Source organism: Haematobia irritans, unplaced genomic scaffold (assembly GCF_050003625.1).
Source record: "Haematobia irritans isolate KBUSLIRL unplaced genomic scaffold, ASM5000362v1 scaffold_16, whole genome shotgun sequence".
In the NCBI taxonomy this organism is placed as follows: domain Eukaryota; kingdom Metazoa; phylum Arthropoda; class Insecta; order Diptera; family Muscidae; genus Haematobia; species Haematobia irritans.
Genome location: NW_027445753.1, coordinates 237,586 through 381,764, shown reverse-complemented (window position 1 = coordinate 381,764; position 144,179 = coordinate 237,586). Strand labels below are relative to the sequence as shown.

Below are 144,179 nucleotides of genomic sequence, written 5' to 3'. Positions count from 1 at the left end.
TAGATTCTACCATGGAAGCCAGGAACGAACTTCGTTCAAAATTCCGCTAATGGGACATCAAAGTGAAGGTCAATACCTACATTTTGATGTATGCCATGAGTTCCAAGAGTGTTTTTGGACGAAGATATCCGTGATTCCAAGTTTTCCACTGGGGGGCAGAACATAGATTCTACCATGGAAGCCAGGAACGGACTTCGTTCAAAATTCCGCTAATGGGACATCAAAGTGGAGGTCATTACCTACATTTTGATGTACGCCATGTGCTCCAAGAGTGTTTTTGGACGAAGATATTCCGGTTTCCATTTGTGACACCTTGAAATCACATTGAGAATGTTTCTCAATGTGAAGGTTCAATTATTTTCAATAAAAATGCATTCATGAAGAAAACTTGGTAACAATGAAATTCGAAAGTTTTGGCAACTCCGGTGGATTGGTTTGTTGTCGTGCAAAATTTAGAATAATAAAATAATTTTATTTATTATTTTATTAAAAATGAAGATCTCACGGTACAGCACAAACACAAATGGTAAAAATATTAGAGTTTTTATTGTTCGCTATGTTGTACATCAAAATATTCCACAGTCATAGCGTTTTGGCGCCAAAACGTGAATTGGCATGCAAATTGAGAAAGAAGGGAACAACAGAATTCATTCAGGAATATGATTTATGGAGAAGGCAATCGCCGTGAACAAATTGGATGTGTTGGAGGTAGTATGGAAATTATTATCTGCACTCCTGATCGTTTAAATTGTACAAGCGAATGTTATTGACACAGCCACTATTACTTATCTATTTTTAGATGAAGCTCATCGTATTTTGGATATGGGTTTTGAACCTCAGATTCGGAAGATATCATTGGATATACGGCCCGATAAACAACCCGTAATGACAAGTGCTAGGAGTCCGACATTTTACCGACGGTTATTTGAACAATCCCATACCGGTGCGTGATGTATCATTGGATTTGGTCGAGCAAACAATCGAAATTGTTGAAGAGAATGGAAAATTCTATTTGGTAAAGATTTTTATTAAATATGTGGAAGCTTTAGCTGATGATTTGTCTAATGATTTAAAATTAGATGGTTTTCGCTATTGCAGATATTATCTGTGGTGAAGTGAACAATCTTATGGCAACTGATATCGCCTCACGTGGCGGCCATAGAAGATATAACCCATGTCATCAATTTCCAGTTCCGAAATATCGAAGAATACAGTAACAGTGCTATATTTAGTTATAGAACTCGATCCGATTGGGGCATAGCATCGAAATTAATTCTTATACCTGAAGAAGCTGGTCAGGATATACCATCTGACTCCCGACCATGGCTGAACCTTTTGCTAAAACCAAAGAACGCTGTGCTGAAGAAGCACATAAATTTAATCGAATGCAATGTGGCAGAGTAGGCGTAAGTTATGGCGGTCGTAGTGGTAGTAAATAACATGGAAAATCTTCCAAACGACCTATGAATTAGCACAAACATTTTTATTGATTTTCTGTTGGATTCCATAAAAATCTATTACATATTCATTATTAACGTTAAAGGTGATTTTTTATTAAAATATGTATGTAGTAACATTTTTGCTGTTAAAGGTGGGTACTATGTTCGGTTTTCGAGTTGAAAATCATTTTATTTTCTCGATTTTTCCACTGGGGGGCTGAACATAGATTCTACCATGGAAGCCAGGAACGGACTTCGTTAAAAATTCCGCTAATGGGACATCAAAGTGGAGGTCAATACCTACATTTTGATGTATGCCATGAGTTCCAACAGTGTTTTTGGATGAAGATATCCCTGATTCCAACTTTTCCACTAGGGGGCAAGACAATGATTCTACCATGGAAGCGAGGAACGGACTTCGTTCAAAATTCCGCTAATGGGACATCAAAGTGGAGGTCGTTACCTACATTCTGATGTATGTCATGAGTTCCAGCAGTGTTTTTGGACGAAGATATCCCTGATTCCAAGTTTTCCACTGGGGAACAGAACATAGATTCTACCATGGAAGCCAGGAACGGACTTCGTTCAAAATTCCGCTAATGGGACATCAAAGTAGAGGTCATTACCTACATTTTTATGTATGTCATGAGTTCCAACAGTGTTTTTGGACGAAGATATGCCTGATTCCAAGTTTTCCACTGGGGGGCAGAACATAGATTCTACCATGGAAGCCAGGAACGGACTTCGTTCAAAATTCCGCTAATGGGACATCAAAGTAGAGGTCATTACCTACATTCTGATGTATGTCATGAGTTCCAACAGTGTTTTTGGACGAAGATATGCCTGATTCCAAGTTTTCCACTGGGGTGCAGAACATAGATTCTACCATGGAAGCCAGGAACGGACTTCGTTCAAAATTCCGCTAATGGGACATCAAAGTGGAGGTGATTACCTACATTCTGATGTATGTCATGAGTTCCAACAGTGTTTTTGGACGAAGATATCCCTGATTGCAAGTTTTCCACTGGGGGGCAGAACATAGATTCTACCATGGAAGCCAGGAACGGACTTCGTTCAAAATTCCGCTAATGGGACATCAAAGTAGAGGTCATTACCTACATTTTTATGTATGTCATGAGTTCCAACAGTGTTTTTGGACGAAGATATGCCTGATTCCAAGTTTTCCACTGGGGGGCAGAACATAGATTCTACCATGGAAGCCAGGAACGGACTTCGTTCAAAATTCCGCTAATGGGACATCAAAGTAGAGGTCATTACCTACATTTTTATGTATGTCATGAGTTCCAACAGTGTTTTTGGACGAAGATATGCCTGATTCCAAGTTTTCCACTGGGGGGCAGAACATAGATTCTACCATGGAAGCCAGGAACGGACTTCGTTCAAAATTCCGCTAATGGGACATCAAAGTAGAGGTCATTACCTACATTCTGATGTATGTCATGAGTTCCAACAGTGTTTTTGGACGAAGATATGCCTGATTCCAAGTTTTCCACTGGGGTGCAGAACATAGATTCTACCATGGAAGCCAGGAACGGACTTCGTTCAAAATTCCGCTAATGGGACATCAAAGTGGAGGTGATTACCTACATTCTGATGTATGTCATGAGTTCCAACAGTGTTTTTGGACGAAGATATCCCTGATTGCAAGTTTTCCACTGGGGGGCAGAACATAGATTCTACCATGGAAGCCAGGAACGGACTTCGTTCAAAATTCCGCTAATGGGACATCAAAGTGGAGGTCAGTACCTACATTTTGATGTATGTCATGTGTTCCAACAGTGTTTTTGAACGAAGATATCCCTGATTGCAAGTTTTCCACTGGGGGGCAGAACATAGATTCTACCATGGAAGCCAGGAACGAACTTCGTTCAAAATTCCGCTAATGGGACATCAAAGTGAAGGTCAATACCTACATTTTGATGTATGCCATGAGTTCCAACAGTGTTTTTGAACGAAGATATCCCTTATTGCAAGTTTTCCACTGGGGGCAGAACATAGATTCTACCATGGAAGCCAGGAACGGACTTCGTTCAAAATTCCGCTAATGGGACATCAAAGTGGAGGTCAGTACCTACATTTTGATGTATGTCATGTGTTCCAACAGTGTTTTTGAACGAAGATATCCCTGATTGCAAGTTTTCCACTGGGGGGCAGAACATAGATTCTACCATGGAAGCCAGGAACGAACTTCGTTCAAAATTCCGCTAATGGGACATCAAAGTGAAGGTCAATACCTACATTTTGATGTATGCCATGAGTTCCAAGAGTGTTTTTGGACGAAGATATCCGTGATTCCAAGTTTTCCACTGGGGGGCAGAACATAGATTCTACCATGGAAGCCAGGAACGGACTTCGTTCAAAATTCCGCTAATGGGACATCAAAGTGGAGGTCATTACCTACATTTTGATGTACGCCATGTGCTCCAAGAGTGTTTTTGGACGAAGATATTCCGGTTTCCATTTGTGACACCTTGAAATCACATTGAGAATGTTTCTCAATGTGAAGGTTCAATTATTTTCAATAAAAATGCATTCATGAAGAAAACTTGGTAACAATGAAATTCGAAAGTTTTGGCAACTCCGGTGGATTGGTTTGTTGTCGTGCAAAATTTAGAATAATAAAATAATTTTATTTATTATTTTATTAAAAATGAAGATCTCACGGTACAGCACAAACACAAATGGTAAAAATATTAGAGTTTTTATTGTTCGCTATGTTGTACATCAAAATATTCCACAGTCATAGCGTTTTGGCGCCAAAACGTGAATTGGCATGCAAATTGAGAAAGAAGGGAACAACAGAATTCATTCAGGAATATGATTTATGGAGAAGGCAATCGCCGTGAACAAATTGGATGTGTTGGAGGTAGTATGGAAATTATTATCTGCACTCCTGATCGTTTAAATTGTACAAGCGAATGTTATTGACACAGCCACTATTACTTATCTATTTTTAGATGAAGCTCATCGTATTTTGGATATGGGTTTTGAACCTCAGATTCGGAAGATATCATTGGATATACGGCCCGATAAACAACCCGTAATGACAAGTGCTAGGAGTCCGACATTTTACCGACGGTTATTTGAACAATCCCATACCGGTGCGTGATGTATCATTGGATTTGGTCGAGCAAACAATCGAAATTGTTGAAGAGAATGGAAAATTCTATTTGGTAAAGATTTTTATTAAATATGTGGAAGCTTTAGCTGATGATTTGTCTAATGATTTAAAATTAGATGGTTTTCGCTATTGCAGATATTATCTGTGGTGAAGTGAACAATCTTATGGCAACTGATATCGCCTCACGTGGCGGCCATAGAAGATATAACCCATGTCATCAATTTCCAGTTCCGAAATATCGAAGAATACAGTAACAGTGCTATATTTAGTTATAGAACTCGATCCGATTGGGGCATAGCATCGAAATTAATTCTTATACCTGAAGAAGCTGGTCAGGATATACCATCTGACTCCCGACCATGGCTGAACCTTTTGCTAAAACCAAAGAACGCTGTGCTGAAGAAGCACATAAATTTAATCGAATGCAATGTGGCAGAGTAGGCGTAAGTTATGGCGGTCGTAGTGGTAGTAAATAACATGGAAAATCTTCCAAACGACCTATGAATTAGCACAAACATTTTTATTGATTTTCTGTTGGATTCCATAAAAATCTATTACATATTCATTATTAACGTTAAAGGTGATTTTTTATTAAAATATGTATGTAGTAACATTTTTGCTGTTAAAGGTGGGTACTATGTTCGGTTTTCGAGTTGAAAATCATTTTATTTTCTCGATTTTTCCACTGGGGGGCTGAACATAGATTCTACCATGGAAGCCAGGAACGGACTTCGTTAAAAATTCCGCTAATGGGACATCAAAGTGGAGGTCAATACCTACATTTTGATGTATGCCATGAGTTCCAACAGTGTTTTTGGACGAAGATATCCCTGATTCCAACTTTTCCACTAGGGGGCAAGACAATGATTCTACCATGGAAGCGAGGAACGGACTTCGTTCAAAATTCCGCTAATGGGACATCAAAGTGGAGGTCGTTACCTACATTCTGATGTATGTCATGAGTTCCAGCAGTGTTTTTGGACGAAGATATCCCTGATTCCAAGTTTTCCACTGGGGAACAGAACATAGATTCTACCATGGAAGCCAGGAACGGACTTCGTTCAAAATTCCGCTAATGGGACATCAAAGTAGAGGTCATTACCTACATTTTTATGTATGTCATGAGTTCCAACAGTGTTTTTGGACGAAGATATGCCTGATTCCAAGTTTTCCACTGGGGGGCAGAACATAGATTCTACCATGGAAGCCAGGAACGGACTTCGTTCAAAATTCCGCTAATGGGACATCAAAGTAGAGGTCATTACCTACATTCTGATGTATGTCATGAGTTCCAACAGTGTTTTTGGACGAAGATATGCCTGATTCCAAGTTTTCCACTGGGGTGCAGAACATAGATTCTACCATGGAAGCCAGGAACGGACTTCGTTCAAAATTCCGCTAATGGGACATCAAAGTGGAGGTGATTACCTACATTCTGATGTATGTCATGAGTTCCAACAGTGTTTTTGGACGAAGATATCCCTGATTGCAAGTTTTCCACTGGGGGGCAGAACATAGATTCTACCATGGAAGCCAGGAACGGACTTCGTTCAAAATTCCGCTAATGGGACATCAAAGTAGAGGTCACTACCTACATTTTTATGTATGTCATGAGTTCCAACAGTGTTTTTGGACGAAGATATGCCTGATTGCAAGTTTTCCACTGGGGGGCAGAACATAGATTCTACCATGGAAGCCAGGAACGAACTTCGTTCAAAATTCCGCTAATGGGACATCAAAGTGGAGGTGATTACCTACATTTTTATGTATGTCATGAGTTCCAACAGTGTTTTTGGACGAAGATATGGCTGATTCCAAGTTTTCCACTGGGGGGCAGAACATAGATTCTACCATGGAAGCCAGGAACGGACTTCGTTCAAAATTCCGCTAATGGGACATCAAAGTAGAGGTCACTACCTACATTTTTATGTATGTCATGAGTTCCAACAGTGTTTTTGGACGAAGATATGCCTGATTCCAAGTTTTCCACTGGGGGGCAGAACATAGATTCTACCATGGAAGCCAGGAACGAACTTCGTTCAAAATTCCGCTAATGGGACATCAAAGTGGAGGTGATTACCTACATTCTGATGTATGTCATGAGTTCCAACAGTGTTTTTGGACGAAGATATCCCTGATTGCAAGTTTTCCACTGGGGGGCAGAACATAGATTCTACCATGGAAGCCAGGAACGGACTTCGTTCAAAATTCCGCTAATGGGACATCAAAGTGGAGGTCAGTACCTACATTTTGATGTATGTCATGTGTTCCAACAGTGTTTTTGAACGAAGATATCCCTGATTGCAAGTTTTCCACTGGGGGGCAGAACATAGATTCTACCATGGAAGCCAGGAACGAACTTCGTTCAAAATTCCGCTAATGGGACATCAAAGTGAAGGTCAATACCTACATTTTGATGTATGCCATGAGTTCCAACAGTGTTTTTGAACGAAGATATCCCTTATTGCAAGTTTTCCACTGGGGGGCAGAACATAGATTCTACCATGGAAGCCAGGAACGGACTTCGTTCAAAATTCCGCTAATGGGACATCAAAGTGGAGGTCAGTACCTACATTTTGATGTATGTCATGTGTTCCAACAGTGTTTTTGAACGAAGATATCCCTGATTGCAAGTTTTCCACTGGGGGGCAGAACATAGATTCTACCATGGAAGCCAGGAACGGACTTCGTTCAAAATTCCGCTAATGGGACATCAAAGTAGAGGTCATTACCTACATTCTGATGTATGTCATGAGTTCCAACAGTGTTTTTGGACGAAGATATGCCTGATTCCAAGTTTTCCACTGGGGTGCAGAACATAGATTCTACCATGGAAGCCAGGAACGGTCTTCGTTCAAAATTCCGCTAATGGGACATCAAAGTGGAGGTGATTACCTACATTCTGATGTATGTCATGAGTTCCAACAGTGTTTTTGGACGAAGATATCCCTGATTGCAAGTTTTCCACTGGGGGGCAGAACATAGATTCTACCATGGAAGCCAGGAACGGACTTCGTTCAAAATTCCGCTAATGGGACATCAAAGTAGAGGTCATTACCTACATTTTTATGTATGTCATGAGTTCCAACAGTGTTTTTGGACGAAGATATGCCTGATTCCAAGTTTTCCACTGGGGGGCTGAACATAGATTCTACCATGGAAGCCAGGAACGGCCTTCGTTCAAAATTCCGCTAATGGGACATCAAAGTAGAGGTCACTACCTACATTTTTATGTATGTCATGAGTTCCAACAGTGTTTTTGGACGAAGATATGCCTGATTCCAAGTTTTCCACTGGGGGGCAGAACATAGATTCTACCATGGAAGCCAGGAACGAACTTCGTTCAAAATTCCGCTAATGGGACATCAAAGTGGAGGTGATTACCTACATTCTGATGTATGTCATGAGTTCCAACAGTGTTTTTGGACGAAGATATCCCTGATTGCAAGTTTTCCACTGGGGGGCAGAACATAGATTCTACCATGGAAGCCAGGAACGGACTTCGTTCAAAATTCCGCTAATGGGACATCAAAGTGGAGGTCAGTACCTACATTTTGATGTATGTCATGTGTTCCAACAGTGTTTTTGAACGAAGATATCCCTGATTGCAAGTTTTCCACTGGGGGGCAGAACATAGATTCTACCATGGAAGCCAGGAACGAACTTCGTTCAAAATTCCGCTAATGGGACATCAAAGTGAAGGTCAATACCTACATTTTGATGTATGCCATGAGTTCCAACAGTGTTTTGAACGAAGATATCCCTTATTGCAAGTTTTCCACTGGGGGGCAGAACATAGATTCTACCATGGAAGCCAGGAACGGTCTTCGTTCAAAATTCCGCTAATGGGACATCAAAGTGGAGGTCAGTACCTACATTTTGATGTATGTCATGTGTTCCAACAGTGTTTTTGAACGAAGATATCCCTGATTGCAAGTTTTCCACTGGGGGGCAGAACATAGATTCTACCATGGAAGCCAGGAACGAACTTCGTTCAAAATTCCGCTAATGGGACATCAAAGTGAAGGTCAATACCTACATTTTGATGTATGCCATGAGTTCCAAGAGTGTTTTTGGACGAAGATATCCGTGATTCCAAGTTTTCCACTGGGGGGCAGAACATAGATTCTACCATGGAAGCCAGGAACGGACTTCGTTCAAAATTCCGCTAATGGGACATCAAAGTGGAGGTCATTACCTACATTTTGATGTACGCCATGTGCTCCAAGAGTGTTTTTGGACGAAGATATTCCGGTTTCCATTTGTGACACCTTGAAATCACATTGAGAATGTTTCTCAATGTGAAGGTTCAATTATTTTCAATAAAAATGCATTCATGAAGAAAACTTGGTAACAATGAAATTCGAAAGTTTTGGCAACTCCGGTGGATTGGTTTGTTGTCGTGCAAAATTTAGAATAATAAAATAATTTTATTTATTATTTTATTAAAAATGAAGATCTCACGGTACAGCACAAACACAAATGGTAAAAATATTAGAGTTTTTATTGTTCGCTATGTTGTACATCAAAATATTCCACAGTCATAGCGTTTTGGCGCCAAAACGTGAATTGGCATGCAAATTGAGAAAGAAGGGAACAACAGAATTCATTCAGGAATATGATTTATGGAGAAGGCAATCGCCGTGAACAAATTGGATGTGTTGGAGGTAGTATGGAAATTATTATCTGCACTCCTGATCGTTTAAATTGTACAAGCGAATGTTATTGACACAGCCACTATTACTTATCTATTTTTAGATGAAGCTCATCGTATTTTGGATATGGGTTTTGAACCTCAGATTCGGAAGATATCATTGGATATACGGCCCGATAAACAACCCGTAATGACAAGTGCTAGGAGTCCGACATTTTACCGACGGTTATTTGAACAATCCCATACCGGTGCGTGATGTATCATTGGATTTGGTCGAGCAAACAATCGAAATTGTTGAAGAGAATGGAAAATTCTATTTGGTAAAGATTTTTATTAAATATGTGGAAGCTTTAGCTGATGATTTGTCTAATGATTTAAAATTAGATGGTTTTCGCTATTGCAGATATTATCTGTGGTGAAGTGAACAATCTTATGGCAACTGATATCGCCTCACGTGGCGGCCATAGAAGATATAACCCATGTCATCAATTTCCAGTTCCGAAATATCGAAGAATACAGTAACAGTGCTATATTTAGTTATAGAACTCGATCCGATTGGGGCATAGCATCGAAATTAATTCTTATACCTGAAGAAGCTGGTCAGGATATACCATCTGACTCCCGACCATGGCTGAACCTTTTGCTAAAACCAAAGAACGCTGTGCTGAAGAAGCACATAAATTTAATCGAATGCAATGTGGCAGAGTAGGCGTAAGTTATGGCGGTCGTAGTGGTAGTAAATAACATGGAAAATCTTCCAAACGACCTATGAATTAGCACAAACATTTTTATTGATTTTCTGTTGGATTCCATAAAAATCTATTACATATTCATTATTAACGTTAAAGGTGATTTTTTATTAAAATATGTATGTAGTAACATTTTTGCTGTTAAAGGTGGGTACTATGTTCGGTTTTCGAGTTGAAAATCATTTTATTTTCTCGATTTTTCCACTGGGGGGCTGAACATAGATTCTACCATGGAAGCCAGGAACGGACTTCGTTAAAAATTCCGCTAATGGGACACCAAAGTGGAGGTCAATACCTACATTTTGATGTATGCCATGAGTTCCAACAGTGTTTTTGGACGAAGATATCCCTGATTCCAACTTTTCCACTAGGGGGCAAGACAATGATTCTACCATGGAAGCGAGGAACGGACTTCGTTCAAAATTCCGCTAATGGGACATCAAAGTGGAGGTCGTTACCTACATTTTTATGTATGTCATGAGTTCCAACAGTGTTTTTGGACGAAGATATGCCTGATTCCAAGTTTTCCACTGGGGGGCAGAACATAGATTCTACCATGGAAGCCAGGAACGGACTTCGTTCAAAATTCCGCTAATGGGACATCAAAGTAGAGGTCATTACCTACATTCTGATGTATGTCATGAGTTCCAACAGTGTTTTTGGACGAAGATATGCCTGATTCCAAGTTTTCCACTGGGGTGCAGAACATAGATTCTACCATGGAAGCCAGGAACGGACTTCGTTCAAAATTCCGCTAATGGGACATCAAAGTGGAGGTGATTACCTACATTCTGATGTATGTCATGAGTTCCAACAGTGTGTTTGGACGAAGATATCCCTGATTGCAAGTTTTCCACTGGGGGGCAGAACATAGATTCTACCATGGAAGCCAGGAACGGACTTCGTTCAAAATTCCGCTAATGGGACATCAAAGTAGAGGTCATTACCTACATTTTTATGTATGTCATGAGTTCCAACAGTGTTTTTGGACGAAGATATGCCTGATTCCAAGTTTTCCACTGGGGGGCAGAACATAGATTCTACCATGGAAGCCAGGAACGGACTTCGTTCAAAATTCCGCTAATGGGACATCAAAGTAGAGGTCATTACCTACATTTTTATGTATGTCATGAGTTCCAACAGTGTTTTTGGACGAAGATATGCCTGATTCCAAGTTTTCCACTGGGGGGCAGAACATAGATTCTACCATGGAAGCCAGGAACGGACTTCGTTCAAAATTCCGCTAATGGGACATCAAAGTAGAGGTCATTACCTACATTCTGATGTATGTCATGAGTTCCAACAGTGTTTTTGGACGAAGATATGCCTGATTCCAAGTTTTCCACTGGGGTGCAGAACATAGATTCTACCATGGAAGCCAGGAACGGACTTCGTTCAAAATTCCGCTAATGGGACATCAAAGTGGAGGTGATTACCTACATTCTGATGTATGTCATGAGTTCCAACAGTGTTTTTGGACGAAGATATCCCTGATTGCAAGTTTTCCACTGGGGGGCAGAACATAGATTCTACCATGGAAGCCAGGAACGGACTTCGTTCAAAAGTCCGCTAATGGGACATCAAAGTGGAGGTCAGTACCTACATTTTGATGTATGTCATGTGTTCCAACAGTGTTTTTGAACGAAGATATCCCTGATTGCAAGTTTTCCACTGGGGGGCAGAACATAGATTCTACCATGGAAGCCAGGAACGAACTTCGTTCAAAATTCCGCTAATGGGACATCAAAGTGAAGGTCAATACCTACATTTTGATGTATGCCATGAGTTCCAACAGTGTTTTTGAACGAAGATATCCCTTATTGCAAGTTTTCCACTGGGGGGCAGAACATAGATTCTACCATGGAAGCCAGGAACGGACTTCGTTCAAAATTCCGCTAATGGGACATCAAAGTGGAGGTCAGTACCTACATTTTGATGTATGTCATGTGTTCCAACAGTGTTTTTGAACGAAGATATCCCTGATTGCAAGTTTTCCACTGGGGGGCAGAACATAGATTCTACCATGGAAGGCAGGAACGAACTTCGTTCAAAATTCCGCTAATGGGACATCAAAGTGAAGGTCAATACCTACATTTTGATGTATGCCATGAGTTCCAAGAGTGTTTTTGGACGAAGATATCCCTGATTCCAAGTTTTCCACTGGGGGGCAGAACATAGATTCTACCATGGAAGCCAGGAACGAACTTCGTTCAAAATTCCGCTAATGGGACATCAAAGTGGAGGTCATTACCTACATTTTGATGTACGCCATGTGCTCCAAGAGTGTTTTTGGACGAAGATATTCCGGTTTCCATTTGTGACACCTTGAAATCACATTGAGAATGTTTCTCAATGTGAAGGTTCAATTATTTTCAATAAAAATGCATTCATGAAGAAAACTTGGTAACAATGAAATTCGAAAGTTTTGGCAACTCCGGTGGATTGGTTTGTTGTCGTGCAAAATTTAGAATAATAAAATAATTTTATTTATTATTTTATTAAAAATGAAGATCTCACGGTACAGCACAAACACAAATGGTAAAAATATTAGAGTTTTTATTGTTCGCTATGTTGTACATCAAAATATTCCACAGTCATAGCGTTTTGGCGCCAAAACGTGAATTGGCATGCAAATTGAGAAAGAAGGGAACAACAGAATTCATTCAGGAATATGATTTATGGAGAAGGCAATCGCCGTGAACAAATTGGATGTGTTGGAGGTAGTATGGAAATTATTATCTGCACTCCTGATCGTTTAAATTGTACAAGCGAATGTTATTGACACAGCCACTATTACTTATCTATTTTTAGATGAAGCTCATCGTATTTTGGATATGGGTTTTGAACCTCAGATTCGGAAGATATCATTGGATATACGGCCCGATAAACAACCCGTAATGACAAGTGCTAGGAGTCCGACATTTTACCGACGGTTATTTGAACAATCCCATACCGGTGCGTGATGTATCATTGGATTTGGTCGAGCAAACAATCGAAATTGTTGAAGAGAATGGAAAATTCTATTTGGTAAAGATTTTTATTAAATATGTGGAAGCTTTAGCTGATGATTTGTCTAATGATTTAAAATTAGATGGTTTTCGCTATTGCAGATATTATCTGTGGTGAAGTGAACAATCTTATGGCAACTGATATCGCCTCACGTGGCGGCCATAGAAGATATAACCCATGTCATCAATTTCCAGTTCCGAAATATCGAAGAATACAGTAACAGTGCTATATTTAGTTATAGAACTCGATCCGATTGGGGCATAGCATCGAAATTAATTCTTATACCTGAAGAAGCTGGTCAGGATATACCATCTGACTCCCGACCATGGCTGAACCTTTTGCTAAAACCAAAGAACGCTGTGCTGAAGAAGCACATAAATTTAATCGAATGCAATGTGGCAGAGTAGGCGTAAGTTATGGCGGTCGTAGTGGTAGTAAATAACATGGAAAATCTTCCAAACGACCTATGAATTAGCACAAACATTTTTATTGATTTTCTGTTGGATTCCATAAAAATCTATTACATATTCATTATTAACGTTAAAGGTGATTTTTTATTAAAATATGTATGTAGTAACATTTTTGCTGTTAAAGGTGGGTACTATGTTCGGTTTTCGAGTTGAAAATCATTTTATTTTCTCGATTTTTCCACTGGGGGGCTGAACATAGATTCTACCATGGAAGCCAGGAACGGACTTCGTTAAAAATTCCGCTAATGGGACATCAAAGTGGAGGTCAATACCTACATTTTGATGTATGCCATGAGTTCCAACAGTGTTTTTGGACGAAGATATCCCTGATTCCAACTTTTCCACTAGGGGGCAAGACAATGATTCTACCATGGAAGCGAGGAACGGACTTCGTTCAAAATTCCGCTAATGGGACATCAAAGTGGAGGTCGTTACCTACATTCTGATGTATGTCATGAGTTCCAGCAGTGTTTTTGGACGAAGATATCCCTGATTCCAAGTTTTCCACTGGGGAACAGAACATAGATTCTACCATGGAAGCCAGGAACGGACTTCGTTCAAAATTCCGCTAATGGGACATCAAAGTAGAGGTCATTACCTACATTTTTATGTATGTCATGAGTTCCAACAGTGTTTTTGGACGAAGATATGCCTGATTCCAAGTTTTCCACTGGGGGGCAGAACATAGATTCTACCATGGAAGCCAGGAACGGACTTCGTTCAAAATTCCGCTAATGGGACATCAAAGTAGAGGTCATTACCTACATTTTTATGTATGTCATGAGTTCCAACAGTGTTTTTGGACGAAGATATGCCTGATTCCAAGTTTTCCACTGGGGGGCAGAACATAGATTCTACCATGGAAGCCAGGAACGGACTTCGTTCAAAATTCCGCTAATGGGACATCAAAGTAGAGGTCATTACCTACATTTTTATGTATGTCATGAGTTCCAACAGTGTTTTTGGACGAAGATATGCCTGATTCCAAGTTTTCCACTGGGGGGCAGAACATAGATTCTACCATGGAAGCCAGGAACGGACTTCGTTCAAAATTCCGCTAATGGGACATCAAAGTAGAGGTCATTACCTACATTCTGATGTATGTCATGAGTTCCAACAGTGTTTTTGGACGAAGATATGCCTGATTCCAAGTTTTCCACTGGGGTGCAGAACATAGATTCTACCATGGAAGCCAGGAACGGGCTTCGTTCAAAATTCCGCTAATGGGACATCAAAGTGGAGGTGATTACCTACATTCTGATGTATGTCATGAGTTCCAACAGTGTTTTTGGACGAAGATATCCCTGATTGCAAGTATTCCACTGGGGGGCAGAACATAGACTCTACCATGGAAGCCAGGAACGGACTTCGTTCAAAATTCCGCTAATGGGACATCAAAGTGGAGGTCAGTACCTACATTTTGATGTATGTCATGTGTTCCAACAGTGTTTTTGAACGAAGATATCCCTGATTGCAAGTTTTCCACTGGGGGGCAGAACATAGATTCTACCATGGAAGCCAGGAACGGACTTCGTTCAAAATTCCGCTAATGGGACATCAAAGTGGAGGTCAGTACCTACATTTTGATGTATGTCATGTGTTCCAACAGTGTTTTTGAACGAAGATATCCCTGATTGCAAGTTTTCCACTGGGGGGCAGAACATAGATTCTACCATGGAAGCCCGAAACGGACTTCGTTCAAAATTCTGTTTATGAAAAATCAAAGTGGAAGTCATTACCTACATATTGATGTCTGCCGTGAGTTCCAACAGTGTTTTTGGACGAAGATATCCTGGATTCCAAGTTTTCCACTATGGGCCTTTTTCTAGATTCTACCATGGAAGCCAGAAACGGACTTCGTTCAAAATTACGCGTATGGCACATCAAAGTGGAAGTCATTACCTACATTTTGATATATGCCATGTGTTCCAACAGTGTTTTTGGACGAAGTTATATAAGATTCCAAGTTAACCACTATGGGCCATTTGCTAGATTCTACCATGGAAGCCAGGAACGGACTTCAATCAAAATTCTGCTTATGGCACATCAAAGTGGAATTCATTACCTACATTTGGATATATGCCATGTGTTCTAACAGTGATTTTGGACGAAGATATTCTGAATTACAAATTTTCCACTATGGGCCATTTGCTAGATTCTACCATGGAAGCCAGAAACGGACTTCGTTCAAAATTACGCGTATGGCACATCAAAGTGGAAGTCATTCCCTACATTTTGATATATGTAGTATGTTCCAACACTTTTTTTGGACGAAGTTATCCAAGATTCCAAGTTTTCCACTATGGGCCATTTGCTAGATTTTACCATGGAAGCCAGGATCGAACTTCGTTCAAAATTCTGCTTATGTCACATCAAAGTGGAAGTCATTGCCTACATTTTGATGTATTCCATGTGTTCCAATAGTGGTTTTGGACGAAGGTATTCTGGATTCAAAATTTTCCACTATGGGCCATTTACTAAATTCTACCATGGAAGCCAGGAACGGACTTCGATCAAAATTTTGCTTATAGCACATCAAAGTGGAAGTCATTACCTACATATTGATGTATGCCATGAGTTCTAACAGTAATTTTGGACGGAGTTATCGTGGATTCAAAGTTTTCCACTGTGGGTCATTTGTTGGATTCTACCATGGAAGCCAGGAACGGACTTCGTTCAAAATTCTGCTTATGGCACATCAAAGTGGAAGTCATTATCTACATTTTGATATATGCCATGTGTTCCAACAGTGTTTTTGGACGAAGTTATCCAAGATTCCAAGTTTTCCACTATGGGCCATTTGCTACATTTTACCATGGAAGCCAGGATCGAACTTCGTTCAAAATTCTGCTTATGTCACATCAAAGTGGAAGTCATTGCCTACATTTTGATATATGCCATGTGTTCCAACAGTGTTTTTGGACGAAGTTATCCAAGATTCCAAGTTTTCCATTGGGGCAGAACATAGATTCTACCATGGAAGCCAGGAACGGACTTCGTTCAAAATTCCTCTAATGGGACATCAATGTGGAGGTCATTACCTACATTTTGATGTATGTCATGAGTTCCCACAGTGTTTTTGGACGAAGATATTCCTGATTCCAAGTTTTCCACGGGGGGCAGAACATGGATTCTACCATGGAAGCCAGGAACGGACTTCGTTCAAAATTCCGCTAATGGCACATCAAAGTGGAGGTCATTACCCACATTTTGTTATATGTCATGAGTTTCAACAGTGTTTTTGGACGAAGATATCCCGGATTACATTTTTTCCACTATGGGTTAGTAGATAGATTTTATCATGGAAGCTAGGAAGGATCTTCGTTCAAAATTCTGGTTATGGGACATCAAAGTGGAAGTCATTACCTACATTTTGATGTACGCCATGTGCTCCAAGAGTGTTTTTGGACGAAGATATCCCGGTTTCCATATTTGACACCTTAAATCACATTGAGAATTTTGCTCAATGTGAAGGTTCAATTATTTTCAATAAAAATGCATTAATGAAGAAAACATGGTAACAATGAAATTCGAAAGTTTTGGCAACTCCGATGGATTGGTTTGTGTCGTGCAAAATTTAGAATAATAAAATAATTTTATTTATTATTTTATTAAAAATGAAGATCTCACGGTACAGCACAAACAGAAATGGTAAACATATTAGAGTTTTTATTGTTTGCTATGTTGTACATCAAAATATTCCACAGTCATAGCGTTTTGGCGCCAAAACGTGAATTGGCATGCAAATTGAGAAAGAAGGGAACAACAGAATTCATTCAGGAATATGATTTATGGAGAAGGCAATCGCCATGAACGAATTGGATGTGTTGGAGGTAGTATGGAAATTGTTATCTGCACTCCTGATCGTTTAAATTGTACGAGCGAATGTTATTGACACAGCCACTATTACTTATATATTTTTAGATGAAGCTCATCGTATTTTGGATATGGGTTTTGAACCTCAGATTCGGAAGATATCATTGGATATACGGCCCGATAAACAACCCGTAATGACAAGTGCTAGGAGTCCGACATTTTACCGACGGTTATTTGAACAATCCCATACCGGTGCGTGATGTATCATTGGATTTGGTCGAGCAAACAATAGAAATTGTTGAAGAGAATGAAAAATTCTATTTCGCTATTGCAGATAGTATCTCTGGTGAAGTAAACAATCTTATAGCAACTGATATCGCCTCATGTGACCTGGTCATAGAAGATATAACCCATGTCATCAATTTCCAGTTCCGAAATATCGAAGAATACAGTAACAGTGCTATGTTTAGTTATAGAACTCGATCCGATTGGGGCATAGCATCGGAATTAATTCCTATACCTGAAGAAGCTGGTCAGGATACACCATCTGGCTCCCGACCATGGCAGAACCTTTTGCTAAAACCAAAGAACGCTCTGCTGAAGAAGCACATAAATTTAATCGAACGCAATGTGGTAGAGTAGGCGTTAGTTATGGCGGTCGTAGTGGTAGTAAATAACATGGAAAATCTTCCAAACGACCTATGAATTAGCACAAACATTTTTATTGATTCCATAAAAATCTATTACATATTCATTAGTAACGTTAAAGGTGATTTTTTATTAAAATATGTATGTAGTAACATTTTTGCTGTTAAAGGTGGGTACTATGTTCGAGTTGAAAATCAATTTATTTTGTCGATTACTTTTTCTATATATATATATATATATATATATATATATATATATATATATATATATATATATATATATATATATATATATATATATATATATATATATATATATATATATATATATATATATATATATATATATATATATATATATATATATATATATATATATATATATATATATATATATATATATATATATATATATATATATATATATATATATATATATATATATATATATATATATATATATATATATATATATATATATATATATATATATGTATATATATGTGCAATTAATAATCTACATTTTTAATGAAAACAAAAATATGTGTAATGAGCTCATTAAGTGCAACTACCTTACACACATATACCATGGAATCTGTTATACACCAGTCCGCCATTTTGTTATGTGTTATAACACTTTTAGCAGAGTTACCAAGATAACTTACGAAATACGTGCTTTAAATATGTACCCTTTGCACGATCGACATGTCATCACAATAATTATTGAAAAGGAAAAACATGATATTAATTGTAAAAATGTAATAAATGATCTTTGTACATACGAAAGAATTTAAGTTATTAATCCCATTTTAAGTTATGTTTTCCTTTTCGTGTTTAATGTTTATTTTTGGCTTTAACGTTTGAAATACTGTCCTGACCACCAGTGCGTCCAACAGTTTCTGGAAAATTTGGTTCTGCGTTTCCCAGATACATGTGGTATACCAAATTGTAGGTACTGATGCCCTCTATAGATATCCGTTGTCACTTTTGCGTACGATGTCCATTCCTGGACTCCACATGGGAAATAGTGTCCTGACCACGAGTACCCAGTAATAACCAAGCTAAATACCATTGAACAGGCGCATGTGGCACACCAAATTGTAGGTAAAAGTGTTCTATACCATATTCTGTGTATAAATCGTTGTTTTTATGCACGGAAATAAATAAATTTCATTAAATATTCTGTCTGTCCGTCTTATATTAATTCAGTTTTGGTCGTCTCTGTGTCACCCTGTTATTTTTTTTGGATAAACCTGTTATCGAAAGTTAGCGACATCGTTATCTTCACGTGAAGATACCGACGTAGGTAACTTTTTAAATTACAACAACCACCGAAATAACAGGGTGACACAGAGTTGCAAAAACCATATAAAATGCAAATAGTTCGGTATTTATCAACTGTGGTGGCCACAAAAATTATGGAAAAACAAAATATGACCACAAATGTAGTGAATATAATGAACAAAGTTATGTTTAACAAAATTATTAATGTTTAGATGTGAAGGTATTACTACCACAAATTTTTTAAACTGTGATTTAAACCAGTATTAGAACCCTTTCCTCGTAGAACAAGAGTTTTTTTGAACGAAGATATCCCTGATTCCAAGTTTTCCACTGGGGGGCAGAACATAGATACTACCATGGAAGTCAGAAACGGACTTCGTTCAAAATTCTGCTAACGGCACATCAAAGTGGAAGTCATTACCTACATTTTGATATATGCCGTGAGTTCCAAAAGTGTTTTTGGACGAAGATAACCTGGATTCCAAGTTTTCCGCTATGGGCCATTTGCTAGATTCTACCATAGAAGTCAGAAATGGACTTCGTTCAAAATTCTGCTTATGGGTCATCAAAGTGGAAGTCATTACCTACATATTGATGTATGCCATAAGTTCCAACAGTGTTTTTGGACGAAGATATCCTGGATTCCAAGTTTTCCACTATGGGCCATGTGCTAGATTCTACCATGGAAGCCAGAAACGGACTTCGTTCAAAATTCTGTTTATGAAAAATCAAAGTGGATGTCATTACCTACATATTGATGTCTGCTGTGAGTTCCAACAGTGTTTTTGGACGAAGATATCCTGGATTCCAAGTTTTCCACTATGGGCCTTTTTCTAGATTCTGCCATGGAAGCCAGAAACGGACTTCGTTCAAAATTACGCGTATGGCACATCAAAGTGGAAGTCATTACCTACATTTTGATATATGCCATGTGTTCCAACAGTGTTTTTGGACGAAGTTATATAAGATTCCAAGTTAACCACTATGGGCCATTTGCTAGATTCTACCATGGAAGCCAGGAACGGACTTCAATCAAAATTCTGCTTATGGCACATCAAAGTGGAATTCATTACCTACATTTGGATATATGCCATGTGTTCTAACAGTGATTTTGGACGAAGATATTCTGGATTACAAATTTTCCACTATGGGCCATTTGCTAGATTCTACCATGGAAGCCAGAAACGGACTTCGTTCAAAATTCTGCTTATGGGTCATCAAAGTGGAAGTTATTACCTACATATTGATGTATGCCATAAGTACCAACAGTGTTTTTGGACGAAGATATCCTGGATTCCAAGTTTTCCACTATGGGCCATGTGCTAGATTCTACCATGGAAGCCAGAAACGGACTTCGTTCAAAATTCTGTTTATGAAAAATCAAAGTGGAAGTCATTACCTACATATTGATGTCTGCTGTGAGTTCCAACAGTGTTTTTGGACGAAGATATCCTGGATTCCAAGTTTTCCACTATGGGCCTTTTTCTAGATTCTACCATGGAAGCCAGAAACGGACTTCGTTCAAAATTACGCGTATGGCACATCAAAGTGGAAGTCATTACCTACATTTTGATATATGCCATGTGTTCCAACAGTGTTTTTGGACGAAGTTATATAAGATTCCAAGTTAACCACTATGGGCCATTTGCTAGATTCTACCATGGAAGCCAGGAACGGACTTCAATCAAAATTCTGCTTATGGCACATCAAAGTGGAATTCATTACCTACATTTGGATATATGCCATGTGTTCAAACAGTGATTTTGGACGAAGATATTCTGGATTACAAATTTTCCACTATGGGCCATTTGCTAGATTCTACCATGGAAGCCAGAAACGGACTTCGTTCAAAATTCTGCTTATGGCACATCAAAGTGGAAGTCATTCCCTACATTTTGATATATGGAGTATGTTCCAACACTTTTTTTGGACGAAGTTATCCAAGATTCCAAGTTTTCCACTATGGGCCATTTGCTAGATTTTACCATGGAAGCCAGGAACGGACTTCGTTCAAAATTCTGCTTATGGCACACCAAAGTTGAAGTCACTGCCTACATTTTGATGTATGCCATGTGTTCCAATAGTGGTTTTGGACGAAGGTATTCCGGATTCCAAATTTTCCACTATGGGCCATTTACTAAATTCTACCATGGAAGCCAGGAACGGACTTCGATCAAAATTCTGCTTATAGCATATCAAAGTGGAAGTCATTACCTACATATTGATGTATGCCATGAGTTCTAACAGTGTTTTTGGACGGAGTTATCGTGGATTCAACGTTTTCCACTGTGGGTCATTTGTTGGATTCTACCATGGAAGCCAGGAACGGACTTCGTTCAAAATTCTGCTTATGGCACATCAAAGTGGAAGTCATTATCTACATTTTGATATATGCCATGTGTTCCAACAGTGTTTTTGGACGAAGTTATCCAAGATTCCAAGTTTTCCACTATGGGCCATTTGCTACATTTTACCATGGAAGCCAGGATCGAACTTCGTTCAAAATTCTGCTTATGTCACATCAAAGTGGAAGTCATTGCCTACATTTTGATATATGCCATGTGTTCCAACAGTGTTTTTGGACGAAGTTATCCAAGATTCCAAGTTTTCCACTATGGGCCATTTGCTAGATTTTACCATGGAAGCCAGAAACGGACTTCGTTCAAAATTCTGCTTATGAAACATCAAAGTGGAAGTCATTACCTACATTTTGATATATGCCATGTGTTCCAACAGTGTTTTTGGACGAAGTTATCCAAGATTCCAAGTTTTCCACTGGGGGGGCAGAACTCAGATTCTGCCATGGAAACCAGGAACGGATTTCGTTTAAAATTCCGCTAATGGGACATCAAAGTGGAGGTCATTACCTACATTTTGATGTATATCATGAGTTCCAACAGTGTTTTTGGACGAAGATATCCGTGATTCCAAGTTTTCCACTGGGGGCAGAACATAGATTCTACCATGGAAGCCAGGAACGGACTTCGTTCAAAATTCCGCTATTGGGACATCAAAGTTGAGGTCATTACCTACATTTGGATGAATGTCATGTGTTCCAACAGTGTTTTTGAACGAAGATATCCCTGATTCCAAGTTTTCCACTGGGGGGCAGAACATAGATTCTACCATGGAAGCCAAGAACGGACTTCGTTCAAATTTCTGCTTATGGCACAACAAAGTGGATGTCATTACCTACATTTGTATGTCTGTCATGAGTTCCAATAGTGTTTTTGGACGAAGTTATCCTGGATTCCAAGTTTTCCACTATGGGCCATTTGCTAGATACTACCATGGAAGTCAGAAACGGACTTCGTTCAAAATTCTGCTAACGGCACATCAAAGTGGAAGTCATTACCTACATTTTGATATATGCCGTGAGTTCCAAAAGTGTTTTTGGACGAAGATAACATGGATTCCAAGTTTTCCACTATGCGCCATTTGCTAGATTCTACCATGGAAGTCAGAAATGGACTTCGTTTAAAATTCTGCTTATGTGGAAGTCATTACCTACATATTGATGTATGCCATAAGTTCCAACAGTGTTGTTGGACGAAGTTATCCAAGATTCCAAGTTTTCCACTATGGGCCATTTGCTAGATTCTACCATGGAAGCCAGAAACGGACTTCGTTCAAAATTCTGCTTATGAAACACCAAAGTGGAAGTCATTACCTACATACTGATGTATGCCGTGAGTTCAACAGTGTTTTTGGACGAAGATATCCTGGATTCCAAGTTTTCCACTATGGGCCTTTTGCTAGATTCTACCATGGAAGCCAGAACGGCCTTCGTTCAAAATTCCGCTTATGGCACATCAAAGTGGAAGTCATTACCTACATTTTGATATATGCCATGTGTTCCAACAGTGTTTTTGGACGAAGTTATATAAGATTCCAAGTTTTCCACTATGGGCCATTTGCTAGATTCTACCATGGACGCCAGGAACGGACTTCAATAAAAATTCTGCTTATGGCACATCAAAGTGGAATTCATTACCTACATTTTGATATATGCCATGTGTTCTAGCAATGATTTTGGACGAAGATATCCTGGATACCAAATTTTCCACTATGGGCCATTTGCTAGATTCTACCATGGAAGCCAGAAACGGACTTCGTTCAAAATTCTGCTTATGGCACATCAAATTGGAAGTCATTCCCTACATTTTGATGTATGTCATGAGTTCCAACAGTGGTTTTGGACGAAGGTATTCTGGATTCCATGTTTTCCACTATGGGCCATTTGCTAGATTCTACCATGGAAGCCAGAAACGGACTTCGTTCAAAATTCTGCTTATGGCACATCAAAGTGGAAGGCATTACCTACAGTTTGATATATGCCATGTGTTCCAGCAGTGTGTTTGGGCGAAGTTATCCAAGATTCCAAGTTTTCCACTATAGCCATTTGCTAGATTTTACCATGGAAGCCAGAAACGGACTTCGTTCAAAATTCTGCTTATGGCACATCAAAGTTGAAGTCATTGCCTACATTTTGATGTATGCCATGTGTTCCAATAGTGGTTTTGGACGAAGGTATTCTGGATTCCAAATTTTCCACTATGGGCCATTTACTAAATTCTACCATGGAAGCCAGGAACGGACTTCGATCAAAATTCTGCTTATGGCACATCAAAGTGGAAGTCATTACCTACATATTGATGTATGACATGAGTTCCAACAGTGTTTTTGGACGGAGTTATCGTGGATTCAAAGTTTTGCACTGTGGGTCATTTGTTGGATTCTACCATGGAAGCCAGGAACGGACTTCGTTCAAAATTCTGCTTATGGCACATCAAAGTGGAAGTCATTATCTACATTTTGATATATGCCATGTGTTCCAGCAGTGTTTTTGGACGAAGTTATCCAAGATTCCAAGTTTTTCACTATGGGCCATTTGCTAGATTCTACCATGGAATCCAGGATCGAACTTCGTTCAAAATTCTGCTTATGTCACATCAAAGTGGAGGTCATTACCTACATTTTGATGTATGTCATGAGTTCCAACAGTGTGTTTGGACGAAGATATCCCTGATTCCAAGTTTTCCACGGGGGGCAGAACATGGATTCTACCATGGAAGCCAGGAACGGACTTCGTTCAAAATTCCGCTAATGGCACATCAAAGTGGAGGTCATTACCCACATTTTGTTATATGTCCTGAGTTTCAACAGTGTTTTTGGACGAAGATATCACGGATTACATTTTTTCCACTATGGGTTAGTAGATAGATTTTATCATGGAAGCTAGGAAGGATCTTCGTTCAAAATTCTGGTTATGGGGCAGCAAAGTGGAAGTCATTACCTACATTTTGATGTACGCCATGTGTTCCAATAGTGGTTTTGGACGAAGGTATTCTGGATTCCAAATTTTCCACTATGGGCCATTTACTAAATTCTACCATGGAAGCCAGGAACGGACTTCGATCAAAATTCTGCTTATGGCACATCAAAGTGGAAGTCATTATCTACATTTTGATATATGCCATGTGTTCCAGCAGTGTTTTTGGACGAAGTTATCCAAGATTCCAAGTTTTTCACTATGGGCCATTTGCTAGATTCTACCATGGAATCCAGGATCGAACTTCGTTCAAAATTCTGCTTATGTCACATCAAAGTGGAGGTCATTACCTACATTTTGATGTATGTCATGAGTTCCAACAGTGTTTTTGGACGAAGATATCCCTGATTCCAAGTTTTCCACGAGGGGCAGAGCATGGATTCTACCATGGAAGCCAGGAACGGACTTCGTTCAAAATTCCGCTAATGGCACATCAAAGTGGAGGTCATTACCCACATTTTGTTATATGTCATGAGTTTCAACAGTGTTTTTGGACGAAGATATCACGGATTACATTTTTTCCACTATGGGTTAGTAGATAGATTTTATCATGGAAGTTTTCCACTATGGGCCATTTGCTACATTTTACCATGGAAGCCAGGATCGAACTTCGTTCAAAATTCTGCTTATGTCACATCAAAGTGGAAGTCATTGCCTACATTTTGATATATGCCATGTGTTCCAACAGTGTTTTTGGACGAAGTTATCCAAGATTCCAAGTTTTCCACTATGGGCCATTTGCTAGATTTTACCATGGAAGCCAGAAACGGACTTCGTTCAAAATTCTGCTTATGAAACATCAAAGTGGAAGTCATTACCTACATTTTGATATATGCCATGTGTTCCAACAGTGTTTTTGGACGAAGTTATCCAAGATTCCAAGTTTTCCACTGGGGGGGCAGAACTCAGATTCTGCCATGGAAACCAGGAACGGATTTCGTTTAAAATTCCGCTAATGGGACATCAAAGTGGAGGTCATTACCTACATTTTGATGTATATCATGAGTTCCAACAGTGTTTTTGGACGAAGATATCCGTGATTCCAAGTTTTCCACTGGGGGCAGAACATAGATTCTACCATGGAAGCCAGGAACGGACTTCGTTCAAAATTCCGCTATTGGGACATCAAAGTTGAGGTCATTACCTACATTTGGATGAATGTCATGTGTTCCAACAGTGTTTTTGAACGAAGATATCCCTGATTCCAAGTTTTCCACTGGGGGGCAGAACATAGATTCTACCATGGAAGCCAAGAACGGACTTCGTTCAAATTTCTGCTTATGGCACAACAAAGTGGATGTCATTACCTACATTTGTATGTCTGTCATGAGTTCCAATAGTGTTTTTGGACGAAGTTATCCTGGATTCCAAGTTTTCCACTATGGGCCATTTGCTAGATACTACCATGGAAGTCAGAAACGGACTTCGTTCAAAATTCTGCTAACGGCACATCAAAGTGGAAGTCATTACCTACATTTTGATATATGCCGTGAGTTCCAAAAGTGTTTTTGGACGAAGATAACATGGATTCCAAGTTTTCCACTATGCGCCATTTGCTAGATTCTACCATGGAAGTCAGAAATGGACTTCGTTTAAAATTCTGCTTATGTGGAAGTCATTACCTACATATTGATGTATGCCATAAGTTCCAACAGTGTTGTTGGACGAAGTTATCCAAGATTCCAAGTTTTCCACTATGGGCCATTTGCTAGATTCTACCATGGAAGCCAGAAACGGACTTCGTTCAAAATTCTGCTTATGAAACACCAAAGTGGAAGTCATTACCTACATACTGATGTATGCCGTGAGTTCAACAGTGTTTTTGGACGAAGATATCCTGGATTCCAAGTTTTCCACTATGGGCCTTTTGCTAGATTCTACCATGGAAGCCAGAACGGCCTTCGTTCAAAATTCCGCTTATGGCACATCAAAGTGGAAGTCATTACCTACATTTTGATATATGCCATGTGTTCCAACAGTGTTTTTGGACGAAGTTATATAAGATTCCAAGTTTTCCACTATGGGCCATTTGCTAGATTCTACCATGGACGCCAGGAACGGACTTCAATAAAAATTCTGCTTATGGCACATCAAAGTGGAATTCATTACCTACATTTTGATATATGCCATGTGTTCTAGCAATGATTTTGGACGAAGATATCCTGGATACCAAATTTTCCACTATGGGCCATTTGCTAGATTCTACCATGGAAGCCAGAAACGGACTTCGTTCAAAATTCTGCTTATGGCACATCAAATTGGAAGTCATTCCCTACATTTTGATGTATGTCATGAGTTCCAACAGTGGTTTTGGACGAAGGTATTCTGGATTCCATGTTTTCCACTATGGGCCATTTGCTAGATTCTACCATGGAAGCCAGAAACGGACTTCGTTCAAAATTCTGCTTATGGCACATCAAAGTGGAAGGCATTACCTACAGTTTGATATATGCCATGTGTTCCAGCAGTGTGTTTGGGCGAAGTTATCCAAGATTCCAAGTTTTCCACTATAGCCATTTGCTAGATTTTACCATGGAAGCCAGAAACGGACTTCGTTCAAAATTCTGCTTATGGCACATCAAAGTTGAAGTCATTGCCTACATTTTGATGTATGCCATGTGTTCCAATAGTGGTTTTGGACGAAGGTATTCTGGATTCCAAATTTTCCACTATGGGCCATTTACTAAATTCTACCATGGAAGCCAGGAACGGACTTCGATCAAAATTCTGCTTATGGCACATCAAAGTGGAAGTCATTACCTACATATTGATGTATGACATGAGTTCCAACAGTGTTTTTGGACGGAGTTATCGTGGATTCAAAGTTTTGCACTGTGGGTCATTTGTTGGATTCTACCATGGAAGCCAGGAACGGACTTCGTTCAAAATTCTGCTTATGGCACATCAAAGTGGAAGTCATTATCTACATTTTGATATATGCCATGTGTTCCAGCAGTGTTTTTGGACGAAGTTATCCAAGATTCCAAGTTTTTCACTATGGGCCATTTGCTAGATTCTACCATGGAATCCAGGATCGAACTTCGTTCAAAATTCTGCTTATGTCACATCAAAGTGGAGGTCATTACCTACATTTTGATGTATGTCATGAGTTCCAACAGTGTGTTTGGACGAAGATATCCCTGATTCCAAGTTTTCCACGGGGGGCAGAACATGGATTCTACCATGGAAGCCAGGAACGGACTTCGTTCAAAATTCCGCTAATGGCACATCAAAGTGGAGGTCATTACCCACATTTTGTTATATGTCCTGAGTTTCAACAGTGTTTTTGGACGAAGATATCACGGATTACATTTTTTCCACTATGGGTTAGTAGATAGATTTTATCATGGAAGCTAGGAAGGATCTTCGTTCAAAATTCTGGTTATGGGGCAGCAAAGTGGAAGTCATTACCTACATTTTGATGTACGCCATGTGTTCCAATAGTGGTTTTGGACGAAGGTATTCTGGATTCCAAATTTTCCACTATGGGCCATTTACTAAATTCTACCATGGAAGCCAGGAACGGACTTCGATCAAAATTCTGCTTATGGCACATCAAAGTGGAAGTCATTATCTACATTTTGATATATGCCATGTGTTCCAGCAGTGTTTTTGGACGAAGTTATCCAAGATTCCAAGTTTTTCACTATGGGCCATTTGCTAGATTCTACCATGGAATCCAGGATCGAACTTCGTTCAAAATTCTGCTTATGTCACATCAAAGTGGAGGTCATTACCTACATTTTGATGTATGTCATGAGTTCCAACAGTGTTTTTGGACGAAGATATCCCTGATTCCAAGTTTTCCACGAGGGGCAGAGCATGGATTCTACCATGGAAGCCAGGAACGGACTTCGTTCAAAATTCCGCTAATGGCACATCAAAGTGGAGGTCATTACCCACATTTTGTTATATGTCATGAGTTTCAACAGTGTTTTTGGACGAAGATATCACGGATTACATTTTTTCCACTATGGGTTAGTAGATAGATTTTATCATGGAAGCTAGGAAGGATCTTCGTTCAAAATTCTGGTTATGGGACATCAAAGTGAAAGTCATTACCTACATTTTGATGTACGCCATGTGCTCCAAGAGTGTTTTTGGACGAAGATATCCCGGTTTCCATATTTGACACCTTGAAATCACATTGAGAATTTTGCTCAATGTGAAGGTTCAATTATTTTCAATAAAAATGCATTCATGAAGAAAACTTGGTAACAATGAAATTCGAAAGTTTTGGCAACTCCGGTGGATTGGTTTGTTGTCGTGCAAAATTTAGAATAATAAAATAATTTTATTTATTATTTTATTAAAAATGAAGATCTCACGGTACAGCACAAACACAAATGGTAAAAATATTAGAGTTTTTATTGTTCGCTATGTTGTACATCAAAATATTCCACAGTCATAGCGTTTTGGCGCCAAAACGTGAATTGGCATGCATATTGAGAAAGAAGGGAACAACAGAATTCATTCAGGAATATGATTTATGGAGAAGGCAATCGCCGTGAACAAATTGGATGTGTTGGAGGTAGTATGGAAATTATTATCTGCACTCCTGATCGTTTAAATTGTACAAGCGAATGTTATTGACACAGCCACTATTACTTATCTATTTTTAGATGAAGCTCATCGTATTTTGGATATGGGTTTTGAACCTCAGATTCGGAAGATATCATTGGATATACGGCCCGATAAACAACCCGTAATGACAAGTGCTAGGAGTCCGACATTTTACCGACGGTTATTTGAACAATCCCATACCGGTGCGTGATGTATCATTGGATTTGGTCGAGCAAACAATCGAAATTGTTGAAGAGAATGGAAAATTCTATTTGGTAAAGATTTTTATTAAATATGTGGAAGCTTTAGCTGATGATTTGTCTAATGATTTAAAATTAGATGGTTTTCGCTATTGCAGATATTATCTGTGGTGAAGTGAACAATCTTATGGCAACTGATATCGCCTCACGTGGCGGCCATAGAAGATATAACCCATGTCATCAATTTCCAGTTCCGAAATATCGAAGAATACAGTAACAGTGCTATATTTAGTTATAGAACTCGATCCGATTGGGGCATAGCATCGAAATTAATTCTTATACCTGAAGAAGCTGGTCAGGATATACCATCTGACTCCCGACCATGGCTGAACCTTTTGCTAAAACCAAAGAACGCTGTGCTGAAGAAGCACATAAATTTAATCGAATGCAATGTGGCAGAGTAGGCGTAAGTTATGGCGGTCGTAGTGGTAGTAAATAACATGGAAAATCTTCCAAACGACCTATGAATTAGCACAAACATTTTTATTGATTTTCTGTTGGATTCCATAAAAATCTATTACATATTCATTAGTAACGTTAAAGGTGATTTTTTATTAAAATATGTATGTAGTAACATTTTTGCTGTTAAAGGTGGGTACTATGTTCGGTTTTCGAGTTGAAAATCATTTTATTTTCTCGATTTTTCCACTGGGGGGCTGAACATAGATTCTACCATGGAAGCCAGGAACGGACTTCGTTAAAAATTCCGCTAATGGGACATCAAAGTGGAGGTCAATACCTACATTTTGATGTATGCCATGAGTTCCAACAGTGTTTTTGGACGAAGATATCCCTGATTCCAACTTTTCCACTAGGGGGCAAGACAATGATTCTACCATGGAAGCGAGGAACGGACTTCGTTCAAAATTCCGCTAATGGGACATCAAAGTGGAGGTCGTTACCTACATTCTGATCTATGTCATGAGTTCCAGCAGTGTTTTTGGACGAAGATATCCCTGATTCCAAGTTTTCCACTGGGGAACAGAACATAGATTCTACCATGGAAGCCAGGAACGGACTTCGTTCAAAATTCCGCTAATGGGACATCAAAGTGGAGGTCATTACCTACATTTTGATGTATGTCATGTGTTCCAACAGTGTTTTTGAACGAAGATATCCCTGATTCCAAGTTTTCCACTGGGGGGCAGAACATAGATTCTACCATGGAAGCCAGGAACGGACTTCGTTCAAAATTCCGCTAATGGGACATCAAAGTAGAGGTCATTACCTACATTTTTATGTATGTCATGAGTTCCAACAGTGTTTTTGGACGAAGATATGCCTGATTCCAAGTTTTCCACTGGGGGGCAGAACATAGATTCTACCATGGAAGCCAGGAACGGACTTCGTTCAAAATTCCGCTAATGGGACATCAAAGTAGAGGTCATTACCTACATTCTGATGTATGTCATGAGTTCCAACAGTGTTTTTGGACGAAGATATGCCTGATTCCAAGTTTTCCACTGGGGTGCAGAACATAGATTCTACCATGGAAGCCAGGAACGGACTTCGTTCAAAATTCCGCTAATGGGACATCAAAGTGGAGGTGATTACCTACATTCTGATGTATGTCATGAGTTCCAACAGTGTTTTTGGACGAAGATATCCCTGATTGCAAGTTTTCCACTGGGGGGCAGAACATAGATTCTACCATGGAAGCCAGGAACGGACTTCGTTCAAAATTCCGCTAATGGGACATCAAAGTGGAGGTCAGTACCTACATTTTGATGTATGTCATGTGTTCCAACAGTGTTTTTGAACGAAGATATCCCTGATTGCAAGTTTTCCACTGGGGGCAGAACATAGATTCTACCATGGAAGCCAGGAACGAACTTCGTTCAAAATTCCGCTAATGGGACATCAAAGTGAAGGTCAATACCTACATTTTGATGTATGCCATGAGTTCCAACAGTGTTTTTGAACGAAGATATCCCTTATTGCAAGTTTTCCACTGGGGGGCAGAACATAGATTCTACCATGGAAGCCAGGAACGGACTTCGTTCAAAATTCCGCTAATGGGACATCAAAGTGGAGGTCAGTACCTACATTTTGATGTATGTCATGTGTTCCAACAGTGTTTTTGAACGAAGATATCCCTGATTGCAAGTTTTCCACTGGGGGGCAGAACATAGATTCTACCATGGAAGCCAGGAACGAACTTCGTTCAAAATTCCGCTAATGGGACATCAAAGTGAAGGTCAATACCTACATTTTGATGTATGCCATGAGTTCCAAGAGTGTTTTTGGACGAAGATATCCGTGATTCCAAGTTTTCCACTGGGGGGCAGAACATAGATTCTACCATGGAAGCCAGGAACGGACTTCGTTCAAAATTCCGCTAATGGGACATCAAAGTGGAGGTCATTACCTACATTTTGATGTACGCCATGTGCTCCAAGAGTGTTTTTGGACGAAGATATTCCGGTTTCCATTTGTGACACCTTGAAATCACATTGAGAATGTTTCTCAATGTGAAGGTTCAATTATTTTCAATAAAAATGCATTCATGAAGAAAACTTGGTAATAATGAAATTCGAAAGTTTTGGCAACTCCGGTGGATTGGTTTGTTGTCGTGCAAAATTTAGAATAATAAAATAATTTTATTTATTATTTTATTAAAAATGAAGATCTCACGGTACAGCACAAACACAAATGGTAAAAATATTAGAGTTTTTATTGTTCGCTATGTTGTACATCGAAATATTCCACAGTCATAGCGTTTTGGCGCCAAAACGTGAATTGGCATGCAAATTGAGAAAGAAGGGAACAACAGAATTCATTCAGGAATATGATTTATGGAGAAGGCAATCGCCGTGAACAAATTGGATGTGTTGGAGGTAGTATGGAAATTATTATCTGCACTCCTGATCGTTTAAATTGTACAAGCGAATGTTATTGACACAGCCACTATTACTTATCTATTTTTAGATGAAGCTCATCGTATTTTGGATATGGGTTTTGAACCTCAGATTCGGAAGATATCATTGGATATACGGCCCGATAAACAACCCGTAATGACAAGTGCTAGGAGTCCGACATTTTACCGACGGTTATTTGAACAATCCCATACCGGTGCGTGATGTATCATTGGATTTGGTCGAGCAAACAATCGAAATTGTTGAAGAGAATGGAAAATTCTATTTGGTAAAGATTTTTATTAAATATGTGGAAGCTTTAGCTGATGATTTGTCTAATGATTTAAAATTAGATGGTTTTCGCTATTGCAGATATTATCTGTGGTGAAGTGAACAATCTTATGGCAACTGATATCGCCTCACGTGGCGGCCATAGAAGATATAACCCATGTCATCAATTTCCAGTTCCGAAATATCGAAGAATACAGTAACAGTGCTATATTTAGTTATAGAACTCGATCCGATTGGGGTATAGCATCGAAATTAATTCTTATACCTGAAGAAGCTGGTCAGGATATACCATCTGACTCCCGACCATGGCTGAACCTTTTGCTAAAACCAAAGAACGCTGTGCTGAAGAAGCACATAAATTTAATCGAATGCAATGTGGCAGAGTAGGCGTAAGTTATGGCGGTCGTAGTGGTAGTAAATAACATGGAAAATCTTCCAAACGACCTATGAATTAGCACAAACATTTTTATTGATTTTCTGTTGGATTCCATAAAAATCTATTACATATTCATTATTAACGTTAAAGGTGATTTTTTATTAAAATATGTATGTAGTAACATTTTTGCTGTTAAAGGTGGGTACTATGTTCGGTTTTCGAGTTGAAAATCATTTTATTTTCTCGATTTTTCCACTGGGGGGCTGAACATAGATTCTATCATGGAAGCCAGGAACGGACTTCGTTAAAAATTCCGCTAATGGGACATCAAAGTGGAGGTCAATACCTACATTTTGATGTATGCCATGAGTTCCAACAGTGTTTTTGGACGAAGATATCCCTGATTCCAACTTTTCCACTAGGGGGCAAGACAATGATTCTACCATGGAAGCGAGGAACGGACTTCGTTCAAAATTCCGCTAATGGGACATCAAAGTGGAGGTCGTTACCTACATTCTGATGTATGTCATGAGTTCCAGCAGTGTTTTTGGACGAAGATATCCCTGATTCCAAGTTTTCCACTGGGGAACAGAACATAGATTCTACCATGGAAGCCAGGAACGGACTTCGTTCAAAATTCCGCTAATGGGACATCAAAGTGGAGGTCATTACCTACATTTTGATGTATGTCATGTGTTCCAACAGTGTTTTTGAACGAAGATATCCCTGATTCCAAGTTTTCCACTGGGGAACAGAACATAGATTCTACCATGGAAGCCAGGAACGGACTTCGTTCAAAATTCCGCTAATGGGACATCAAAGTGGAGGTCATTACCTACATTTTGATGTATGTCATGTGTTCCAACAATGTTTTTGAACGAAGATATCCCTGATTCCAAGTTTTCCACTGGGGGGCAGAACATAGATTCTACCATGGAAGCCAGGAACGGACTTCGTTCAAAATTCCGCTAATGGGACATCAAAGTAGAGGTCATTACCTACATTTTTATGTATGTCATGAGTTCCAACAGTGTTTTTGGACGAAGATATGCCTGATTCCAAGTTTTCCACTGGGGGGCAGAACATAGATTCTACCATGGAAGCCAGGAACGGACTTCGTTCAAAATTCCGCTAATGGGACATCAAAGTGGAGGTCAGTACCTACATTTTGATGTATGTCATGTGTTCCAACAGTGTTTTTGAACGAAGATATCCCTGATTGCAAGTTTTCCACTGGGGGGCAGAACATAGATTCTACCATGGAAGCCAGGAACGAACTTCGTTCAAAATTCCGCTAATGGGACATCAAAGTGAAGGTCAATACCTACATTTTGATGTATGCCATGAGTTCCAACAGTGTTTTTGAACGAAGATATCCCTTATTGCAAGTTTTCCACTGGGGGCAGAACATAGATTCTACCATGGAAGCCAGGAACGGACTTCGTTCAAAATTCCGCTAATGGGACATCAAAGTGAAGGTCAATACCTACATTTTGATGTATGCCATGAGTTCCAAGAGTGTTTTTGGACGAAGATATCCCTGATTCCAAGTTTTCCACTGGGGGGCAGAACATAGATTCTACCATGGAAGCCAGGAACGGACTTCGTTCAAAATTCCGCTAATGGGACATCAAAGTGGAGGTCATTACCTACATTTTGATGTACGCCATGTGCTCCAAGAGTGTTTTTGGACGAAGATATCCCTGATTCCAAGTTTTCCACTGGGGGGCAGAACATAGATTCTACCATGGAAGCCAGGAACGGACTTCGTTCAAAATTCCGCTAATGGGACATCAAAGTGGAGGTCATTACCTACATTTTGATGTATGTCATGTGTTCCAACAGTGTTTTTGAACGAAGATATCCCTGATTCCAAGTTTTCCACTGGGGGGCAGAACATAGATTCTACCATGGAAGCCAGGAACGGACTTCGTTCAAAATTCCGCTAATGGGACATCAAAGTAGAGGTCATTACCTACATTTTTATGTATGTCATGAGTTCCAACAGTGTTTTTGGACGAAGATATGCCTGATTCCAAGTTTTCCACTGGGGGGCAGAACATAGATGCAAATTGAGAAAGAAGGGAACAACAGAATTCATTCAGGAATATGATTTATGGAGAAGGCAATCGCCGTGAACAAATTGGATGTGTTGGAGGTAGTATGGAAATTATTATCTGCACTCCTGATCGTTTAAATTGTACAAGCGAATGTTATTGACACAGCCACTATTACTTATCTATTTTTAGATGAAGCTCATCGTATTTTGGATATGGGTTTTGAACCTCAGATTCGGAAGATATCATTGGATATACGGCCCGATAAACAACCCGTAATGACAAGTGCTAGGAGTCCGACATTTTACCGACGGTTATTTGAACAATCCCATACCGGTGCGTGATGTATCATTGGATTTGGTCGAGCAAACAATCGAAATTGTTGAAGAGAATGGAAAATTCTATTTGGTAAAGATTTTTATTAAATATGTGGAAGCTTTAGCTGATGATTTGTCTAATGATTTAAAATTAGATGGTTTTCGCTATTGCAGATATTATCTGTGGTGAAGTGAACAATCTTATGGCAACTGATATCGCCTCACGTGGCGGCCATAGAAGATATAACCCATGTCATCAATTTCCAGTTCCGAAATATCGAAGAATACAGTAACAGTGCTATATTTAGTTATAGAACTCGATCCGATTGGGGCATAGCATCGAAATTAATTCTTATACCTGAAGAAGCTGGTCAGGATATACCATCTGACTCCCGACCATGGCTGAACCTTTTGCTAAAACCAAAGAACGCTGTGCTGAAGAAGCACATAAATTTAATCGAATGCAATGTGGCAGAGTAGGCGTAAGTTATGGCGGTCGTAGTGGTAGTAAATAACATGGAAAATCTTCCAAACGACCTATGAATTAGCACAAACATTTTTATTGATTTTCTGTTGGATTCCATAAAAATCTATTACATATTCATTATTAACGTTAAAGGTGATTTTTTATTAAAATATGTATGTAGTAACATTTTTGCTGTTAAAGGTGGGTACTATGTTCGGTTTTCGAGTTGAAAATCATTTTATTTTCTCGATTTTTCCACTGGGGGGCTGAACATAGATTCTACCATGGAAGCCAGGAACGGACTTCGTTAAAAATTCCGCTAATGGGACATCAAAGTGGAGGTCAATACCTACATTTTGATGTATGCCATGAGTTCCAACAGTGTTTTTGGACGAAGATATCCCTGATTCCAACTTTTCCACTAGGGGGCAAGACAATGATTCTACCATGGAAGCGAGGAACGGACTTCGTTCAAAATTCCGCTAATGGGACATCAAAGTGGAGGTCGTTACCTACATTCTGATGTATGTCATGAGTTCCAGCAGTGTTTTTGGACGAAGATATCCCTGATTCCAAGTTTTCCACTGGGGAACAGAACATAGATTCTACCATGGAAGCCAGGAAAGGACTTCGTTCAAAATTCCGCTAATGGGACATCAAAGTGGAGGTCATTACCTACATTTTGATGTATGTCATGTGTTCCAACAGTGTTTTTGAACGAAGATATCCCTGATTCCAAGTTTTCCACTGGGGGGCAGAACATAGATTCTACCATGGAAGCCAGGAACGGACTTCGTTCAAAATTCCGCTAATGGGACATCAAAGTAGAGGTCATTACCTACATTTTTATGTATGTCATGAGTTCCAACAGTGTTTTTGGACGAAGATATGCCTGATTCCAAGTTTTCCACTGGGGGGCAGAACATAGATTCTACCATGGAAGCCAGGAACGGACTTCGTTCAAAATTCCGCTAATGGGACATCAAAGTGGAGGTCATTACCTACATTTTGATGTATGTCATGTGTTCCAACAGTGTTTTTGAACGAAGATATCCCTGATTCCAAGTTTTCCACTGGGGGGCAGAACATAGATTCTACCATGGAAGCCAGGAACGGACTTCGTTCAAAATTCCGCTAATGGGACATCAAAGTGGAGGTCATTACCTACATTTTGATGTATGTCATGTGTTCCAACAGTGTTTTTGAACGAAGATATCCCTGATTCCAAGTTTTCCACTGGGGAACAGAACATAGATTCTACCATGGAAGCCAGGAACGGACTTCGTTCAAAATTCCGCTAATGGGACATCAAAGTGGAGGTCATTACCTACATTTTGATGTATGTCATGTGTTCCAACAGTGTTTTTGAACGAAGATATCCCTGATTCCAAGTTTTCCACTGGGGGGCAGAACATAGATTCTACCATGGAAGCCAGGAACGGACTTCGTTCAAAATTCCGCTAATGGGACATCAAAGTAGAGGTCATTACCTACATTTTTATGTATGTCATGAGTTCCAACAGTGTTTTTGGACGAAGATATGCCTGATTCCAAGTTTTCCACTGGGGGGCAGAACATAGATTCTACCATGGAAGCCAGGAACGGACTTCGTTCAAAATTCCGCTAATGGGACATCAAAGTGGAGGTCAGTACCTACATTTTGATGTATGTCATGTGTTCCAACAGTGTTTTTGAACGAAGATATCCCTGATTGCAAGTTTTCCACTGGGGGGCAGAACATAGATTCTACCATGGAAGCCAGGAACGAACTTCGTTCAAAATTCCGCTAATGGGACATCAAAGTGAAGGTCAATACCTACATTTTGATGTATGCCATGAGTTCCAACAGTGTTTTTGAACGAAGATATCCCTTATTGCAAGTTTTCCACTGGGGGCAGAACATAGATTCTACCATGGAAGCCAGGAACGGACTTCGTTCAAAATTCCGCTAATGGGACATCAAAGTGAAGGTCAATACCTACATTTTGATGTATGCCATGAGTTCCAAGAGTGTTTTTGGACGAAGATATCCCTGATTCCAAGTTTTCCACTGGGGGGCAGAACATAGTTTCTACCATGGAAGCCAGGAACGGACTTCGTTCAAAATTCCGCTAATGGGACATCAAAGTGGAGGTCATTACCTACATTTTGATGTACGCCATGTGCTCCAAGAGTGTTTTTGGACGAAGATATTCCGGTTTCCATTTGTGACACCTTGAAATCACATTGAGAATGTTTCTCAATGTGAAGGTTCAATTATTTTCAATAAAAATGCATTCATGAAGAAAACTTGGTAACAATGAAATTCGAAAGTTTTGGCAACTCCGGTGGATTGGTTTGTGTCGTGCAAAATTTAGATTAATAAAATAATTTTATTTATTATTTTATTAAAAATGAAGATCTCACGGTACAGCACAAACACAAATGGTAAAAATATTAGAGTTTTTATTGTTCGCTATGTTGTACATCAAAATATTCCACAGTCATAGCGTTTTGGCGCCAAAACGTGAATTGGCATGCAAATTGAGAAAGAAGGGAACAACAGAATTCATTCAGGAATATGATTTATGGAGAAGGCAATCGCCGTGAACAAATTGGATGTGTTGGAGGTAGTATGGAAATTATTATCTGCACTCCTGATCGTTTAAATTGTACAAGCGAATGTTATTGACACAGCCACTATTACTTATCTATTTTTAGATGAAGCTCATCGTATTTTGGATATGGGTTTTGAACCTCAGATTCGGAAGATATCATTGGATATACGGCCCGATAAACAACCCGTAATGACAAGTGCTAGCAGTCCGACATTTTACCGACGGTTATTTGAACAATCCCATACCGGTGCGTGATGTATCATTGGATTTGGTCGAGCAAACAATCGAAATTGTTGAAGAGAATGGAAAATTCTATTTGGTAAAGATTTTTATTAAATATGTGGAAGCTTTAGCTGATGATTTGTCTAATGATTTAAAATTAGATGGTTTTCGCTATTGCAGATATTATCTGTGGTGAAGTGAACAATCTTATGGCAACTGATATCGCCTCACGTGGCGGCCATAGAAGATATAACCCATGTCATCAATTTCCAGTTCCGAAATATCGAAGAATACAGTAACAGTGCTATATTTAGTTATAGAACTCGATCCGATTGGGGCATAGCATCGAAATTAATTCTTATACCTGAAGAAGCTGGTCAGGATATACCATCTGACTCCCGACCATGGCTGAACCTTTTGCTAAAACCAAAGAACGCTGTGCTGAAGAAGCACATAAATTTAATCGAATGCAATGTGGCAGAGTAGGCGTAAGTTATGGCGGTCGTAGTGGTAGTAAATAACATGGAAAATCTTCCAAACGACCTATGAATTAGCACAAACATTTTTATTGATTTTCTGTTGGATTCCATAAAAATCTATTACATATTCATTATTAACGTTAAAGGTGATTTTTTATTAAAATATGTATGTAAAGGGTGATTTGTTAAGAGCTTGATAACTTTAAAAAAAAAAAAAACGCATAAAATTTGCATAATCTCATCGGTTCTTTATTTGAAACGTTAGATTGGTCCATGACATTTACTTTTTGAAGATAATTTCATTTAAATGTTGACCGCGGCTGCGTCTTAGGTGGTCCATTCGGAAAGTCCAATTTTGGGCAACTTTTTCGAGCATTTCGGCCGGAATAGCCCGAATTTCTTCGGAAATGTTGTCTTCCAAAGCTGGAATAGTTGCTGGCTTATTTCTGTAGACTTTAGAATTGACGTAGCCCCACAAAAAATAGTCTAAAGGCGTCAAATCGCATGATCTTGGTGGCCAACTTACCGGTCCATTTCTTGAGATGAATTGTTCTCCGAAGTTTTCCCTCAAAATGGCCATAGAATCGCGAGCTGTGTGGCATGTAGCGCCATCTTGTTGAAACCACATGTCAACCAAGTTCAGTTCTTCCATTTTTGGCAACAAAAAGTTTGTTAGCATCGAACGATAGCGATCGCCATTCACCGTAACGTTGCGTCCAACAGCATCTTTGAAAAAATACGGTCCAATGATTCCACCAGCGTACAAACCACACCAAACAGTGCATTTTTCGGGATGCATGGGCAGTTCTTGAACGGCTTCTGGTTGCTCTTCACTCCAAATGCGGCAATTTTGCTTATTTACGTAGCCATTCAACCAGAAATGAGCCTCATCGCTGAACAAAATTTGTCGATAAAAAAGCGGATTTTCTGCCAACTTTTCTAGGGCCCATTCACTGAAAATTCGACGTTGTGGCAGATCGTAAGTCTATTCATGATGAAATGTCAAAGCATACTGAGCATCTTTCTCTTTGACACCATGTCTGAAATCCCACGTGATCTGTCAAATACTAATGCATGAAAATCCTAACCTCAAAAGAATCACCCTTTAGTAACATTTTTGCTGTTAAAGGTGGGTACTATGTTCGGTTTTCGAGTTGAAAATCATTTTATTTTCTCGATTTTTCCACTGGGGGGCTGAACATAGATTCTACCATGGAAGCCAGGAACGGACTTCGTTAAAAATTCCGCTAATGGGACATCAAAGTGGAGGTCAATACCTACATTTTGATGTATGCCATGAGTTCCAACAGTGTTTTTGGACGAAGATATCCCTGATTCCAACTTTTCCACTAGGGGGCAAGACAATGATTCTACCATGGAAGCGAGGAACGGACTTCGTTCAAAATTCCGCTAATGGGACATCAAAGTGGAGGTCGTTACCTACATTCTGATGTATGTCATGAGTTCCAGCAGTGTTTTTGGACGAAGATATCCCTGATTCCAAGTTTTCCACTGGGGAACAGAACATAGATTCTACCATGGAAGCCAGGAAAGGACTTCGTTCAAAATTCCGCTAATGGGACATCAAAGTGGAGGTCATTACCTACATTTTGATGTATGTCATGTGTTCCAACAGTGTTTTTGAACGAAGATATCCCTGATTCCAAGTTTTCCACTGGGGGGCAGAACATAGATTCTACCATGGAAGCCAGGAACGGACTTCGTTCAAAATTCCGCTAATGGGACATCAAAGTAGAGGTCATTACCTACATTTTTATGTATGTCATGAGTTCCAACAGTGTTTTTGGACGAAGATATGCCTGATTCCAAGTTTTCCACTGGGGGGCAGAACATAGATTCTACCATGGAAGCCAGGAACGGACTTCGTTCAAAATTCCGCTAATGGGACATCAAAGTGGAGGTCATTACCTACATTTTGATGTATGTCATGTGTTCCAACAGTGTTTTTGAACGAAGATATCCCTGATTCCAAGTTTTCCACTGGGGGGCAGAACATAGATTCTACCATGGAAGCCAGGAACGGACTTCGTTCAAAATTCCGCTAATGGGACATCAAAGTGGAGGTCATTACCTACATTTTGATGTATGTCATGTGTTCCAACAGTGTTTTTGAACGAAGATATCCCTGATTCCAAGTTTTCCACTGGGGAACAGAACATAGATTCTACCATGGAAGCCAGGAACGGACTTCGTTCAAAATTCCGCTAATGGGACATCAAAGTGGAGGTCATTACCTACATTTTGATGTATGTCATGTGTTCCAACAGTGTTTTTGAACGAAGATATCCCTGATTCCAAGTTTTCCACTGGGGGGCAGAACATAGATTCTACCATGGAAGCCAGGAACGGACTTCGTTCAAAATTCCGCTAATGGGACATCAAAGTAGAGGTCATTACCTACATTTTTATGTATGTCATGAGTTCCAACAGTGTTTTTGGACGAAGATATGCCTGATTCCAAGTTTTCCACTGGGGGCAGAACATAGATTCTACCATGGAAGCCAGGAACGGACTTCGTTCAAAATTCCGCTAATGGGACATCAAAGTGGAGGTCAGTACCTACATTTTGATGTATGTCATGTGTTCCAACAGTGTTTTTGAACGAAGATATCCCTGATTGCAAGTTTTCCACTGGGGGGCAGAACATAGATTCTACCATGGAAGCCAGGAACGAACTTCGTTCAAAATTCCGCTAATGGGACATCAAAGTGAAGGTCAATACCTACATTTTGATGTATGCCATGAGTTCCAACAGTGTTTTTGAACGAAGATATCCCTTATTGCAAGTTTTCCACTGGGGGCAGAACATAGATTCTACCATGGAAGCCAGGAACGGACTTCGTTCAAAATTCCGCTAATGGGACATCAAAGTGAAGGTCAATACCTACATTTTGATGTATGCCATGAGTTCCAAGAGTGTTTTTGGACGAAGATATCCCTGATTCCAAGTTTTCCACTGGGGGGCAGAACATAGATTCTACCATGGAAGCCAGGAACGGACTTCGTTCAAAATTCCGCTAATGGGACATCAAAGTGGAGGTCATTACCTACATTTTGATGTACGCCATGTGCTCCAAGAGTGTTTTTGGACGAAGATATTCCGGTTTCCATTTGTGACACCTTGAAATCACATTGAGAATGTTTCTCAATGTGAAGGTTCAATTATTTTCAATAAAAATGCATTCATGAAGAAAACTTGGTAACAATGAAATTCGAAAGTTTTGGCAACTCCGGTGGATTGGTTTGTTGTCGTGCAAAATTTAGATTAATAAAATAATTTTATTTATTATTTTATTAAAAATGAAGATCTCACGGTACAGCACAAACACAAATGGTAAAAATATTAGAGTTTTTATTGTTCGCTATGTTGTACATCAAAATATTCCACAGTCATAGCGTTTTGGCGCCAAAACGTGAATTGGCATGCAAATTGAGAAAGAAGGGAACAACAGAATTCATTCAGGAATATGATTTATGGAGAAGGCAATCGCCGTGAACAAATTGGATGTGTTGGAGGTAGTATGGAAATTATTATCTGCACTCCTGATCGTTTAAATTGTACAAGCGAATGTTATTGACACAGCCACTATTACTTATCTATTTTTAGATGAAGCTCATCGTATTTTGGATATGGGTTTTGAACCTCAGATTCGGAAGATATCATTGGATATACGGCCCGATAAACAACCCGTAATGACAAGTGCTAGGAGTCCGACATTTTACCGATGGTTATTTGAACAATCCCATACCGGTGCGTGATGTATCATTGGATTTGGTCGAGCAAACAATCGAAATTGTTGAAGAGAATGGAAAATTCTATTTGGTAAAGATTTTTATTAAATATGTGGAAGCTTTAGCTGATGATTTGTCTAATGATTTAAAATTAGATGGTTTTCGCTATTGCAGATATTATCTGTGGTGAAGTGAACAATCTTATGGCAACTGATATCGCCTCACGTGGCGGCCATAGAAGATATAACCCATGTCATCAATTTCCAGTTCCGAAATATCGAAGAATACAGTAACAGTGCTATATTTAGTTATAGAACTCGATCCGATTGGGGCATAGCATCGAAATTAATTCTTATACCTGAATAAGCTGGTCAGGATATACCATCTGACTCCCGACCATGGCTGAACCTTTTGCTAAAACCAAAGAACGCTGTGCTGAAGAAGCACATAAATTTAATCGAATGCAATGTGGCAGAGTAGGCGTAAGTTATGGCGGTCGTAGTGGTAGTAAATAACATGGAAAATCTTCCAAACGACCTATGAATTAGCACAAACATTTTTATTGATTTTCTGTTGGATTCCATAAAAATCTATTACATATTCATTATTAACGTTAAAGGTGATTTTTTATTAAAATATGTATGTAAAGGGTGATTTGTTAAGAGCTTGATAACTTTTAAAAAAAAAAAACGCATAAAATTTGCATAATCTCATCGGTTCTTTATTTGAAACGTTAGATTGGTCCATGACATTTACTTTTTGAAGATAATTTCATTTAAATGTTGACCGCGGCTGCGTCTTAGGTGGTCCATTCGGAAAGTCCAATTTTGGGCAACTTTTTCGAGCATTTCGGCCGGAATAGCCCGAATTTCTTCGGAAATGTTGTCTTCCAAAGCTGGAATAGTTGCTGGCTTATTTCTGTAGACTTTAGAATTGACGTAGCCCCACAAAAAATAGTCTAAAGGCGTCAAATCGCATGATCTTGGTGGCCAACTTACCGGTCCATTTCTTGAGATGAATTGTTCTCCGAAGTTTTCCCTCAAAATGGCCATAGAATCGCGAGCTGTGTGGCATGTAGCGCCATCTTGTTGAAACCACATGTCAACCAAGTTCAGTTCTTCCATTTTTGGCAACAAAAAGTTTGTTAGCATCGAACGATAGCGATCGCCATTCACCGTAACGTTGCGTCCAACAGCATCTTTGAAAAAATACGGTCCAATGATTCCACCAGCGTACAAACCACACCAAACAGTGCATTTTTCGGGATGCATGGGCAGTTCTTGAACGGCTTCTGGTTGCTCTTCACTCCAAATGCGGCAATTTTGCTTATTTACGTAGCCATTCAACCAGAAATGAGCCTCATCGCTGAACAAAATTTGTCGATAAAAAAGCGGATTTTCTGCCAACTTTTCTAGGGCCCATTCACTGAAAATTCGACGTTGTGGCAGATCGTAAGTCTATTCATGATGAAATGTCAAAGCATACTGAGCATCTTTCTCTTTGACACCATGTCTGAAATCCCACGTGATCTGTCAAATACTAATGCATGAAAATCCTAACCTCAAAAGAATCACCCTTTAGTAACATTTTTGCTGTTAAAGGTGGGTACTATGTTCGGTTTTCGAGTTGAAAATCATTTTATTTTCTCGATTTTTCCACTGGGGGGCTGAACATAGATTCTACCATGGAAGCCAGGAACGGACTTCGTTAAAAATTCCGCTAATGGGACATCAAAGTGGAGGTCAATACCTACATTTTGATGTATGCCATGAGTTCCAACAGTGTTTTTGGACGAAGATATCCCTGATTCCAACTTTTCCACTAGGGGGCAAGACAATGATTCTACCATGGAAGCGAGGAACGGACTTCGTTCAAAATTCCGCTAATGGGACATCAAAGTGGAGGTCGTTACCTACATTCTGATGTATGTCATGAGTTCCAGCAGTGTTTTTGGACGAAGATATCCCTGATTCCAAGTTTTCCACTGGGAAACAGAACATAGATTCTACCATGGAAGCCAGGAACGGACTTCGTTCAAAATTCCGCTAATGGGACATCAAAGTGGAGGTCATTACCTACATTTTGATGTATGTCATGTGTTCCAACAGTGTTTTTGAACGAAGATATCCCTGATTCCAAGTTTTCCACTGGGGGGCAGAACATAGATTCTACCATGGAAGCCAGGAACGGACTTCGTTCAAAATTCCGCTAATGGGACATCAAAGTAGAGGTCATTACCTACATTTTTATGTATGTCATGAGTTCCAACAGTGTTTTTGGACGAAGATATGCCTGATTCCAAGTTTTCCACAGGGGGGCAGAACATAGATTCTACCATGGAAGCCAGGAACGGACTTCGTTCAAAATTCCGCTAATGGGACATCAAAGTGGAGGTCATTACCTACATTTTGATGTATGTCATGTGTTCCAACAGTGTTTTTGAACGAAGATATCCCTGATTCCAAGTTTTCCACTGGGGGGCAGAACATAGATTCTACCATGGAAGCCAGGAACGGACTTCGTTCAAAATTCCGCTAATGGGACATCAAAGTGGAGGTCATTACCTACATTTTGATGTACGCCATGTGCTCCAAGAGTGTTTTTGGACGAAGATATTCCGGTTTCCATTTGTGACACCTTGAAATCACATTGAGAATGTTTCTCAATGTGAAGGTTCAATTATTTTCAATAAAAATGCATTCATGAAGAAAACTTGGTAACAATGAAATTCGAAAGTTTTGGCAACTCCGGTGGAGTTGTTTGTTGTCGTGCAAAATTAATAATAATAAAATAATTTTATTTATTATTTTATTAAAAATGGAGATCTCACGGTACAGCACAAACACAAATGGTAAAAATATTAGAGTTTTTATTGTTCGCTATGTTGTACATCAAAATATTCCACAGTCATAGCGTTTTGGCGCCAAAACGTGAATTGGCATGCATATTGTGAAAGAAGGGAACAACAGAATTCATTCAGGAATATGATTTATGGAGAAGGCAATCGCCGTGAACAAATTGGATGTGTTGGAGGTAGTATGGAAATTATTATCTGCACTCCTGATCGTTTAAATTGTACAAGCGAATGTTATTGACACAGCCACTATTACTTATCTATTTTTAGATGAAGCTCATCGTATTTTGGATATGGGTTTTGAACCTCAGATTCGGAAGATATCATTGGATATACGGCCCGATAAACAACCCGTAATGACAAGTGCTAGGAGTCCGACATTTTACCGACGGTTATTTGAACAATCCCATACCGGTGCGTGATGTATCATTGGATTTGGTCGAGCAAACAATCGAAATTGTTGAAGAGAATGGAAAATTCTATTTGGTAAAGATTTTTATTAAATATGTGGAAGCTTTAGCTGATGATTTGTCTAATGATTTAAAATTAGATGGTTTTCGCTATTGCAGATATTATCTGTGGTGAAGTGAACAATCTTATGGCAACTGATATCGCCTCACGTGGCGGCCATAGAAGATATAACCCATGTCATCAATTTCCAGTTCCGAAATATCGAAGAATACAGTAACAGTGCTATATTTAGTTATAGAACTCGATCAGATTGGGGCATAGCATCGAAATTAATTCTTATACCTGAAGAAGCTGGTCAGGATATACCATCTGACTCCCGACCATGGCTGAACCTTTTGCTAAAACCAAAGAACGCTGTGCTGAAGAAGCACATAAATTTAATCGAATGCAATGTGGCAGAGTAGGCGTAAGTTATGGCGGTCGTAGTGGTAGTAAATAACATGGAAAATCTTCCAAACGACCTATGAATTAGCACAAACATTTTTATTGATTTTCTGTTGGATTCCATAAAAATCTATTACATATTCATTAGTAACGTTAAAGGTGATTTTTTATTAAAATATGTATGTAGTAACATTTTTGCTGTTAAAGGTGGGTACTATGTTCGGTTTTCGAGTTGAAAATCATTTTATTTTCTCGATTTTTCCACTGGGGGGCTGAACATAGATTCTACCATGGAAGCCAGGAACGGACTTCGTTAAAAATTCCGCTAATGGGACATCAAAGTGGAGGTCAATACCTACATTTTGATGTATGCCATGAGTTCCAACAGTGTTTTTGGACGAAGATATCCCTGATTCCAACTTTTCCACTAGGGGGCAAGACAATGATTCTACCATGGAAGCGAGGAACGGACTTCGTTCAAAATTCCGCTAATGGGACATCAAAGTGGAGGTCGTTACCTACATTCTGATGTATGTCATGAGTTCCAGCAGTGTTTTTGGACGAAGATATCCCTGATTCCAAGTTTTCCACTGGGGAACAGAACATAGATTCTACCATGGAAGCCAGGAACGGACTTCGTTCAAAATTCCGCTAATGGGACATCAAAGTGGAGGTCATTACCTACATTTTGATGTATGTCATGTGTTCCAACAGTGTTTTTGAACGAAGATATCCCTGATTCCAAGTTTTCCACTGGGGGGCAGAACATAGATTCTACCATGGAAGCCAGGAACGGACTTCGTTCAAAATTCCGCTAATGGGACATCAAAGTAGAGGTCATTACCTACATTTTTATGTATGTCATGAGTTCCAACAGTGTTTTTGGACGAAGATATGCCTGATTCCAAGTTTTCCTCTGGGGGGCAGAACATAGATTCTACCATGGAAGCCAGGAACGGACTTCGTTCAAAATTCCGCTAATGGGACATCCAAGTGGAGGTCATTACCTACATTCTGATGTATGTCATGAGTTCCAACAGTGTTTTTGGACGAAGATATGCCTGATTCCAAGTTTTCCACTGGGGTGCAGAACATAGATTCTACCATGGAAGCCAGGAACGGACTTCGTTCAAAATTCCGCTAATGGGACATCAAAGTGGAGGTGATTACCTACATTCTGATGTATGTCATGAGTTCCAACAGTGTTTTTGGACGAAGATATCCCTGATTGCAAGTTTTCCACTGGGGGGCAGAACATAGATTCTACCATGGAAGCCAGGAACGGACTTCGTTCAAAATTCCGCTAATGGGACATCAAAGTGGAGGTCAGTACCTACATTTTGATGTATGTCATGTGTTCCAACAGTGTTTTTGAACGAAGATATCCCTGATTGCAAGTTTTCCACTGGGGGGCAGAACATAGATTCTACCATGGAAGCCAGGAACGAACTTCGTTCAAAATTCCGCTAATGGGACATCAAAGTGAAGGTCAATACCTACATTTTGATGTATGCCATGAGTTCCAACAGTGTTTTTGAACGAAGATATCCCTTATTGCAAGTTTTCCACTGGGGGGCAGAACATAGATTCTACCATGGAAGCCAGGAACGGACTTCGTTCAAAATTCCGCTAATGGGACATCAAAGTGGAGGTCAGTACCTACATTTTGATGTATGTCATGTGTTCCAACAGTGTTTTTGAACGAAGATATCCCTGATTGCAAGTTTTCCACTGGGGGGCAGAACATAGATTCTACCATGGAAGCCAGGAACGAACTTCGTTCAAAATTCCGCTAATGGGACATCAAAGTGAAGGTCAATACCTACATTTTGATGTATGCCATGAGTTCCAAGAGTGTTTTTGGACGAAGATATCCGTGATTCCAAGTTTTCCACTGGGGGGCAGAACATAGATTCTACCATGGAAGCCAGGAACGGACTTCGTTCAAAATTCCGCTAATGGGACATCAAAGTGGAGGTCATTACCTACATTTTGATGTACGCCATGTGCTCCAAGAGTGTTTTTGGACGAAGATATTCCGGTTTCCATTTGTGACACCTTGAAATCACATTGAGAATGTTTCTCAATGTGAAGGTTCAATTATTTTCAATAAAAATGCATTCATGAAGAAAACTTGGTAACAATGAAATTCGAAAGTTTTGGCAACTCCGGTGGATTGGTTTGTTGTCGTGCAAAATTTAGATTAATAAAATAATTTTATTTATTATTTTATTAAAAATGAAGATCTCACGGTACAGCACAAACACAAATGGTAAAAATATTAGAGTTTTTATTGTTCGCTATGTTGTACATCAAAATATTCCACAGTCATAGCGTTTTGGCGCCAAAACGTGAATTGGCATGCAAATTGAGAAAGAAGGGAACAACAGAATTCATTCAGGAATATGATTTATGGAGAAGGCAATCGCCGTGAACAAATTGGATGTGTTGGAGGTAGTATGGAAATTATTATCTGCACTCCTGATCGTTTAAATTGTACAAGCGAATGTTATTGACACAGCCACTATTACTTATCTATTTTTAGATGAAGCTCATCGTATTTTGGATATGGGTTTTGAACCTCAGATTCGGAAGATATCATTGGATATACGGCCCGATAAACAACCCGTAATGACAAGTGCTAGGAGTCCGACATTTTACCGACGGTTATTTGAACAATCCCATACCGGTGCGTGATGTATCATTGGATTTGGTCGAGCAAACAATCGAAATTGTTGAAGAGAATGGAAAATTCTATTTGGTAAAGATTTTTATTAAATATGTGGAAGCTTTAGCTGATGATTTGTCTAATGATTTAAAATTAGATGGTTTTCGCTATTGCAGATATTATCTGTGGTGAAGTGAACAATCTTATGGCAACTGATATCGCCTCACGTGGCGGCCATAGAAGATATAACCCATGTCATCAATTTCCAGTTCCGAAATATCGAAGAATACAGTAACAGTGCTATATTTAGTTATAGAACTCGATCCGATTGGGGCATAGCATCGAAATTAATTCTTATACCTGAAGAAGCTGGTCAGGATATACCATCTGACTCCCGACCATGGCTGAACCTTTTGCTAAAACCAAAGAACGCTGTGCTGAAGAAGCACATAAATTTAATCGAATGCAATGTGGCAGAGTAGGCGTAAGTTATGGCGGTCGTAGTGGTAGTAAATAACATGGAAAATCTTCCAAACGACCTATGAATTAGCACAAACATTTTTATTGATTTTCTGTTGGATTCCATAAAAATCTATTACATATTCATTATTAACGTTAAAGGTGATTTTTTATTAAAATATGTATGTAGTAACATTTTTGCTGTTAAAGGTGGGTACTATGTTCGGTTTTCGAGTTGAAAATCATTTTATTTTCTCGATTTTTCCACTGGGGGGCTGAACATAGATTCTACCATGGAAGCCAGGAACGGACTTCGTTAAAAATTCCGCTAATGGGACATCAAAGTGGAGGTCAATACCTACATTTTGATGTATGCCATGAGTTCCAACAGTGTTTTTGGACGAAGATATCCCTGATTCCAACTTTTCCACTAGGGGGCAAGACAATGATTCTACCATGGAAGCGAGGAACGGACTTCGTTCAAAATTCCGCTAATGGGACATCAAAGTGGAGGTCGTTACCTACATTCTGATGTATGTCTTGAGTTCCAGCAGTGTTTTTGGACGAAGATATCCCTGATTCCAAGTTTTCCACTGGGGAACAGAACATAGATTCTACCATGGAAGCCAGGAACGGACTTCGTTCAAAATTCCGCTAATGGGACATCAAAGTGGAGGTCATTACCTACATTTTGATGTATGTCATGTGTTCCAACAGTGTTTTTGAACGAAGATATCCCTGATTCCAAGTTTTCCACTGGGGGGCAGAACATAGATTCTACCATGGAAGCCAGGAACGGACTTCGTTCAAAATTCCGCTAATGGGACATCAAAGTAGAGGTCATTACCTACATTTTTATGTATGTCATGAGTTCCAACAGTGTTTTTGGACGAAGATATGCCTGATTCCAAGTTTTCCACTGGGGGGCAGAACATAGATTCTACCATGGAAGCCAGGAACGGACTTCGTTCAAAATTCCGCTAATGGGACATCAAAGTAGAGGTCATTACCTACATTCTGATGTATGTCATGAGTTCCAACAGTGTTTTTGGACGAAGATATGCCTGATTCCAAGTTTTCCACTGGGGTGCAGAACATAGATTCTACCATGGAAGTCAGGAACGGACTTCGTTCAAAATTCCGCTAATGGGACATCAAAGTGGAGGTGATTACCTACGTTCTGATGTATGTCATGAGTTCCAACAGTGTTTTTGGACGAAGATATCCCTGATTGCAAGTTTTCCACTGGGGGCAGAACATAGATTCTACCATGGAAGCCAGGAACGGACTTCGTTCAAAATTCCGCTAATGGGACATCAAAGTGGAGGTCAGTACCTACATTTTGATGTATGTCATGTGTTCCAACAGTGTTTTTGAACGAAGATATCCCTGATTGCAAGTTTTCCACTGGGGGGCAGAACATAGATTCTACCATGGAAGCCAGGAACGAACTTCGTTCAAAATTCCGCTAATGGGACATCAAAGTGAAGGTCAATACCTACATTTTGATGTATGCCATGAGTTCCAACAGTGTTTTTGAACGAAGATATCCCTTATTGCAAGTTTTCCACTGGGGGGCAGAACATAGATTCTACCATGGAAGCCAGGAACGGACTTCGTTCAAAATTCCGCTAATGGGACATCAAAGTGGAGGTCAGTACCTACATTTTGATGTATGTCATGTGTTCCAACAGTGTTTTTGAACGAAGATATCCCTGATTGCAAGTTTTCCACTGGGGGGCAGAACATAGATTCTACCATGGAAGCCAGGAACGAACTTCGTTCAAAATTCCGCTAATGGGACATCAAAGTGAAGGTCAATACCTACATTTTGATGTATGTCATGTGTTCCAACAGTGTTTTTTAACGAAGATATCTCTGATTCCAAGTTTTCCACTAGGGGGCAGAACATAGATTCTACCATAGAAGTCAGAAACGGACTCCGTTCAAAATTCTGCTTACGGCACATCAAAGTGGAAGTCATTACCTACATTTTGATGTACGCCATGTGCTCCAAGAGTGTTTTTGGACGAAGATATCCCGGTTTCCAATTTTGACACCTTGAGATAACATTGAGAATGTCTCTTAATGTGAAGGTTCAATTATTTTCAATAAAAATGCATTCATGAAGAAAACGCGGTAACAATGAAATTCGAAAGTTGTGGCAACTCCGGTGGATTGGTTTGTTGTCGTGCAAAATTTAGAATAATAAAATAATTTTATTTATTATTTTATTAAAAATGAAGATCTCACGGTACAGCACAAACAGAAATGGTAAACATATTAGTGTTTTTATTGTTCGCTATGTTGTACATCAAAATATTCCACAGTCATAGCGTTTTGGCGCCAAAACGTGAATTGGCATGCATATTGAGAAAGAAGGGAACAACAGAATTCATTCAGGAATATGATTTATGGAGAAGGCAATCGCCGTGAACAAATTGGATGTGTTGGAGGTAGTATGGAAATTATTATCTGCACTCCTGATCGTTTAAATTGTACAAGCGAATGTTATTGACACAGCCACTATTACTTATCTATTTTTAGATGAAGCTCATCGTATTTTGGATATGGGTTTTGAACCTCAGATTCGGAAGATATCATTGGATATACGGCCCGATAAACAACCCGTAATGACAAGTGCTAGGAGTCCGACATTTTACCGACGGTTATTTGAACAATCCCATACCGGTGCGTGATGTATCATTGGATTTGGTCGAGCAAACAATCGAAATTGTTGAAGAGAATGGAAAATTCTATTTGGTAAAGATTTTTATTAAATATGTGGAAGCTTTAGCTGATGATTTGTCTAATGATTTAAAATTAGATGGTTTTCGCTATTGCAGATATTATCTGTGGTGAAGTGAACAATCTTATGGCAACTGATATCGCCTCACGTGGCGGCCATAGAAGATATAACCCATGTCATCAATTTCCAGTTCCGAAATATCGAAGAATACAGTAACAGTGCTATATTTAGTTATAGAACTCGATCCGATTGGGGCATAGCATCGAAATTAATTCTTATACCTGAAGAAGCTGGTCAGGATATACCATCTGACTCCCGACCATGGCTGAACCTTTTGCTAAAACCAAAGAACGCTGTGCTGAAGAAGCACATAAATTTAATCGAATGCAATGTGGCAGAGTAGGCGTAAGTTATGGCGGTCGTAGTGGTAGTAAATAACATGGAAAATCTTCCAAACGACCTATGAATTAGCACAAACATTTTTATTGATTTTCTGTTGGATTCCATAAAAATCTATTACATATTCATTATTAACGTTAAAGGTGATTTTTTATTAAAATATGTATGTAGTAACATTTTTGCTGTTAAAGGTGGGTACTATGTTCGGTTTTCGAGTTGAAAATCATTTTATTTTCTCGATTTTTCCACTGGGGGGCTGAACATAGATTCTACCATGGAAGCCAGGAACGGACTTCGTTAAAAATTCCGCTAATGGGACATCAAAGTGGAGGTCAATACCTACATTTTGATGTATGCCATGAGTTCCAACAGTGTTTTTGGACGAAGATATCCCTGATTCCAACTTTTCCACTAGGGGGCAAGACAATGATTCTACCATGGAAGCGAGGAACGGACTTCGTTCAAAATTCCGCTAATGGGACATCAAAGTGGAGGTCGTTACCTACATTCTGATGTATGTCATGAGTTCCAGCAGTGTTTTTGGACGAAGATATCCCTGATTCCAAGTTTTCCACTGGGGAACAGAACATAGATTCTACCATGGAAGCCAGGAACGGACTTCGTTCAAAATTCCGCTAATGGGACATCAAAGTGGAGGTCATTACCTACATTTTGATGTATGTCATGTGTTCCAACAGTGTTTTTGAACGAAGATATCCCTGATTCCAAGTTTTCCACTGGGGGGCAGAACATAGATTCTACCATGGAAGCCAGGAACGGACTTCGTTCAAAATTCCGCTAATGGGACATCAAAGTAGAGGTCATTACCTACATTTTTATGTATGTCATGAGTTCCAACAGTGTTTTTGGACGAAGATATGCCTGATTCCAAGTTTTCCACTGGGGGGCAGAACATAGATTCTACCATGGAAGCCAGGAACGGACTTCGTTCAAAATTCCGCTAATGGGACATCAAAGTAGAGGTCATTACCTACATTCTGATGTATGTCATGAGTTCCAACAGTGTTTTTGAACGAAGATATCCCTGATTCCAAGTTTTCCACTGGGGGGCAGAACATAGATTCTACCATGGAAGCCAGGAACGGACTTCGTTCAAAATTCCGCTAATGGGACATCAAAGTGGAGGTCATTACCTACATTTTGATGTATGTCATGTGTTCCAACAGTGTTTTTGAACGAAGATATCCCTGATTCCAAGTTTTCCACTGGGGGGCAGAACATAGATTCTACCATGGAAGCCAGGAACGGACTTCGTTCAAAATTCCGCTAATGGGACATCAAAGTAGAGGTCATTACCTACATTTTTATGTATGTCATGAGTTCCAACAGTGTTTTTGGACGAAGATATGCCTGATTCCAAGTTTTCCACTGGGGGGCAGAACATAGATTCTACCATGGAAGCCAGGAACGGACTTCGTTCAAAATTCCGCTAATGGGACATCAAAGTAGAGGTCATTACCTACATTCTGATGTATGTCATGAGTTCCAACAGTGTTTTTGGACGAAGATATGCCTGATTCCAAGTTTTCCACTGGGGTGCAGAACATAGATTCTACCATGGAAGCCAGGAACGGACTTCGTTCAAAATTCCGCTAATGGGACATCAAAGTGGAGGTGATTACCTACAATCTGATGTATGTCATGAGTTCCAACAGTGTTTTTGGACGAAGATATCCCTGATTGCAAGTTTTCCACTGGGGGGCAGAACATAGATTCTACCATGGAAGCCAGGAACGGACTTCGTTCAAAATTCCGCTAATGGGACATCAAAGTGGAGGTCAGTACCTACATTTTGATGTATGTCATGTGTTCCAACAGTGTTTTTGAACGAAGATATCCCTGATTGCAAGTTTTCCACTGGGGGGCAGAACATAGATTCTACCATGGAAGCCAGGAACGAACTTCGTTCAAAATTCCGCTAATGGGACATCAAAGTGAAGGTCAATACCTACATTTTGATGTATGCCATGAGTTCCAACAGTGTTTTTGAACGAAGATATCCCTTATTGCAAGTTTTCCACTGGGGGGCAGAACATAGATTCTACCATGGAAGCCAGGAACGGACTTCGTTCAAAATTCCGCTAATGGGACATCAAAGTGGAGGTCAGTACCTACATTTTGATGTACGCCATGTGCTCCAAGAGTGTTTTTGGACGAAGATATTCCGGTTTCCATTTGTGACACCTTGAAATCACATTGAGAATGTTTCTCAATGTGAAGGTTCAATTATTTTCAATAAAAATGCATTCATGAAGAAAACTTGGTAACAATGAAATTCGAAAGTTTTGGCAACTCCGGTGGATTGGTTTGTTGTCGTGCAAAATTTAGAATAATAAAATAATTTTATTTATTATTTTATTAAAAATGAAGATCTCACGGTACAGCACAAACACAAATGGTAAAAATATTAGAGTTTTTATTGTTCGCTATGTTGTACATCAAAATATTCCACAGTCATAGCGTTTTGGCGCCAAAACGTGAATTGGCATGCAAATTGAGAAAGAAGGGAACAACAGAATTCATTCAGGAATATGATTTATGGAGAAGGCAATCGCCGTGAACAAATTGGATGTGTTGGAGGTAGTATGGAAATTATTATCTGCACTCCTGATCGTTTAAATTGTACAAGCGAATGTTATTGACACAGCCACTATTACTTATCTATTTTTAGATGAAGCTCATCGTATTTTGGATATGGGTTTTGAACCTCAGATTCGGAAGATATCATTGGATATACGGCCCGATAAACAACCCGTAATGACAAGTGCTAGGAGTCCGACATTTTACCGACGGTTATTTGAACAATCCCATACCGGTGCGTGATGTATCATTGGATTTGGTCGAGCAAACAATCGAAATTGTTGAAGAGAATGGAAAATTCTATTTGGTAAAGATTTTTATTAAATATGTGGAAGCTTTAGCTGATGATTTGTCTAATGATTTAAAATTAGATGGTTTTCGCTATTGCAGATATTATCTGTGGTGAAGTGAACAATCTTATGGCAACTGATATCGCCTCACGTGGCGGCCATAGAAGATATAACCCATGTCATCAATTTCCAGTTCCGAAATATCGAAGAATACAGTAACAGTGCTATATTTAGTTATAGAACTCGATCCGATTGGGGCATAGCATCGAAATTAATTCTTATACCTGAAGAAGCTGGTCAGGATATACCATCTGACTCCCGACCATGGCTGAACCTTTTGCTAAAACCAAAGAACGCTGTGCTGAAGAAGCACATAAATTTAATCGAATGCAATGTGGCAGAGTAGGCGTAAGTTATGGCGGTCGTAGTGGTAGTAAATAACATGGAAAATCTTCCAAACGACCTATGAATTAGCACAAACATTTTTATTGATTTTCTGTTGGATTCCATAAAAATCTATTACATATTCATTATTAACGTTAAAGGTGATTTTTTATTAAAATATGTATGTAGTAACATTTTTGCTGTTAAAGGTGGGTACTATGTTCGGTTTTCGAGTTGAAAATCATTTTATTTTCTCGATTTTTCCACTGGGGGGCTGAACATAGATTCTACCATGGAAGCCAGGAACGGACTTCGTTAAAAATTCCGCTAATGGGACATTAAAGTGGAGGTCAATACCTACATTTTGATGTATGCCATGAGTTCCAACAGTGTTTTTGGACGAAGATATCCCTGATTCCAACTTTTCCACTAGGGGGCAAGACAATGATTCTACCATGGAAGCGAGGAACGGACTTCGTTCAAAATTCCGCTAATGGGACATCAAAGTGGAGGTCGTTACCTACATTCTGATGTATGTCATGAGTTCCAGCAGTGTTTTTGGACGAAGATATCCCTGATTCCAAGTTTTCCACTGGGGAACAGAACATAGATTCTTCCATGGAAGCCAGGAACGGACTTCGTTCAAAATTCCGCTAATGGGACATCAAAGTGGAGGTCATTACCTACATTTTGATGTATGTCATGTGTTCCAACAGTGTTTTTGAACGAAGATATCCCTGATTCCAAGTTTTCCACTGGGGGGCAGAACATAGATTCTACCATGGAAGCCAGGAACGGACTTCGTTCAAAATTCCGCTAATGGGACATCAAAGTGGAGGTCATTACCTACATTTTGATGTACGCCATGTGCTCCAAGAGTGTTTTTGGACGAAGATATCCCGGTTTCCATTTGTGACACCTTGAAATCACATTGAGAATGTTTCTCAATGTGAAGGTTCAATTATTTTTAATAAAAATGCATTCATGAAGAAAACTTGGTAACAATGAAATTCGAAAGTTTTGGCAACTCCGGTGGATTGGTTTGTTGTCGTGCAAAATTAATAATAATAAAATAATTTTATTTATTATTTTATTAAAAATGAAGATCTCACGGTACAGCACAAACACAAATGGTAAAAATATTAGAGTTTTTATTGTTCGCTATGTTGTACATCAAAATATTCCACAGTCATAGCGTTTTGGCGCCAAAACGTGAATTGGCATGCATATTGAGAAAGAAGGGAACAACAGAATTCATTCAGGAATATGATTTATGGAGAAGGCAATCGCCGTGAACAAATTGGATGTGTTGGAGGTAGTATGGAAATTATTATCTGCACTCCTGATCGTTTAAATTGTACAAGCGAATGTTATTGACACAGCCACTATTACTTATCTATTTTTAGATGAAGCTCATCGTATTTTGGATATGGGTTTTGAACCTCAGATTCGGAAGATATCATTGGATATACGGCCCGATAAACAACCCGTAATGACAAGTGCTAGGAGTCCGACATTTTACCGACGGTTATTTGAACAATCCCATACCGGTGCGTGATGTATCATTGGATTTGGTCGAGCAAACAATCGAAATTGTTGAAGAGAATGGAAAATTCTATTTGGTAAAGATTTTTATTAAATATGTGGAAGCTTTAGCTGATGATTTGTCTAATGATTTAAAATTAGATGGTTTTCGCTATTGCAGATATTATCTGTGGTGAAGTGAACAATCTTATGGCAACTGATATCGCCTCACGTGGCGGCCATAGAAGATATAACCCATGTCATCAATTTCCAGTTCCGAAATATCGAAGAATACAGTAACAGTGCTATATTTAGTTATAGAACTCGATCCGATTGGGGCATAGCATCGAAATTAATTCTTATACCTGAAGAAGCTGGTCAGGATATACCATCTGACTCCCGACCATGGCTGAACCTTTTGCTAAAACCAAAGAACGCTGTGCTGAAGAAGCACATAAATTTAATCGAATGCAATGTGGCAGAGTAGGCGTAAGTTATGGCGGTCGTAGTGGTAGTAAATAACATGGAAAATCTTCCAAACGACCTATGAATTAGCACAAACATTTTTATTGATTTTCTGTTGGATTCCATAAAAATCTATTACATATTCATTAGTAACGTTAAAGGTGATTTTTTATTAAAATATGTATGTAGTAACATTTTTGCTGTTAAAGGTGGGTACTATGTTCGGTTTTCGAGTTGAAAATCATTTTATTTTCTCGATTTTTCCACTGGGGGGCTGAACATAGATTCTACCATGGAAGCCAGGAACGGACTTCGTTAAAAATTCCGCTAATGGGACATCAAAGTGGAGGTCAATACCTACATTTTGATGTATGCCATGAGTTCCAACAGTGTTTTTGGACGAAGATATCCCTGATTCCAACTTTTCCACTAGGGGGCAAGACAATGATTCTACCATGGAAGCGAGGAACGGACTTCGTTCAAAATTCCGCTAATGGGACATCAAAGTGGAGGTCGTTACCTACATTCTGATGTATGTCATGGGTTCCAGCAGTGTTTTTGGACGAAGATATCCCTGATTCCAAGTTTTCCACTGGGGAACAGAACATAGATTCTACCATGGAAGCCAGGAACGGACTTCGTTCAAAATTCCGCTAATGGGACATCAAAGTGGAGGTCATTACCTACATTTTGATGTATGTCATGTGTTCCAACAGTGTTTTTGAACGAAGATATCCCTGATTCCAAGTTTTCCACTGGGGGGCAGAACATAGATTCTACCATGGAAGCCAGGAACGGACTTCGTTCAAAATTCCGCTAATGGGACATCAAAGTAGAGGTCATTACCTACATTTTTATGTATGTCATGAGTTCCAACAGTGTTTTTGGAGGAAGATATGCCTGATTCCAAGTTTTCCACTGGGGGGCAGAACATAGATTCTACCATGGAAGCCAGGAACGGACTTCGTTCAAAATTCCGCTAATGGGACATCAAAGTAGAGGTCATTACCTACATTCTGATGTATGTCATGAGTTCCAACAGTGTTTTTGGACGAAGATATGCCTGATTCCAAGTTTTCCACTGGGGTGCAGAACATAGATTCTACCATGGAAGTCAGGAACGGACTTCGTTCAAAATTCCGCTAATGGGACATCAAAGTGGAGGTGATTACCTACGTTCTGATGTATGTCATGAGTTCCAACAGTGTTTTTGGACGAAGATATCCCTGATTGCAAGTTTTCCACTGGGGGCAGAACATAGATTCTACCATGGAAGCCAGGAACGGACTTCGTTCAAAATTCCGCTAATGGGACATCAAAGTGGAGGTCAGTACCTACATTTTGATGTATGTCATGTGTTCCAACAGTGTTTTTGAACGAAGATATCCCTGATTGCAAGTTTTCCACTGGGGGGCAGAACATAGATTCTACCATGGAAGCCAGGAACGAACTTCGTTCAAAATTCCGCTAATGGGACATCAAAGTGAAGGTCAATACCTACATTTTGATGTATGCCATGAGTTCCAACAGTGTTTTTGAACGAAGATATCCCTTATTGCAAGTTTTCCACTGGGGGGCAGAACATAGATTCTACCATGGAAGCCAGGAACGGACTTCGTTCAAAATTCCGCTAATGGGACATCAAAGTGGAGGTCAGTACCTACATTTTGATGTATGTCATGTGTTCCAACAGTGTTTTTGAACGAAGATATCCCTGATTGCAAGTTTTCCACTGGGGGGCAGAACATAGATTCTACCATGGAAGCCAGGAACGAACTTCGTTCAAAATTCCGCTAATGGGACATCAAAGTGAAGGTCAATACCTACATTTTGATGTATGTCATGTGTTCCAACAGTGTTTTTTAACGAAGATATCTCTGATTCCAAGTTTTCCACTAGGGGGCAGAACATAGATTCTACCATAGAAGTCAGAAACGGACTCCGTTCAAAATTCTGCTTACGGCACATCAAAGTGGAAGTCATTACCTACATTTTGATGTACGCCATGTGCTCCAAGAGTGTTTTTGGACGAAGATATCCCGGTTTCCAATTTTGACACCTTGAGATAACATTGAGAATGTCTCTTAATGTGAAGGTTCAATTATTTTCAATAAAAATGCATTCATGAAGAAAACGCGGTAACAATGAAATTCGAAAGTTGTGGCAACTCCGGTGGATTGGTTTGTTGTCGTGCAAAATTTAGAATAATAAAATAATTTTATTTATTATTTTATTAAAAATGAAGATCTCACGGTACAGCACAAACAGAAATGGTAAACATATTAGTGTTTTTATTGTTCGCTATGTTGTACATCAAAATATTCCACAGTCATAGCGTTTTGGCGCCAAAACGTGAATTGGCATGCATATTGAGAAAGAAGGGAACAACAGAATTCATTCAGGAATATGATTTATGGAGAAGGCAATCGCCGTGAACAAATTGGATGTGTTGGAGGTAGTATGGAAATTATTATCTGCACTCCTGATCGTTTAAATTGTACAAGCGAATGTTATTGACACAGCCACTATTACTTATCTATTTTTAGATGAAGCTCATCGTATTTTGGATATGGGTTTTGAACCTCAGATTCGGAAGATATCATTGGATATACGGCCCGATAAACAACCCGTAATGACAAGTGCTAGGAGTCCGACATTTTACCGACGGTTATTTGAACAATCCCATACCGGTGCGTGATGTATCATTGGATTTGGTCGAGCAAACAATCGAAATTGTTGAAGAGAATGGAAAATTCTATTTGGTAAAGATTTTTATTAAATATGTGGAAGCTTTAGCTGATGATTTGTCTAATGATTTAAAATTAGATGGTTTTCGCTATTGCAGATATTATCTGTGGTGAAGTGAACAATCTTATGGCAACTGATATCGCCTCACGTGGCGGCCATAGAAGATATAACCCATGTCATCAATTTCCAGTTCCGAAATATCGAAGAATACAGTAACAGTGCTATATTTAGTTATAGAACTCGATCCGATTGGGGCATAGCATCGAAATTAATTCTTATACCTGAAGAAGCTGGTCAGGATATACCATCTGACTCCCGACCATGGCTGAACCTTTTGCTAAAACCAAAGAACGCTGTGCTGAAGAAGCACATAAATTTAATCGAATGCAATGTGGCAGAGTAGGCGTAAGTTATGGCGGTCGTAGTGGTAGTAAATAACATGGAAAATCTTCCAAACGACCTATGAATTAGCACAAACATTTTTATTGATTTTCTGTTGGATTCCATAAAAATCTATTACATATTCATTATTAACGTTAAAGGTGATTTTTTATTAAAATATGTATGTAAAGGGTGATTTGTTAAGAGCTTGATAACTTTTAAAAAAAAAACGCATAAAATTTGCAAAATCTCATCGGTTCTTTATTTGAAACGTTAGATTGGTCCATGACATTTACTTTTTGAAGATAATTTCATTTAAATGTTGACCGCGGCTGCGTCTTAGGTGGTCCATTCGGAAAGTCCAATTTTGGGCAACTTTTTCGAGCATTTCGGCCGGAATAGCCCGAATTTCTTCGGAAATGTTGTCTTCCAAAGCTGGAATAGTTGCTGGCTTATTTCTGTAGACTTTAGACTTGACGTAGCCCCACAAAAAATAGTCTAAAGGCGTCAAATCGCATGATCTTGGTGGCCAACTTACCGGTCCATTTCTTGAGATGAATTGTTCTCCGAAGTTTTCCCTCAAAATGGCCATAGAATCGCGAGCTGTGTGGCATGTAGCGCCATCTTGTTGAAACCACATGTCAACCAAGTTCAGTTCTTCCATTTTTGGCAACAAAAAGTTTGTTAGCATCGAACGATAGCGATCGCCATTCACCGTAACGTTGCGTCCAACAGCATCTTTGAAAAAATACGGTCCAATGATTCCACCAGCGTACAAACCACACCAAACAGTGCATTTTTCGGGATGCATGGGCAGTTCTTGAACGGCTTCTGGTTGCTCTTCACTCCAAATGCGGCAATTTTGCTTATTTACGTAGCCATTCAACCAGAAATGAGCCTCATCGCTGAACAAAATTTGTCGATAAAAAAGCGGATTTTCTGCCAACTTTTCTAGGGCCCATTCACTGAAAATTCGACGTTGTGGCAGATCGTAAGTCTATTCATGATGAAATGTCAAAGCATACTGAGCATCTTTCTCTTTGACACCATGTCTGAAATCCCACGTGATCTGTCAAATACTAATGCATGAAAATCCTAACCTCAAAAGAATCACCCTTTAGTAACATTTTTGCTGTTAAAGGTGGGTACTATGTTCGGTTTTCGAGTTGAAAATCATTTTATTTTCTCGATTTTTCCACTGGGGGGCTGAACATAGATTCTACCATGGAAGCCAGGAACGGACTTCGTTAAAAATTCCGCTAATGGGACATCAAAGTGGAGGTCAATACCTACATTTTGATGTATGCCATGAGTTCCAACAGTGTTTTTGGACGAAGATATCCCTGATTCCAAGTTTTCCATTGGGGACAGAACATAGATTCTACCATGGAAGCCAAGAACGGACTTCGTTCAAAATTCCGCTAATGGGACATCAAAGTGGAGGTCATTACCTACATTTTGATGTATGTCATGTGTTCCAACAGTGTTTTTGAACGAAGATATCCCTGATTCCAAGTTTTCCACTGGGGGGCAGAACATAGATTCTACCATGGAAGCCAGGAACGGACTTCGTTCAAAATTCCGCTAATGGGACATCAAAGTAGAGGTCATTACCTACATTCTGATGTATGTCATGAGTTCCAGCAGTGTTTTTGGACGAAGATATCCCTGATTCCAAGTTTTCCACTGGGGAACAGAACATAGATTCTACCATGGAAGCCAGGAACGGACTTCGTTCAAAATTCCGCTAATGGGACATCAAAGTGGAGGTCATTACCTACATTTTGATGTATGTCATGTGTTCCAACAGTGTTTTTGAACGAAGATATCCCTGATTCCAAGTTTTCCACTGGGGGGCAGAACATAGATTCTACCATGGAAGCCAGGAACGGACTTCGTTCAAAATTCCGCTAATGGGACATCAAAGTAGAGGTCATTACCTACATTCTGATGTATGTCATGAGTTCCAACAGTGTTTTTGGACGAAGATATGCCTGATTCCAAGTTTTCCACTGGGGGGCAGAACATAGATTCTACCATGGAAGCCAGGAACGGACTTCGTTCAAAATTCCGCTAATGGGACATCAAAGTGGAGGTCATTACCTACATTTTGATGTATGTCATGTGTTCCAACAGTGTTTTTGAACGAAGATATCCCTGATTCCAAGTTTTCCACTGGGGGGCAGAACATAGATTCTACCATGGAAGCCAGGAACGGACTTCTTTCAAAATTCCGCTAATGGGACATCAAAGTGGAGGTCATTACCTACATTTTGATGTACGCCATGTGCTCCAAGAGTGTTTTTGGACGAAGATATCCCGGTTTCCATTTGTGACACCTTGAAATCACATTGAGAATGTTTCTCAATGTGAAGGTTCAATTATTTTTAATAAAAATTCATTCATGAAGAAAACTTGGTAACAATGAAATTCGAAAGTTTTGGCAACTCCGGTGGAGTTGTTTGTTGTCGTGCAAAATTAATAATAATAAAATAATTTTATTTATTATTTTATTAAAAATGAAGATCTCACGGTACAGCACAAACGCAAATGGTAAAAATATTAGAGTTTTTATTGTTCGCTATGTTGTACATCAAAATATTCCACAGTCATAGCGTTTTGGCGCCAAAACGTGAATTGGCATGCATATTGAGAAAGAAGGGAACAACAGAATTCATTCAGGAATATGATTTATGGAGAAGGCAATCGCCGTGAACAAATTGGATGTGTTGGAGGTAGTATGGAAATTATTATCTGCACTCCTGATCGTTTAAATTGTACAAGCGAATGTTATTGACACAGCCACTATTACTTATCTATTTTTAGATGAAGCTCATCGTATTTTGGATATGGGTTTTGAACCTCAGATTCGGAAGATATCATTGGATATACGGCCCGATAAACAACCCGTAATGACAAGTGCTAGGAGTCCGACATTTTACCGACGGTTATTTGAACAATCCCATACCGGTGCGTGATGTATCATTGGATTTGGTCGAGCAAACAATCGAAATTGTTGAAGAGAATGGAAAATTCTATTTGGTAAAGATTTTTATTAAATATGTGGAAGCTTTAGCTGATGATTTGTCTAATGATTTAAAATTAGATGGTTTTCGCTATTGCAGATATTATCTGTGGTGAAGTGAACAATCTTATGGCAACTGATATCGCCTCACGTGGCGGCCATAGAAGATATAACCCATGTCATCAATTTCCAGTTCCGAAATATCGAAGAATACAGTAACAGTGCTATATTTAGTTATAGAACTCGATCCGATTGGGGCATAGCATCGAAATTAATTCTTATACCTGAAGAAGCTGGTCAGGATATACCATCTGACTCCCGACCATGGCTGAACCTTTTGCTAAAACCAAAGAACGCTGTGCTGAAGAAGCACATAAATTTAATCGAATGCAATGTGGCAGAGTAGGCGTAAGTTACGGCGGTCGTAGTGGTAGTAAATAACATGGAAAATCTTCCAAACGACCTATGAATTAGCACAAACATTTTTATTGATTTTCTGTTGGATTCCATAAAAATCTATTACATATTCATTAGTAACGTTAAAGGTGATTTTTTATTAAAATATGTATGTAGTAACATTTTTGCTGTTAAAGGTGGGTACTATGTTCGGTTTTCGAGTTGAAAATCATTTTATTTTCTCGATTTTTCCACTGGGGGGCTGAACATAGATTCTACCATGGAAGCCAGGAACGGACTTCGTTAAAAATTCCGCTAATGGGACATCAAAGTGGAGGTCAATACCTACATTTTGATGTATGCCATGAGTTCCAACAGTGTTTTTGGACGAAGATATCCCTGATTCCAACTTTTCCACTAGGGGGCAAGACAATGATTCTACCATGGAAGCGAGGAACGGACTTCGTTCAAAATTCCGCTAATGGGACATCAAAGTGGAGGTCGTTACCTACATTCTGATGTATGTCATGAGTTCCAGCAGTGTTTTTGGACGAAGATATCCCTGATTCCAAGTTTTCCACTGGGGAACAGAACATAGATTCTACCATGGAAGCCAGGAACGGACTTCGTTCAAAATTCCGCTAATGGGACATCAAAGTGGAGGTCATTACCTACATTTTGATGTATGTCATGTGTTCCAACAGTGTTTTTGAACGAAGATATCCCTGATTCCAAGTTTTCCACTGGGGGGCAGAACATAGATTCTACCATGGAAGCCAGGAACGGACTTCGTTCAAAATTCCGCTAATGGGACATCAAAGTAGAGGTCATTACCTACATTTTTATGTATGTCATGAGTTCCAACAGTGTTTTTGGACGAAGATATGCCTGATTCCAAGTTTTCCACTGGGGGGCAGAACATAGATTCTACCATGGAAGCCAGGAACGGACTTCGTTCAAAATTCCGCTAATGGGACATCCAAGTGGAGGTCATTACCTACATTCTGATGTATGTCATGAGTTCCAACAGTGTTTTTGGACGAAGATATGCCTGATTCCAAGTTTTCCACTGGGGTGCAGAACATAGATTCTACCATGGAAGCCAGGAACGGACTTCGTTCAAAATTCCGCTAATGGGACATCAAAGTGGAGGTGATTACCTACATTCTGATGTCTGTCATGAGTTCCAACAGTGTTTTTGGACGAAGATATCCCTGATTGCAAGTTTTCCACTGGGGGGCAGAACATAGATTCTACCATGGAAGCCAGGAACGGACTTCGTTCAAAATTCCGCTAATGGGACATCAAAGTGGAGGTCAGTACCTACATTTTGATGTATGTCATGTGTTCCAACAGTGTTTTTGAACGAAGATATCCCTGATTGCAAGTTTTCCACTGGGGGGCAGAACATAGATTCTACCATGGAAGCCAGGAACGGACTTCGTTCAAAATTCCGCTAATGGGACATCAAAGTGGAGGTCAGTACCTACATTTTGATTTATGTCATGTGTTCCAACAGTGTTTTTGAACGAAGATATCCCTGATTGCAAGTTTTCCACTGGGGGGCAGAACATAGATTCTACCATGGAAGCCAGGAACGGACTTCGTTCAAAATTCCGCTAATGGGACATCAAAGTGGAGGTCATTACCTACATTTTGATGTACGCCATGTGCTCCAAGAGTGTTTTTGGACGAAGATATTCCGGTTTCCATTTGTGACACCTTGAAATCACATTGAGAATGTTTCTCAATGTGAAGGTTCAATTATTTTCAATAAAAATGTATTCATGAAGAAAACTTGGTAACAATGAAATTCGAAAGTTTTGGCAACTCCGGTGGATTGGTTTGTTGTCGTGCAAAATTTAGAATAATAAAATAATTTTATTTATTATTTTATTAAAAATGAAGATCTCACGGTACAGCACAAACACAAATGGTAAAAATATTAGAGTTTTTATTGTTCGCTATGTTGTACATCAAAATATTCCACAGTCATAGCGTTTTGGCGCCAAAACGTGAATTGGCATGCAAATTGAGAAAGAAGGGAACAACAGAATTCATTCAGGAATATGATTTATGGAGAAGGCAATCGCCGTGAACAAATTGGATGTGTTGGAGGTAGTATGGAAATTATTATCTGCACTCCTGATCGTTTAAATTGTACAAGCGAATGTTATTGACACAGCCACTATTACTTATCTATTTTTAGATGAAGCTCATCGTATTTTGGATATGGGTTTTGAACCTCAGATTCGGAAGATATCATTGGATATACGGCCCGATAAACAACCCGTAATGACAAGTGCTAGGAGTCCGACATTTTACCGACGGTTATTTGAACAATCCCATACCGGTGCGTGATGTATCATTGGATTTGGTCGAGCAAACAATCGAAATTGTTGAAGAGAATGGAAAATTCTATTTGGTAAAGATTTTTATTAAATATGTGGAAGCTTTAGCAGATGATTTGTCTAATGATTTAAAATTAGATGGTTTTCGCTATTGCAGATATTATCTGTGGTGAAGTGAACAATCTTATGGCAACTGATATCGCCTCACGTGGCGGCCATAGAAGATATAACCCATGTCATCAATTTCCAGTTCCGAAATATCGAAGAATACAGTAACAGTGCTATATTTAGTTATAGAACTCGATCCGATTGGGGCATAGCATCGAAATTAATTCTTATACCTGAAGAAGCTGGTCAGGATATGCCATCTGACTCCCGACCATGGCTGAACCTTTTGCTAAAACCAAAGAACGCTGTGCTGAAGAAGCACATAAATTTAACCGAATGCAATGTGGCAGAGTAGGCGTAAGTTATGGCGGTCGTAGTGGTAGTAAATAACATGGAAAATCTTCCAAACGACCTATGAATTAGCACAAACATTTTTATTGATTTTCTGTTGGATTCCATAAAAATCTATTACATATTCATTATTAACGTTAAAGGTGATTTTTTATTAAAATATGTATGTAGTAACATTTTTGCTGTTAAAGGTGGGTACTATGTTCGGTTTTCGAGTTGAAAATCATTTTATTTTCTCGATTTTTCCACTGGGGGGCTGAACATAGATTCTACCATGGAAGCCAGGAACGGACTTCGTTAAAAATTCCGCTAATGGGACATCAAAGTGGAGGTCAATACCTACATTTTGATGTATGCCATGAGTTCCAACAGTGTTTTTGGACGAAGATATCCCTGATTCCAACTTTTCCACTAGGGGGCAAGACAATGATTCTACCATGGAAGCGAGGAACGGACTTCGTTCAAAATTCCGCTAATGGGACATCAAAGTGGAGGTCGTTACCTACATTCTGATGTATGTCATGAGTTCCAGCAGTGTTTTTGGACGAAGATATCCCTGATTCCAAGTTTTCCACTGGGGAACAGAACATAGATTCTACCATGGAAGCCAGGAACGGACTTCGTTCAAAATTCCGCTAATGGGACATCAAAGTGGAGGTCATTACCTACATTTTGATGTATGTCATGTGTTCCAACAGTGTTTTTGAACGAAGATATCCCTGATTCCAAGTTTTCCACTGGGGAACAGAACATAGATTCTACCATGGAAGCCAGGAACGGACTTCGTTCAAAATTCCGCTAATGGGACATCAAAGTGGAGGTCATTACCTACATTTTGATGTATGTCATGTGTTCCAACAGTGTTTTTGAACGAAGATATCCCTGATTCCAAGTTTTCCACTGGGGGGCAGAACATAGATTCTACCATGGAAGCCAGGAACGGACTTCGTTCAAAATTCCGCTAATGGGACATCAAAGTAGAGGTCATTACCTACATTTTTATGTATGTCATGAGTTCCAACAGTGTTTTTGGACGAAGATATGCCTGATTCCAAGTTTTCCACTGGGGGGCAGAACATAGATTCTACCATGGAAGCCAGGAACGGACTTCGTTCAAAATTCCGCTAATGGGACATCAAAGTAGAGGTCATTACCTACATTCTGATGTATGTCATGAGTTCCAACAGTGTTTTTGGACGAAGATATGCCTGATTCCAAGTTTTCCACTGGGGTGCAGAACATAGATTCTACCATGGAAGCCAGGAACGGACTTCGTTCAAAATTCCGCTAATGGGACATCAAAGTGGAGGTGATTACCTACATTCTGATGTATGTCATGAGTTCCAACAGTGTTTTTGGACGAAGATATCCCTGATTGCAAGTTTTCCACTGGGGGGCAGAACATAGATTCTACCATGGAAGCCAGGAACGGACTTCGTTCAAAATTCCGCTAATGGGACATCAAAGTGGAGGTCAGTACCTACATTTTGATGTATGTCATGTGTTCCAACAGTGTTTTTGAACGAAGATATCCCTTATTGCAAGTTTTCCACTGGGGGCAGAACATAGATTCTACCATGGAAGCCAGGAACGGACTTCGTTCAAAATTCCGCTAATGGGAAATCAAAGTGGAGGTCAGTACCTACATTTTGATGTATGTCATGTGTTCCAACAGTGTTTTTGAACGAAGATATCCCTGATTGCAAGTTTTCCACTGGGGGCAGAACATAGATTCTACCATGGAAGCCAGGAACGAACTTCGTTCAAAATTCCGCTAATGGGACATCAAAGTGAAGGTCAATACCTACATTTTGATGTATGCCATGAGTTCCAAGAGTGTTTTTGGACGAAGATATCCGTGATTCCAAGTTTTCCACTGGGGGGCAGAACATAGATTCTACCATGGAAGCCAGGAACGGACTTCGTTCAAAATTCCGCTAATGGGACATCAAAGTGGAGGTCATTACCTACATTTTGATGTACGCCATGTGCTCCAAGAGTGTTTTTGGACGAAGATATTCCGGTTTCCATTTGTGACACCTTGAAATCACATTGAGAATGTTTCTCAATGTGAAGGTTCAATTATTTTCAATAAAAATGCATTCATGAAGAAAACTTGGTAACAATGAAATTCGAAAGTTTTGGCAACTCCGGTGGATTGGTTTGTTGTCGTGCAAAATTTAGATTAATAAAATAATTTTATTTATTATTTTATTAAAAATGAAGATCTCACGGTACAGCACGAACACAAATGGTAAAAATATTAGAGTTTTTATTGTTCGCTATGTTGTACATCAAAATATTCCACAGTCATAGCGTTTTGGCGCCAAAACGTGAATTGGCATGCAAATTGAGAAAGAAGGGAACAACAGAATTCATTCAGGAATATGATTTATGGAGAAGGCAATCGCCGTGAACAAATTGGATGTGTTGGAGGTAGTATGGAAATTATTATCTGCACTCCTGATCGTTTAAATTGTACAAGCGAATGTTATTGACACAGCCACTATTACTTATCTATTTTTAGATGAAGCTCATCGTATTTTGGATATGGGTTTTGAACCTCAGATTCGGAAGATATCATTGGATATACGGCCCGATAAACAACCCGTAATGACAAGTGCTAGGAGTCCGACATTTTACCGACGGTTATTTGAACAATCCCATACCGGTGCGTGATGTATCATTGGATTTGGTCGAGCAAACAATCGAAATTGTTGAAGAGAATGGAAAATTCTATTTGGTAAAGATTTTTATTAAATATGTGGAAGCTTTAGCTGATGATTTGTCTAATGATTTAAAATTAGATGGTTTTCGCTATTGCAGATATTATCTGTGGTGAAGTGAACAATCTTATGGCAACTGATATCGCCTCACGTGGCGGCCATAGAAGATATAACCCATGTCATCAATTTCCAGTTCCGAAATATCGAAGAATACAGTAACAGAGCTATATTTAGTTATAGAACTCGATCCGATTGGGGCATAGCATCGAAATTAATTCTTATACCTGAAGAAGCTGGTCAGGATATACCATCTGACTCCCGACCATGGCTGAACCTTTTGCTAAAACCAAAGAACGCTGTGCTGAAGAAGCACATAAATTTAATCGAATGCAATGTGGCAGAGTAGGCGTAAGTTATGGCGGTCGTAGTGGTAGTAAATAACATGGAAAATCTTCCAAACGACCTATGAATTAGCACAAACATTTTTATTGATTTTCTGTTGGATTCCATAAAAATCTATTACATATTCATTATTAACGTTAAAGGTGATTTTTTATTAAAATATGTATGTAGTAACATTTTTGCTGTTAAAGGTGGGTACTATGTTCGGTTTTCGAGTTGAAAATCATTTTATTTTCTCGATTTTTCCACTGGGGGGCTGAACATAGATTCTACCATGGAAGCCAGGAACGGACTTCGTTAAAAATTCCGCTAATGGGACATCAAAGTGGAGGTCAATACCTACATTTTGATGTATGCCATGAGTTCCAACAGTGTTTTTGGACGAAGATATCCCTGATTCCAACTTTTCCACTAGGGGGCAAGACAATGATTCTACCATGGAAGCGAGGAACGGACTTCGTTCAAAATTCCGCTAATGGGACATCAAAGTGGAGGTCGTTACCTACATTCTGATGTATGTCTTGAGTTCCAGCAGTGTTTTTGGACGAAGATATCCCTGATTCCAAGTTTTCCACTGGGGAACAGAACATAGATTCTACCATGGAAGCCAGGAACGGACTTCGTTCAAAATTCCGCTAATGGGACATCAAAGTGGAGGTCATTACCTACATTTTGATGTATGTCATGTGTTCCAACAGTGTTTTTGAACGAAGATATCCCTGATTCCAAGTTTTCCACTGGGGGGCAGAACATAGATTCTACCATGGAAGCCAGGAACGGACTTCGTTCAAAATTCCGCTAATGGGACATCAAAGTAGAGGTCATTACCTACATTTTTATGTATGTCATGAGTTCCAACAGTGTTTTTGGACGAAGATATGCCTGATTCCAAGTTTTCCACTGGGGGGCAGAACATAGATTCTACCATGGAAGCCAGGAACGGACTTCGTTCAAAATTCCGCTAATGGGACATCAAAGTAGAGGTCATTACCTACATTCTGATGTATGTCATGAGTTCCAACAGTGTTTTTGGACGAAGATATGCCTGATTCCAAGTTTTCCACTGGGGGGCAGAACATAGATTCTACCATGGAAGCCAGGAACGGACTTCGTTCAAAATTCCGCTAATGGGACATCAAAGTGGAGGTCAGTACCTACATTTTGATGTATGTCATGTGTTCCAACAGTGTTTTTGAACGAAGATATCCCTGATTGCAAGTTTTCCACTGGGGGGCAGAACATAGATTCTACCATGGAAGCCAGGAACGAACTTCGTTCAAAATTCCGCTAATGGGACATCAAAGTGAAGGTCAATACCTACATTTTGATGTATGCCATGAGTTCCAACAGTGTTTTTGAACGAAGATATCCCTTATTGCAAGTTTTCCACTGGGGGGCAGAACATAGATTCTACCATGGAAGCCAGGAACGGACTTCGTTCAAAATTCCGCTAATGGGACATCAAAGTGGAGGTCAGTACCTACATTTTGATGTATGTCATGTGTTCCAACAGTGTTTTTGAACGAAGATATCCCTGATTGCAAGTTTTCCACTGGGGGGCAGAACATAGATTCTACCATGGAAGCCAGGAACGAACTTCGTTCAAAATTCCGCTAATGGGACATCAAAGTGAAGGTCAATACCTACATTTTGATGTATGCCATGAGTTCCAAGAGTGTTTTTGGACGAAGATATCCGTGATTCCAAGTTTTCCACTGGGGGGGCAGAACATAGATTCTACCATGGAAGCCAGGAACGGACTTCGTTCAAAATTCCGCTAATGGGACATCAAAGTGGAGGTCATTACCTACATTTTGATGTACGCCATGTGCTCCAAGAGTGTTTTTGGACGAAGATATTCCGGTTTCCATTTGTGACACCTTGAAATCACATTGAGAATGTTTCTCAATGTGAAGGTTCAATTATTTTCAATAAAAATGCATTCATGAAGAAAACTTGGTAACAATGAAATTCGAAAGTTTTGGCAACTCCGGTGGATTGGTTTGTTGTCGTGCAAAATTTAGAATAATAAAATAATTTTATTTATTATTTTATTAAAAATGAAGATCTCACGGTACAGCACAAACACAAATGGTAAAAATATTAGAGTTTTTATTGTTCGCTATGTTGTACATCAAAATATTCCACAGTCATAGCGTTTTGGCGCCAAAACGTGAATTGGCATGCAAATTGAGAAAGAAGGGAACAACAGAATTCATTCAGGAATATGATTTATGGAGAAGGCAATCGCCGTGAACAAATTGGATGTGTTGGAGGTAGTATGGAAATTATTATCTGCACTCCTGATCGTTTAAATTGTACAAGCGAATGTTATTGACACAGCCACTATTACTTATCTATTTTTAGATGAAGCTCATCGTATTTTGGATATGGGTTTTGAACCTCAGATTCGGAAGATATCATTGGATATACGGCCCGATAAACAACCCGTAATGACAAGTGCTAGGAGTCCGACATTTTACCGACGGTTATTTGAACAATCCCATACCGGTGCGTGATGTATCATTGGATTTGGTCGAGCAAACAATCGAAATTGTTGAAGAGAATGGAAAATTCTATTTGGTAAAGATTTTTATTAAATATGTGGAAGCTTTAGCTGATGATTTGTCTAATGATTTAAAATTAGATGGTTTTCGCTATTGCAGATATTATCTGTGGTGAAGTGAACCATCTTATGGCAACTGATATCGCCTCACGTGGCGGCCATAGAAGATATAACCCATGTCATCAATTTCCAGTTCCGAAATATCGAAGAATACAGTAACAGTGCTATATTTAGTTATAGAACTCGATCCGATTGGGGCATAGCATCGAAATTAATTCTTATACCTGAAGAAGCTGGTCAGGATATACCATCTGACTCCCGACCATGGCTGAACCTTTTGCTAAAACCAAAGAACGCTGTGCTGAAGAAGCACATAAATTTAATCGAATGCAATGTGGCAGAGTAGGCGTAAGTTATGGCGGTCGTAGTGGTAGTAAATAACATGGAAAATCTTCCAAACGACCTATGAATTAGCACAAACATTTTTATTGATTTTCTGTTGGATTCCATAAAAATCTATTACATATTCATTATTAACGTTAAAGGTGATTTTTTATTAAAATATGTATGTAGTAACATTTTTGCTGTTAAAGGTGGGTACTATGTTCGGTTTTCGAGTTGAAAATCATTTTATTTTCTCGATTTTTCCACTGGGGGGCTGAACATAGATTCTACCATGGAAGCCAGGAACGGACTTCGTTAAAAATTCCGCTAATGGGACATCAAAGTGGAGGTCAATACCTACATTTTGATGTATGCCATGAGTTCCAACAGTGTTTTTGGACGAAGATATCCCTGATTCCAACTTTTCCACTAGGGGGCAAGACAATGATTCTACCATGGAAGCGAGGAACGGACTTCGTTCAAAATTCCGCTAATGGGACATCAAAGTGGAGGTCGTTACCTACATTCTGATGTATGTCATGAGTTCCAGCAGTGTTTTTGGACGAAGATATCCCTGATTCCAAGTTTTCCACTGGGGAACAGAACATAGATTCTACCATGGAAGCCAGGAACGGACTTCGTTCAAAATTCCGCTAATGGGACATCAAAGTAGAGGTCATTACCTACATTTTTATGTATGTCATGAGTTCCAACAGTGTTTTTGGACGAAGATGTGCCTGATTCCAAGTTTTCCACTGGGGGCAGAACATAGATTCTACCATGGAAGCCAGGAACGGACTTCGTTCAAAATTCCGCTAATGGGACATCAAAGTAGAGGTCATTACCTACATTCTGATGTATGTCATGAGTTCCAACAGTGTTTTTGGACGAAGATATGCCTGATTCCAAGTTTTCCACTGGGGTGCAGAACATAGATTCTACCATGGAAGCCAGGAACGGACTTCGTTCAAAATTCCGCTAATGGGACATCAAAGTGGAGGTGATTACCTACATTCTGATGTATGTCATGAGTTCCAACAGTGTTTTTGGACGAAGATATCCCTGATTGCAAGTTTTCCACTGGGGGGCAGAACATAGATTCTACCATGGAAGCCAGGAACGGACTTCGTTCAAAATTCCGCTAATGGGACATCAAAGTGGAGGTCAGTACCTACATTTTGATGTATGTCATGTGTTCCAACAGTGTTTTTGAACGAAGATATCCCTGATTGCAAGTTTTCCACTGGGGGCAGAACATAGATTCTACCATGGAAGCCAGGAACGAACTTCGTTCAAAATTCCGCTAATGGGACATCAAAGTGCAGGTCAATACCTACATTTTGATGTATGCCATGAGTTCCAACAGTGTTTTTGAACGAAGATATCCCTTATTGCAAGTTTTCCACTGGGGGCAGAACATAGATTCTACCATGGAAGCCAGGAACGGACTTCGTTCAAAATTCCGCTAATGGGACATCAAAGTGGAGGTCAGTACCTACATTTTGATGTATGTCATGTGTTCCAACAGTGTTTTTGAACGAAGATATCCCTGATTGCAAGTTTTCCACTGGGGGGCAGAACATAGATTCTACCATGGAAGCCAGGAACGAACTTCGTTCAAAATTCCGCTAATGGGACATCAAAGTGAAGGTCAATACCTACATTTTGATGTATGCCATGAGTTCCAAGAGTGTTTTTGGACGAAGATATCCGTGATTCCAAGTTTTCCACTGGGGGGCAGAACATAGATTCTACCATGGAAGCCCGAAACGGACTTCGTTCAAAATTCTGTTTATGAAAAATCAAAGTGGAAGTCATTACCTACATATTGATGTCTGCCGTGAGTTCCAACAGTGTTTTTGGACGAAGATATCCTGGATTCCAAGTTTTCCACTATGGGCCTTTTTCTAGATTCTACCATGGAAGCCAGAAACGGACTTCGTTCAAAATTACGCGTATGGCACATCAAAGTGGAAGTCATTACCTACATTTTGATATATGCCATGTGTTCCAACAGTGTTTTTGGACGAAGTTATATAAGATTCCAAGTTAACCACTATGGGCCATTTGCTAGATTCTACCATGGAAGCCAGGAACGGACTTCAATCAAAATTCTGCTTATGGCACATCAAAGTGGAATTCATTACCTACATTTGGATATATGCCATGTGTTCTAACAGTGATTTTGGACGAAGATATTCTGGATTACAAATTTTCCACTATGGGCCATTTGCTAGATTCTACCATGGAAGCCAGAAACGGACTTCGTTCAAAATTACGCGTATGGCACATCAAAGTGGAAGTCATTCCCTACATTTTGATATGTGTAGTATGTTCCAACACTTTTTTTGGACGAAGTTATCCAAGATTCCAAGTTTTCCACTATGGGCCATTTGCTAGATTTTACCATGGAAGCCAGGATCGAACTTCGTTCAAAATTCTGCTTATGTCACATCAAAGTGGAAGTCATTGCCTACATTTTGATGTATGCCATGTGTTCCAATAGTGGTTTTGGACGAAGGTATTCTGGATTCAAAATTTTCCACTATGGGCCATTTACTAAATTCTACCATGGAAGCCAGGAACGGACTTCGATCAAAATTTTGCTTATAGCACATCAAAGTGGAAGTCATTACCTACATATTGATGTATGCCATGAGTTCTAACAGTGTTTTTGGACGGAGTTATCGTGGATTCAAAGTTTTCCACTGTGGGTCATTTGTTGGATTCTACCATGGAAGCCAGGAACGGACTTCGTTCAAAATTCTGCTTATGGCACATCAAAGTGGAAGTCATTATCTACATTTTGATATATGCCATGTGTTCCAACAGTGTTTTTGGACGAAGTTATCCAAGATTCCAAGTTTTCCACTATGGGCCATTTGCTACATTTTACCATGGAAGCCAGGATCGAACTTCGTTCAAAATTCTGCTTATGTCACATCAAAGTGGAAGTCATTGCCTACATTTTGATATATGCCATGTGTTCCAACAGTGTTTTTGGACGAAGTTATCCAAGATTCCAAGTTTTCCATTGGGGCAGAACATAGATTCTACCATGGAAGCCAGGAACGGACTTCGTTCAAAATTCCTCTAATGGGACATCAATGTGGAGGTCATTACCTACATTTTGATGTATGTCATGAGTTCCCACAGTGTTTTTGGACGAAGATATTCCTGATTCCAAGTTTTCCACGGGGGCAGAACATGGATTCTACCATGGAAGCCAGGAACGGACTTCGTTCAAAATTCCGCTAATGGCACATCAAAGTGGAGGTCATTACCCACATTTTGTTATATGTCATGAGTTTCAACAGTGTTTTTGGACGAAGATATCACGGATTACATTTTTTCCACTATGGGTTAGTAGATAGATTTTATCATGGAAGCTAGGAAGGATCTTCGTTCAAAATTCTGGTTATGGGACATCAAAGTGGAAGTCATTACCTACATTTTGATGTACGCCATGTGCTCCAAGAGTGTTTTTGGACGAAGATATCCCGGTTTCCATATTTGACACCTTAAATCACATTGAGAATTTTGCTCAATGTGAAGGTTCAATTATTTTCAATAAAAATGCATTAATGAAGAAAACGTGGTAACAATGAAATTCGAAAGTTTTGGCAACTCCGATGGATTGGTTTGTGTCGTGCAAAATTTAGAATAATAAAATAATTTTATTTATTATTTTATTAAAAATGAAGATCTCACGGTACAGCACAAACAGAAATGGTAAACATATTAGAGTTTTTATTGTTTGCTATGTTGTACATCAAAATATTCCACAGTCATAGCGTTTTGGCGCCAAAACGTGAATTGGCATGCAAATTGAGAAAGAAGGGAACAACAGAATTCATCCAGGAATATGATTTATGGAGAAGGCAATCGCCATGAACGAATTGGATGTGTTGGAGGTAGTATGGAAATTGTTATCTGCACTCCTGATCGTTTAAATTGTACGAGCGAATGTTATTGACACAGCCACTATTACTTATATATTTTTAGATGAAGCTCATCGTATTTTGGATATGGGTTTTGAACCTCAGATTCGGAAGATATCATTGGATATACGGCCCGATAAACAACCCGTAATGACAAGTGCTAGGAGTCCGACATTTTACCGACGGTTATTTGAACAATCCCATACCGGTGCGTGATGTATCATTGGATTTGGTCGAGCAAACAATCGAAATTGTTGAAGAGAATGAAAAATTCTATTTCGCTATTGCAGATAGTATCTCTGGTGAAGTAAACAATCTTATAGCAACTGATATCGCCTCATGTGACCTGGTCATAGAAGATATAACCCATGTCATCAATTTCCAGTTCCGAAATATCGAAGAATACAGTAACAGTGCTATGTTTAGTTATAGAACTCGATCCGATTGGGGCATAGCATCGGAATTAATTCCTATACCTGAAGAAGCTGGTCAGGATACACCATCTGGCTCCCGACCATGGCAGAACCTTTTGCTAAAACCAAAGAACGCTCTGCTGAAGAAGCACATAAATTTAATCGAACGCAATGTGGTAGAGTAGGCGTTAGTTATGGCGGTCGTAGTGGTAGTAAATAACATGGAAAATCTTCCAAACGACCTATGAATTAGCACAAACATTTTTATTGATTCCATAAAAATCTATTACATATTCATTAGTAACGTTAAAGGTGATTTTTTATTAAAATATGTATGTAGTAACATTTTTGCTGTTAAAGGTGGGTACTATGTTCGAGTTGAAAATCAATTTATTTTGTCGATTACTTTTTCTATATATATATATATATATATATATATATATATATATATATATATATATATATATATATATATATATATATATATATATATATATATATGTATATATATATATATATATGTGCAATTAATAATCTACATTTTTAATGAAAACAAAAATATGTGTAATGAGCTCATTAAGTGCAACTACCTTACACACATATACCATGGAATCTGTTATACACCAGTCCGCCATTTTGTTATGTGTTATAACACTTTTAGCAGAGTTACCAAGATAACTTACGAAATACGGGCTTTAAATATGTACCCTTTGCACGATCGACATGTCATCACAATAATTATTGAAAAGGAAAAACATGATATTAATTGTAAAAATGTAATAAATGATCTTTGTACATACGAAAGAATTTAAGTTATTAATCCCATTTTAAGTTATGTTTTCCTTTTCGTGTTTAATGTTTATTTTTGGCTTTAACGTTTGAAATACTGTCCTGACCACCAGTGCGTCCAACAGTTTCTGGAAAATTTGGTTCTGCGTTTCCCAGATACATGTGGTATACCAAATTGTAGGTACTGATGCCCTCTATAGATATCCGTTGTCACTTTTGCGTACGATGTCCATTCCTGGACTCCACATGGGAAATAGTGTCCTGACCACGAGTACCCAGTAATAACCAAGCTAAATACCATTGAACAGGCGCATGTGGCACACCAAATTGTAGGTAAAAGTGTTCTATACCGTATTCTGTGTATAAATCGTTGTTTTTATGCACGGAAATAAATAAATTTCATTAAATATTCTGTCTGTCCGTCTTATATTAATTCAGTTTTGGTCGTCTCTGTGTCACCCTGTTATTTTTTTGGATAAACCTGTTATCGAAAGTTAGCGACATCGTTATCTTCACATGAAGATACCGACGTAGGTAACTTTTTAAATTACAACAACCACCGAAATAACAGGGTGACACAGAGTTGCAAAAACCATATAAAATGCAAATAGTTCGGTATTTATCAACTGTGGTGGCCACAAAAATTATGGAAAAACAAAATATGACCACAAATGTAGTGAATATAATGAACAAAGTTATGTTTAACAAAATTATTAATGTTTAGATGTGAAGGTATTACTACCACAAATTTTTTAAACTGTGATTTAAACCAGTATTAGAACCCTTTCCTCGTAGAACAAGAGTTTTTTTGAACGAAGATATCCCTGATTCCAAGTTTTCCACTGGGGGGCAGAACATAGATACTACCATGGAAGTCAGAAACGGACTTCGTTCAAAATTCTGCTAACGGCACATCAAAGTGGAAGTCATTACCTACATTTTGATATATGCCGTGAGTTCCAAAAGTGTTTTTGGACGAAGATAACCTGGATTCCAAGTTTTCCGCTATGGGCCATTTGCTAGATTCTACCATAGAAGTCAGAAATGGACTTCGTTCAAAATTCTGCTTATGGGTCATCAAAGTGGAAGTCATTACCTACATATTGATGTATGCCATAAGTTCCAACAGTGTTTTTGGACGAAGATATCCTGGATTCCAAGTTTTCCACTATGGGCCATATGCTAGATTCTACCATGGAAGCCAGAAACGGACTTCGTTCAAAATTCTGTTTATGAAAAATCAAAGTGGAAGTCATTACCTACATATTGATGTCTGCTGTGAGTTCCAACAGTGTTTTTGGACGAAGATATCCTGGATTCCAAGTTTTCCACTATGGGCCTTTTTCTAGATTCTGCCATGGAAGCCAGAAACGGACTTCGTTCAAAATTACGCGTATGGCACATCAAAGTGGAAGTCATTACCTACATTTTGATATATGCCATGTGTTCCAACAGTGTTTTTGGACGAAGTTATATAAGATTCCAAGTTAACCACTATGGGCCATTTGCTAGATTCTACCATGGAAGCCAGGAACGGACTTCAATCAAAATTCTGCTTATGGCACATCAAAGTGGAATTCATTACCTACATTTGGATATATGCCATGTGTTCTAACAGTGATTTTGGACGAAGATATTCTGGATTACAAATTTTCCACTATGGGCCATTTGCTAGATTCTACCATGGAAGCCAGAAACGGACTTCGTTCAAAATTCTGCTTATGGTTCATCAAAGTGGAAGTCATTACCTACATATTGATGTATGCCATAAGTACCAACAGTGTTTTTGGACGAAGATATCCTGGATTCCAAGTTTTCCACTATGGGCCATGTGCTAGATTCTACCATGGAAGCCAGAAACGGACTTCGTTCAAAATTCTGTTTATGAAAAATCAAAGTGGAAGTCATTACCTACATATTGATGTCTGCTGTGAGTTCCAACAGTGTTTTTGGACGAAGATATCCTGGATTCCAAGTTTTCCACTATGGGCCTTTTTCTAGATTCTACCATGGAAGCCAGAAACGGACTTCGTTCAAAATTACGCGTATGGCACATCAAAGTGGAAGTCATTACCTACATTTTGATATATGCCATGTGTTCCAACAGTGTTTTTGGACGAAGTTATATAAGATTCCAAGTTAACCACTATGGGCCATTTGCTAGATTCTACCATGGAAGCCAGGAACGGACTTCAATCAAAATTCTGCTTATGGCACATCAAAGTGGAATTCATTACCTACATTTGGATATATGCCATGTGTTCTAACAGTGATTTTGGACGAAGATATTCTGGATTACAAATTTTCCACTATGGGCCATTTGCTAGATTCTACCATGGAAGCCAGAAACGGACTTAGTTCAAAATTCTGCTTATGGCACATCAAAGTGGAAGTCATTCCCTACATTTTGATATATGGAGTATGTTCCAACACTTTTTTTGGACGAAGTTATCCAAGATTCCAAATTTTCCACTATGGGCCATTTGCTAGATTCTACCATGGAAGCCAGAAACGGACTTCGTTCAAAATTACGCGTATGGCACATCAAAGTGGAAGTCATTCCCTACATTTTGATATATGTAGTATGTTCCAACACTTTTTTTGGACGAAGTTATCCAAGATTCCAAGTTTTCCACTATGGGCCATTTGCTAGATTTTACCATGGAAGCCAGGATCGAACTTCGTTCAAAATTCTGCTTATGTCACATCAAAGTGGAAGTCATTGCCTACATTTTGATGTATGCCATGTGTTCCAATAGTGGTTTTGGACGAAGGTATTCTGGATTCAAAATTTTCCACTATGGGCCATTTACTAAATTCTACCATGGAAGCCAGGAACGGACTTCGATCAAAATTTTGCTTATAGCACATCAAAGTGGAAGTCATTACCTACATATTGATGTATGCCATGAGTTCTAACAGTGTTTTTGGACGGAGTTATCGTGGATTCAAAGTTTTCCACTGTGGGTCATTTGTTGGATTCTACCATGGAAGCCAGGAACGGACTTCGTTCAAAATTCTGCTTATGGCACATCAAAGTGGAAGTCATTATCTACATTTTGATATATGCCATGTGTTCCAACAGTGTTTTTGGACGAAGTTATCCAAGATTCCAAGTTTTCCACTATGGGCCATTTGCTACATTTTACCATGGAAGCCAGGATCGAACTTCGTTCAAAATTCTGCTTATGTCACATCAAAGTGGAAGTCATTGCCTACATTTTGATATATGCCATGTGTTCCAACAGTGTTTTTGGACGAAGTTATCCAAGATTCCAAGTTTTCCATTGGGGCAGAACATAGATTCTACCATGGAAGCCAGGAACGGACTTCGTTCAAAATTCCTCTAATGGGACATCAATGTGGAGGTCATTACCTACATTTTGATGTATGTCATGAGTTCCCACAGTGTTTTTGGACGAAGATATTCCTGATTCCAAGTTTTCCACGGGGGGCAGAACATGGATTCTACCATGGAAGCCAGGAACGGACTTCGTTCAAAATTCCGCTAATGGCACATCAAAGTGGAGGTCATTACCCACATTTTGTTATATGTCATGAGTTTCAACAGTGTTTTTGGACGAAGATATCACGGATTACATTTTTTCCACTATGGGTTAGTAGATAGATTTTATCATGGAAGCTAGGAAGGATCTTCGTTCAAAATTCTGGTTATGGGACATCAAAGTGGAAGTCATTACCTACATTTTGATGTACGCCATGTGCTCCAAGAGTGTTTTTGGACGAAGATATCCCGGTTTCCATTTTTGACACCTTGAAATCACATTGAGAATGTTTCTCAATGTGAAGGTTCAATTATTTTCAATAAAAATGCATTCATGAAGAAAACGTGGTAACAATGAAATTCGAAAGTTTTGGCAACTCAGCCACTATTACTTATCTATTTTTAGATGAAGCTCATCGTATTTTGGATATGGGTTTTGAACCTCAGATTCGGAAGATATCATTGGATATACGGCCCGATAAACAACCCGTAATGACAAGTGCTAGGAGTCCGACATTTTACCGTTTTTTTAGCAAAAGGTTCAGCCATGGTCGGGAGTCAGATGGTATATCCTGACCAGCTTCTTCAGGTATAAGAATTAATTTCGATGCTATGCCCCAATCGGATCGAGTTCTATAACTAAATATAGCACTGTTACTGTATTCTTCGATATTTCGGAACTGGAAATTGATGACATGGGTTATATCTTCTATGGCCGCCACGTGAGGCGATATCAGTTGCCATAAAATTGTTCACTTCACCACAGATAATATCTGCAATAGCGAAAACCATCTAATTTTAAATCATTAGACAAATCATCAGCTAAAGCTTCCACATATTTAATAAAAATCTTTACCAAATAGAATTTTCCATTCTCTTCAACAATTTCGATTGTTTGCTCGACCAAATCCAATGATACATCACGCACCGGTATGGGATTGTTCAAATAACCGTCGGTAAAATGTCGGACTCCTAGCACTTGTCATTACGGGTTGTTTATCGGGCCGTATATCCAATGATATCTTCCGAATCTGAGGTTCAAAACCCATATCCAAAATACGATGAGCTTCATCTAAAAATAGATAAGTAATAGTGGCTGTGTCAATAACATTCGCTTGTACAATTTAAACGATCAGGAGTGCAGATAATAATTTCCATACTACCTCCAACACATCCAATTTGTTCACGGCGATTGCCTTCTCCATAAATCATATTCCTGAATGAATTCTGTTGTTCCCTTCTTTCTCAATTTGCATGCCAATTCACGTTTTGGCGCCAAAACGCTATGACTGTGGAATATTTTGATGTACAACATAGCGAACAATAAAAACTCTAATATTTTTACCATTTGTGTTTGTGCTGTACCGTGAGATCTTCATTTTTAATAAAATAATAAATAAAATTATTTTATTATTCTAAATTTTGCACGACAACAAACCAATCCACCGGAGTTGCCAAAACTTTCGAATTTCATTGTTACCAAGTTTTCTTCATGAATGCATTTTTATTGAAAATAATTGAACCTTCACATTGAGAAACATTCTCAATGTGATTTCAAGGTGTCACAAATGGAAACCGGAATATCTTCGTCCAAAAACACTCTTGGAGCACATGGCGTACATCAAAATGTAGGTAATGACCTCCACTTTGATGTCCCATTAGCGGAATTTTGAACGAAGTCCGTTCCTGGCTTCCATGGTAGAATCTATGTTCTGCCCCCCAGTGGAAAACTTGGAATCACGGATATCTTCGTCCAAAAACACTCTTGGAACTCATGGCATACATCAAAATGTAGGTATTGACCTTCACTTTGATGTCCCATTAGCGGAATTTTGAACGAAGTTTGTTCCTGGCTTCCATGGTAGAATCTATGTTCTGCCCCCCAGTGGAAAACTTGCAATCAGGGATATCTTCGTTCAAAAACACTGTTGGAACACATGACATGCATCAAAATCAGCGTTGCCAGAATTGTTTCACCAAAAACCGCCAGATTTGCCCAAAAAAATAGCCAAAAAAAGCTAAAAAAATGCTAAAAAATAGATAGAAAAAAAGCTAAATTTTTTTGTATCAAAAGTCACATTTTTGATTGAAATTTAACAAACTTAAAGGCTTTATTTCACTTACAATGCATATTATTTTCATTTTAATTCCACTTCTGTGAGACTGTAAAAATATCTAAGGCATTTAGCTCTGTTTGCGTATTCGATACATTTTGATTACTATCACAAATTTTGTGGGAGCTACCTTCCCAACACCTCTATTTTATTTACTTGTTATTTTAAAATATTAAATGATCTAAGCATGCTTTGGATTTGGTAAAAAAAATGATTTGTCATTTTTTTAAATAAAATTTTAGTTTGGTTTTGAAATTGTGAAAAATTCGAAATACATTACTTTTATTTAAATTGTAGAAAATACCTATAGTTTACATTTCCCAGTAAAAACATTTTCCTTTCCTTCATGAGCTATCAAAGTGCTTTAAAAACGTGCTAACGCCAACTTAAATTTCCAAATTCAGACTCGACTTCAAGTAGAAATTATTGTATATATACGTTTATAAAATAAAGTGTTGAAAAACATCTTCTCTTTTTGAACGCTATTTTGGTTTGTGGTTAAGATGCAAAAACTCCTCACATTTAAAGACTATTTCATTAATTCTTCCTTCATTCATGAAAACATACCCATTTTTAAGTTGAATCACTTAATTATAAGGACAAAACGACATTATCGTCTTTTGGACAAGGAAAACAGTTTATATAAAAGAAATTCACAAATGCTATTATAACCAAAATTCGCGTTCGTATTTTAAGGAGACGACGAGTCAAATGATAATATTCCCAATAATTTACTGACAGTTTATCTAACAAATTTGTATGGTAATAGTAGATTTAAAGTTTACGATAACTTTTATGTATATAATGAAAAAACTTTACAAGGTGTATTTACTACAAAAATGCCCGCATAATGGCTGGACTCATTATTAATGTTTCAACTGAGCTTTGAAATATGTGGAAACCCTTATACTTGCAGCAAGGCTTAGATAAAAACGCCGATTTATCCATATTTCAATAGAAACATGTCGAAAATAAAAAAGCCAAAAATAGCTAAAAGGGTCATAAAAAAAAGCCAGAAAAAAAGCTAAAAGCTAAATGCATTTTTTTCCCGCTAAACGTCTTCAAAAAAAGCCAAATCTAGCGGGAAAAAAGCTAAATTGGCAACGCTGATCAAAATGTAGGTACTGACCTCCACTTTGATGTCCCATTAGCGGAATTTTGAACGAAGTCCGTTCCTGGCTTCCATGGTAGAATCTATGTTCTGCCCCCCAGTGGAAAACTTGCAATCAGGGATATCTTCGTCCAAAAACACTGTTGGAACTCATGACATACATCAGAATGTAGGTACTGACCTCCACTTTTATGTCCCATTAGCGGAATTTTGAACGAAGTCCGTTCCTGGCTTCCATGGTAGAATCTATGTTCTGCCCCCCAGTGGAAAACTTGCAATCAGGGATATCTTCGTTCAAAAACACTGTTGGAACACATGACATACATCAAAATGTAGGTACTGACCTCCACTTTGATGTCCCATTAGCGGAATTTTGAACGAAGTCCGTTCCTGGCTTCCATGGTAGAATCTATGTTCTGCCCCCCAGTGGAAAACTTGCAATAAGGGATATCTTCGTTCAAAAACACTGTTGGAACTCATGGCATACATCAAAATGTAGGTATTGACCTTCACTTTGATGTCCCATTAGCGAAATTTTGAACGAAGTCCGTTCCTGACTTCCATGGTAGAATCTATGTTCTGCCCCCCAGTGGAAAACTTGGAATCACGGATATCTTCGTCCAAAAACACTCTTGGAACTCATGGCATACATCAAAATGTAGGTATTGACCTTCACTTTGATGTCCCATTAGCGGAATTTTGAACGAAGTTCGTTCCTGGCTTCCATGGTAGAATCTATGTTCTGCCCCCCAGTGGAAAACTTGCAATCAGGGATATCTTCGTTCAAAAACACTGTTGGAACACATGACATACATCAAAATGTAGGTACTGACCTCCACTTTGATGTCCCATTAGCGGAATTTTGAACGAAGTCCGTTCCTGGCTTCCATGGTAGAATCTATGTTCTGCCCCCCAGTGGAAAACTTGCAATAAGGGATATCTTCGTTCAAAAACACTGTTGGAACACATGACATACATCAGAATGTAGGTAATCACCTCCACTTTGATGTCCCATTAGCGGAATTTTGAACGAAGTCCGTTCCTGGCTTCCATGGTAGAATCTATGTTCTGCACCCCAGTGGAAAACTTGGAATCAGGCATATCTTCGTCCAAAAACACTGTTGGAACTCATGACATACATCAGAATGTAGGTAATGACCTCTACTTTGATGTCCCATTAGCGGAATTTTGAACGAAGTCCGTTCCTGGCTTCCATGGTAGAATCTATGTTCTGCCCCCCAGTGGAAAACTTGGAATCAGGCATATCTTCGTCCAAAAACACTGTTGGAACTCATGACATACATAAAAATGTAGGTAATGACCTCTACTTTGATGTCCCATTAGCGGAATTTTGAACGAAGTCCGTTCCTGGCTTCCATGGTAGAATCTATGTTCTGCCCCCCAGTGGAAAACTTGGAATCAGGGATATCTTCGTTCAAAAACACTGTTGGAACACATGACATACATCAAAATGTAGGTAATGACCTCCACTTTGATGTCCCATTAGCGGAATTTTGAACGAAGTCCGTTCCTGGCTTCCATGGTAGAATCTATGTTCTGTTCCCCAGTGGAAAACTTGGAATCAGGGATATCTTCGTCCAAAAACACTGCTGGAACTCATGACATACATCAGAATGTAGGTAACGACCTCCACTTTGATGTCCCATTAGCGGAATTTTGAACGAAGTCCGTTCCTCGCTTCCATGGTAGAATCATTGTCTTGCCCCCTAGTGGAAAAGTTGGAATCAGGGATATCTTCGTCCAAAAACACTGTTGGAACTCATGGCATACATCAAAATGTAGGTATTGACCTCCACTTTGATGTCCCATTAGCGGAATTTTTAACGAAGTCCGTTCCTGGCTTCCATGGTAGAATCTATGTTCAGCCCCCCAGTGGAAAAATCGAGAAAATAAAATGATTTTCAACTCGAAAACCGAACATAGTACCCACCTTTAACAGCAAAAATGTTACTACATACATATTTTAATAAAAAATCACCTTTAACGTTAATAATGAATATGTAATAGATTTTTATGGAATCCAACAGAAAATCAATAAAAATGTTTGTGCTAATTCATAGGTCGTTTGGAAGATTTTCCATGTTATTTACTACCACTACGACCGCCATAACTTACGCCTACTCTGCCACATTGCATTCGATTAAATTTATGTGCTTCTTCAGCACAGCGTTCTTTGGTTTTAGCAAAAGGTTCAGCCATGGTCGGGAGTCAGATGGTATATCCTGACCAGCTTCTTCAGGTATAAGAATTAATTTCGATGCTATGCCCCAATCGGATCGAGTTCTATAACTAAATATAGCACTGTTACTGTATTCTTCGATATTTCGGAACTGGAAATTGATGACATGGGTTATATCTTCTATGGCCGCCACGTGAGGCGATATCAGTTGCCATAAAATTGTTCACTTCACCACAGATAATATCTGCAATAGCGAAAACCATCTAATTTTAAATCATTAGACAAATCATCAGCTAAAGCTTCCACATATTTAATAAAAATCTTTACCAAATAGAATTTTCCATTCTCTTCAACAATTTCGATTGTTTGCTCGACCAAATCCAATGATACATCACGCACCGGTATGGGATTGTTCAAATAACCGTCGGTAAAATGTCGGACTCCTAGCACTTGTCATTACGGGTTGTTTATCGGGCCGTATATCCAATGATATCTTCCGAATCTGAGGTTCAAAACCCATATCCAAAATACGATGAGCTTCATCTAAAAATAGATAAGTAATAGTGGCTGTGTCAATAACATTCGCTTGTACAATTTAAACGATCAGGAGTGCAGATAATAATTTCCATACTACCTCCAACACATCCAATTTGTTCACGGCGATTGCCTTCTCCATAAATCATATTCCTGAATGAATTCTGTTGTTCCCTTCTTTCTCAATTTGCATGCCAATTCACGTTTTGGCGCCAAAACGCTATGACTGTGGAATATTTTGATGTACAACATAGCGAACAATAAAAACTCTAATATTTTTACCATTTGTGTTTGTGCTGTACCGTGAGATCTTCATTTTTAATAAAATAATAAATAAAATTATTTTATTATTCTAAATTTTGCACGACAACAAACCAATCCACCGGAGTTGCCAAAACTTTCGAATTTCATTGTTACCAAGTTTTCTTCATGAATGCATTTTTATTGAAAATAATTGAACCTTCACATTGAGAAACATTCTCAATGTGATTTCAAGGTGTCACAAATGGAAACCGGAATATCTTCGTCCAAAAACACTCTTGGAGCACATGGCGTACATCAAAATGTAGGTAATGACCTCCACTTTGATGTCCCATTAGCGGAATTTTGAACGAAGTCCGTTCCTGGCTTCCATGGTAGAATCTATGTTCTGCCCCCCAGTGGAAAACTTGGAATCACGGATATCTTCGTCCAAAAACACTCTTGGAACTCATGGCATACATCAAAATGTAGGTATTGACCTTCACTTTGATGTCCCATTAGCGGAATTTTGGACGAAGTTCGTTCCTGGCTTCCATGGTAGAATCTATGTTCTGCCCCCCAGTGGAAAACTTGCAATCAGGGATATCTTCGTTCAAAAACACTGTTGGAACACATGACATGCATCAAAATGTAGGTACTGACCTCCACTTTGATGTCCCATTAGCGGAATTTTGAACGAAGTCCGTTCCTGGCTTCCATGGTAGAATCTATGTTCTGCCCCCCAGTGGAAAACTTGCAATCAGGGATATCTTCGTCCAAAAACACTGTTGGAACTCATGACATACATCAGAATGTAGGTACTGACCTCCACTTTTATGTCCCATTAGCGGAATTTTGAACGAAGTCCGTTCCTGGCTTCCATGGTAGAATCTATGTTCTGCCCCCCAATGGAAAACTTGCAATCAGGGATATCTTCGTTCAAAAACACTGTTGGAACACATGACATACATCAAAATGTAGGTACTGACCTCCACTTTGATGTCCCATTAGCGGAATTTTGAACGAAGTCCGTTCCTGGCTTCCATGGTAGAATCTATGTTCTGCCCCCCAGTGGAAAACTTGCAATAAGGGATATCTTCGTTCAAAAACACTGTTGGAACTCATGGCATACATCAAAATGTAGGTATTGACCTTCACTTTGATGTCCCATTAGCGAAATTTTGAACGAAGTCCGTTCCTGGCTTCCATGGTAGAATCTATGTTCTGCCCCCCAGTGGAAAACTTGCAATCAGGGATATCTTCGTTCAAAAACACTGTTGGAACACATGACATACATCAAAATGTAGGTACTGACCTCCACTTTGATGTCCCATTAGCGGAATTTTGAACGAAGTCCGTTCCTGGCTTCCATGGTAGAATCTATGTTCTGCCCCCCAGTGGAAAACTTGCAATAAGGGATATCTTCGTTCAAAAACACTGTTGGAACTCATGGCATACATCAAAATGTAGGGATTGACCTTCACTTTGATGTCCCATTAGCGGAATTTTGAACGAAGTTCGTTCCTGGCTTCCATGGTAGAATCTATGTTCTGCCCCCCAGTGGAAAACTTGCAATCAGGGATATCTTCGTTCAAAAACACTGTTGGAACACATGACATACATCAAAATGTAGGTACTGACCTCCACTTTGATGTCCCATTAGCGGAATTTTGAACGAAGTCCGTTCCTGGCTTCCATGGTAGAATCTATGTTCTGCCCCCCAGTGGAAAACTTGCAATCAGGGATATCTTCGTCCAAAAACACTGTTGGAACTCATGACATACATCACAATGTAGGTAATCACCTCCACTTTGATGTCCCATTAGCGGAATTTTGAACGAAGTCCGTTCCTGGCTTCCATGGTAGAATCTATGTTCTGCACCCCAGTGGAAAACTTGGAATCAGGCATATCTTCGTCCAAAAACACTGTTGGAACTCATGACATACATCAAAATGTAGGTACTGACCTCCACTTTGATGTCCCATTAGCGGAATTTTGAACGAAGTCCGTTCCTGGCTTCCATGGTAGAATCTATGTTCTGCCCCCCAGTGGAGAACTTGCAATAAGGGATATCTTCGTTCAAAAACACTGTTGGAACTCATGGCATACATCAAAATGTAGGTATTGACCTTCAATTTGATGTCCCATTAGCGGAATTTTGAACGAAGTTCGTTCCTGGCTTCCATGGTAGAATCTATGTTCTGCCCCCCAGTGGAAAACTTGCAATCAGGGATATCTTCGTTCAAAAACACTGTTGGAACACATGACATACATCAAAATGTAGGTACTGACCTCCACTTTGATGTCCCATTAGCGGAATTTTGAACGAAGTCCGTTCCTGGCTTCCATGGTAGAATCTATGTTCTGCCCCCCAGTGGAAAACTTGCAATCAGGGATATCTTCGTCCAAAAACACTGTTGGAACTCATGACATACATCAGAACGTAGGTAATCACCTCCACTTTGATGTCCCATTAGCGGAATTTTGAACGAAGTCCGTTCCTGGCTTCCATGGTAGAATCTATGTTCTGCACCCCAGTGGAAAACTTGGAATCAGGCATATCTTCGTCCAAAAACACTGTTGGAACTCATGACATACATCAGAATGTAGGTAATGACCTCTACTTTGATGTCCCATTAGCGGAATTTTGAACGAAGTCCGTTCCTGGCTTCCATGGTAGAATCTATGTTCTGCCCCCCAGTGGAAAACTTGGAATCAGGCATATCTTCGTCCAAAAACACTGTTGGAACTCATGACATACATAAAAATGTAGGTAATGACCTCTACTTTAATGTCCCATTAGCGGAATTTTGAACGAAGTCCGTTCCTGGCTTCCATGGTAGAATCTATGTTCTGCCCCCCAGTGGAAAACTTGCAATCAGGGATATCTTCGTTCAAAAACACTGTTGGAACACATGACATACATCAAAATGTAGGTAATGACCTCCACTTTGATGTCCCATTAGCGGAATTTTGAACGAAGTCCGTTCCTGGCTTCCATGGTAGAATCTATGTTCTGTTCCCCAGTGGAAAACTTGAAATCAGGGATATCTTCGTCCAAAAACACTCTTGGAACTCATGGCATACATCAAAATGTAGGTATTGACCTTCACTTTGATGTCCCATTAGCGGAATTTTGAACGAAGTTCGTTCCTGGCTTCCATGGTAGAATCTATGTTCTGCCCCCAGTGGAAAACTTGCAATCAGGGATATCTTCGTTCAAAAACACTGTTGGAACACATGACATACATCAAAATGTAGGTACTGACCTCCACTTTGATGTCCCATTAGCGGAATTTTGAACGAAGTCCGTTCCTGGCTTCCATGGTAGAATCTATGTTCTGCCCCCCAGTGGAAAACTTGCAATCAGGGATATCTTCGTCCAAAAACACTGTTGGAACTCATGACATACATCACAATGTAGGTAATCACCTCCACTTTGATGTCCCATTAGCGGAATTTTGAACGAAGTCCGTTCCTGGCTTCCATGGTAGAATCTATGTTCTGCACCCCAGTGGAAAACTTGGAATCAGGCATATCTTCGTCCAAAAACACTGTTGGAACTCATGACATACATAAAAATGTAGGTAATGACCTCTACTTTGATGTCCCATTAGCGGAATTTTGAACGAAGTCCGTTCCTGGCTTCCATGGTAGAATCTATGTTCTGCCCCCCAGTGGAAAACTTGGAATCAGGGATATCTTCGTTCAAAAACACTGTTGGAACACATGACATACATCAAAATGTAGGTAATGACCTCCACTTTGATGTCCCATTAGCGGAATTTTGAACGAAGTCCGTTCCTGGCTTCCATGGTAGAATCTATGTTCTGTTCCCCAGTGGAAAACTTGGAATCAGGGATATCTTCGTCCAAAAACACTGCTGGAACTCATGACATACATCAGAATGTAGGTAACGACCTCCACTTTGATGTCCCATTAGCGGAATTTTGAACGAAGTCCGTTCCTCGCTTCCATGGTAGAATCATTGTCTTGCCCCCTAGTGGAAAAGTTGGATTCAGGGATATCTTCGTCCAAAAACACTGTTGGAACTCATGGCATACATCAAAATGTAGGTATTGACCTCCACTTTGATGTCCCATTAGCGGAATTTTTAACGAAGTCCGTTCCTGGCTTCCATGGTAGAATCTATGTTCAGCCCCCCAGTGGAAAAATCGAGAAAATAAAATGATTTTCAACTCGAAAACCGAACATAGTACCCACCTTTAACTGCAAAAATGTTACTACATACATATTTTAATAAAAAATCACCTTTAACGTTAATAATGAATATGTAATAGATTTTTATGGAATCCAACAGAAAATCAATAAAAATGTTTGTGCTAATTCATAGGTCGTTTGGAAGATTTTCCATGTTATTTACTACCACTACGACCGCCATAACTTACGCCTACTCTGCCACATTGCATTCGATTAAATTTATGTGCTTCTTCAGCACAGCGTTCTTTGGTTTTAGCAAAAGGTTCAGCCATGGTCGGGAGTCAGATGGTATATCCTGACCAGCTTCTTCAGGTATAAGAATTAATTTCGATGCTATGCCCCAATCGGATCGAGTTCTATAACTAAATATAGCACTGTTACTGTATTCTTCGATATTTCGGAACTGGAAATTGATGACATGGGTTATATCTTCTATGGCCGCCACGTGAGGCGATATCAGTTGCCATAAGATTGTTCACTTCACCACAGATAATATCTGCAATAGCGAAAACCATCTAATTTTAAATCATTAGACAAATCATCAGCTAAAGCTTCCACATATTTAATAAAAATCTTTACCAAATAGAATTTTCCATTCTCTTCAACAATTTCGATTGTTTGCTCGACCAAATCCAATGATACATCACGCACCGGTATGGGATTGTTCAAATAACCGTCGGTAAAATGTCGGACTCCTAGCACTTGTCATTACGGGTTGTTTATCGGGCCGTATATCCAATGATATCTTCCGAATCTGAGGTTCAAAACCCATATCCAAAATACGATGAGCTTCATCTAAAAATAGATAAGTAATAGTGGCTGTGTCAATAACATTCGCTTGTACAATTTAAACGATCAGGAGTGCAGATAATAATTTCCATACTACCTCCAACACATCCAATTTGTTCACGGCGATTGCCTTCTCCATAAATCATATTCCTGAATGAATTCTGTTGTTCCCTTCTTTCTCAATTTGCATGCCAATTCACGTTTTGGCGCCAAAACGCTATGACTGTGGAATATTTTGATGTACAACATAGCGAACAATAAAAACTCTAATATTTTTACCATTTGTGTTTGTGCTGTACCGTGAGATCTTCATTTTTAATAAAATAATAAATGAAATTATTTTATTATTCTAAATTTTGCACGACAACAAACCAATCCACCGGAGTTGCCAAAACTTTCGAATTTCATTGTTACCAAGTTTTCTTCATGAATGCATTTTTATTGAAAATAATTGAACCTTCACATTGAGAAACATTCTCAATGTGATTTCAAGGTGTCACAAATGGAAACCGGAATATCTTCGTCCAAAAACACTCTTGGAGCACATGGCGTACATCAAAATGTAGGTAATGACCTCCACTTTGATGTCCCATTAGCGGAATTTTGAACGAAGTCCGTTCCTGGCTTCCATGGTAGAATCTATGTTCTGCCCCCCCAGTGGAAAACTTGGAATCACGGATATCTTCGTCCAAAAACACTCTTGGAACTCATGGCATACATCAAAATGTAGGTATTGACCTTCACTTTGATGTCCCATTAGCGGAATTTTGAACGAAGTTCGTTCCTGGCTTCCATGGTAGAATCTATGTTCTGCCCCCCAGTGGAAAACTTGCAATCAGGGATATCTTCGTTCAAAAACACTGTTGGAACACATGACATACATCAAAATGTAGGTACTGACCTCCACTTTGATTTCCCATTAGCGGAATTTTGAACGAAGTCCGTTCCTGGCTTCCATGGTAGAATCTATGTTCTGCCCCCCAGTGGAAAACTTGCAATAAGGGATATCTTCGTTCAAAAACACTGTTGGAACTCATGGCATACATCAAAATGTAGGTATTGACCTTCACTTTGATGTCCCATTAGCGGAATTTTGAACGAAGTTCGTTCCTGGCTTCCATGGTAGAATCTATGTTCTGCCCCCAGTGGAAAACTTGCAATCAGGGATATCTTCGTTCAAAAACACTGTTGGAACACATGACATACATCAAAATGTAGGTACTGACCTCCACTTTGATTTCCCATTAGCGGAATTTTGAACGAAGTCCGTTCCTGGCTTCCATGGTAGAATCTATGTTCTGCCCCCCAGTGGAAAACTTGCAATAAGGGATATCTTCGTTCAAAAACACTGTTGGAACTCATGGCATACATCAAAATGTAGGTATTGACCTTCACTTTGATGTCCCATTAGCGAAATTTTGAACGAAGTCCGTTCCTGGCTTCCATGGTAGAATCTATGTTCTGCCCCCCAGTGGAAAACTTGCAATCAGGGATATCTTCGTTCAAAAACACTGTTGGAACACATGACATACATCAAAATGTAGGTACTGACCTCCACTTTGATGTCCCATTAGCGGAATTTTGAACGAAGTCCGTTCCTGGCTTCCATGGTAGAATCTATGTTCTGCCCCCCAGTGGAAAACTTGCAATAAGGGATATCTTCGTTCAAAAACACTGTTGGAACTCATGGCATACATCAAAATGTAGGTATTGACCTTCACTTTGATGTCCCATTAGCGGAATTTTGAACGAAGTTCGTTCCTGGCTTCCATGGTAGAATCTATGTTCTGCCCCCCAGTGGAAAACTTGCAATCAGGGATATCTTCGTTCAAAAACACTGTTGGAACACATGACATACATCAAAATGTAGGTACTGACCTCCACTTTGATGTCCCATTAGCGGAATTTTGAACGAAGTCCGTTCCTGGCTTCCATGGTAGAATCTATGTTCTGCCCCCCAGTGGAAAACTTGCAATCAGGGATATCTTCGTCCAAAAACACTGTTGGAACTCATGACATACATCACAATGTAGGTAATCACCTCCACTTTGATGTCCCATTAGCGGAATTTTGAACGAAGTCCGTTCCTGGCTTCCATGGTAGAATCTATGTTCTGCACCCCAGTGGAAAACTTGGAATCAGGCATATCTTCGTCCAAAAACACTGTTGGAACTCATGACATACATCAAAATGTAGGTACTGACCTCCACTTTGATGTCCCATTAGCGGAATTTTGAACGAAGTCCGTTCCTGGCTTCCATGGTAGAATCTATGTTCTGCCCCCCAGTGGAGAACTTGCAATAAGGGATATCTTCGTTCAAAAACACTGTTGGAACTCATGGCATACATCAAAATGTAGGTATTGACCTTCAATTTGATGTCCCATTAGCGGAATTTTGAACGAAGTTCGTTCCTGGCTTCCATGGTAGAATCTATGTTCTGCCCCCCAGTGGAAAACTTGCAATCAGGGATATCTTCGTTCAAAAACACTGTTGGAACACATGACATACATCAAAATGTAGGTACTGACCTCCACTTTGATGTCCCATTAGCGGAATTTTGAACGAAGTCCGTTCCTGGCTTCCATGGTAGAATCTATGTTCTGCCCCCCAGTGGAAAACTTGCAATCAGGGATATCTTCGTCCAAAAACACTGTTGGAACTCATGGCATACATCAAAATGTAGGTATTGACCTTCAATTTGATGTCCCATTAGCGGAATTTTGAACGAAGTTCGTTCCTGGCTTCCATGGTAGAATCTATGTTCTGCCCCCCAGTGGAAAACTTGCAATCAGGGATATCTTCGTTCAAAAACACTGTTGGAACACATGACATACATCAAAATGTAGGTACTGACCTCCACTTTGATGTCCCATTAGCGGAATTTTGAACGAAGTCCGTTCCTGGCTTCCATGGTAGAATCTATGTTCTGCCCCCCAGTGGAAAACTTGCAATCAGGGATATCTTCGTCCAAAAACACTGTTGGAACTCATGACATACATCAGAACGTAGGTAATCACCTCCACTTTGATGTCCCATTAGCGGAATTTTGAACGAAGTCCGTTCCTGGCTTCCATGGTAGAATCTATGTTCTGCACCCCAGTGGAAAACTTGGAATCAGGCATATCTTCGTCCAAAAACACTGTTGGAACTCATGACATACATCAGAATGTAGGTAATGACCTCTACTTTGATGTCCCATTAGCGGAATTTTGAACGAAGTCCGTTCCTGGCTTCCATGGTAGAATCTATGTTCTGCCCCCCAGTGGAAAACTTGGAATCAGGCATATCTTCGTCCAAAAACACTGTTGGAACTCATGACATACATAAAAATGTAGGTAATGACCTCTACTTTAATGTCCCATTAGCGGAATTTTGAACGAAGTCCGTTCCTGGCTTCCATGGTAGAATCTATGTTCTGCCCCCCAGTGGAAAACTTGCAATCAGGGATATCTTCGTTCAAAAACACTGTTGGAACACATGACATACATCAAAATGTAGGTAATGACCTCCACTTTGATGTCCCATTAGCGGAATTTTGAACGAAGTCCGTTCCTGGCTTCCATGGTAGAATCTATGTTCTGTTCCCCAGTGGAAAACTTGAAATCAGGGATATCTTCGTCCAAAAACACTCTTGGAACTCATGGCATACATCAAAATGTAGGTATTGACCTTCACTTTGATGTCCCATTAGCGGAATTTTGAACGAAGTTCGTTCCTGGCTTCCATGGTAGAATCTATGTTCTGCCCCCAGTGGAAAACTTGCAATCAGGGATATCTTCGTTCAAAAACACTGTTGGAACACATGACATACATCAAAATGTAGGTACTGACCTCCACTTTGATGTCCCATTAGCGGAATTTTGAACGAAGTCCGTTCCTGGCTTCCATGGTAGAATCTATGTTCTGCCCCCCAGTGGAAAACTTGCAATCAGGGATATCTTCGTCCAAAAACACTGTTGGAACTCATGACATACATCACAATGTAGGTAATCACCTCCACTTTGATGTCCCATTAGCGGAATTTTGAACGAAGTCCGTTCCTGGCTTCCATGGTAGAATCTATGTTCTGCACCCCAGTGGAAAACTTGGAATCAGGCATATCTTCGTCCAAAAACACTGTTGGAACTCATGACATACATCAGAATGTAGGTAATGACCTCTACTTTGATGTCCCATTAGCGGAATTTTGAACGAAGTCCGTTCCTGGCTTCCATGGTAGAATCTATGTTCTGCCCCCCAGTGGAAAACTTGGAATCAGGCATATCTTCGTCCAAAAACACTGTTGGAACTCATGACATACATAAAAATGTAGGTAATGACCTCTACTTTGATGTCCCATTAGCGGAATTTTGAACGAAGTCCGTTCCTGGCTTCCATGGTAGAATCTATGTTCTGCCCCCCAGTGGAAAACTTGGAATCAGGGATATCTTCGTTCAAAAACACTGTTGGAACACATGACATACATCAAAATGTAGGTAATGACCTCCACTTTGATGTCCCATTAGCGGAATTTTGAACGAAGTCCGTTCCTGGCTTCCATGGTAGAATCTATGTTCTGTTCCCCAGTGGAAAACTTGGAATCAGGGATATCTTCGTCCAAAAACACTGCTGGAACTCATGACATACATCAGAATGTAGGTAACGACCTCCACTTTGATGTCCCATTAGCGGAATTTTGAACGAAGTCCGTTCCTCGCTTCCATGGTAGAATCATTGTCTTGCCCCCTAGTGGAAAAGTTGGAATCAGGGATATCTTCGTCCAAAAACACTGTTGGAACTCATGGCATACATCAAAATGTAGGTATTGACCTCCACTTTGATGTCCCATTAGCGGAATTTTTAACGAAGTCCGTTCCTGGCTTCCATGGTAGAATCTATGTTCAGCCCCCCAGTGGAAAAATCGAGAAAATAAAATGATTTTCAACTCGAAAACCGAACATAGTACCCACCTTTAACTGCAAAAATGTTACTACATACATATTTTAATAAAAAATCACCTTTAACGTTAATAATGAATATGTAATAGATTTTTATGGAATCCAACAGAAAATCAATAAAAATGTTTGTGCTAATTCATAGGTCGTTTGGAAGATTTTCCATGTTATTTACTACCACTACGACCGCCATAACTTACGCCTACTCTGCCACATTGCATTCGATTAAATTTATGTGCTTCTTCAGCACAGCGTTCTTTGGTTTTAGCAAAAGGTTCAGCCATGGTCGGGAGTCAGATGGTATATCCTGACCAGCTTCTTCAGGTATAAGAATTAATTTCGATGCTATGCCCCAATCGGATCGAGTTCTATAACTAAATATAGCACTGTTACTGTATTCTTCGATATTTCGGAACTGGAAATTGATGACATGGGTTATATCTTCTATGGCCGCCACGTGAGGCGATATCAGTTGCCATAAGATTGTTCACTTCACCACAGATAATATCTGCAATAGCGAAAACCATCTAATTTTAAATCATTAGACAAATCATCAGCTAAAGCTTCCACATATTTAATAAAAATCTTTACCAAATAGAATTTTCCATTCTCTTCAACAATTTCGATTGTTTGCTCGACCAAATCCAATGATACATCACGCACCGGTATGGGATTGTTCAAATAACCGTCGGTAAAATGTCGGACTCCTAGCACTTGTCATTACGGGTTGTTTATCGGGCCGTATATCCAATGATATCTTCCGAATCTGAGGTTCAAAACCCATATCCAAAATACGATGAGCTTCATCTAAAAATAGATAAGTAATAGTGGCTGTGTCAATAACATTCGCTTGTACAATTTAAACGATCAGGAGTGCAGATAATAATTTCCATACTACCTCCAACACATCCAATTTGTTCACGGCGGTTGCCTTCTCCATAAATCATATTCCTGAATGAATTCTGTTGTTCCCTTCTTTCTCAATTTGCATGCCAATTCACGTTTTGGCGCCAAAACGCTATGACTGTGGAATATTTTGATGTACAACATAGCGAACAATAAAAACTCTAATATTTTTACCATTTGTGTTTGTGCTGTACCGTGAGATCTTCATTTTTAATAAAATAATAAATGAAATTATTTTATTATTCTAAATTTTGCACGACAACAAACCAATCCACCGGAGTTGCCAAAACTTTCGAATTTCATTGTTACCAAGTTTTCTTCATGAATGCATTTTTATTGAAAATAATTGAACCTTCACATTGAGAAACATTCTCAATGTGATTTCAAGGTGTCACAAATGGAAACCGGAATATCTTCGTCCAAAAACACTCTTGGAGCACATGGCGTACATCAAAATGTAGGTAATGACCTCCACTTTGATGTCCCATTAGCGGAATTTTGAACGAAGTCCGTTCCTGGCTTCCATGGTAGAATCTATGTTCTGCCCCCCAGTGGAAAACTTGGAATCACGGATATCTTCGTCCAAAAACACTCTTGGAACTCATGGCATACATCAAAATGTAGGTATTGACCTTCACTTTGATGTCCCATTAGCGGAATTTTGAACGAAGTTCGTTCCTGGCTTCCATGGTAGAATCTATGTTCTGCCCCCCAGTGGAAAACTTGCAATCAGGGATATCTTCGTTCAAAAACACTGTTGGAACACATGACATACATCAAAATGTAGGTACTGACCTCCACTTTGATTTCCCATTAGCGGAATTTTGAACGAAGTCCGTTCCTGGCTTCCATGGTAGAATCTATGTTCTGCCCCCCCAGTGGAAAACTTGCAATAAGGGATATCTTCGTTCAAAAACACTGTTGGAACTCATGGCATACATCAAAATGTAGGTATTGACCTTCACTTTGATGTCCCATTAGCGGAATTTTGAACGAAGTTCGTTCCTGGCTTCCATGGTAGAATCTATGTTCTGCCCCCCAGTGGAAAACTTGCAATCAGGGATATCTTCGTTCAAAAACACTGTTGGAACACATGACATACATCAAAATGTAGGTACTGACCTCCACTTTGATGTCCCATTAGCGGAATTTTGAACGAAGTCCGTTCCTGGCTTCCATGGTAGAATCTATGTTCTGCCCCCCAGTGGAAAACTTGCAATCAGGGATATCTTCGTCCAAAAACACTGTTGGAACTCATGACATACATCAGAATGTAGGTAATCACCTCCACTTTGATGTCCCATTAGCGGAATTTTGAACGAAGTCCGTTCCTGGCTTCCATGGTAGAATCTATGTTCTGCACCCCAGTGGAAAACTTGGAATCAGGCATATCTTCGTCCAAAAACACTGTTGGAACTCATGACATACATCAGAATGTAGGTAATGACCTCTACTTTGATGTCCCATTAGCGGAATTTTGAACGAAGTCCGTTCCTGGCTTCCATGGTAGAATCTATGTTCTGCCCCCCAGTGGAAAACTTGGAATCAGGCATATCTTCGTCCAAAAACACTGTTGGAACTCATGACATACATAAAAATGTAGGTAATGACCTCTACTTTGATGTCCCATTAGCGGAATTTTGAACGAAGTCCGTTCCTGGCTTCCATGGTAGAATCTATGTTCTGCCCCCCAGTGGAAAACTTGGAATCAGGGATATCTTCGTTCAAAAACACTGTTGGAACACATGACATACATCAAAATGTAGGTAATGACCTCCACTTTGATGTCCCATTAGCGGAATTTTGAACGAAGTCCGTTCCTGGCTTCCATGGTAGAATCTATGTTCTGTTCCCCAGTGGAAAACTTGGAATCAGGGATATCTTCGTCCAAAAACACTGCTGGAACTCATGACATACATCAGAATGTAGGTAACGACCTCCACTTTGATGTCCCATTAGCGGAATTTTGAACGAAGTCCGTTCCTCGCTTCCATGGTAGAATCATTGTCTTGCCCCCTAGTGGAAAAGTTGGAATCAGGGATATCTTCGTCCAAAAACACTGTTGGAACTCATGGCATACATCAAAATGTAGGTATTGACCTCCACTTTGATGTCCCATTAGCGGAATTTTTAACGAAGTCCGTTCCTGGCTTCCATGGTAGAATCTATGTTCAGCCCCCCAGTGGAAAAATCGAGAAAATAAAATGATTTTCAACTCGAAAACCGAACATAGTACCCACCTTTAACAGCAAAAATGTTACTACATACATATTTTAATAAAAAATCACCTTTAACGTTAATAATGAATATGTAATAGATTTTTATGGAATCCAACAGAAAATCAATAAAAATGTTTGTGCTAATTCATAGGTCGTTTGGAAGATTTTCCATGTTATTTACTACCACTACGACCGCCATAACTTACGCCTACTCTGCCACATTGCATTCGATTAAATTTATGTGCTTCTTCAGCACAGCGTTCTTTGGTTTTAGCAAAAGGTTCAGCCATGGTCGGGAGTCAGATGGTATATCCTGACCAGCTTCTTCAGGTATAAGAATTAATTTCGATGCTATGCCCCAATCGGATCGAGTTCTATAACTAAATATAGCACTGTTACTGTATTCTTCGATATTTCGGAACTGGAAATTGATGACATGGGTTATATCTTCTATGGCCGCCACGTGAGGCGATATCAGTTGCCATAAGATTGTTCACTTCACCACAGATAATATCTGCAATAGCGAAAACCATCTAATTTTAAATCATTAGACAAATCATCAGCTAAAGCTTCCACATATTTAATAAAAATCTTTACCAAATAGAATTTTCCATTCTCTTCAACAATTTCGATTGTTTGCTCGACCAAATCCAATGATACATCACGCACCGGTATGGGATTGTTCAAATAACCGTCGGTAAAATGTCGGACTCCTAGCACTTGTCATTACGGGTTGTTTATCGGGCCGTATATCCAATGATATCTTCCGAATCTGAGGTTCAAAACCCATATCCAAAATACGATGAGCTTCATCTAAAAATAGATAAGTAATAGTGGCTGTGTCAATAACATTCGCTTGTACAATTTAAACGATCAGGAGTGCAGATAATAATTTCCATACTACCTCCAACACATCCAATTTGTTCACGGCGATTGCCTTCTCCATAAATCATATTCCTGAATGAATTCTGTTGTTCCCTTCTTTCTCAATTTGCATGCCAATTCACGTTTTGGCGCCAAAACGCTATGACTGTGGAATATTTTGATGTACAACATAGCGAACAATAAAAACTCTAATATTTTTACCATTTGTGTTTGTGCTGTACCGTGAGATCTTCATTTTTAATAAAATAATAAATAAAATTATTTTATTATTCTAAATTTTGCACGACAACAAACCAATCCACCGGAGTTGCCAAAACTTTCGAATTTCATTGTTACCAAGTTTTCTTCATGAATGCATTTTTATTGAAAATAATTGAACCTTCACATTGAGAAACATTCTCAATGTGATTTCAAGGTGTCACAAATGGAAACCGGAATATCTTCGTCCAAAAACACTCTTGGAGCACATGGCGTACATCAAAATGTAGGTAATGACCTCCACTTTGATGTCCCATTAGCGGAATTTTGAACGAAGTCCGTTCCTGGCTTCCATGGTAGAATCTATGTTCTGCCCCCCAGTGGAAAACTTGGAATCACGGATATCTTCGTCCAAAAACACTCTTGGAACTCATGGCATACATCAAAATGTAGGTATTGACCTTCACTTTGATGTCCCATTAGCGGAATTTTGAACGAAGTTCGTTCCTGGCTTCCATGGTAGAATCTATGTTCTGCCCCCCAGTGGAAAACTTGCAATCAGGGATATCTTCGTTCAAAAACACTGTTGGAACACATGACATACATCAAAATGTAGGTACTGACCTCCACTTTGATTTCCCATTAGCGGAATTTTGAACGAAGTCCGTTCCTGGCTTCCATGGTAGAATCTATGTTCTGCCCCCCCAGTGGAAAACTTGCAATAAGGGATATCTTCGTTCAAAAACACTGTTGGAACTCATGGCATACATCAAAATGTAGGTATTGACCTTCACTTTGATGTCCCATTAGCGGAATTTTGAACGAAGTTCGTTCCTGGCTTCCATGGTAGAATCTATGTTCTGCCCCCCAGTGGAAAACTTGCAATCAGGGATATCTTCGTTCAAAAACACTGTTGGAACACATGACATACATCAAAATGTAGGTACTGACCTCCACTTTGATGTCCCATTAGCGGAATTTTGAACGAAGTCCGTTCCTGGCTTCCATGGTAGAATCTATGTTCTGCCCCCCAGTGGAAAACTTGCAATCAGGGATATCTTCGTCCAAAAACACTGTTGGAACTCATGACATACATCAGAATGTAGGTAATCACCTCCACTTTGATGTCCCATTAGCGGAATTTTGAACGAAGTCCGTTCCTGGCTTCCATGGTAGAATCTATGTTCTGCACCCCAGTGGAAAACTTGGAATCAGGCATATCTTCGTCCAAAAACACTGTTGGAACTCATGACATACATCAGAATGTAGGTAATGACCTCTACTTTGATGTCCCATTAGCGGAATTTTGAACGAAGTCCGTTCCTGGCTTCCATGGTAGAATCTATGTTCTGCCCCCCAGTGGAAAACTTGGAATCAGGCATATCTTCGTCCAAAAACACTGTTGGAACTCATGACATACATAAAAATGTAGGTAATGACCTCTACTTTGATGTCCCATTAGCGGAATTTTGAACGAAGTCCGTTCCTGGCTTCCATGGTAGAATCTATGTTCTGCCCCCCAGTGGAAAACTTGGAATCAGGGATATCTTCGTTCAAAAACACTGTTGGAACACATGACATACATCAAAATGTAGGTAATGACCTCCACTTTGATGTCCCATTAGCGGAATTTTGAACGAAGTCCGTTCCTGGCTTCCATGGTAGAATCTATGTTCTGTTCCCCAGTGGAAAACTTGGAATCAGGGATATCTTCGTCCAAAAACACTGCTGGAACTCATGACATACATCAGAATGTAGGTAACGACCTCCACTTTGATGTCCCATTAGCGGAATTTTGAACGAAGTCCGTTCCTCGCTTCCATGGTAGAATCATTGTCTTGCCCCCTAGTGGAAAAGTTGGAATCAGGGATATCTTCGTCCAAAAACACTGTTGGAACTCATGGCATACATCAAAATGTAGGTATTGACCTCCACTTTGATGTCCCATTAGCGGAATTTTTAACGAAGTCCGTTCCTGGCTTCCATGGTAGAATCTATGTTCAGCCCCCCAGTGGAAAAATCGAGAAAATAAAATGATTTTCAACTCGAAAACCGAACATAGTACCCACCTTTAACAGCAAAAATGTTACTACATACATATTTTAATAAAAAATCACCTTTAACGTTAATAATGAATATGTAATAGATTTTTATGGAATCCAACAGAAAATCAATAAAAATGTTTGTGCTAATTCATAGGTCGTTTGGAAGATTTTCCATGTTATTTACTACCACTACGACCGCCATAACTTACGCCTACTCTGCCACATTGCATTCGATTAAATTTATGTGCTTCTTCAGCACAGCGTTCTTTGGTTTTAGCAAAAGGTTCAGCCATGGTCGGGAGTCAGATGGTATATCCTGACCAGCTTCTTCAGGTATAAGAATTAATTTCGATGCTATGCCCCAATCGGATCGAGTTCTATAACTAAATATAGCACTGTTACTGTATTCTTCGATATTTCGGAACTGGAAATTGATGACATGGGTTATATCTTCTATGGCCGCCACGTGAGGCGATATCAGTTGCCATAAGATTGTTCACTTCACCACAGATAATATCTGCAATAGCGAAAACCATCTAATTTTAAATCATTAGACAAATCATCAGCTAAAGCTTCCACATATTTAATAAAAATCTTTACCAAATAGAATTTTCCATTCTCTTCAACAATTTCGATTGTTTGCTCGACCAAATCCAATGATACATCACGCACCGGTATGGGATTGTTCAAATAACCGTCGGTAAAATGTCGGACTCCTAGCACTTGTCATTACGGGTTGTTTATCGGGCCGTATATCCAATGATATCTTCCGAATCTGAGGTTCAAAACCCATATCCAAAATACGATGAGCTTCATCTAAAAATAGATAAGTAATAGTGGCTGTGTCAATAACATTCGCTTGTACAATTTAAACGATCAGGAGTGCAGATAATAATTTCCATACTACCTCCAACACATCCAATTTGTTCACGGCGATTGCCTTCTCCATAAATCATATTCCTGAATGAATTCTGTTGTTCCCTTCTTTCTCAATTTGCATGCCAATTCACGTTTTGGCGCCAAAACGCTATGACTGTGGAATATTTTGATGTACAACATAGCGAACAATAAAAACTCTAATATTTTTACCATTTGTGTTTGTGCTGTACCGTGAGATCTTCATTTTTAATAAAATAATAAATAAAATTATTTTATTATTCTAAATTTTGCACGACAACAAACCAATCCACCGGAGTTGCCAAAACTTTCGAATTTCATTGTTACCAAGTTTTCTTCATGAATGCATTTTTATTGAAAATAATTGAACCTTCACATTGAGAAACATTCTCAATGTGATTTCAAGGTGTCACAAATGGAAACCGGAATATCTTCGTCCAAAAACACTCTTGGAGCACATGGCGTACATCAAAATGTAGGTAATGACCTCCACTTTGATGTCCCATTAGCGGAATTTTGAACGAAGTCCGTTCCTGGCTTCCATGGTAGAATCTATGTTCTGCCCCCCAGTGGAAAACTTGGAATCACGGATATCTTCGTCCAAAAACACTCTTGGAACTCATGGCATACATCAAAATGTAGGTATTGACCTTCACTTTGATGTCCCATTAGCGGAATTTTGAACGAAGTTCGTTCCTGGCTTCCATGGTAGAATCTATGTTCTGCCCCCCAGTGGAAAACTTGCAATCAGGGATATCTTCGTTCAAAAACACTGTTGGAACACATGACATACATCAAAATGTAGGTACTGACCTCCACTTTGATTTCCCATTAGCGGAATTTTGAACGAAGTCCGTTCCTGGCTTCCATGGTAGAATCTATGTTCTGCCCCCCAGTGGAAAACTTGCAATAAGGGATATCTTCGTTCAAAAACACTGTTGGAACTCATGGCATACGTCAAAATGTAGGTATTGACCTTCACTTTGATGTCCCATTAGCGGAATTTTGAACGAAGTTCGTTCCTGGCTTCCATGGTAGAATCTATGTTCTGCCCCCCAGTGGAAAACTTGCAATCAGGGATATCTTCGTTCAAAAACACTGTTGGAACACATGACATACATCAAAATGTAGGTACTGACCTCCACTTTGATGTCCCATTAGCGGAATTTTGAACGAAGTCCGTTCCTGGCTTCCATGGTAGAATCTATGTTCTGCACCCCAGTGGAAAACTTGGAATCAGGCATATCTTCGTCCAAAAACACTGTTGGAACTCATGACATACATCAGAATGTAGGTAATGACCTCTACTTTGATGTCCCATTAGCGGAATTTTGAACGAAGTCCGTTCCTGGCTTCCATGGTAGAATCTATGTTCTGCCCCCCAGTGGAAAACTTGGAATCAGGCATATCTTCGTCCAAAAACACTGTTGGAACTCATGACATACATAAAAATGTAGGTAATGACCTCTACTTTGATGTCCCATTAGCGGAATTTTGAACGAAGTCCGTTCCTGGCTTCCATGGTAGAATCTATGTTCTGCCCCCCAGTGGAAAACTTGGAATCAGGGATATCTTCGTTCAAAAACACTGTTGGAACACATGACATACATCAAAATGTAGGTAATGACCTCCACTTTGATGTCCCATTAGCGGAATTTTGAACGAAGTCCGTTCCTGGCTTCCATGGTAGAATCTATGTTCTGTTCCCCAGTGGAAAACTTGGAATCAGGGATATCTTCGTCCAAAAACACTGCTGGAACTCATGACATACATCAGAATGTAGGTAACGACCTCCACTTTGATGTCCCATTAGCGGAATTTTGAACGAAGTCCGTTCCTCGCTTCCATGGTAGAATCATTGTCTTGCCCCCTAGTGGAAAAGTTGGAATCAGGGATATCTTCGTCCAAAAACACTGTTGGAACTCATGGCATACATCAAAATGTAGGTATTGACCTCCACTTTGATGTCCCATTAGCGGAATTTTTAACGAAGTCCGTTCCTGGCTTCCATGGTAGAATCTATGTTCAGCCCCCCAGTGGAAAAATCGAGAAAATAAAATGATTTTCAACTCGAAAACCGAACATAGTACCCACCTTTAACAGCAAAAATGTTACTACATACATATTTTAATAAAAAATCACCTTTAACGTTAATAATGAATATGTAATAGATTTTTATGGAATCCAACAGAAAATCAATAAAAATGTTTGTGCTAATTCATAGGTCGTTTGGAAGATTTTCCATGTTATTTACTACCACTACGACCGCCATAACTTACGCCTACTCTGCCACATTGCATTCGATTAAATTTATGTGCTTCTTCAGCACAGCGTTCTTTGGTTTTAGCAAAAGGTTCAGCCATGGTCGGGAGTCAGATGGTATATCCTGACCAGCTTCTTCAGGTATAAGAATTAATTTCGATGCTATGCCCCAATCGGATCGAGTTCTATAACTAAATATAGCACTGTTACTGTATTCTTCGATATTTCGGAACTGGAAATTGATGACATGGGTTATATCTTCTATGGCCGCCACGTGAGGCGATATCAGTTGCCATAAGATTGTTCACTTCACCACAGATAATATCTGCAATAGCGAAAACCATCTAATTTTAAATCATTAGACAAATCATCAGCTAAAGCTTCCACATATTTAATAAAAATCTTTACCAAATAGAATTTTCCATTCTCTTCAACAATTTCGATTGTTTGCTCGACCAAATCCAATGATACATCACGCACCGGTATGGGATTGTTCAAATAACCGTCGGTAAAATGTCGGACTCCTAGCACTTGTCATTACGGGTTGTTTATCGGGCCGTATATCCAATGATATCTTCCGAATCTGAGGTTCAAAACCCATATCCAAAATACGATGAGCTTCATCTAAAAATAGATAAGTAATAGTGGCTGTGTCAATAACATTCGCTTGTACAATTTAAACGATCAGGAGTGCAGATAATAATTTCCATACTACCTCCAACACATCCAATTTGTTCACGGCGATTGCCTTCTCCATAAATCATATTCCTGAATGAATTCTGTTGTTCCCTTCTTTCTCAATTTGCATGCCAATTCACGTTTTGGCGCCAAAACGCTATGACTGTGGAATATTTTGATGTACAACATAGCGAACAATAAAAACTCTAATATTTTTACCATTTGTGTTTGTGCTGTACCGTGAGATCTTCATTTTTAATAAAATAATAAATAAAATTATTTTATTATTCTAAATTTTGCACGACAACAAACCAATCCACCGGAGTTGCCAAAACTTTCGAATTTCATTGTTACCAAGTTTTCTTCATGAATGCATTTTTATTGAAAATAATTGAACCTTCACATTGAGAAACATTCTCAATGTGATTTCAAGGTGTCACAAATGGAAACCGGAATATCTTCGTCCAAAAACACTCTTGGAGCACATGGCGTACATCAAAATGTAGGTAATGACCTCCACTTTGATGTCCCATTAGCGGAATTTTGAACGAAGTCCGTTCCTGGCTTCCATGGTAGAATCTATGTTCTGCCCCCCAGTGGAAAACTTGGAATCACGGATATCTTCGTCCAAAAACACTCTTGGAACTCATGGCATACATCAAAATGTAGGTATTGACCTTCACTTTGATGTCCCATTAGCGGAATTTTGAACGAAGTTCGTTCCTGGCTTCCATGGTAGAATCTATGTTCTGCCCCCCAGTGGAAAACTTGCAATCAGGGATATCTTCGTTCAAAAACACTGTTGGAACACATGACATAAATCAAAATGTAGGTACTGACCTCCACTTTGATGTCCCATTAGCGGAATTTTGAACGAAGTCCGTTCCTGGCTTCCATGGTAGAATCTATGTTCTGCCCCCCAGTGGAAAACTTGCAATAAGGGATATCTTCGTTCAAAAACACTGTTGGAACTCATGGCATACATCAAAATGTAGGTATTGACCTTCACTTTGATGTCCCATTAGCGGAATTTTGAACGAAGTTCGTTCCTGGCTTCCATGGTAGAATCTATGTTCTGCCCCCAGTGGAAAACTTGCAATCAGGGATATCTTCGTTCAAAAACACTGTTGGAACACATGACATACATCAAAATGTAGGTACTGACCTCCACTTTGATGTCCCATTAGCGGAATTTTGAACGAAGTCCGTTCCTGGCTTCCATGGTAGAATCTATGTTCTGCCCCCCAGTGGAAAACTTGCAATAAGGGATATCTTCGTTCAAAAACACTGTTGGAACTCATGGCATACATCAAAATGTAGGTATTGACCTTCACTTTGATGTCCCATTAGCGGAATTTTGAACGAAGTTCGTTCCTGGCTTCCATGGTAGAATCTATGTTCTGCCCCCCAGTGGAAAACTTGCAATCAGGGATATCTTCGTTCAAAAACACTGTTGGAACACATGACATACATCAAAATGTAGGTACTGACCTCCACTTTGATGTCCCATTAGCGGAATTTTGAACGAAGTCCGTTCCTGGCTTCCATGGTAGAATCTATGTTCTGCCCCCCAGTGGAAAACTTGCAATCAGGGATATCTTCGTCCAAAAACACTGTTGGAACTCATGACATACATCAGAATGTAGGTAATCACCTCCACTTTGATGTCCCATTAGCGGAATTTTGAACGAAGTCCGTTCCTGGCTTCCATGGTAGAATCTATGTTCTGCACCCCAGTGGAAAACTTGGAATCAGGCATATCTTCGTCCAAAAACACTGTTGGAACTCATGACATACATCAGTATGTAGGTAATGACCTCTACTTTGATGTCCCATTAGCGGAATTTTGAACGAAGTCCGTTCCTGGCTTCCATGGTAGAATCTATGTTCTGCCCCCAGTGGAAAACTTGGAATCAGGCATATCTTCGTCCAAAAACACTGTTGGAACTCATGACATACATAAAAATGTAGGTAATGACCTCTACTTTGATGTCCCATTGGCGGAATTTTGAACGAAGTCCGTTCCTGGCTTCCATGGTAGAATCTATGTTCTGTTCCCCAGTGGAAAACTTGGAATCAGGGATATCTTCGTCCAAAAACACTGCTGGAACTCATGACATACATCAGAATGTAGGTAACGACCTCCACTTTGATGTCCCATTAGCGGAATTTTGAACGAAGTCCGTTCCTCGCTTCCATGGTAGAATCATTGTCTTGCCCCCTAGTGGAAAAGTTGGAATCAGGGATATCTTCGTCCAAAAACACTGTTGGAACTCATGGCATACATCAAAATGTAGGTATTGACCTCCACTTTGATGTCCCATTAGCGGAATTTTTAACGAAGTCCGTTCCTGGCTTCCATGGTAGAATCTATGTTCAGCCCCCCAGTGGAAAAATCGAGAAAATAAAATGATTTTCAACTCGAAAACCGAACATAGTACCCACCTTTAACAGCAAAAATGTTACTACATACATATTTTAATAAAAAATCACCTTTAACGTTAATAATGAATATGTAATAGATTTTTATGGAATCCAACAGAAAATCAATAAAAATGTTTGTGCTAATTCATAGGTCGTTTGGAAGATTTTCCATGTTATTTACTACCACTACGACCGCCATAACTTACGCCTACTCTGCCACATTGCATTCGATTAAATTTATGTGCTTCTTCAGCACAGCGTTCTTTGGTTTTAGCAAAAGGTTCAGCCATGGTCGGGAGTCAGATGGTATATCCTGACCAGCTTCTTCAGGTATAAGAATTAATTTCGATGCTATGCCCCAATCGGATCGAGTTCTATAACTAAATATAGCACTGTTACTGTATTCTTCGATATTTCGGAACTGGAAATTGATGACATGGGTTATATCTTCTATGGCCGCCACGTGAGGCGATATCAGTTGCCATAAGATTGTTCACTTCACCACAGATAATATCTGCAATAGCGAAAACCATCTAATTTTAAATCATTAGACAAATCATCAGCTAAAGCTTCCACATATTTAATAAAAATCTTTACCAAATAGAATTTTCCATTCTCTTCAACAATTTCGATTGTTTGCTCGACCAAATCCAGTGATACATCACGCACCGGTATGGGATTGTTCAAATAACCGTCGGTAAAATGTCGGACTCCTAGCACTTGTCATTACGGGTTGTTTATCGGGCCGTATATCCAATGATATCTTCCGAATCTGAGGTTCAAAACCCATATCCAAAATACGATGAGCTTCATCTAAAAATAGATAAGTAATAGTGGCTGTGTCAATAACATTCGCTTGTACAATTTAAACGATCAGGAGTGCAGATAATAATTTCCATACTACCTCCAACACATCCAATTTGTTCACGGCGATTGCCTTCTCCATAAATCATATTCCTGAATGAATTCTGTTGTTCCCTTCTTTCTCAATTTGCATGCCAATTCACGTTTTGGCGCCAAAACGCTATGACTGTGGAATATTTTGATGTACAACATAGCGAACAATAAAAACTCTAATATTTTTACCATTTGTGTTTGTGCTGTACCGTGAGATCTTCATTTTTAATAAAATAATAAATAAAATTATTTTATTATTCTAAATTTTGCACGACAACAAACCAATCCACCGGAGTTGCCAAAACTTTCGAATTTCATTGTTACCAAGTTTTCTTCATGAATGCATTTTTATTGAAAATAATTGAACCTTCACATTGAGAAACATTCTCAATGTGATTTCAAGGTGTCACAAATGGAAACCGGAATATCTTCGTCCAAAAACACTCTTGGAGCACATGGCGTACATCAAAATGTAGGTAATGACCTCCACTTTGATGTCCCATTAGCGGAATTTTGAACGAAGTCCGTTCCTGGCTTCCATGGTAGAATCTATGTTCTGCCCCCCAGTGGAAAACTTGGAATCACGGATATCTTCGTCCAAAAACACTCTTGGAACTCATGGCATACATCAAAATGTAGGTATTGACCTTCACTTTGATGTCCCATTAGCGGAATTTTGAACGAAGTTCGTTCCTGGCTTCCATGGTAGAATCTATGTTCTGCCCCCCAGTGGAAAACTTGCAATCAGGGATATCTTCGTTCAAAAACACTGTTGGAACACATGACATACATCAAAATGTAGGTACTGACCTCCACTTTGATGTCCCATTAGCGGAATTTTGAACGAAGTCCGTTCCTGGCTTCCATGGTAGAATCTATGTTCTGCCCCCCAGTGGAAAACTTGCAATAAGGGATATCTTCGTTCAAAAACACTGTTGGAACTCATGGCATACATCAAAATGTAGGTATTGACCTTCACTTTGATGTCCCATTAGCGGAATTTTGAACGAAGTTCGTTCCTGGCTTCCATGGTAGAATCTATGTTCTGCCCCCCAGTGGAAAACTTGCAATCAGGGATATCTTCGTTCAAAAACACTGTTGGAACTCATGACATACATCAAAATGTAGGTACTGACCTCCACTTTGATGTCCCATTAGCGGAATTTTGAACGAAGTCCGTTCCTGGCTTCCATGGTAGAATCTATGTTCTGCCCCCCAGTGGAAAACTTGGAATCAGGCATATCTTCGTCCAAAAACACTGTTGGAACTCATGACATACATCAGAATGTAGGTAATGACCTCTACTTTGATGTCCCATTAGCGGAATTTTTAACGAAGTCCGTTCCTGGCTTCCATGGTAGAATCTATGTTCTGCCACCCAGTGGAAAACTTGGAATCAGGCATATCTTCGTCCAAAAACACTGTTGGAACTCATGACATACATAAAAATGTAGGTAATGACCTCTACTTTGATGTCCTATTAGCGGAATTTTGAACGAAGTCCGTTCCTGGCTTCCATGGTAGAATCTATGTTCTGCCCCCCAGTGGAAAACTTGGAATCAGGGATATCTTCGTTCAAAAACACTGTTGGAACACATGACATACATCAAAATGTAGGTAATGACCTCCACTTTGATGTCCCATTAGCGGAATTTTGAACGAAGTCCGTTCCTGGCTTCCATGGTAGAATCTATGTTCTGTTCCCCAGTGGAAAACTTGGAATCAGGGATATCTTCGTCCAAAAACACTGCTGGAACTCAAGACATACATCAGAATGTAGGTAACGACCTCCACTTTGATGTCCCATTAGCGGAATTTTGAACGAAGTCCGTTCCTCGCTTCCATGGTAGAATCATTGTCTTGCCCCCTAGTGGAAAAGTTGGAATCAGGGATATCTTCGTCCAAAAACACTGTTGGAACTCATGGCATACATCAAAATGTAGGTATTGACCTCCACTTTGATGTCCCATTAGCGGAATTTTTAACGAAGTCCGTTCCTGGCTTCCATGGTAGAATCTATGTTCAGCCCCCCCAGTGGAAAAATCGAGAAAATAAAATGATTTTCAACTCGAAAACCGAACATAGTACCCACCTTTAACAGCAAAAATGTTACTACATACATATTTTAATAAAAAATCACCTTTAACGTTAATAATGAATATGTAATAGATTTTTATGGAATCCAACAGAAAATCAATAAAAATGTTTGTGCTAATTCATAGGTCGTTTGGAAGATTTTCCATGTTATTTACTACCACTACGACCGCCATAACTTACGCCTACTCTGCCACATTGCATTCGATTAAATTTATGTGCTTCTTCAGCACAGCGTTCTTTGGTTTTAGCAAAAGGTTCAGCCATGGTCGGGAGTCAGATGGTATATCCTGACCAGCTTCTTCAGGTATAAGAATTAATTTCGATGCTATGCCCCAATCGGATCGAGTTCTATAACTAAATATAGCACTGTTACTGTATTCTTCGATATTTCGGAACTGGAAATTGATGACATGGGTTATATCTTCTATGGCCGCCACGTGAGGCGATATCAGTTGCCATAAGATTGTTCACTTCACCACAGATAATATCTGCAATAGCGAAAACCATCTAATTTTAAATCATTAGACAAATCATCAGCTAAAGCTTCCACATATTTAATAAAAATCTTTACCAAATAGAATTTTCCATTCTCTTCAACAATTTCGATTGTTTGCTCGACCAAATCCAATGATACATCACGCACCGGTATGGGATTGTTCAAATAACCGTCGGTAAAATGTCGGACTCCTAGCACTTGTCATTACGGGTTGTTTATCGGGCCGTATATCCAATGATATCTTCCGAATCTGAGGTTCAAAACCCATATCCAAAATACGATGAGCTTCATCTAAAAATAGATAAGTAATAGTGGCTGTGTCAATAACATTCGCTTGTACAATTTAAACGATCAGGAGTGCAGATAATAATTTCCATACTACCTCCAACACATCCAATTTGTTCACGGCGATTGCCTTCTCCATAAATCATATTCCTGAATGAATTCTGTTGTTCCCTTCTTTCTCAATTTGCATGCCAATTCACGTTTTGGCGCCAAAACGCTATGACTGTGGAATATTTTGATGTACAACATAGCGAACAATAAAAACTCTAATATTTTTACCATTTGTGTTCGTGCTGTACCGTGAGATCTTCATTTTTAATAAAATAATAAATAAAATTATTTTATTAATCTAAATTTTGCACGACAACAAACCAATCCACCGGAGTTGCCAAAACTTTCGAATTTCATTGTTACCAAGTTTTCTTCATGAATGCATTTTTATTGAAAATAATTGAACCTTCACATTGAGAAACATTCTCAATGTGATTTCAAGGTGTCACAAATGGAAACCGGAATATCTTCGTCCAAAAACACTCTTGGAGCACATGGCGTACATCAAAATGTAGGTAATGACCTCCACTTTGATGTCCCATTAGCGGAATTTTGAACGAAGTCCGTTCCTGGCTTCCATGGTAGAATCTATGTTCTGCCCCCCAGTGGAAAACTTGGAATCACGGATATCTTCGTCCAAAAACACTCTTGGAACTCATGGCATACATCAAAATGTAGGTATTGACCTTCACTTTGATGTCCCATTAGCGGAATTTTGAACGAAGTTCGTTCCTGGCTTCCATGGTAGAATCTATGTTCTGCCCCCCAGTGGAAAACTTGCAATCAGGGATATCTTCGTTCAAAAACACTGTTGGAACACATGACATACATCAAAATGTAGGTACTGACCTCCACTTTGATGTCCCATTAGCGGAATTTTGAACGAAGTCCGTTCCTGGCTTCCATGGTAGAATCTATGTTCTGCCCCCCAGTGGAAAACTTGCAATAAGGGATATCTTCGTTCAAAAACACTGTTGGAACTCATGGCATACATCAAAATGTAGGTATTGACCTTCACTTTGATGTCCCATTAGCGGAATTTTGAACGAAGTTCGTTCCTGGCTTCCATGGTAGAATCTATGTTCTGCCCCCCAGTGGAAAACTTGCAATCAGGGATATCTTCGTTCAAAAACACTGTTGGAACACATGACATACATCAAAATGTAGGTACTGACCTCCACTTTGATGTCCCATTAGCGGAATTTTGAACGAAGTCCGTTCCTGGCTTCCATGGTAGAATCTATGTTCTGCCCCCCAGTGGAAAACTTGCAATCAGGGATATCTTCGTCCAAAAACACTGTTGGAACTCATGACATACATCAGAATGTAGGTAATCACCTCCACTTTGATGTCCCATTAGCGGAATTTTGAACGAAGTCCGTTCCTGGCTTCCATGGTAGAATCTATGTTCTGCACCCCAGTGGAAAACTTGGAATCAGGCATATCTTCGTCCAAAAACACTGTTGGAACTCATGACATACATCAGAATGTAGGTAATAACCTCTACTTTGATGTCCCATTAGCGGAATTTTGAACGAAGTCCGTTCCTGGCTTCCATGGTAGAATCTATGTTCTGCCCCCAGTGGAAAACTTGGAATCAGGCATATCTTCGTCCAAAAACACTGTTGGAACTCATGACATACATAAAAATGTAGGTAATGACCTCTACTTTGATGTCCCATTAGCGGAATTTTGAACGAAGTCCGTTCCTGGCTTCCATGGTAGAATCTATGTTCTGTTCCCCAGTGGAAAACTTGGAATCAGGGATATCTTCGTCCAAAAACACTGCTGGAACTCATGACATACATCAGAATGTAGGTAACGACCTCCACTTTGATGTCCCATTAGCGGAATTTTGAACGAAGTCCGTTCCTCGCTTCCATGGTAGAATCATTGTCTTGCCCCCTAGTGGAAAAGTTGGAATCAGGGATATCTTCGTCCAAAAACACTGTTGGAACTCATGGCATACATCAAAATGTAGGTATTGACCTCCACTTTGATGTCCCATTAGCGGAATTTTTAACGAAGTCCGTTCCTGGCTTCCATGGTAGAATCTATGTTCAGCCCCCCAGTGGAAAAATCGAGAAAATAAAATGATTTTCAACTCGAAAACCGAACATAGTACCCACCTTTAACAGCAAAAATGTTACTACATACATATTTTAATAAAAAATCACCTTTAACGTTAATAATGAATATGTAATAGATTTTTATGGAATCCAACAGAAAATCAATAAAAATGTTTGTGCTAATTCATAGGTCGTTTGGAAGATTTTCCATGTTATTTACTACCACTACGACCGCCATAACTTACGCCTACTCTGCCACATTGCATTCGATTAAATTTATGTGCTTCTTCAGCACAGCGTTCTTTGGTTTTAGCAAAAGGTTCAGCCATGGTCGGGAGTCAGATGGTATATCCTGACCAGCTTCTTCAGGTATAAGAATTAATTTCGATGCTATGCCCCAATCGGATCGAGTTCTATAACTAAATATAGCACTGTTACTGTATTCTTCGATATTTCGGAACTGGAAATTGATGACATGGGTTATATCTTCTATGGCCGCCACGTGAGGCGATATCAGTTGCCATAAGATTGTTCACTTCACCACAGATAATATCTGCAATAGCGAAAACCATCTAATTTTAAATCATTAGACAAATCATCAGCTAAAGCTTCCACATATTTAATAAAAATCTTTACCAAATAGAATTTTCCATTCTCTTCAACAATTTCGATTGTTTGCTCGACCAAATCCAATGATACATCACGCACCGGTATGGGATTGTTCAAATAACCGTCGGTAAAATGTCGGACTCCTAGCACTTGTCATTACGGGTTGTTTATCGGGCCGTATATCCAATGATATCTTCCGAATCTGAGGTTCAAAACCCATATCCAAAATACGATGAGCTTCATCTAAAAATAGATAAGTAATAGTGGCTGTGTCAATAACATTCGCTTGTACAATTTAAACGATCAGGAGTGCAGATAATAATTTCCATACTACCTCCAACACATCCAATTTGTTCACGGCGATTGCCTTCTCCATAAATCATATTCCTGAATGAATTCTGTTGTTCCCTTCTTTCTCAATTTGCATGCCAATTCACGTTTTGGCGCCAAAACGCTATGACTGTGGAATATTTTGATGTACAACATAGCGAACAATAAAAACTCTAATATTTTTACCATTTGTGTTTGTGCTGTACCGTGAGATCTTCATTTTTAATAAAATAATAAATAAAATTATTTTATTATTCTAAATTTTGCACGACAACAAACCAATCCACCGGAGTTGCCAAAACTTTCGAATTTCATTGTTACCAAGTTTTCTTCATGAATGCATTTTTATTGAAAATAATTGAACCTTCACATTGAGAAACATTCTCAATGTGATTTCAAGGTGTCACAAATGGAAACCGGAATATCTTCGTCCAAAAACACTCTTGGAGCACATGGCGTACATCAAAATGTAGGTAATGACCTCCACTTTGATGTCCCATTAGCGGAATTTTGAACGAAGTCCGTTCCTGGCTTCCATGGTAGAATCTATGTTCTGCCCCCCAGTGGAAAACTTGGAATCACGGATATCTTCGTCCAAAAACACTCTTGGAACTCATGGCATACATCAAAATGTAGGTATTGACCTCCACTTTGATGTCCCATTAGCGGAATTTTTAACGAAGTCCGTTCCTGGCTTCCATGGTAGAATCTATGTTCAGCCCCCCAGTGGAAAAATCGAGAAAATAAAATGATTTTCAACTCGAAAACCGAACATAGTACCCACCTTTAACAGCAAAAATGTTACTACATACATATTTTAATAAAAAATCACCTTTAACGTTACTAATGAATATGTAATAGATTTTTATGGAATCCAACAGAAAATCAATAAAAATGTTTGTGCTAATTCATAGGTCGTTTGGAAGATTTTCCATGTTATTTACTACCACTACGACCGCCATAACTTACGCCTACTCTGCCACATTGCATTCGATTAAATTTATGTGCTTCTTCAGCACAGCGTTCTTTGGTTTTAGCAAAAGGTTCAGCCATGGTCGGGAGTCAGATGGTATATCCTGACCAGCTTCTTCAGGTATAAGAATTAATTTCGATGCTATGCCCCAATCGGATCGAGTTCTATAACTAAATATAGCACTGTTACTGTATTCTTCGATATTTCGGAACTGGAAATTGATGACATGGGTTATATCTTCTATGGCCGCCACGTGAGGCGATATCAGTTGCCATAAGATTGTTCACTTCACCACAGATAATATCAGCAATAGCGAAAACCATCTAATTTTAAATCATTAGACAAATCATCAGCTAAAGCTTCCACATATTTAATAAAAATCTTTACCAAATAGAATTTTCCATTCTCTTCAACAATTTCGATTGTTTGCTCGACCAAATCCAATGATACATCACGCACCGGTATGGGATTGTTCAAATAACCGTCGGTAAAATGTCGGACTCCTAGCACTTGTCATTACGGGTTGTTTATCGGGCCGTATATCCAATGATATCTTCCGAATCTGAGGTTCAAAACCCATATCCAAAATACGATGAGCTTCATCTAAAAATAGATAAGTAATAGTGGCTGTGTCAATAACATTCGCTTGTACAATTTAAACGATCAGGAGTGCAGATAATAATTTCCATACTACCTCCAACACATCCAATTTGTTCACGGCGATTGCCTTCTCCATAAATCATATTCCTGAATGAATTCTGTTGTTCCCTTCTTTCTCAATTTGCATGCCAATTCACGTTTTGGCGCCAAAACGCTACGACTGTGGAGTATTTTGATGTACAACATAGCGAACAATAAAAACTCTAATATTTTTACCATTTGTGTTTGTGCTGTACCGTGAGATCTTCATTTTTAATAAAATAATAAATAAAATTATTTTATTATTCTAAATTTTGCACGACAACAAACCAATCCACCGGAGTTGCCAAAACTTTCGAATTTCATTGTTACCAAGTTTTCTTCATGAATGCATTTTTATTGAAAATAATTGAACCTTCACATTGAGAAACATTCTCAATGTGATTTCAAGGTGTCACAAATGGAAACCGGAATATCTTCGTCCAAAAACACTCTTGGAGCACATGGCGTACATCAAAATGTAGGTAATGACCTCCACTTTGATGTCCCATTAGCGGAATTTTGAACGAAGTCCGTTCCTGGCTTCCATGGTAGAATCTATGTTCTGCCCCCCAGTGGAAAACTTGGAATCACGGATATCTTCGTCCAAAAACACTCTTGGAACTCATGGCATACATCAAAATGTAGGTATTGACCTTCACTTTGATGTCCCATTAGCGGAATTTTGAACGAAGTTCGTTCCTGGCTTCCATGGTTAGGTTAGGTTAGGTTATGTGGCAGCCCGATGTATCAGGCTCACTTAGACTATTCAGTCCATTGTGATACCACAGTGGTGAACTTCTCTCTTATCACTGAGTGCTGCCCGATTCCATGTTAAACTCAATGACAAGGGACCTCCTTTTTATAGCCGAGTCCGAACGGCGTTCCACATTCTAGTGAAACCACTTAGAGAAGCTTTGAAACCCTCAGAAATGTCACCAGCATTACTGAGGTGGGATAATCCACCGCTGAAAAACTTTTTGGTGTTCGGTCGTAGCAGGAATCGAACCCACGACCTTGTGTATGCAAGGCGGGCATGCTAACCATTGCACCACGGTGGCTTCCATGGTAGAATCTATGTTCTGCCCCCCAGTGGAAAACTTACAATCAGGGATATCTTCGTTCAAAAACACTGTTGGAACACATGACATAAATCAAAATGTAGGTACTGACCTCCACTTTGATGTCCCATTAGCGGAATTTTGAACGAAGTCCGTTCCTGGCTTCCATGGTAGAATCTATGTTCTGCCCCCCAGTGGAAAACTTGCAATAAGGGATATCTTCGTTCAAAAACACTGTTGGAACTCATGGCATACATCAAAATGTAGGTATTGACCTTCACTTTGATGTCCCATTAGCGGAATTTTGAACGAAGTTCGTTCCTGGCTTCCATGGTAGAATCTATGTTCTGCCCCCCAGTGGAAAACTTGCAATCAGGGATATCTTCGTTCAAAAACACTGTTGGAACACATGAAATACATCAAAATGTAGGTACTGACCTCCACTTTGATGTCCCATTAGCGGAATTTTGAACGAAGTCCGTTCCTGGCTTCCATGGTAGAATCTATGTTCTGCCCCCCAGTGGAAAACTTGCAATAAGGGATATCTTCGTTCAAAAACACTGTTGGAACTCATGGCATACATCAAAATGTAGGTATTGACCTTCACTTTGATGTCCCATTAGCGGAATTTTGAACGAAGTTCGTTCCTGGCTTCCATGGTAGACTCTATGTTCTGCCCCCCAGTGGAAAACTTGCAATCAGGGATATCTTCGTTCAAAAACACTGTTGGAACTCATGACATACATCAGAATGTAGGTAATCACCTCCACTTTGATGTCCCATTAGCGGAATTTTGAACGAAGTCCGTTCCTGGCTTCCATGGTAGAATCTATGTTCTGCACCCCAGTGGAAAACTTGGAATCAGGCATATCTTCGTCCAAAAACACTGTTGGAACTCATGACATACATCAGAATGTAGGTAATGACCTCTACTTTGATGTCCCATTAGCGGAATTTTGAACGAAGTCCGTTCCTGGCTTCCATGGTAGAATCTATGTTCTGCCCCCAGTGGAAAACTTGGAATCAGGCATATCTTCGTCCAAAAACACTGTTGGAACTCATGACATACATAAAAATGTAGGTAATGACCTCTACTTTGATGTCCCATTAGCGGAATTTTGAACGAAGTCCGTTCCTGGCTTCCATGGTAGAATCTATGTTCTGTTCCCCAGTGGAAAACTTGGAATCAGGGATATCTTCGTCCAAAAACACTGCTGGAACTCATGACATACATCAGAATGTAGGTAACGACCTCCACTTTGATGTCCCATTAGCGGAATTTTGAACGAAGTCCGTTCCTCGCTTCCATGGTAGAATCATTGTCTTGCCCCCTAGTGGAAAAGTTGGAATCAGGGATATCTTCGTCCAAAAACACTGTTGGAACTCATGGCATACATCAAAATGTAGGTATTGACCTCCACTTTGATGTCCCATTAGCGGAATTTTTAACGAAGTCCGTTCCTGGCTTCCATGGTAGAATCTATGTTCAGCCCCCAGTGGAAAAATCGAGAAAATAAAATGATTTTCAACTCGAAAACCGAACATAGTACCCACCTTTAACAGCAAAAATGTTACTACATACATATTTTAATAAAAAATCACCTTTAACGTTACTAATGAATATGTAATAGATTTTTATGGAATCCAACAGAAAATCAATAAAAATGTTTGTGCTAATTCATAGGTCGTTTGGAAGATTTTCCATGTTATTTACTACCACTACGACCGCCATAACTTACGCCTACTCTGCCACATTGCATTCGATTAAATTTATGTGCTTCTTCAGCACAGCGTTCTTTGGTTTTAGCAAAAGGTTCAGCCATGGTCGGGAGTCAGATGGTATATCCTGACCAGCTTCTTCAGGTATAAGAATTAATTTCGATGCTATGCCCCAATCGGATCGAGTTCTATAACTAAATATAGCACTGTTACTGTATTCTTCGATATTTCGGAACTGGAAATTGATGACATGGGTTATATCTTCTACCACGTGAGGCGATATCAGTTGCCATAAGATTGTTCACTTCACCACAGATAATATCTGCAATAGCGAAAACCATCTAATTTTAAATCATTAGACAAATCATCAGCTAAAGCTTCCACATATTTAATAAAAATCTTTACCAAATAGAATTTTCCATTCTCTTCAACAATTTCGATTGTTTGCTCGACCAAATCCAATGATACATCACGCACCGGTATGGGATTGTTCAAATAACCGTCGGTAAAATGTCGGACTCCTAGCACTTGTCATTACGGGTTGTTTATCGGGCCGTATATCCAATGATATCTTCCGAATCTGAGGTTCAAAACCCATATCCAAAATACGATGAGCTTCATCTAAAAATAGATAAGTAATAGTGGCTGTGTCAATAACATTCGCTTGTACAATTTAAACGATCAGGAGTGCAGATAATAATTTCCATACTACACAACACAACAACACATCCAATTTGTTCACGGCGATTGCCTTCTCCATAAATCATATTCCTGAATGAATTCTGTTGTTCCCTTCTTTCTCAATATGCATGCCAATTCACGTTTTGGCGCCAAAACGCTATGACTGTGGAATATTTTGATGTACAACATAGCGAACAATAAAAACTCTAATATTTTTACCATTTGTGTTTGTGCTGTACCGTGAGATCTTCATTTTTAATAAAATAATAAATAAAATTATTTTATTATTATTAATTTTTTTTTTTTTTTTTTTTTTTGTTGTTTGGTTACTTCCGAAGAAGGTCTTGTTAACCAATTGGAACAAGAAATTATTTGGCCTCCAGAACGCCAGCACAAATAGTCATCAATCAGTTTACAAACCGGAATTTATTATTTCAACAAAATCGCAGATGTATTCCAACTCATCAAGGCCGTACTTTTCCAAAAATTGCTCCACCGATGAAATATCCCGAAGTTTGGAAAATGAAGATCTTTGTGTGTTGTACTTATTACAATGGAATACAATGTGTGCCGGTGTCTCTTCTACATTGCATGTGTCACATAGGTCAGATGACACTACTTTGAATTTGGCCAGGTCGTATGCGCAAAAGCCGTGATTGGTTAAAATTCTGTTCAATAACTTAATTCTTTCCGGTTGTATGTTGCGATTCTTGAACCATGGTTTTCTAGACACTGATGGAAAAATCTTGAGGTACTGGGCGTTAGCATTTTCAGCACATCTGCTATATTCCGCGCTCCATTGATTCCATAGCCGTGATTCAATTTCCTTAATAGCATCCTTCAAGGGCCATTGTATGTTCCATTGAATGCCAACTTCAAAGGCATTCTTAGCAACCTTGTCAACTATCTCATTTGGTCTAATGCCCGAATGACCTGGGATATAGTGAAATTCAGCTCCGAGCGGCAAAGCGTGTACCAGATCTGCAATCATGTGACAGAGGTAATTATCCGGAAGAGATCCCTCAAGTGCAAGTATTCCACTCAAGCTATCGGTGAGGATAGCCACCTTTAGAAAACTGCTTTCTTTGGCAAACTTCAAAGCCTGGACAAAGGCCATCAATTCCGATGACATGGACGACAGTCTCTTGCATACAAAAAACCCTTGGGACGTGTTTGTCTCTGGATGAAAGAAAGCTGCTCCCGTTTTGCCCTCACAAACGGAGCCATCAGTGAAAATAATTTCAAAATTGTTGTCCCTCAATCTCTCCATTTTGCTTTGAAAAAGTGAGTGAATTAACTGATGGGGTGCTGTGGCTTTCCCTTTGGCCATGCCCTGGAAGAAGTCCTTGTAGGTTTTCAACATCGACGTCTCCGGTGTAGTTTCTCTTACGCATGATATATCTGTTAATATACCATGAAAGCGATCATACACTTGCCTATATCCAGTCTTACCCATATTAGAAGCCTTCCTCAGGGAGTTTGCTGCGGGGAGATCACGAGCGAAAACCTTGACTAGCTCCTTTGCAGTGGACAGTGTCAGCCTATACTTTATTGGTAATTCAGCTGCAAGATGGTAGATGAAATTCGTCGGGGTCGATCTTATAAGGCCCAGAGTTTTACGAAGAAAAGTATTAGCACAACTTTTGAATCTGCTCTCGTCACCTTTCGTTATATTTGCCATAGTTGATGAACCATATTCGATCCTCGATCGAACAAAGGCCTTATACATGGTTAGGGATTGGCTGGGGTGAATTCCAAACTTGCAACCGCTAGTTATCTTTAAAAAGTTACATTTTCTTCCAATCTCCGCTAGGGTTAAATCGACATGCGCTCTGTGACTACCACTTGGAGAAATTACTATACCTAAGTATTTTATGGAGGCAGGTTGAGTAATCTCCACACCATCTATACGTATTTCCATTCTCCTAGGTCTACGGCTGAAATGTGTTACTGCCGTCTTCAGAGGATTGAAAGTAAGGTTAACAGCTGCACTTCTAAGTCTAAACTCCTCCATTTTGGAGATTAAGATCTCTCTAGCTGTAGCGAAGTCTCTGTGAGACACAAGTATGAAAAAATCGTCAGCGAACTGAAACACCTTACAATTCTCTGACTCTATAAGATGGAGATCAATTGTGTAAATATTGAATAATGTTGGGCTCAACCCACTGCCCTGTGGAAGTCCATTGGAAATTTCTATCTTCTGTCTACCCAGCTGAATTTTTCTTCTTTCTGCATACTGCATGATCCAGTCGATAATGTTACAATTGAACCCTTTTGTGAACATAGTCATGGCAAGAGTGGGAATGTCCGTTCTGTCGTACGCCTTCTCGATGTCGACACACGCACCAACAACATGTGCACCGGTTTCCTTCAAAGAACAAACTTCCTCCGCAAGATCATTCACACACATAGATGTAGACCTGCCCTTTCTAAAAGCATACGACCTCTGAGGGAGTAGACCCCTCTGATCCAAAAAATTCACGATCTCGACCTTAAGTTGACTCTCTATAATTTTTAGTGGGACCGGTAACAGGGCTATAGGGCGATAGTTCCCAACTTTGGCTAGATCCTTCCCCCTCTTTGGGACTGGTGAAATTTTTATAGTTTTCCAACAATCTGGTATCTTTCCTGCACTCCAGACTTCTATCAAGGATTGGAAGAAAGCCATCCTCGCTTCATCAGACAGACTGCGTAAAATTTCATACGTGATATTGTCAGGCCCTGGTGCCGATGACGCACTGCGTGTTTTCAAAAATTCTTCAAATCCAGAGATCTTGAGTCTAGGTCTTGGATCCCCAAAGGAACCAAGGACCACATTAGGAGACCTAAAGTCGCTGCGTGATGTGCTCGCCACCAATTCCAAAAACTCCTTTTTTTGTTCCTCTGCCCATGAGCTGTTGGTCGCCTTTCTCATGCCATACTTTCTCAAGTTACGAACCTTGTCCCACATCTCTCCTTGTCCACTGTCTTTTGAAAAACCATTTAGAAAATTCCTGAAATTGGCCCTTCTTCTCTCCTCCATATAATTATAGAAATCAGCGTCAGCTTTTTCAAGTGATTGTAAATTTTGCCATGTTCTATACGCATGGTACTTTTTCCTCGCCGCTGTTCGAATCCTGAATAGTTTGCTGCACATCTCATCCCACCATTTCTTTGGACGATATTCGCCTGTCACCCGATCCGACACAATGTTTCTTCTGCATACCTTGTTAATTGATTTATTGAATTCCGTAATATCATAAGTTGGTGGCAATTTTCCAACGTCGCGCAAGATTCCTGCCCTGTTAAACATACCACACCTCCTCACAGAGGAACCCTCTCCAAACAGCTGTATAGCAATGGGTAAATGGTTACTGTTCGTGACCTTCTGAGACAGCAGTGTGATGTCAATAGCAGATGAATAGTTGTCACCCTGCATGTATGTGGCTTCTCCATTATTCAGACACATAAAATTCGAATCACAAATAAAATTTCTCAATTCGTCGCCCTTCCTGTCTGTATCCAGGTTGCCCCACATTACATCCTTTGCGTTGAAATCACCACCGATCAACATTGGCCCTGTCAATCTCTTTGAAACATCTGCAATTGTTCCAAGAACAACCCGAAAATCCTCAATTGATGTAGCTGGTGGGACATATACCGACAGCAAACTAAAATTCGTTCCCAGGTTCAGACTTCTTATCGCCACAATCTCTCCTTCACCTTTCACCTCTATTAAACTAAATTTGATATTACGTCGAATCAATATGCCTACCCCACCAAAGGAGTCGGGTCTGGCCTTGAATACAAAATTGTAGTTGCAAAAGGATATGCCACTGTCGTCTCTCAACCATATCTCGCTCAAAAGTGCCACATCTATGTCCCGTGCTTCTAAAAACATTTCCAGCGAATCCTTATTTTGCTTATTGTTTATGCTCTGAACATTTAACTGAATTAATTTCATATTGTCTACAAAGTAATTAAAATCGTATAATCAAAAAATAGTGGGTTGAAGTTGTTAGTCAATTGTAGAATCTCCTGCTGCCTCACTAATTCTTTCCAAATCCAAATCAATCAGTGTGCCATTCACATTTTGACGCAAAGCGTCCAACAAATCTAATTGCTCCTTCTTGAATCCCTCAGTCCCAGCAGTAAAGATATTTGAGACTAATAGTGAGATTTCATTAATAACCTTCTCAAGATTAGACGATCTCGCCCGTTCCAAGGCGGCAAGAGCCGCCCCATTCGTGGCAGTAAACGTTTCACCCTCATTCAAAGCATCTACGTGCTCTTTGGCAGTTCTTTTAGCCTTTTCCATCTCCTTCACCCTGTTGGCGTTATTTTTCGTTGTTCTTGTTACCTTTGCGTACGAGTACTCAGAGTGGAGCAGCTGAGCCGCACTACGACTTTCCGATTCCTGTCGCATGATTGGTTTGGGATTGCCCCTGTTCCTGACTCCAATTTCAGGAAAGTTACCCTCTCTATCCTCATCTAACAAACTGAAACGATTGCCGCCGAAGATTGCGGAATATCTCATTCGGGCCTCCTTGAACGTGAGATTGTCTAGAACCATAGTTCTTTTAATCTGGAAAGCCTTCTCTCTCGCTAGGCAATTTCTGTCTGTTGGTAGGTGGTCACCATCACAATTAGTACATACTATCTTCAAGACACACGTCTCCTCTTTCTCATGACGCGAATAGCACCTGCGGCAGTTCGGGATTCTTTGCTTGCACTGAGCAGCATAATGGTTGAAGCGGAAACAACTGTAACATTGACCGAAGGGTATAACATCTTTAACAAGCACCGTCACTGTACCATTGTACATTTTAATAGAAGGGGGATGTTTCTTGCCCCGAAAGAGGATCTTAACCCTCTCTGTTAACGTGGTTTCTCCATTTCTAACCCTTGATACTCTATACATCCTTATTATATTTTGATCTGGGTCTATATCATCCATAAACTTCTCCATAGAATAGTTTAAAGGCACATCATACACCATTCCCCACTTCGCTACGAAGCTTTCAAAAATCTTTGGTTGATAACCCTCATCAACCATACGCTTGTCATCCACCAAATTATTCGCCGACTTATAATCCTTGAAGACAATTTTGCATCGACCATATCCTATCTTGGTCACTTCAATCATATTGCTAATATTTAGCTTCTTCAATACCCGGCTAAATGCAAGTACGTTGATAGGCTTCCGCTCCCCCTCCGTGGAGACTATGTCAACATAAACCATGAAGTCACCTTCATGTGATTGGTCATAATGAAAATCGGTGCGTCGTATATTCTTGGATGGTATTGTGGCCATACAATCGACATTGAGGTTAGTAGAAATAATTTGGATACTCTCACCTGCCTTTTCAGCCTGTAATTCCACCTCCTGTTCATTTCTTGACAGCTTCACCCTGTTTCTACTTCTCGATCGATCGCCCAACTTGCTACTACCTGCATCAATATTCTCCTTGTCAGATCTGCTTGTCGAATTCTCACGTTTAAGTCTAGATCGCCTGCCACCCACCGGCGGCGGCGCCTGTGGAGGGGGACCATCTTGTCCCGCCTCCATGATTAGCTCTCAGTAAACTCGCCACCCAATTGAAACAGGGAGACAATAAATTCTATGTGGCAAAAATCACACCAGCACTATCTCACAAAAAAAAATTCTGCACAACAAAGTGTCAATAAAAAAGCGTCTACAGAATCAAATTTTCCAATAAGGCACTTGAAAAACACTTCTTCACTTAAATCAGTTTTTGATTGTATAAATCTTTATGATTTTAAGGCACAAAAAACAAAATAAATCGTTTCACCCGCCAAAAATGTGTGATCACAACGAAGACAGCCGAACGATGATGATTGACGATATTTTGATAAAATTATTTTATTATTGCCTGAATTTTGCACGACGGTAAACCAATCCACCGGAGTTGCCAAAAGTTTCGTATTATTAATTTTGCACGACAACAAACAACTCCACCGGAGTTGCCAAAACTTTCGAATTTCATTGTTACCAAGTTTTCTTCATGAATGAATTTTTATTAAAAATAATTGAACCTTCACATTGAGAAACATTCTCAATGTGATTTCAAGGTGTCACAAATGGAAACCGGAATATCTTCGTCCAAAAACACTCTTGGAGCACATGGCGTACATCAAAATGTAGGTACTGACCTCCACTTTGATGTCCCATTAGCGGAATTTTGAACGAAGTCCGTTCCTGGCTTCCATGGTAGAATCTATGTTCTGCCCCCCAGTGGAAAACTTGCAATAAGGGATATCTTCGTTCAAAAACACTGTTGGAACTCATGGCATACATCAAAATGTAGGTATTGACCTTCACTTTGATGTCCCATTAGCGGAATTTTGAACGAAGTTCGTTCCTGGCTTCCATGGTAGAATCTATGTTCTGCCCCCCAGTGGAAAACTTGCAATCAGGGATATCTTCGTTCAAAAACACTGTTGGAACACATGACATACATCAAAATGTAGGTACTGACCTCCACTTTGATGTCCCATTAGCGGAATTTTGAAAGAAGTCCGTTCCTGGCTTCCATGGTAGAATCTATGTTCTGCCCCCCAGTGGAAAACTTGCAATCAGGGATATCTTCGTCCAAAAACACTGTTGGAACTCATGACATACATCAGAATGTAGGTAATCACCTCCACTTTGATGTCCCATTAGCGGAATTTTGAACGAAGTCCGTTCCTGGCTTCCATGGTAGAATCTATGTTCTGCACCCCAGTGGAAAACTTGGAATCAGGCATATCTTCGTCCAAAAACACTGTTGGAACTCATGACATACATCAGAATGTAGGTAATGACCTCTACTTTGATGTCCCATTAGCGGAATTTTGAACGAAGTCCGTTCCTGGCTTCCATGGTAGAATCTATGTTCTGCCCCCCAGTGGAAAACTTGGAATCAGGCATATCTTCGTCCAAAAACACTGTTGGAACTCATGACATACATAAAAATGTAGGTAATGACCTCTACTTTGATGTCCCATTAGCGGAATTTTGAACGAAGTCCGTTCCTGGCTTCCATGGTAGAATCTATGTTCTGCCCCCCAGTGGAAAACTTGGAATCAGGGATATCTTCGTTCAAAAACACTGTTGGAACACATGACATACATCAAAATGTAGGTAATGACCTCCACTTTGATGTCCCATTAGCGGAATTTTGAACGAAGTCCGTTCCTGGCTTCCATGGTAGAATCTATGTTCTGTTCCCCAGTGGAAAACTTGGAATCAGGGATATCTTCGTCCAAAAACACTGCTGGAACTCATGACATACATCAGAATGTAGGTAACGACCTCCACTTTGATGTCCCATTAGCGGAATTTTGAACGAAGTCCGTTCCTCGCTTCCATGGTAGAATCATTGTCTTGCCCCCTAGTGGAAAAGTTGGAATCAGGGATATCTTCGTCCAAAAACACTGTTGGAACTCATGGCATACATCAAAATGTAGGTATTGACCTCCACTTTGATGTCCCATTAGCGGAATTTTTAACGAAGGCCGTTCCTGGCTTCCATGGTAGAATCTATGTTCAGCCCCCCAGTTGAAAAATCGAGAAAATAAAATGATTTTCAACTCGAAAACCGAACATAGTACCCACCTTTAACAGCAAAAATGTTACTACATACATATTTTAATAAAAAATCACCTTTAACGTTAATAATGAATATGTAATAGATTTTTATGGAATCCAACAGAAAATCAATAAAAATGTTTGTGCTAATTCATAGGTCGTTTGGAAGATTTTCCATGTTATTTACTACCACTACGACCGCCATAACTTACGCCTACTCTGCCACATTGCATTCGATTAAATTTATGTGCTTCTTCAGCACAGCGTTCTTTGGTTTTAGCAAAAGGTTCAGCCATGGTCGGGAGTCAGATGGTATATCCTGACCAGCTTCTTCAGGTATAAGAATTAATTTCGATGCTATGCCCCAATCGGATCGAGTTCTATAACTAAATATAGCACTGTTACTGTATTCTTCGATATTTCGGAACTGGAAATTGATGACATGGGTTATATCTTCTATGGCCGCCACGTGAGGCGATATCAGTTGCCATAAGATTGTTCACTTCACCACAGATAATATCTGCAATAGCGAAAACCATCTAATTTTAAATCATTAGACAAATCATCAGCTAAAGCTTCCACATATTTAATAAAAATCTTTACCAAATAGAATTTTCCATTCTCTTCAACAATTTCGATTGTTTGCTCGACCAAATCCAATGATACATCACGCACCGGTATGGGATTGTTCAAATAACCGTCGGTAAAATGTCGGACTCCTAGCACTTGTCATTACGGGTTGTTTATCGGGCCGTATATCCAATGATATCTTCCGAATCTGAGGTTCAAAACCCATATCCAAAATACGATGAGCTTCATCTAAAAATAGATAAGTAATAGTGGCTGTGTCAATAACATTCGCTTGTACAATTTAAACGATCAGGAGTGCAGATAATAATTTCCATACTACCTCCAACACATCCAATTTGTTCACGGCGATTGCCTTCTCCATAAATCATATTCCTGAATGAATTCTGTTGTTCCCTTCTTTCTCAATATGCATGCCAATTCACGTTTTGGCGCCAAAACGCTATGACTGTGGAATATTTTGATGTACAACATAGCGAACAATAAAAACACTAATATGTTTACCATTTCTGTTTGTGCTGTACCGTGAGATCTTCATTTTTAATAAAATAATAAATAAAATTATTTTATTATTCTAAATTTTGCACGACAACAAACCAATCCACCGGAGTTGCCACAACTTTCGAATTTCATTGTTACCGCGTTTTCTTCATGAATGCATTTTTATTGAAAATAATTGAACCTTCACATTAAGAGACATTCTCAATGTTATCTCAAGGTGTCAAAAATGGAAACCGGGATATCTTCGTCCAAAAACACTCTTGGAGCACATGGCGTACATCAAAATGTAGGTAATGACTTCCACTTTGATGTGCCGTAAGCAGAATTTTGAACGGAGTCCGTTTCTGACTTCTATGGTAGAATCTATGTTCTGCCCCCCAGTGGAAAACTTGGAATCAGAGATATCTTCGTTAAAAAACACTGTTGGAACACATGACATACATCAAAATGTAGGTATTGACCTTCACTTTGATGTCCCATTAGCGGAATTTTGAACGAAGTTCGTTCCTGGCTTCCATGGTAGAATCTATGTTCTGCCCCCCAGTGGAAAACTTGCAATCAGGGATATCTTCGTTCAAAAACACTGTTGGAACACATGACATACATCAAAATGTAGGTACTGACCTCCACTTTGATGTCCCATTAGCGGAATTTTGAACGAAGTCCGTTCCTGGCTTCCATGGTAGAATCTATGTTCTGCCCCCCAGTGGAAAACTTGCAATAAGGGATATCTTCGTTCAAAAACACTGTTGGAACTCATGGCATACATCAAAATGTAGGTATTGACCTTCACTTTGATGTCCCATTAGCGGAATTTTGAACGAAGTTCGTTCCTGGCTTCCATGGTAGAATCTATGTTCTGCCCCCCAGTGGAAAACTTGCAATCAGGGATATCTTCGTTCAAAAACACTGTTGGAACACATGACATACATCAAAATGTAGGTACTGACCTCCACTTTGATGTCCCATTAGCGGAATTTTGAACGAAGTCCGTTCCTGGCTTCCATGGTAGAATCTATGTTCTGCCCCCCAGTGGAAAACTTGCAATCAGGGATATCTTCGTCCAAAAACACTGTTGGAACTCATGACATACATCAGAACGTAGGTAATCACCTCCACTTTGATGTCCCATTAGCGGAATTTTGAACGAAGTCCGTTCCTGGCTTCCATGGTAGAATCTATGTTCTGCACCCCAGTGGAAAACTTGGAATCAGGCATATCTTCGTCCAAAAACACTGTTGGAACTCATGACATACATCAGAATGTAGGTAATGACCTCTACTTTGATGTCCCATTAGCGGAATTTTGAACGAAGTCCGTTCCTGGCTTCCATGGTAGAATCTATGTTCTGCCCCCCAGTGGAAAACTTGGAATCAGGCATATCTTCGTCCAAAAACACTGTTGGAACTCATGACATACATAAAAATGTAGGTAATGACCTCTACTTTGATGTCCCATTAGCGGAATTTTGAACGAAGTCCGTTCCTGGCTTCCATGGTAGAATCTATGTTCTGCCCCCCAGTGGAAAACTTGGAATCAGGGATATCTTCGTTCAAAAACACTGTTGGAACACATGACATACATCAAAATGTAGGTAATGACCTCCACTTTGATGTCCCATTAGCGGAATTTTGAACGAAGTCCGTTCCTGGCTTCCATGGTAGAATCTATGTTCTGTTCCCCAGTGGAAAACTTGGAATCAGGGATATCTTCGTCCAAAAACACTGCTGGAACTCATGACATACATCAGAATGTAGGTAACGACCTCCACTTTGATGTCCCATTAGCGGAATTTTGAACGAAGTCCGTTCCTCGCTTCCATGGTAGAATCATTGTCTTGCCCCCTAGTGGAAAAGTTGGAATCAGGGATATCTTCGTCCAAAAACACTGTTGGAACTCATGGCATACATCAAAATGTAGGTATTGACCTCCACTTTGATGTCCCATTAGCGGAATTTTTAACGAAGTCCGTTCCTGGCTTCCATGGTAGAATCTATGTTCAGCCCCCCAGTGGAAAAATCGAGAAAATAAAATGATTTTCAACTCGAAAACCGAACATAGTACCCACCTTTAACAGCAAAAATGTTACTACATACATATTTTAATAAAAAATCACCTTTAACGTTACTAATGAATATGTAATAGATTTTTATGGAATCCAACAGAAAATCAATAAAAATGTTTGTGCTAATTCATAGGTCGTTTGGAAGATTTTCCATGTTATTTACTACCACTACGACCGCCATAACTTACGCCTACTCTGCCACATTGCATTCGATTAAATTTATGTGCTTCTTCAGCACAGCGTTCTTTGGTTTTAGCAAAAGGTTCAGCCATGGTCGGGAGTCAGATGGTATATCCTGACCAGCTTCTTCAGGTATAAGAATTAATTTCGATGCTATGCCCCAATCGGATCGAGTTCTATAACTAAATATAGCACTGTTACTGTATTCTTCGATATTTCGGAACTGGAAATTGATGACATGGGTTATATCTTCTATGGCCGCCACGTGAGGCGATATCAGTTGCCATAAGATTGTTCACTTCACCACAGATAATATCTGCAATAGCGAAAACCATCTAATTTTAAATCATTAGACAAATCATCAGCTAAAGCTTCCACATATTTAATAAAAATCTTTACCAAATAGAATTTTCCATTCTCTTCAACAATTTCGATTGTTTGCTCGACCAAATCCAATGATACATCACGCACCGGTATGGGATTGTTCAAATAACCGTCGGTAAAATGTCGGACTCCTAGCACTTGTCATTACGGGTTGTTTATCGGGCCGTATATCCAATGATATCTTCCGAATCTGAGGTTCAAAACCCATATCCAAAATACGATGAGCTTCATCTAAAAATAGATAAGTAATAGTGGCTGTGTCAATAACATTCGCTTGTACAATTTAAACGATCAGGAGTGCAGATAATAATTTCCATACTACCTCCAACACATCCAATTTGTTCACGGCGATTGCCTTCTCCATAAATCATATTCCTGAATGAATTCTGTTGTTCCCTTCTTTCTCAATATGCATTCCAATTCACGTTTTGGCGCCAAAACGCTATGACTGTGGAATATTTTGATGTACAACATAGCGAACAATAAAAACTCTAATATTTTTACCATTTGTGTTTGTGCTGTACCGTGAGATCTTCATTTTTAATAAAATAATAAATAAAATTATTTTATTATTCTAAATTTTGCACGACAACAAACCAATCCACCGGAGTTGCCAAAACTTTCGAATTTCATTGTTACCAAGTTTTCTTCATGAATGCATTTTTATTGAAAATAATTGAACCTTCACATTGAGAAACATTCTCAATGTGATTTCAAGGTGTCACAAATGGAAACCGGAATATCTTCGTCCAAAAACACTCTTGGAGCACATGGCGTACATCAAAATGTAGGTACTGACCTCCACTTTGATGTCCCATTAGCGGAATTTTGAACGAAGTCCGTTCCTGGCTTCCATGGTAGAATCTATGTTCTGCCCCCCAGTGGAAAACTTGCAATAAGGGATATCTTCGTTCAAAAACACTGTTGGAACTCATGGCATACATCAAAATGTAGGTATTGACCTTCACTTTGATGTCCCATTAGCGGAATTTTGAACGAAGTTCGTTCCTGGCTTCCATGGTAGAATCTATGTTCTGCCCCCCAGTGGAAAACTTGCAATCAGGGATATCTTCGTTCAAAAACACTGTTGGAACACATGACATACATCAAAATGTAGGTACTGACCTCCACTTTGATGTCCCATTAGCGGAATTTTGAACGAAGTCCGTTCCTGGCTTCCATGGTAGAATCTATGTTCTGCCCCCCAGTGGAAAACTTGCAATCAGGGATATCTTCGTCCAAAAACACTGTTGGAACTCATGACATACATCAGAATGTAGGTAATCACCTCCACTTTGATGTCCCATTAGCGGAATTTTGAACGAAGTCCGTTCCTGGCTTCCATGGTAGAATCTATGTTCTGCACCCCAGTGGAAAACTTGGAATCAGGCATATCTTCGTCCAAAAACACTGTTGGAACTCATGACATACATCAGAATGTAGGTAATGACCTCTACTTTGATGTCCCATTAGCGGAATTTTGAACGAAGTCCGTTCCTGGCTTCCATGGTAGAATCTATGTTCTGCCCCCCAGTGGAAAACTTGGAATCAGGCATATCTTCGTCCAAAAACACTGTTGGAACTCATGACATACATAAAAATGTAGGTAATGACCTCTACTTTGATGTCCCATTAGCGGAATTTTGAACGAAGTCCGTTCCTGGCTTCCATGGTAGAATCTATGTTCTGCCCCCCAGTGGAAAACTTGGAATCAGGGATATCTTCGTTCAAAAACACTGTTGGAACACATGACATACATCAAAATGTAGGTAATGACCTCCACTTTGATGTCCCATTAGCGGAATTTTGAACGAAGTCCGTTCCTGGCTTCCATGGTAGAATCTATGTTCTGTTCCCCAGTGGAAAACTTGGAATCAGGGATATCTTCGTCCAAAAACACTGCTGGAACTCATGACATACATCAGAATGTAGGTAACGACCTCCACTTTGATGTCCCATTAGCGGAATTTTGAACGAAGTCCGTTCCTCGCTTCCATGGTAGAATCATTGTCTTGCCCCCTAGTGGAAAAGTTGGAATCAGGGATATCTTCGTCCAAAAACACTGTTGGAACTCATGGCATACATCAAAATGTAGGTATTGACCTCCACTTTGATGTCCCATTAGCGGAATTTTTAACGAAGGCCGTTCCTGGCTTCCATGGTAGAATCTATGTTCAGCCCCCCAGTTGAAAAATCGAGAAAATAAAATGATTTTCAACTCGAAAACCGAACATAGTACCCACCTTTAACAGCAAAAATGTTACTACATACATATTTTAATAAAAAATCACCTTTAACGTTAATAATGAATATGTAATAGATTTTTATGGAATCCAACAGAAAATCAATAAAAATGTTTGTGCTAATTCATAGGTCGTTTGGAAGATTTTCCATGTTATTTACTACCACTACGACCGCCATAACTTACGCCTACTCTGCCACATTGCATTCGATTAAATTTATGTGCTTCTTCAGCACAGCGTTCTTTGGTTTTAGCAAAAGGTTCAGCCATGGTCGGGAGTCAGATGGTATATCCTGACCAGCTTCTTCAGGTATAAGAATTAATTTCGATGCTATGCCCCAATCGGATCGAGTTCTATAACTAAATATAGCACTGTTACTGTATTCTTCGATATTTCGGAACTGGAAATTGATGACATGGGTTATATCTTCTATGGCCGCCACGTGAGGCGATATCAGTTGCCAGAAGATTGTTCACTTCACCACAGATAATATCTGCAATAGCGAAAACCATCTAATTTTAAATCATTAGACAAATCATCAGCTAAAGCTTCCACATATTTAATAAAAATCTTTACCAAATAGAATTTTCCATTCTCTTCAACAATTTCGATTGTTTGCTCGACCAAATCCAATGATACATCACGCACCGGTATGGGATTGTTCAAATAACCGTCGGTAAAATGTCGGACTCCTAGCACTTGTCATTACGGGTTGTTTATCGGGCCGTATATCCAATGATATCTTCCGAATCTGAGGTTCAAAACCCATATCCAAAATACGATGAGCTTCATCTAAAAATAGATAAGTAATAGTGGCTGTGTCAATAACATTCGCTTGTACAATTTAAACGATCAGGAGTGCAGATAATAATTTCCATACTACCTCCAACACATCCAATTTGTTCACGGCGATTGCCTTCTCCATAAATCATATTCCTGAATGAATTCTGTTGTTCCCTTCTTTCTCAATTTGCATGCCAATTCACGTTTTGGCGCCAAAACGCTATGACTGTGGAATATTTTGATGTACAACATAGCGAACAATAAAAACTCTAATATTTTTACCATTTGTGTTTGTGCTGTACCGTGAGATCTTCATTTTTAATAAAATAATAAATAAAATTATTTTATTATTATTAATTTTGCACGACAACAAACCAATCCACCGGAGTTGCCAAAACTTTCGAATTTCATTGTTACCAAGTTTTCTTCATGAATGCATTTTTATTAAAAATAATTGAACCTTCACATTGAGAAACAATCTCAATGTGATTTCAAGGTGTCACAAATGGAAACCGGGATATCTTCGTCCAAAAACACTCTTGGAGCACATGGCGTACATCAAAATGTAGGTAATGACCTCCACTTTGATGTCCCATTAGCGGAATTTTGAACGAAGTCCGTTCCTGGCTTCCATGGTAGAATCTATGTTCTGCCCCCCAGTGGAAAACTTGGAATCAGGGATATCTTCGTTCAAAAACACTGTTGGAACACATGACATACATCAAAATGTAGGTAATGACCTCCACTTTGATGTCCCATTAGCGGAATTTTGAACGAAGTCCGTTCCTGGCTTCCATGGAAGAATCTATGTTCTGTTCCCCAGTGGAAAACTTGGAATCAGGGATATCTTCGTCCAAAAACACTGCTGGAACTCATGACATACATCAGAATGTAGGTAACGACCTCCACTTTGATGTCCCATTAGCGGAATTTTGAACGAAGTCCGTTCCTCGCTTCCATGGTAGAATCATTGTCTTGCCCCCTAGTGGAAAAGTTGGAATCAGGGATATCTTCGTCCAAAAACACTGTTGGAACTCATGGCATACATCAAAATGTAGGTATTGACCTCCACTTTAATGTCCCATTAGCGGAATTTTTAACGAAGTCCGTTCCTGGCTTCCATGGTAGAATCTATGTTCAGCCCCCCAGTGGAAAAATCGAGAAAATACAATGATTTTCAACTCGAAAACCGAACATAGTACCCACCTTTAACAGCAAAAATGTTACTACATACATATTTAAATAAAAAATCACCTTTAACGTTAATAATGAATATGTAATAGATTTTTATGGAATCCAACAGAAAATCAATAAAAATGTTTGTGCTAATTCATAGGTCGTTTGGAAGATTTTCCATGTTATTTACTACCACTACGACCGCCATAACTTACGCCTACTCTGCCACATTGCATTCGATTAAATTTATGTGCTTCTTCAGCACAGCGTTCTTTGGTTTTAGCAAAAGGTTCAGCCATGGTCGGGAGTCAGATGGTATATCCTGACCAGCTTCTTCAGGTATAAGAATTAATTTCGATGCTATGCCCCAATCGGATCGAGTTCTATAACTAAATATAGCACTGTTACTGTATTCTTCGATATTTCGGAACTGGAAATTGATGACATGGGTTATATCTTCTATGGCCGCCACGTGAGGCGATATCAGTTGCCATAAGATTGTTCACTTCACCACAGATAATATCTGCAATAGCGAAAACCATCTAATTTTAAATCATTAGACAAATCATCAGCTAAAGCTTCCACATATTTAATAAAAATCTTTACCAAATAGAATTTTCCATTCTCTTCAACAATTTCGATTGTTTGCTCGACCAAATCCAATGATACATCACGCACCGGTATGGGATTGTTCAAATAACCGTCGGTAAAATGTCGGACTCCTAGCACTTGTCATTACGGGTTGTTTATCGGGCCGTATATCCAATGATATCTTCCGAATCTGAGGTTCAAAACCCATATCCAAAATACGATGAGCTTCATCTAAAAATAGATAAGTAATAGTGGCTGTGTCAATAACATTCGCTTGTACAATTTAAACGATCAGGAGTGCAGATAATAATTTCCATACTACCTCCAACACATCCAATTTGTTCACGGCGATTGCCTTCTCCATAAATCATATTCCTGAATGAATTCTGTTGTTCCCTTCTTTCTCAATATGCATGCCAATTCACGTTTTGGCGCCAAAACGCTATGACTGTGGAATATTTTGATGTACAACATAGCGAACAATAAAAACTCTAATATTTTTACCATTTGTGTTTGTGCTGTACCGTGAGATCTTCATTTTTAATAAAATAATAAATAAAATTATTTTATTATTCTAAATTTTGCACGACAACAAACCAATCCACCGGAGTTGCCAAAACTTTCGAATTTCATTGTTACCAAGTTTTCTTCATGAATGCATTTTTATTGAAAATAATTGAACCTTCACATTGAGAAACATTCTCAATGTGATTTCAAGGTGTCACAAATGGAAACCGGAATATCTTCGTCCAAAAACACTCTTGGAGCACATGGCGTACATCAAAATGTAGGTACTGACCTCCACTTTGATGTCCCATTAGCGGAATTTTGAACGAAGTCCGTTCCTGGCTTCCATGGTAGAATCTATGTTCTGCCCCCCAGTGGAAAACTTGCAATAAGGGATATCTTCGTTCAAAAACACTGTTGGAACTCATGGCATACATCAAAATGTAGGTATTGACCTTCACTTTGATGTCCCATTAGCGGAATTTTGAACGAAGTTCGTTCCTGGCTTCCATGGTAGAATCTATGTTCTGCCCCCCAGTGGAAAACTTGCAATCAGGGATATCTTCGTTCAAAAACACTGTTGGAACACATGACATACATCAAAATGTAGGTACTGACCTCCACTTTGATGTCCCATTAGCGGAATTTTGAACGAAGTCCGTTCCTGGCTTCCATGGTAGAATCTATGTTCTGCCCCCCAGTGGAAAACTTGCAATCAGGGATATCTTCGTCCAAAAACACTGTTGGAACTCATGACATACATCAGAATGTAGGTAATCACCTCCACTTTGATGTCCCATTAGCGGAATTTTGAACGAAGTCCGTTCCTGGCTTCCATGGTAGAATCTATGTTCTGCACCCCAGTGGAAAACTTGGAATCAGGCATATCTTCGTCCAAAAACACTGTTGGAACTCATGACATACATCAGAATGTAGGTAATGACCTCTACTTTGATGTCCCATTAGCGGAATTTTGAACGAAGTCCGTTCCTGGCTTCCATGGTAGAATCTATGTTCTGCCCCCCAGTGGAAAACTTGCAATAAGGGATATCTTCGTTCAAAAACACTGTTGGAACTCATGGCATACATCAAAATGTAGGTATTGACCTTCACTTTGATGTCCCATTAGCGGAATTTTGAACGAAGTTCGTTCCTGGCTTCCATGGTAGAATCTATGTTCTGCCCCCCAGTGGAAAACTTGCAATCAGGGATATCTTCGTTCAAAAACACTGTTGGAACACATGACATACATCAAAATGTAGGTACTGACCTCCACTTTGATGTCCCATTAGCGGAATTTTGAACGAAGTCCGTTCCTGGCTTCCATGGTAGAATCTATGTTCTGCCCCCCAGTGGAAAACTTGCAATCAGGGATATCTTCGTCCAAAAACACTGTTGGAACTCATGACATACATCAGAATGTAGGTAATCATCTCCACTTTGATGTCCCATTAGCGGAATTTTGAACGAAGTCCGTTCCTGGCTTCCATGGTAGAATCTATGTTCTGCACCCCAGTGGAAAACTTGGAATCAGGCATATCTTCGTCCAAAAACACTGTTGGAACTCATGACATACATCAGAATGTAGGTAATGACCTCTACTTTGATGTCCCATTAGCGGAATTTTGAACGAAGTCCGTTCCTGGCTTCCATGGTAGAATCTATGTTCTGCCCCCCAGTGGAAAACTTGGAATCAGGCATATCTTCGTCCAAAAACACTGTTGGAACTCATGACATACATAAAAATGTAGGTAATGACCTCTACTTTGATGTCCCATTAGCGGAATTTTGAACGAAGTCCGTTCCTGGCTTCCATGGTAGAATCTATGTTCTGCCCCCCAGTGGAAAACTTGGAATCAGGGATATCTTCGTTCAAAAACACTGTTGGAACACATGACATACATCAAAATGTAGGTAATGACCTCCACTTTGATGTCCCATTAGCGGAATTTTGAACGAAGTCCGTTCCTGGCTTCCATGGTAGAATCTATGTTCTGTTCCCCAGTGGAAAACTTGGAATCAGGGATATCTTCGTCCAAAAACACTGCTGGAACTCATGACATACATCAGAATGTAGGTAACGACCTCCACTTTGATGTCCCATTAGCGGAATTTTGAACGAAGTCCGTTCCTCGCTTCCATGGTAGAATCATTGTCTTGCCCCCTAGTGGAAAAGTTGGAATCAGGGATATCTTCGTCCAAAAACACTGTTGGAACTCATGGCATACATCAAAATGTAGGTATTGACCTCCACTTTGATGTCCCATTAGCGGAATTTTTAACGAAGGCCGTTCCTGGCTTCCATGGTAGAATCTATGTTCAGCCCCCCAGTTGAAAAATCGAGAAAATAAAATGATTTTCAACTCGAAAACCGAACATAGTACCCACCTTTAACAGCAAAAATGTTACTACATACATATTTTAATAAAAAATCACCTTTAACGTTAATAATGAATATGTAATAGATTTTTATGGAATCCAACAGAAAATCAATAAAAATGTTTGTGCTAATTCATAGGTCGTTTGGAAGATTTTCCATGTTATTTACTACCACTACGACCGCCATAACTTACGCCTACTCTGCCACATTGCATTCGATTAAATTTATGTGCTTCTTCAGCACAGCGTTCTTTGGTTTTAGCAAAAGGTTCAGCCATGGTCGGGAGTCAGATGGTATATCCTGACCAGCTTCTTCAGGTATAAGAATTAATTTCGATGCTATGCCCCAATCGGATCGAGTTCTATAACTAAATATAGCACTGTTACTGTATTCTTCGATATTTCGGAACTGGAAATTGATGACATGGGTTATATCTTCTATGGCCGCCACGTGAGGCGATATCAGTTGCCAGAAGATTGTTCACTTCACCACAGATAATATCTGCAATAGCGAAAACCATCTAATTTTAAATCATTAGACAAATCATCAGCTAAAGCTTCCACATATTTAATAAAAATCTTTACCAAATAGAATTTTCCATTCTCTTCAACAATTTCGATTGTTTGCTCGACCAAATCCAATGATACATCACGCACCGGTATGGGATTGTTCAAATAACCGTCGGTAAAATGTCGGACTCCTAGCACTTGTCATTACGGGTTGTTTATCGGGCCGTATATCCAATGATATCTTCCGAATCTGAGGTTCAAAACCCATATCCAAAATACGATGAGCTTCATCTAAAAATAGATAAGTAATAGTGGCTGTGTCAATAACATTCGCTTGTACAATTTAAACGATCAGGAGTGCAGATAATAATTTCCATACTACCTCCAACACATCCAATTTGTTCACGGCGATTGCCTTCTCCATAAATCATATTCCTGAATGAATTCTGTTGTTCCCTTCTTTCTCAATTTGCATGCCAATTCACGTTTTGGCGCCAAAACGCTATGACTGTGGAATATTTTGATGTACAACATAGCGAACAATAAAAACTCTAATATTTTTACCATTTGTGTTTGTGCTGTACCGTGAGATCTTCATTTTTAATAAAATAATAAATAAAATTATTTTATTATTATTAATTTTGCACGACAACAAACCAATCCACCGGAGTTGCCAAAACTTTCGAATTTCATTGTTACCAAGTTTTCTTCATGAATGCATTTTTATTAAAAATAATTGAACCTTCACATTGAGAAACAATCTCAATGTGATTTCAAGGTGTCACAAATGGAAACCGGGATATCTTCGTCCAAAAACACTCTTGGAGCACATGGCGTACATCAAAATGTAGGTAATGACCTCCACTTTGATGTCCCATTAGCGGAATTTTGAACGAAGTCCGTTCCTGGCTTCCATGGTAGAATCTATGTTCTGCCCCCCAGTGGAAAACTTGGAATCAGGGATATCTTCGTTCAAAAACACTGTTGGAACACATGACATACATCAAAATGTAGGTAATGACCTCCACTTTGATGTCCCATTAGCGGAATTTTGAACGAAGTCCGTTCCTGGCTTCCATGGAAGAATCTATGTTCTGTTCCCCAGTGGAAAACTTGGAATCAGGGATATCTTCGTCCAAAAACACTGCTGGAACTCATGACATACATCAGAATGTAGGTAACGACCTCCACTTTGATGTCCCATTAGCGGAATTTTGAACGAAGTCCGTTCCTCGCTTCCATGGTAGAATCATTGTCTTGCCCCCTAGTGGAAAAGTTGGAATCAGGGATATCTTCGTCCAAAAACACTGTTGGAACTCATGGCATACATCAAAATGTAGGTATTGACCTCCACTTTAATGTCCCATTAGCGGAATTTTTAACGAAGTCCGTTCCTGGCTTCCATGGTAGAATCTATGTTCAGCCCCCCAGTGGAAAAATCGAGAAAATACAATGATTTTCAACTCGAAAACCGAACATAGTACCCACCTTTAACAGCAAAAATGTTACTACATACATATTTAAATAAAAAATCACCTTTAACGTTAATAATGAATATGTAATAGATTTTTATGGAATCCAACAGAAAATCAATAAAAATGTTTGTGCTAATTCATAGGTCGTTTGGAAGATTTTCCATGTTATTTACTACCACTACGACCGCCATAACTTACGCCTACTCTGCCACATTGCATTCGATTAAATTTATGTGCTTCTTCAGCACAGCGTTCTTTGGTTTTAGCAAAAGGTTCAGCCATGGTCGGGAGTCAGATGGTATATCCTGACCAGCTTCTTCAGGTATAAGAATTAATTTCGATGCTATGCCCCAATCGGATCGAGTTCTATAACTAAATATAGCACTGTTACTGTATTCTTCGATATTTCGGAACTGGAAATTGATGACATGGGTTATATCTTCTATGGCCGCCACGTGAGGCGATATCAGTTGCCATAAGATTGTTCACTTCACCACAGATAATATCTG

The 144,179-nt window shown here is 39.4% G+C and overlaps 2 protein-coding genes and 7 long non-coding RNA genes across 10 annotated transcripts; all 9 read left to right on the top strand.

The window, feature by feature from the left end:
• The first annotated feature begins 16,987 nt into the window (after positions 1 to 16,987).
• Positions 16,988 to 18,047, top strand: LOC142242451 (putative ATP-dependent RNA helicase DDX43). Its single transcript, XM_075314024.1, has 4 exons — positions 16,988 to 17,114; positions 17,171 to 17,296; positions 17,388 to 17,531; positions 17,614 to 18,047. Exons 2-4 carry the CDS (start codon positions 17,248 to 17,250, stop codon positions 17,919 to 17,921), a joined length of 501 nt encoding a protein of 166 aa, XP_075170139.1. The 5' UTR covers positions 16,988 to 17,114; positions 17,171 to 17,247; the 3' UTR covers positions 17,922 to 18,047.
• Positions 18,048 to 28,781: 10,734 nt separating this feature from the next.
• On the top strand, positions 28,782 to 29,907 carry LOC142242452 (uncharacterized). Its single transcript, XR_012724105.1, has 2 exons — positions 28,782 to 28,891; positions 28,948 to 29,907. It is a non-coding gene; the product is annotated as an uncharacterized LOC142242452 (long non-coding RNA).
• A 2,003-nt stretch (positions 29,908 to 31,910) lies between these two features.
• Positions 31,911 to 33,036, top strand: LOC142242446 (uncharacterized). The gene is made up of 2 exons (XR_012724103.1): positions 31,911 to 32,020; positions 32,077 to 33,036. It is a non-coding gene; the product is annotated as an uncharacterized LOC142242446 (long non-coding RNA).
• Positions 33,037 to 42,265: 9,229 nt separating this feature from the next.
• On the top strand, positions 42,266 to 78,129 carry LOC142242459 (putative ATP-dependent RNA helicase DDX43). Of its 2 annotated transcripts, XM_075314033.1 has the most exons (3): positions 77,048 to 77,378; positions 77,470 to 77,613; positions 77,696 to 78,129. In XM_075314033.1, exons 1-3 carry the CDS (start codon positions 77,330 to 77,332, stop codon positions 78,001 to 78,003), a joined length of 501 nt encoding a protein of 166 aa, XP_075170148.1. In that variant the 5' UTR covers positions 77,048 to 77,329; the 3' UTR covers positions 78,004 to 78,129. The 2 variants fall into 2 exon arrangements, with proteins under 2 accessions (XP_075170149.1, XP_075170148.1); XM_075314034.1 differs by lacking the exons at positions 77,048 to 77,378; positions 77,470 to 77,613 and adding an exon at positions 42,266 to 42,797.
• LOC142242447 (uncharacterized) lies at positions 51,786 to 52,904 on the top strand. Its single transcript, XR_012724104.1, has 2 exons — positions 51,786 to 51,888; positions 51,945 to 52,904. It is a non-coding gene; the product is annotated as an uncharacterized LOC142242447 (long non-coding RNA).
• LOC142242464 (uncharacterized) lies at positions 57,062 to 58,186 on the top strand. Its single transcript, XR_012724110.1, has 2 exons — positions 57,062 to 57,170; positions 57,227 to 58,186. It is a non-coding gene; the product is annotated as an uncharacterized LOC142242464 (long non-coding RNA).
• LOC142242465 (uncharacterized) lies at positions 60,197 to 61,351 on the top strand. The gene is made up of 2 exons (XR_012724111.1): positions 60,197 to 60,299; positions 60,356 to 61,351. It is a non-coding gene; the product is annotated as an uncharacterized LOC142242465 (long non-coding RNA).
• On the top strand, positions 69,060 to 70,656 carry LOC142242462 (uncharacterized). The gene is made up of 2 exons (XR_012724108.1): positions 69,060 to 69,640; positions 69,697 to 70,656. It is a non-coding gene; the product is annotated as an uncharacterized LOC142242462 (long non-coding RNA).
• LOC142242457 (uncharacterized) lies at positions 72,271 to 73,624 on the top strand. The gene is made up of 2 exons (XR_012724106.1): positions 72,271 to 73,097; positions 73,162 to 73,624. It is a non-coding gene; the product is annotated as an uncharacterized LOC142242457 (long non-coding RNA).
• Positions 78,130 to 144,179: the final 66,050 nt, after the last annotated feature.

Excerpts from the sequence above, each read along its gene's own strand:
- LOC142242451 (XM_075314024.1), top strand. The coding sequence starts at position 17,248 with ATGATTTATGGAGAAGGCAATCGCCATGAACGAATTGGATGTGTTGGA. Across the intron at positions 17,297-17,387 it reads ACGAATTGGATGTGTTGGAG|ATGAAGCTCATCGTATTTTG; the intron begins GTAGTATGGAAA and ends ATATATTTTTAG. Across the intron at positions 17,532-17,613 it reads ATTTGAACAATCCCATACCG|ATAGTATCTCTGGTGAAGTA; the intron begins GTGCGTGATGTA and ends TCGCTATTGCAG.
- LOC142242459 (XM_075314033.1), top strand. The coding sequence starts at position 77,330 with ATGATTTATGGAGAAGGCAATCGCCATGAACGAATTGGATGTGTTGGA. Across the intron at positions 77,379-77,469 it reads ACGAATTGGATGTGTTGGAG|ATGAAGCTCATCGTATTTTG; the intron begins GTAGTATGGAAA and ends ATATATTTTTAG. Across the intron at positions 77,614-77,695 it reads ATTTGAACAATCCCATACCG|ATAGTATCTCTGGTGAAGTA; the intron begins GTGCGTGATGTA and ends TCGCTATTGCAG.